This window comes from Molossus molossus, unplaced genomic scaffold (genome assembly GCF_014108415.1).
Source record: "Molossus molossus isolate mMolMol1 unplaced genomic scaffold, mMolMol1.p scaffold_m16_p_12, whole genome shotgun sequence".
Taxonomy (NCBI): Eukaryota; Metazoa; Chordata; class Mammalia; order Chiroptera; family Molossidae; genus Molossus; species Molossus molossus.
This window is the reverse complement of record NW_023425347.1, coordinates 16753396-16897574: the sequence shown is the minus strand read 5'-3', so window position 1 is coordinate 16897574 and position 144179 is coordinate 16753396. Positions and strand designations below refer to the sequence as shown.

The window sequence follows — 144179 nt, the reverse complement described above, 5'->3', positions numbered from 1 at the left end:
CCCGGGTCTCTCTGGTCTGCAGGCCGACACACTAACTGCTGAGCCAAACCGGCCAGGGCAGCTCTTTTTGTTTATTTATTCACTCAGTATTTATTGAGTATTGGAAGAGAGGGCTATAAGAATTATTATGGGAGGGCATTTGAGTTACAATGATCTGGGGGACAATGCAAGCCCACCTGAGGAAATAGCATTTGGATAGAAATCTGAAGATGAGGAATTAGTCCAGGGATGAAAAAGGAGAATGCTGAGCTGATGGAACAGTGTGTGCAAAGCCCTGAGGTGGGAAAGAGATGGGCAGGGTAGCTAGAGAGCAGTGAGGGAGGGCTAATGTACAGAAGGTAAGGTGGCAAGGTACCAGGTGAGGTCATCCGATAGAAAGGATTTCCGTTTCTCCTCGGAGAGACCCCAGAAAGATACTCATAGCTCTTTACTTCCTCCAAGTCTTTGCTCCAGCCACCTTCTCAATTAGACTTCCCCTAACATTTCCATCTAAACTGTAACAGCCCTCTTGCTCCAAATAATTTCCTTTGCATCTATCACCTTCTTTTTTTTTAAATTAATAATCTAGTTTTTTAGTTTTTTTATTATCCTCACCTGAGGACATTTTTGCAGTTATCTTCAGATAGACCGGTGGGGAGAGAGGGAAGAAGAGAGAGAGAGGAACATCAATGTGAGAGAGACATATCGACTGGCTGCCACACACACACAACCTCAACTGGGGCCAGGGACAAACTGCAACTGAGGTACATGACCTTAGCGGGAACTGAACCCGGGTCTCTCTGGTCCGCAGGCCGACACTCTAACCACTGAGCAAAACCGGCCAGGGCTCCGTCACCTTCTAACATAGTATAATACATTATTTATTTATTGTGTTTCTTGTTTGTCCCCTACAGCTCCTCCCATGAGCTTCAGAAAGTCAGGAATTTGCGTCTGTTTTGTTTAGTGATAGAGTCCCCACATCTAGAACGGGGCCTGGCAGGTAGCAAGTACTCAATCAATCACTGTTGAATGGAATAAAACGAAAAGGTAAGGAATATTTTAAGCAGGGATGTGAACTTAATTTTATTTTGAAAGATAATTCTAGCTGCTTAGTGAAAAGAATCCCAAAGACACTTTTCTGAATTAGTCTCAACTCCTGAATCTAAAACTAAGACTCGGCCAGGAAGATGTTAAGCTTCTTTCCTTTCCTTTTTAAATCACCCAGGTAGAGAAAGAAACAACATGGGTATTATGGAGGCTTTAGGCAAATGGGCGAGAGCCACAGAGAGAAAGTCACCGGCCCTGTCAAGTCAGTTCAAGCCAGCAGCACACACCGAGGACGCCTACCACCTAAGCCCCAAATAACTGGGATCAATTCAATGACAGGTTACAGAAGATGTGTTTGTGTCTTGATTCTCTTTGCTGAGGCTAGCTTCTGCCTTGAGGAAGAAACTGTGGACTTTTCGTGTCAGCATATTTCTTTTAAGGTTTCGCTCAAAAACAAAGCAATTTGTACAGGTTAACTCTTTTTAAAGAAATCTATTGAAAGACGTTGCCTCAGGATGAGGCGTTCATACTCCATTAAGAGGAGATTTATTGGTTACACAGGCTTAGAAAGCCTACTCTAGGCTGATTCATTCCTTCAACAAATATTTATTGAACATTTTCTAGCTGCATGCCTTGGTGGGGAGTTAAAAGTGGAGGTTCCTTACGAAGCTTACCTGCTCGCCGAGGAAATGATGTATGTGCACAAGAAGGTAAATAGAGTCAACAATACAAAATGTGGCCCGAGGTAGAAGCTGCACTGGTGGCGGGGACCAGTAGTGCTGTGGAATCACTCCCCAAAGCCACTCGGTGTGATTTTCACTACCTCAGTCACATAGCAAAGGAAAACATACCGAGTTTTCCAAAGCTGAAGGTCCTACGTTGGAAAAAACCCAACCGTATTCTGAGATTATACTGTTTGTGCTTCTTTAGTTATAAAAGTTTTTTCTTGAATCAGATCATTTTGATGGTACTTTTAAAAAAGTCTTTATTTTGGCAGAATAAAAACTTGACAATCCTATCTTGGACTTTATTATTATTTTGAAAAGTCTTTCTGATCCGTTAGAACTAGAAACTGACGCTGTTAGGGCAAGCAGGATGGACAGGAGGGGTTCAAACTGGGTAGGGTTTTGATGGTCAGACTGGAGGCAGATGGGCATCCTGTATTAATTCTTGGTGCATCTTTGTGAAGTTGGATTAAGCCATTCTCTGTGTGGAGGTGACGTGAACAAAGCCACGAGGTGACAAGGAGGACAGCCTGCTTGGAATCTCCCTCAGTGTGTCTAGGTGATTATTGGGAAATAAATCTGAAGAGTAAAATTGAAGCAGATTATGGAGAGCCTTAAATGGCCAATAAGGAGATAAACTTTAGAAAAATGGGCAGCATTTTAATGGACAGTTTTAAAGTGGAAAAGCAGCCCAGCTGGTATGGCTCAGTGGTTGAGTGTTGACCCATGCACCAAGAGGTTGCTGGTTCGATTCCCAGTCAGGACACATGCCCAGGTTGTGGGCCAGATCCCCATAGGGGGGGCACGCAGGAGGAAGCCAGTCGTTGTTCTCTCTCATCGATATTTCTCTCTCTCTCTCCCTCTCACTTCCTCTCTCTCTAAAATCAATAATAAAAAAAAAAAAAACACTTTTTTTTTTAAAGTAGAAAAGTAACATGAATGACTATCATTTTTAAAAAATTAATCTTAATGTAAACCATTGGCTTCAGATGATAATGATGAGTCACTGTGGCCTCATCGATCGTAACAAATGCACCCCTCTGGTGTGGGGTCTCTACAGTGGAAAAGGTTTTGCCATGGAGGGGAGAAAGGTATATGGGGACTGTCTGAACTTTTTACTCAACTTTTCTGTGACTCTCAAATACTCTTAGAAATAAAGTCTATTAAAAGGTCATAAAGATTAATCTGGCAGCTGAGTGCAATCTGGATAGAGCGGAGAAGATCCTGTTTAGAGAGCTCTGAGGCTTATGCACTTTTGGGAGTCTTCTTTTAGAGAAGGAATATAAAGTCTCAAATACAAAATTAGGTACAAGCAGTTGAAAGGGGCCTGTCTATGCAAGCAAGGTGTCCCGGAGTTTAGGATTTATTACCAAGTGGTGAATCCACCCTGGAAGGGAATGACTCTAAAGGCAGAGAATCCAGCAGGAAGCAATGGTAATATCAGACCCAAGAAGGGCTGCGAACAACGTATCAGCAAAGAAAATGGAAAATGGGGAATGAGTTGAGGCATCAATGGGAAGGAACACGTATGGTGTTTGATGGTTACAGCTGACCCTGAAACAATGTCAGCGGTTGGAGTTCTGACTCTATATGGTAAAAAATCTGTGTATAACTTTTGAGTCCCCCAAAACTTAACTACTAATAGCCTACTGTTGACTGGACATCTTACCAATAACATAGTCAGTTAACACATATTTTGCATGTTATATGTATTATTTACTGTCTCCTTACAATAAAGTAGGCTAAAGAAAATGTTATTAAGAAAATTGTAAGGAAGAGAAAATACATTTACCGTATTCATTGAAAAAAAATCCACGAATAAGTGGACCCATGCAGTTCAATCCCGCAGTGCAAGGGTCAACCGTATTGGATCGGAGGGCAGGGAGGGATCAGCAGAGGTGGCTATAAGGTTTGGCCAGGTAGGCGATAGTCAGAAATAAGAAAATTAAGATAGAAAACTTTTGGCGGGGCACAGAAAAACGGGGCTATGTTTCCTCTGGGTCAGTGGCAGTGTCTCTGAGGAGGCAACAGTCAGTTGGCAACATTTCCTAAGCACCAGGCCCAGCGTCTTGCTAGAAGCCAGGGGCATGAATGAGATTTCTAAGCCACAGTCTGAGCCTGACAGAGCATAGTCCTCAGTGGGAGGAGATTTTCCATCCTGTGACATTTCCAATTCTGTTCTGGGCCCCAAGAAATCTTAGAGGAATAGAAAATTGTATTATTTGCTCCAAGAATCCGAATAATGACAGGAAGCCGTGGCTGTTTGTTGCCTTTTCCGGGAGTGGCCCAGAGGATGTTCACAGGAAAGATTCCTTTCTGCCCTGTAACTTGTGCGGCTTTTAGACTAGAAATCGGGCCTCCAGCGTAGAAGTCCTGGGGTCAGAGGAGATGCAAATAATAGAGAACCAAAACGGAACTTCCCCGGATACAGGCACCCATGCACATCCCTCAAAAAGTAAAAAAGCTGGGGAGAGGATGTGGGGATTAACGTGGGGTTACATCTTTCTTCCTTTCGGACCCCTCTTCAGCCTCACCCTCTCATTTTCCCCTCTTTCCTAAATTTCCTTCCATCACCTACACAAGAGTATTCAATGGGAGTGGTGATAGGGAAATCCCGTATAATAAATGTTTTTCCCAATCATAGGTTGTTTTAAAAGATCAGCCATTGCCCAGCCAGTGTGGCTCAGTGGCTGAACGTTGACCCATGCACCAAGAGTTTGCCAGTTCGAATCCCAGTCAGGGCACATGCCCAGGTTGTGGGCCTCAATCCCCAGTGGGGGACATGCAGGAGGTGGCCAGTCGATGTTCTCTCTCATCGATGTTTCTATCGCTCTCTCCTTTCCTTTCTTCTCTCTCTAAAATCAATGAAGAAACAAAAATTTTTTTAAAGATCAGCTATCGTCATTGTTGTTATTACAGTTATTTCAGTTTTATCTGCACACACCTACATTAATAAGAACTAGAGCCCTGTTTGGCCTCCCCTAGTGCTCAGTAGAGTTGTAGAGTTGGCCTCAGATGCCAGGGTACGAGTTCTCGGATCTCAGGGTAACTGTGGTCAGTTCTTCTAGTTTCCTCCTCTGAGTAGTGGTGATAACAATAGCACCTACATCATAGGGTTGTTGTGAGAATTACACAAGGCAGCCGTGGAAGGTCATCGATAGAATCCTTAGAAAGGCAGTAAGTACATCGGTGGATCCAGATCCAGGGGACCTGAAGATTATATAACTTTGGGTTTCCCTCCTTTAATATAAAAGGAAACAATCTTACCTTTGCAAGTTTTATATGAACATAGGACTCTGTGAATACATTGCTAAGGCCACTTCTAGGGTCTGGGGAGAGCTTGTTGAAGGGAGAGGTACTGAAGCTTAAGCTTTATCAGCTTCAAGGTAGACCACCTCTGAATACATGTTCAAAATAGATGTTAGCCTTTGCTGTTATTTATTTATTTATTTGAAAAATGTTTATGGAGCACTTACTATGTGCCAGGCTGTGAGCTCTCACTAGGCATTGGGGGTGTTGTCCATCTGGAAATTCTATGCCCTGGCTAAAGGGAGGGTCATTAAATATCAAAGCAAACTGAACTTCTTATCTAAAGAATGTACTTTGGTTTGACAAAACATCTCAAAGCTAATAAATGACTGCAAAACACTTTGCAGACCTCCTTAACAGAAACAGTGCACCAATGGAATAAATGAACTATTTGTGGTGATTATTTTTATTCTTTTTTCATTTGAAAAAAACCCACAATTTAATATACACATAACTTAAATTTTACTGTCTCAGCTATTTTAAGTGTCCAGTTCAGTTGTATTAGGTACATCCATATTATTTTATAATCATCACCACCCTCTATTTCCAGAACTTGTTATCTTTCAAAACTGAAACTCTGTACCCATTAAACACTCACTGCCCGTTTCCCTCTCCCCAGAGGCCATGGCAACCACCATTCTGCTTTTCATCTCTATGATTTTGACAACTTAGAGTAGTCATATACTCTAAGGGTCTATAAGTATCCCCTTTAGAGTACCTCATATAAGTGGAATCATACAGTATTTGTCTTTTTGTGAATGGTTTTACTCAGCATAACGTCCTCAAGTTTCATTCATAGTGCTGCACATGTTAGAATGTCCTTCCTTTTTAAGGCTGAATAATATTCCATTGTATACATATGCCACATTTTGCTCATCCATTCATCTGTTGATGGACACTTGGGTTGCTTCTATGTTTTAGCTATTGGGAATAATGCTGTTGTGAACATGGATATAGAAGTGGTCTATACCCAACATTATTTTTTATTTTTATTTATTGATTTTAGAGAGAGAGGAAAGGAGAGGGAGAAAGAGATAGAAACATCGACGAGAGAGAACATTGATTGGCTACCTCCTGCATGCCCCCCCACTGGGGATCAGTCCCACAACCTGAGCATGTGCCCTGACCGGGAATCGAACTGGCAACCTCTTGGTGCATGGGTCAATGTTCAACCACTGAGCCACATCGGCAGGGCTACCCAATATTATTTTAATGTTGCTTTAGAACATCTGCATCCCCATGATCACTTATTAAAATGTGCTTGGATTATTACTCGCCTTTGCTCACATGTGAATTAAATAAAGCAGTCAAATGGCCATGAGCCAGTCATCCAAATTAAATTCTTCAGCAGGGCTGACCCCATCTCTCAATACCATGGGCAAGGACAGTGTGTCAGTGCAGCACTGATCTAGGGCTGAGAAGACCTGGGTCCTGGCTCCAGCAATGCAGTGAGCGTCAGCTACTTAGGTGATATCAGGGCAAATCCTTTCATCTTGCTGGGCCTCCGTCTGTGCACTAATCTTGTGAGTGATTTGGACTAGGATTTCCTTTCTTGGATGATCAACTCAGCCTGTGTCTTGGGAAATTCCTCATTCTTAGGCAAACTGGGATGGGTGGTCACCCTCCCTTCAGCAAATAACTCAAATCTGACACCAGATTTAAAAAATGTTCTAGATTAAATGACATAAGGCTGTTTAATCTCTTCCCCACCCCTGCCCTCAGGAAATATCAAAAGAGCATTCAGCAGCTGGGTAAGGCTGGGACAAAATTCCAAATGTGTAATTTTTAACAGGCCTTTTGGGGAATGGTTGATTTCAGATCCTATTAAGAAGTCATCCCTCACCAGTGTCCTGGTTAGGAAGGTTTGTATGTTAATAACTAGAAAAGGGCTGTTAAAATCTCAGTTGAGCAACTTAAAATATTTCCTACTTAAAAAAAATTTTCAGTTGAAGTTTATTTATGCTCAGGTATTTTTCTTCTTTAGTCGTTAAAATATTGGTCAGAATCCTAAACTCCAAAAAATAAAATATAAACGAATAAACCCCAAACAGACAAGACCTATTAGTATCCAAAAAATTTTGTTAACATTATTTTTCTTTGGAGGTGGTAGATGTAGAAAATGTATTTATATATGGTCACTAAATATTCTCTACTTTTAATAAATAGCTTGGCTTCTGATGAACCAACCATAAAGCAGGTTCATGAGAATTACACAAGCATTTTCCCCTCGCAAAGTGCACCCTTCTACATCGTGGGGCAAAAGCAAAACAAAAAACCAACAACAAATAAAACCAGACTAAGGTGTGCTCCTTGTCTGATCTGCCACTGAAAGGGACGCTCGGCCTGGACTGTGTTGAAACGCCCCCTGTGATATAGGAATGTGCAGACGTGCCTGCCCGAAACCCCAGATGAGCCCACTTTCCTGGGAGGATGATTCAGCCAGATTCCAACACCATCCGCAAACAGGCAGGGCTGCTGCCAAAGAAGTCAGTGAAGGTTCGAGGCTTGTTAATTTCTAGGAGTGAAACGGAGTCCTGGTTGATTTGGACGAAAGAATCGTTTCAGCTCAATTCTGTCAGTTTCATATTTTTAGATTATTTGTAGATTTACTGGTAGGTCCATGGGCAGTTACAGAGCATTAGGCCGACCAGTACAACCTTCTCTCTAAAGAAAACAGAAATGAAAGGTAATTCCCCATGTCAATAATTCCTACAGACAATGGTTTAGGGACACCTTTTTATGGTCTGTCATGATAGAATCTATGTTTATAGATCAAATTGTATTTTACAAAACCTTTCCACACATACACCATTCAAACCTCATACGTGAAGATAATATAAGACGTGATTACCCCCATTTTATCAATGTAAAACCAGAAGCCTAAAGAAGTTAGGAGTCCTACCCACAGGCACTAAACTGCTAAGTGGCCCAGCTGAGCTCAAAACTGAATCTTCTGAATCTAAATCAGGACTCTTCATTAAAATGCAAAGCAAGATGTGTTTTGCCTTTTAAAGTATCCTTTCTAGCACTGTTGCTAATCTTTCTCACTCCATTGATATCATCTAAGGATAATGATTAACAGGAGTTTAGAGAGTGCTAAAAAAAAAAGGTCACAAACAGTGTTGGGTAACACCTACATTTAAAGGACCAGCCGCAGGAGGAGCAGCCAGCAAAGGGGTTCACCTGGTGGTCAGAGGAGGGGCGGAGGACCCAGCCAGCTCCCCGTTGCCTCCTACGAGAGGGAGAAAAGAGGAAACTTCGTCCATAAAAATAATAATTAACAACATGCCCTGGGTTTGGTGTTCAGGGAGCTACTGTTGACGCCAGGGAATTCCACAGAATCATAGTCTTGGGGTCAGTGAACCTAAATATTCACCCTCACCAACGACGAACTCCCCACGTGCTTGCTGCGTGCCCACCCCGGGGACACTGAGGCGGCCATTCACTGCGCGTTTGAACAACTTTGACTCTGTAAATAGACTACCTAGTACATACCAAGCACTATTTTAAGTGTTAAGGGATGAGAGTAGTAAGCAAAACTCTCTGTCCTCATAAACTTAGCGTCCAATGAGGACAACAAGGAGCACGGTATCAGGTGGTAGGAAGGGCTACCAAGAAAAATGAAGCATGGGGTGTGGGTGGGGGGGGAGCTTGTATCTCCTTTAGGTAGTCAGAGGGGTTATCTCTGATGTGATGCAGTTTAGAAAGAGGCAAGCCAGTGGATGGATAGCTGGGGACAGAGGGTTTCAGGCGGAGAGCACAGAGGTCCCAGGGAAAGGAGAAGGGTAGGAGAGGGAATCTGGGAGGGATGGGAGGAGGGGGGATATGGGCGCATCGCATGAGGCCTTGAAGGCCAAGGTAAGCTCTTTGTCACCAAAGTTTTTGTCTGGAGCAACTAGACATTGACATTTCCTGCAATGAGGAAGTCTGGGGAGGTGCAGGTTTAGGGGCAAACGCCTGGAGCTCAGGTTTTGACATATTAGGTTTTACAAGCTCATTAGACATCCAGGAGGGTACCTTGACAAGGAGCTGCAGTCTTCAGGAGGAGGCCTGGGCTATCGGCATGTAGGGTATATAAGCCACAGGCCAAATGGGGGAGGGGGCGTGGATGGATGAAGTCTGAGGACTGAGACCCGGGCACTCTACCATTTAAAATCCAGGAAGCTGTGGCATTCAGCCAAGACTGAAAAGGAGTAGTAGCCAGCGAGCTTGAAACACCTCGAGAGAATGATGCCTTAGAAATGAATGAACATGTTTAAAGAAGGAGGTCAGAATCAGATTTGTATGGTGCAGGAACAGGTCCAGCAAAATACGGACCTAGAGCTGGACATGGGATTTGGCAACATGGAGCTTATTGTTTTTCCTGAGGGGGAAGTGGCATGATGGGAGAAAAGCTTGACTGGAGTGTGCGCAAGAGAAAATGAGAGAAGAGAAAGTGGAGACAACAAGAATAACAACTTTTTCAAGTAATTTTGTCATGATGAGAAGCCGAGGAATGAGGCAGTAGCTGGGAAGTGATGTGGAGTAAGAGGTAGGTGTTCGCTTGTTTGTGAAAGATGGGAGATACTACTGCATATTTTATCTGAATAAGCCAGAAGCAAAAGAGAAATCGATGATGCCAGAGAGGGGCAATTGCAAGAGCAGGGCCCTTGCAGGGGGGAGGAGAAGAGAACCAGGGCACAGGTCAGGGTGGCCTTGGACAGGGACAGGGACAGGGACAGTCACAAAGGAGTTTTGCAACAGGAGAATATAAGGATACAGATGCAGACATTCCACAGACTTCGTGGTACATCTGTGGAAGCTCTCTTATTATGTTCTTATTTTCTCAGTAAAATGAGACACCAGCCCCGAAGTTGAAAGCGAGGCTGTCTGGGGAGAGAGGAGAGTCTGTGGAACCCTCTCTAGAATGGGAGAGTGAGCTGACTGAGGAAACCAGCCAGGATCGCCAGGCAGCAGTAGGGGTTTGAGGTCACTTAAGATGCGATGTTATTTTGGGTTCACTCAGATTAAACCACCAAAGTCCTGGCCTCCCTTCGACCCCTCCCCTCATGTGGTCTCCTTTAAAACATATAGCATCTATTATTGTATTTGCTCTGCAAACAGTCATGTCACATTTACCCAAGTCCCAGGAGCATCGGTGCAGCTACGAGCACATTGTCTCCAGGGTCAGGCTTGCAGGTGGGCAGGGAGGAGAGAGAGAGAAGGAAAGGTTGACCCCATTAGGGCCGTTCGCTCCCCCTGCCCCTGCCATAAACAAATGGAAATCGGTATTTATTTTGAAGGCAGCAAGTTTCCTTCAAGAGGGAGGAAACAAGCAACTGGAGAACATGGTTTTGATTTGAGAACAAAATGAGCTTTGATACACTGGACCTCAGAATTAGACAGGCCGGCCCACCCAGGCCTGAGCTTCCGTGGGCCACCGCAGACCTCCCCGTGGGGCCCTGCCAGAAACTCACAGTGTGGAGGGGGGAGGCAGAAACAAGTAGGCAGCTCATCACCAAGAAGAGAAAGGCAAAGGTGTTCCTACCTGGTGCGGGTCCTGTTTCGTCTTTCAGCCACCAGTCAGTTACATTGTTCCATGTGGTAGGGATAGGGTGGGGGAAGGGAGCAGAAGAGTAGATGTTAATTCATGTCCCTCACATGGAAGAAAACAGCAGGTACGAAGAAGGAAGGTTCCCTCCTAACAGCCATGAATTGAAAGGTCTTGGACCACAGGAGGCTGCCTTGTCCCATGCTGGGCCTTGGACAATCCTTCAACCCTGACAAGCACTGGATAGGTGATAGGAAATGAGAAAGGTGAGGGTATAAATAAGGAATTAATTACTATATTGGCCTATGAAAATGGAGCTAGCCAATAAGGGAAGCGAGGTAGTGAAAAGGAGGTGGGTCCTATCAACTAGAGGCCCAAGTGAGGTCAAGAATGGCTGGTTTTGCCTGGCCGGTGTGGCTCAGTGGTTGAGCATCGACCCATGCACCAAGAGGTTGCCGGTTCGATTCCTGGTCAGGACATGCAGGAGGTAGCCAATCGATGTTCTCTCTCATCAATGTTTCTATCTCTCCCTTCCTCTCAATTAAAAAAAAATAAAAAAAGAAAAAGAATCGCTGGTTTTAGAGCAGTGATTTTCAACCTTTCTCAACTCATGGTGCATACACTAATTACTAAATTCTGTGGCACACCAAAAAAAAAAAAAATCTATTTTTTTTGCTGATCTGACAAAAAATAGGTATAATTTTGATTCATTCACACCAGATGGCTATTGTTGTGTTGGCTGTTGTCAATTTTTTTTTTGACAATCTATGGGAAAAGAGGTCAGTGCCCTTGACTATAGTCAGGTATTGCAGGTTTTAAAAATTCTTACGGCACATTGGGTGAAATTGCTATTTTAGAGGGAATGTGCTGGAAAAGTCATAGCTTTCCCCATATTTGAAAATCACGATTATGTTCTCTTATCCTTTTTGCTAAGCTTAAACACCCTCAGTTCCTTCACTGGTCCTCACATGAGAATGTTTCAAGCATATTTGTAAACAACGTGACTGCTTTCTATTGAGCATGCCCCAGCTTGTTTCTTTGAAAGTGTGGCACTTGAGTCTGGCTGGTATGGCTCAGTGGTCGAGCATCGACCCATGCACCAAGAGGTCGCCAGTTGGATTCCCCATCAGGGCACAAGCCCAGGTTGTGGGCCCGATACCCAGAGGGGGGCATGCTGGAGGTGGCCAATCGATGTTCTCTCTCATCAATGTTTCTATCTCTCTCTCCCTCTCCCTTCCTCTCTCTCTAAAATCAATAATGAAAGCGTGGCACTTGAGACCACTGCGAGACCCCACACAGCAGGTGTAGGTGGGGGCCATCTTCCCTGGTCAAAGCCCCCCTCCCTCCGCCGGACCAGGAAGCCAAAACTGTTGCCCTCTCCCTGCTACTACAAACCCCCTTCTTTTTTGCAAATATTGTTGCCAGGGGAGGGCTCCACCACCCCAACCTGGGCAGTTGTTTTTTTCTTCAATCTCATATGTATATTTACCCCCATTAAATTGCAAGGGTTGGAGGAGTGATTTACTTGTGGGTCATTTCAACTCTTGTTAATTTCTTACTTAATGACAATTTGATCCACATCTTGATCATTTAGTATTAGTCTCAGAAGTTGTTGGTAGTGAAGGAAAGAAAGTATACAATTTATTTATATCTATTTAGTGACCACAGATAGTTACTGAGAACCTTCTAAAAGGTCGGGATACAGCAGGAGACAAAAAGCACCTGCCGCCTGTCTCCATGGAGTGTGCGGTATAGGATCAGAAAAAGGAAAGATTCTTTCGGTTTGTACTTTTGAATAAGAGAGATTTCAACTTACCCAGAGACCTGAACTGATCTATAGGAGTTTCTTCTTCTTCCCTCTAGTTATAACACGGAAATCAGCCCTTGTCCCTTTTAAAACCAGCCTCTACTTCCACGTTGGGACTCCCGCCTGCTCTCTCTTTCCCCTACATCATCCACCTCTCTCTCGAGGTAATTTCCTTTGGCACATGCATCTGCTGAAATATTTCCCACCTTCAAAACCCTGTCCTTGACCCAGATTCCCCTCTCCAGCTACTGCTCCATTCCTTTGTAACCCTTTACAACAAAACTTCTTGGGAAAAAAAATTCTCCAGGCCGGGTGTATCTGAGGCTGGAAAACGTGCGGACGTGTTTGGAACAGCCGTGAGTGTCATGGCAGAGGGATGATAAGCGAGAAAGAGCGCTTTCCGGAGTGGTAGGCGCTGAGATCAAAGCCTCTGCAGCTATTCTGATAGGAGGCAGCTGTGCTGTAGACAAGTGGACCGCTCTCCCCTCCGAGGACCTCTGCTGACTCCTGGTTCTGCCGTTCTCTATGTGACCCCGATCAGCTTCACTTCCCTGAGCCTCGGTTTCCTCATCTATCAAATGGGAGTAGAGATTTCTCTTTCATAAGTTTGTTATGGCAATGAAATAGGATTTCTGAAAGTGAAACATGTTAGGAAGTGTTATTGTACAGTAATCTCTCTCTACTTCATTTTTAAATTTTTATTTAATTTTATATGTTTTAAAATCATTTTTACAGAGAGAAGAAGGGAGAGGGAGAGACAGATAGAAACATCAATGAGAGAGAAACATTTTTTTTAAGCCTCATCTGGGGATATTTTTCCATTTATCTTCAGATAGAGTGGGAGGAGGCGGGAGAGAGAGAGAGAGAGAGAGAATCCATGTGAGAGAGACACACTGATTGGCTGCCTCCCACCTGACCCCGACCAGGGCTGGGGATTGAACCGCAACCAAGGTACATGCCCTTGACTGAAATCGAACCCGGGACTCTTTGGCCTGCTGACCGACGCTCTAACCACTGAGCCAAACCAGCCGGGGCATCTACTTCATTTTTTAAAAATGACGTTTACCCCAGCCTGAGTTTGGGTTCCTCCAAAATCAGAGCCTGAGCCAAAGGCTTGCTTGCATGATCCCGTGTTGCCCTTTGGGAATGTGACCTTGGGGAGCAGGACTGGGAAGAGGAGTGAAACAGAGGGAGAGAGGGGGGGAGGGAAGGCCAGGACAAAGATGTGTTACTAAGTTGCTCAGAACTGCTGGTGGCTGGTCCTTGATCCCATGTGACCTTCTGAGGAGCCTTATGAATATCTCAGAACTGTCCCCTCAGGGCACTAAATGGGGAGAATTTATCCCCAAATTCTCATCTCTATTGATCAAAAGTAACCCGCGGGGGTTGACTTCCCCTCTCTTCGGAGTTGCACACACCTGAGTGACAGGTAGACTCCAGGGAGTAAGTGAAAGGGGACAGGTGCAGGATGAGAAAGGCCAAGTCAGGTTGCATCTTTGAAACTTACTAGAAATGAGTTCCTGCAGCACTGGCTGGAGTGAGGTGGGAGTCAGAGGGACTTGAAATGGTGCACAAGATGCAGGCCTATCTAACAAAAGTGAAAACAAGGAAATTATCAGACTTCGCTTTCATATTTGCAGCAGGTGTTATACACCATATCGTCACGGAAAAAGAGGGTAGACCTTAGACAACTTTTCTATCCTATTTTTTCAGGTACCATATCTTTCTGTGGTGTTAAGAAATGTAAGTCCCAAATGCACCACCTGAATTTTTGTACCAAATTATAACTAGAGACAACATGATCTGATTGAAAGAGACCCAGACCAAGAACTTGGGCAAACTGATTAATTTCCTGGTGAAGCCGGGGCATAGGTTGTGGGCTAAATTGCTACCAATACTACCTTTCTTCCCTGTATTCTAGTGTCTTGTTTTGTTTTGTTTTGTTTTTTGAAGGGAAGGGAAATTTATCATAACCTATATGAAAATGTTTTATATACTAGGAAAAACCATTATCAGTTGGGTGTTATTAGTGGGGGTGTGCGGCAGAACCAGAGTGGAGTGTATTGAGAAGCGTCTGGGCAGTACGTCAGTGAACCGTCAGAAGTAGACCACATTTCACAATCCTGAGTCAACAAGACAAGAGCTGGATAGACATGTGAAACTCAGAGAGAACTTTCAGAGATAGAAGATACTAGGGCATGTTTAGAAGCTAATATAATGAACTCATAAGAGCAAAATTACTTTAAAAATATATATTTTAAAACATCGCTCTGGCCCTGGCCAGTTTGGCTCAGCGGTTAGAGCGTCGACCCTGGGACCAAAGGGTCTGGGGTTGGATTCCCAGTCAAGGGCACGTGCCTGGGTTGCAGGTTCGATCCCCATCTGGGTCACATAGATGTTTTTCTCTCTCTCTCTCTCCCTTCCTCCTTTCCACGCTATCTGGAAATCAATGGAAAAATATCCTCGGGTGAGGATTAACAACAACAACAACAACAAAAGTTAAAAACACACACACACAGCTCCAGTCCTGGCTGGTGGGACTTAGCTGCTTGGGTTTTGTCCTGTGCACAGAGGGGTTGCCAGTTGAATTCCCCATCAGGGCACATGCTGTGCTGGGGTTGCTGGCTTGATCCCCAGTAGGAGGCAGGCAGGAGGCAGCCAACAGATGTTACACTCTCACATCATGTATCTCTCTCTAAAAAATCAATAAAAATATTTTTTAAATAAAAATAAAAAGCACAGCTCCCTATAAGAAAATATTTTACATTATGACCCAGTATGTGCTCTATACACATACAATTGAAACAATGTTTGCCTTCACTATGCAGGATGGACTTTGATCTTTTCTATTTTTTCCATTTAATTTTAATTAAACTACAAAAGTATGCTAGATTATATGCCAAATGTAACACATTCAAACAAGGCAGAGGTGGGTACAGTAAAAGCTAAAATTCCACTTTCCCTGCTGCAGAGCTGCCCGCAGGCAGAGGCTTGGGTGCATCAAGATTCAGCTCTAGCCCTGGCCGGTTTGGCTCAGCAGTTAGAGCTTAGAGCATCGGCTGGCAGCCCACAGAGACCCGGGTTCGGTTCCCGCTAAGGGCACGTACCTCGTACCTCGGTTGCAGTTTGTCCCTGGCCCCAGTTGGGGTTGTGTGGGTGACAACCACTGGGTGTGTCTCTTGCATCAGTGTTTCTCTTCCTCCCTCTCTCCCTCCCACTCTATCTGAAGATAAATGCAAAAATGTCCTCGGGTAAGGAAAAAAAGAACTTTCTCGCCATAACTCACTGCCATGGCCAAGAAAGGCATTGCTGCTGGAGGTGTGATAGACGTCAATACTGCTCTACAGGAGGTGCTGAAGACCACCCTCATCCACCATGGCCCAGTGCAGGGAATTCCTGAAGCTGCCAAAGCCTCAGGCAGGCGCCAAGCCCCGCTTGTGTGCTTGCATTAACCGCGATGAACCCATGTGGTCAAGCTGGCAGAGGCCCTTTGTACTGAACACCAGATCAACCTAATTAAGGTCGAGGACAAGGAACTAGGAGAATGGGTCTGCCTCTGTAAAATGACAGAGAAGGAAAACCCAGGAAAGTGGATGGCTACAGTTCTGAGGTAGTTAAGGACTGTGGCAGAGTCTCAAGCAAAAGATGTCATGGAGGAGTACTTCAAATGCAACAAATGAACAAATAAACTTGGCCTTTGTTTCTAAAGAAGAAAAAAAGAAACTAAACTAAAATCCCTCCTTCGGACCTGCCATCTATTCAAATCCCGTTTCCCAGCTCAGAGGAGCATTGGGAATTAGCAGTTCAATGCGTTTTCTGAAAAAGCATTTCTATGTATTCAAATTGTATGCACACACACACATACACACAGTCGGTTTTTGGTTTTGTTTTTTTGTAAATGTGATCATACATACTCTATTGTCCTGAAACTTGACTTTTTTCTCTACCTCTCTCCATAGAAGGTATTTTTATGTCAGTACAGTGTTATCTACCTGCCTCATTCTTTAGAAAAGTGTGTGGCTTTCTAGTGTATGAATCTACTGTGATTTACTTAAAGCATTTATCTACTGTAGGACAGTGAGAGTGTTTCTAATTTTTTACAATTTCAAATAGCGCTACAAGAAACACTGGTGTACATATGTGAATATTTTATTTTATTTTTTTTTAATCCTCACCCGAGGATATTTTTTCCATTTTTTGTACAGATAGAGTGGGAGGGAGAGAGAGGAAGGGAGAGAGAGTGAGAAACATCGACGTGAAGGGACACATCGAGTGGCTGCCACCCGCACGACCAACCAGGGCCGGGGACAAACTGCAACCGAAGTATGTGCCCTTAGCGGGAACCGAACCCGGGTCTCTCCGGACCACAGGCTGACGCTCTAACCGCTGAGCCAAACTGGCCAGGGCCATATGTGAATATTTTAAAGAAAGGGGATCATGGAAATGAAAAGATAGGAATGTTTTAATAGATATTGCCAGATTGACTTCCTTAAAGGCTAGGTCAGTGTGCATGCCAAATGATAGTCAATTTGTCCATTTTCATTTGTTTGCGTATTTCTTGGTGTTAAGTCTTGCTTTGTAAGGCTTTTCCTATTATGAAAGTTAATAGCACTCTCCCATATTTCCTTTTAGTACTTTTATAATTTTGTTTTATATTTAACATACAGCTTTAAAAGTGTTATCCTTTTTTTTTTTACATTGGTGAGAAGTAGAGATAAAACTTTACTTTTTTCCAAATGGATCAGCAATTCTTCTAAGATCTTTTTTTTTTTTAATCCTCACCCAAGGACACTTTTTTTTTTGCATTTATCTTGAGATAGAGCAGGAGGGAGAGAGGGAAGAAGAGAGAGGGAGAAACATCAATGTGAGAGAGACACATCAACTGGTTGCCACCCACACGACCCCAAACGGGGCAGAGGACAAACTGCAACTGAGGTACTTGCCCTTAGCGGGAACCGAACCTGGGACTCTCTGGTCCGCGGGCGGACGCTCTAACTGCTGAGCCAAACCGGCCAGGGCCTAAAATCATTTCTTAAAGACTACTTTTTCTCAGTGTTTTGAAATGGTACCTTTAGCTTATCTTATATTATATTCTTATATATAGTTTCATCAGTGGTCTGTGCCACTGATGCATTGTCTATTCCAGCAATAATTCCATGTTATTTAATTAATTTAACTTTAGAATTTGATTACTGAGAGGGCTCTATTGCCCCAGTTGTTTTTGTTTTTCTCATTTACTTGGTTACTGTTGTGTATTTACTTTTATGGCCAACCTTTATAATCACTTCATGCTCCATTATCAAATACCTTTAGGGTTTTTGCTCATGATTTGCTTATATTTTCTGTAGGAAATGTTATCCGAAGTAATTTGTTTAAGGCGTGGAGGAGAAGATGTTTGAGGACAGTGAAGGTATGCAATACTTGTTATGGAAAGTAGAACAGCAAGCTTATCAGATTGTCCTGCAGATGAGGAGGCACCCAAAAATTCACAACGGCATCTACCTGCAGTTTGAGTGACGCCCTTCATCAGTGCTCAGCCGCTCAGGAGCAGGTAATGGATGATTTGGTTGGGCCCTGGCCAGCGTGGCTCAGTGGGTCGGACGTCTTCCTGTGCACCGAAAAATCGCCAGCTCGATTCCGGGTCAGGGCGCAGGCCTGGGTTTCGGGCTGGATCCCGGGCAGGGGCCGTGCAGGAGGCAGCCACTCCTCTCTCTCTCTAAAAGAAATCAATTTTAAAGAATCTTAAAAAAAAGAATGATTTGGTTGGGCTCACTCTGGTGTTGGGTGTGGCTAAGACAAGTATAACAGAGGGACAGAGGGGAAAAGAAATGAAGACATTTTTCTATCTTTATTTTTCTTTCAGAATAGAAATAATTGAGTTTCTTGTTCATCAAATAGGAATATTTGCAACTAAAAAGAGGTTCAACTTTTTTGTTTTGTTGTTTTAAACATCTTAGTGAAATAAAAATGTTCAGTTGTAAGCAAGGAAGCTAAATTATGACTGATATTTGTATTATATGAATAATTATATTGTGTGTATACATAAAATCGTGTTATACTGGAGAGGCTTTACTTGCGACAGAAGAGCACTTTGAGTGTAAACTCTTATTTTTTTAGTTTGATATATTTCCCTAACATTTTATTTGGTACTAAGCATTCTCAAATGTGTTCCCAGGGGGATCTGGAAATGTTGGTACATATCCATTTGGCAGTTTAGGGATTTGTTCGAGTGTGGGAAAATTCTGAGGATATTTTCAGGTTATGACATCTGAATACTTCTTTGCAGGTCCAAAGAACAGTTTATTTTAAAAACTATAAGGATATCATAGTCTTGGTCCTCATTGCAAGGAGAAATTGCTGCTCTCTTTGAAGAGATATCATTCAAAATGAAATCCTGAGTAAGAAAATTTAAGAAATGTAAAAAGTTCACTAATGTTTCAAATTGTTTATTGGCTCATATTTTTCTGTACTTAGACAAGCAGAGTTAATGCTCTATTAAAGAAGGTGGTCCTAAGGGATATGACCATGGATGTGACCATGAGTATGATGAATGCAACATGGATATCATAAAACAAACATCCCTTTTTTCCTCTCTGTGAACACAGGTTTCAGCAGGGTGAGTCTCTGTCCCATCCAAGGGAAAGAACTCAGTCTCTCCTCTGAGGTTTCCTAGACTCTTGGGATGCTCTCCATTCCCACCACAGTTCTTTTAGCCTGACTGCCTTGTAGGTAGAGAAAGACCTGAAGAAACTATAGTAATCCCAATGACACCCAGGGCTCACCTACTGCAATGAAGATGCCCTGTGTTGATTGGTAAACAGCCCTGTCCAAAGGCACCCGGCTGTGGTTTTGATGGTTCTCATCAGCCGTCAGAGCATTCTCCGTATCTCCTTCAGTCATGGTAAGATGGACTCATGCAATTTTAAATGAGTTGTTGTTCCAGTCTAGATTCTTGCTGAACCAACATGTGGTCAGAGGGGGTGACCGCATTTTTCAAGAGTTGCCAGCGACTTCACATTCAGCTGCTCTGCTCATGTATCTTATGTATGAGCAACCACAATTTACTCCCTGACCTCTGAGGGAAGCCGTTGAAAATCAACATGAAACATCAGTTTATTCTCGGTAGGTACCACCCGTTAGAAAATTCACACTTCAGAATCTGACTTCTCTTGTCACCCACTGTCTCCATCCAATCATATATCCAGTTAATTTTACCTTAAAATATATTTCTTACATTCACCGTCTCCTATCCATGAGCACTGCCAAGTTTTCGGTGTAAGTCACCTTTATTGCTTACCTGGTCCATTATAAAAGCCAGTTAACTAGTCTCTCTCATCTTTTGAAAATTTACATAGTACTTCTCTTCTTAACAATTTTCTGTGGCTTATCTGCTCAAATGGCTGACTTAAATTCCTTCAAGTTCTGGTCCTCACCTGTCCTGCCACATCTTCTGTCATTCTCTCATTGGGGTTCTGTGCTCCTAGCACACAGAGCTGCCTGCACTTCCAGCGCTGTTCTCTTTGTGAAATTCAAAATATTTAAAGAACATCAATCAGAATGAACCCCATGACCACTCAGAACTATTGCATTAGGACACTTGACTGACTATCAGCTCTGGCTGCTGTTTCCAGCACCTTGACCTTGATTCTCTTCCTGGGGAACTTCTGCAGATCCTTCACAAGGTCCACAGAAGACTAGCCTTTAAGCAGGGGCTGGGGGTCAGGGACAGTGTCATTTAGAAAGGTTTATGGGCCTTGATTACACCATGATGAACATTTCCAGGACTCATGTACAGACTGAAGTATTTGCACAGCAGTCACTATTTGCAGAACCTCAGATGACCTTTTATATTTTTGAGGTGTGCTCAAAAAAACCACTGCCTTGTCTCTGGTTGGTTCATAAATGGTTTTTCCTGCTTGTGTTTCTCAGAATTTAATCAGCAAGAGACACCTACCTCTCACACAGGCCCATCAGCAGATCAGTTTTTTAAACCAGGCTCGATCTTTTTATTTCCATGCTGACTAAGAAACATTATGTCCTGAACTGACCTAAAATTGCAAGGGAAAGTTCCAATATCTTTTCTAACAAGAAAGAAAATAATACATGCTTTTCCTCAATCCAAGTAAGGATTGTGCAAAGAATCCAGTATTAATTCTATTTCCTGCATCAGCGTCATTAAGAAATTATTATCAAGTTGCTGCTCAATGCAAAACATTAAACTGGCATCGAGAGAAATTTAAAGCAACTGGCACAATCCTTGCTGTCCATGAGCTGGTAGTCTGCTGTTGAGATAAGACGTGAACAACTGAAATGATAACTTTTACCAAAGCGAGTCATTATGCATTATTATCAAATAATAAACACTATAGCCATTCAGGGGAAGAACTGACCATGCTGTTCCGTCAGTGTGGTGAAGCTTTCTGCAGGAGTTGTATCTTGAGCTGAATGAAAGTTGAGCAGAGTTTCAACACTGTCCCAGTGGGAGAACCAGTATATTCTATGGACGTAGATCACAGAGGGCAGGGTAAAGCAGGGCCTGGACCTTGAGATGAGACCAGAAAAGTAACTGGGCTCAGACTGCAAAGAGAATTGTGCTGGGAGGAGGCATTTGGGCTTTGGACCAGAAGTTTTAATGTTTTGTTAAGCAGGAGTTTGATATAACTCATTAAAAAATTTTAATCAGACAATAGTAGCTACCAAGTAGTGTGCTGGAAAGAAACACAGAATAATGGAAAACAACAGGGGATCAGGGGTCAAGTATCGAGTTTGAGTCTGGCTCTGCCACTTTCTAGATGGGGTTTGGGGCCAGTTACTTAACCTCCAAGTCCCCATTTAATTAGCAATAAAAATGGAAGTAATGCCTCATTCTAAGGATTATTATGAGAACAATAATGTTCATGTTTATTCCTGTTGTCTCATTTAATCCTTACACCAACGTTTTATTGTGGTAAAATACACAAAACATAAAATTCAGCATTTCACTCATTTTTAAGTATACAGTTCAGTGGAGTTAAGTGCGTTCACATTGTTGCACAACCATCACCACCACCCCTCTCCAGAATGTTTTTCACCTTTCCAACCCCATATCCATTAAAAAATAACTCTCCATTCCCAGCCCCAACCTTTGGCAACCACCCTTCTATTTGGTCTCTAGGTACTTCATTCATACAAGTGGAATCATATAATGTATGTCTTTTTCGTCTAGTTTGTTTAACTTAGCACTGTGTCTTTAAGGTTCATCCATGTTGTAACGAGTTTCACAATTACCTTCCTTTTTAAAGCTTAATAATATTCCATTAAATGCCTTACATCACTGTTTGATCACAAAAAAATTGGACTCGGAGAGGTTAGCTTGTTTAAAATAATAGCTAAGAAAAGAAAAAGATAGGATTCAAACCAAAGCAATCTGATTCCATAACACAAGCTATTTCTCCTGTATATCCTGCCTCATGTATGCAAAGAGCTTACCATTGCGCCTGGCACAGGTAGCTATTTTAGGAAGAGATTCTTTTGTTATTGGTTATCTAGCACCACTTCCTCAGCTCATCCTGGTAACATAATTCCTCTTTTCCTTGAGGACATTTTCTGTGATTGTACCACACCCCATATAAGGGCTACAAGGGTAAGCATGTTACCCAGGCCAATCAGAGCCTTGTACTCCTCCCCCCAACAAAGGCTGATTGAGGAGGTCACATGGGTACAATCAGAGTGTCCTCTGGGGTTATGAGGAGCTGTGAGTCAGAGGTCATAGCTGTTGTCCATTTTAGTATTAGCAGGAAGATGGCGAGAGAGTTGGCGTCCTGAGCAGTCATCTGACCCCTGGATTTAGATGTGTCTAAAGCTGTCTCCATCAACTTCCCAGATACATGATCCAATACATTTATGGTTTTTGCTTTTAGGCTAATTAAAGTTGAATTTCTGTAATTCATAAGAGAAAGAAACTTGACTAATACACTGAATCCAATGGCCCTCATGGGAATGGAAAGGAAGAAACTAACAAGAAGCATTGTGATGTGAGGAAAAGGAAAAAGTCAAGAGTTCTTCTGAGGTTTGGATACCTGATGACCAAGAATAATTCTATTACTGAAAAAATGGAAGAAGTTTCTATTTGGGGTCTAGAAGGGAGAATTACTGGTATTCCCACGAGCCTCGAGTGCTATCTAGCTTCCAAAGACAGCATGCACATCACTTGTGATTGCTAACCACCTCATCTTCCTCCAGAACCTCGCACTCATGAGTGTCCAAGGCCCCACGTGGGTAGGGATTTCCGACTCTGACCTTTATTCTCCATCCCCACTCAGTAGACTTGTATGAATTCTCATTCCAAATATAATTTATTCACTAATCTGCTCATTCATTCATGTAAAACACACTGGCTTACTATATGCCAGGTACTGTGCTAGGTTCTGAAGGTACAGTGATGAGAAAGTAAATATGGCCCCCTCTCTTTAATTGCACACATGAATATAAATGGGAATTGTCTTAAGTGCAGTGAAGAAAATGGAGCTCCATAAGAGGTCTACTGGGGGATCTAATTTGGGTGGAGGACCGGGAGGGCACTAGGGAGAGCCCTCTGGGGAAATAACTGAGCTAAGGCCAGGCCAGGGTGAGAGAGCAACACTGAAATGGAAGGAAAGGTGGAAACCAGAGGCGTCAGTCTCACCCCCCAGAAGAAACAAGTGACTCACTCTGTAGGAATGTGAGGTAGGGAGGGTCGAAACCGGTTTATTTGAAGTGGGGTTACACAGGGCCCTTAGAGTAGGAACTGGCAAATAAATGAGGTTTTACAGGGCCCCTACCACCTGTTACCTAGTCACCTCTCCGTGACTCTGCTCATTCATTCATTCATTTATTTACTCATTCAAGAAATTATGGAATACCCAAAGGTAGGGCCATTATGCCAAACGATAAGGATTCAGGAAAAGGAAGGCGCTCTCTAGTCCAGTTCTCAGCAGCAGAGAAGCTCAGGTGGGCCCTTCTTCAAGTGGCTCCAAGAGGCACTTAGACCTTCTCCTTGGGGAACCCGTTAGACACGGGGACATGTGCATAGTTACCCAGTCTTGTTTCTCTCAGCACTCACCCCTAGCAGACTTGTACACTTTTTAAAAAAAATTTAAATCTAATCCTTCCAGCAGCAGTAAAACTTTTTTACCCACATAAAGCTAAGAAAGGGATCACATGCTGAAACATGGCAGACTGTCACCAAACACAGAGTGGCTGCCCAGTCCCTCCAGATAAACATAAGGAAAGGTCATCCAAACACAGGAAGACAGCCGTCCCCTTCCCTTTTCCTTTACCCCCTCCCCTTCCTCCCTCTGGCTCTCTTCTCCCAGAGGGTGGACCCAGCCTTTCCCAAAGTTTATTCTGAGAGCCCCAGGCTCCCACAGTGGAACGTGCTGCGGACATGGGAATACAACAGCCTAGCCAACAGGGAAAACCAAAAATATAAACGGAGAGATTTAATAGATTCCTCTCTCTCCCCCAGAGTTGTGGCAGAAATGGCCACGATTACTGCGTTTACTATTTTTTGTGTGTCAGCCCTTCTTGGGAGGAGGCCTTCTGAAGCTCATCGTATTTGTCAGTAAACGCTTTGCACAGAAAAATGTTAAGCCCTTTCTTAGGATCTCAGCGCCACTGACTTGATCCACGAAAGAAATGCAATAAAGTGTGAGGAAACAAAGTCCAGAAAGCTTTGCTTCTCAAACACCGGTGATGAGTTTAACAAGAGTGCAAATAACACTAAAACTGCAGGAAAAAATTTCAAAGGCTACATTTCCTTTCAATTCACTATTGGAATTTTATTTTAAAAAAAACCCAGGAATCTTGAGCCCACACATAGGAAGTCATTTTATCTTTTACTGATATATTCTGATCAAAATAGTGGTGAGAACATAAACTTTGGTTTTTATTCTCCACTTAGGAGAGAAAAGGTTAATACTATGTCCTCGTGCGCCTCAATGATTATAAACCAGTATTTGTAATGAAATGTTGAGAACTAGTTTCAAAACAGACACAGTGTTTGAAAGCAAAGCATAATGGTGACCTTTCTTATTAGCTGTTGCTCAAACAAAGATATGTTCCAGCAATATCCGATGCTTCCTTCCTGCCAGGGCCTCCACCCAGTGCGATTTAAAACACTTGTGTTACATCCAAACCAGAGCCGAGGCTGTGGTGGAGCTGAGTTTCAGCAGCACTGTGTTTATGGTTTATTATTATATTACAAGTTTTTTAATGTGTTGTTTTCATACATTTATTGTCATGAGTTAGATTTGCAAGATTAAATATGTGAAACCACGTAAATGAATTCATTGTATGCTTATTTACTCTTCTATTTCTCCATCTCTCTATTTTTGTAACAAACAGCATCATAGGTTCTTGATTATAAGGGCAGAGATTTATCCCATTGATACTTGCTAAATTATGAATATGTTGTAGGCAAAAAAACCCAAAAGCGATTTTTAAGGACTATGCTTAACTTGTTTTGTGTTAAATGCTAAAAACACAAATCTAAGGAGAGAATGTGAGAAAGAAACAGGAAGAGAGAGACTGCTTTCATATAAGTAATCTTTGTTTTCATCTTGACTGATGCTCCTAAATTAGGTAATACAAGTTGAAAATGTCAGAGTCAAGGTGATTTTTTTCATGGAACAATAAATAATGAAGAATTTGTCTTCCGGTCAAAGACCTGATGCTTAATATTTATAGAAATGACCATAAACACTTAGTCTAACTATCAATGATATAAACCATTTATATTTTCTACAATGAACATAATTTTATAATAGAAAAAATTGAGTATGTGTTATTTTTATTTTTTAAAATTATTTTTATTAATTTATTTTTGTTACAGATGTTTCTTCTTTTTCTCTCATTGACACCTTCCTCCCAATGAGTATGTGTTATTTTTAAAGTAATTTTACTTCTTTTTATTTATGTAGTATAAAGCTTTAAGTCTATGGACATGAGTTAAAAAGAACTACATAAGAATAAATCACAAGCCCTGGCCGGCTGGGCTCAACGGTTAGAGCGTCGGCCCACGAACCAGAGCGTCCTGGGTTCGGTTCCCGCTAAGGGCACGTACCTCGATTGCAGTTTGTCCCCAGCCATGTTGGAGTTGTGTGGATGGCAACCAGTTGACGTGTCTCTCTCACATCAATGTTTCTCTCTCTCTCTCTCTTCCTCTCTCTCTCCCTCCCGCTCTATCTGAAGATAAATGCAAAAATGTCCTTGGGTGAGGATAAAAAAAAAAAAGAATAAATCCCAAGAAAGACCAGGGAGGTGGGTGACTCTGACTAACTTAAACCAGTTAATGGCTACACCTGCACCTGAGAGTGGAACCTGTCATTCTTCACAATTTTACTTGGAATGGAGAACCCCTATTTCCCCAGAGGAAATCTGAGCACTGCTAGGAAAGGGGAAGGGAATGGACAGTGGAGAGGTAGGCAGTGAAGATCCACTTTAATGCCTCACAGTTGTCATGAAGACTAAATAATATTGTGGCTACAGAATAGATTGCATGCTTCTCAGTGCACATAAGTGCTCAAAGGATGGACTGAAGCTCAATTGAAAGGCCATTCTCAACCCTTCCAAAAATTTTGATCTATGGATACTGCAAGACTCTCTCTTCCTAAAGGATCATAAGATGCCAGTAGATGAGCTCAGCTGCCAGTAGCCATTTTTCCATTTGAAGCTACGTGGAGGAAGTCCATCTGTTGCAAGAGACAATTTGGAATGGCAACCTCTAAGAACCTTAGAAAATGAAGAAAGAGAACACTGAGAGTCCCTTCCAAACCATGAATCCAGTTATGTCTGAAGTCATCTCTTCCCTTGGACCTCCCAGTTATATGAGCCAATAAATTCCTTTTACTTTAAGCTAATTTCTGTTTAGTTTCTAATACTTATATGTGAAAGGGTACAGAAGGATCCTGCTCTTTCCCATGGCTTGTCATCTTTCTAACTAGTTTGTCCAAGTATACCTTATCAGGGCACCCAGTCCTCGATCAGCTCCCCCACTTTTTCCATACGGATGAGTCCCTTCGTGCCTCCACTTTCCTCCCTTTGCAACTTAGATTTATGATTCATCATTTCAAAAACTCCCTTGCCTCCATGTGGCATGCTTCATAGACAAAATGGAAACCATAAAACAATTTGCTAATATAATCCAGCCTCTATTAGTCTTCTTTTCTCATAATAAAGGAGTTATGTTTCCTATCTAAGTCCCATGTGGATCTCATCCCCTTCCATCTTGTCAGAAATCTGTACTATCAGTTTGCCCTTCTCTAACCCGTGTCTCTAACCTCCACTGGATTCCTCTGTCTGCCTCTCACAGCAAGTTTTTATCTCTGCCTTGCTTTGTGCTGGAAGAGGCTGGAGTCTGATGAACTATTTGACCAATAGGAAGCCCCAGCAGGATCTGGGAGAGGGAGGAGTTTGAGATAGGATTATTTATTTCTCTTACTTCTTCCCCTCAGTCTTGGGTTAGCTATTTTTTTTTTTTTTTTTTTTTTTTATCAAAGTCATTGTCCTCTCAAAACAGCCCTCTCCTTCATGGTTCTGGTAATTGCTTCCTTCCCTCATTCCCTGAAATCGAAGGCAATTGTTCCACTGTTTCTTGCCCCAGGGTACTCTACAATCTCTTGTCAATTCCCTATATTGTAACTACACCATTGTAAATAGTCTCTCCTTTAAATTACCTAATTTGAGTACTGTATTTCATTTGTTTTCTACTGACTGACACTCTCTCCCTTGCTAATGGATTCTTCTTATCAACATATAAACATGTGCTTAAGTATTCAAGCCTCACAGTGATCTTTACTTGTTATCTATTTTTTCTATCCTGTATTCTTGATGATCACATCTCGGATGTTATCAATTGAAATTGATATCTTAAACTCCAAACTCTGAGCATAATTTCTCAACTTTATCAATGCATATTTTTAAATTGCATCAGAAGCACTAAGCTTCATGACACCTCCATCCCACCTCCAATTTCTCAGTCTCATCTTGTTCTCATTTCCTTCTCCAGGAAGTTTAAAAACAAAGAAACATCTTTTCAATTGCTCCCTTGCTTAACACTCTCAATTCCATTTCTCTTTATTCTTCTACTTAACTATCTGGAAAAATCCCAATCCCAGGTCTATCTAATTATCCACCTTCTTGACCCTATACCTAGCACTTGCCTCTCAATGTTTGTTTGTCAACCATACTTACTTCTTTAACAAAAATATATTGTCTACCTACCTAACAGGTACAAAATATAAAATGATACAGATTAATCTCTACCTATAGGGGCAAATATAGCACTCGATTTATTGTTGATACTGAACATACATTTGTAGAATGAATAACTGAAAATCATGGCTGCCCAGTTCCACATTCAGCCTGCATTCAAGAACACACTATCTCCAACATTGTCTTATGACACACAGCTGGTTTTGAATGTGTGACTCTCACTCATAAAAGTATGAAAAGCTGGAAGAAATTTTTTTACCTCTATTTTGGTATTATCCATGACAACATCTCACTTTGTATTTTGTACATGTTAGGTAGACAATACATTTTTGTTAAAGAAGTATGGTTGACAGACAAACAATAAACCACTAATGAACTCTAAGCTTCATTAACAAATACTTGATATAAAAAAGAGTATTTGTACTCCTAATGATTCTTATGTGGATCCAATCACATCTGAAGTATCATGTTCTGTTCCGGGCAACAACCATGCATTCCTTCCTTCAACAAATATTTATGGTGTGCCTACTTTGTGCCAAACATATTTCTTCTATGCCCAGGGCTTGAATATTAAATGGACTTAAATTTGAATCCTAGTTTTGGCACTTACTATGTAGTTGGTCAGGATAAGACAGGTTTTGCTGCAGAAACAAACAATCCCCAAATATCAGAGTCTTACCACATCCCAGTGTTGTTTCTCATTCATGCTATATGTCCATTATGGACCAACTGTGGCTCTACCCCACATGGTCTTAACTCCGGGACCCAGGCTGCCTCCATCTGCAACATTGCTGGTTTCATGGCAGAGGGAGAAAGAATGGTGAACCATGCGCTGACTCTCAAAGCTTCTACCAGAAGTGACACACATGATTTCTACTCACATTTTATTGGCTGAAGTGTCATATGACCACATCTGATTGACATAGAGAGGGGCAAATAAGGGTGAACAGTCATAGAGTCTACAATGCTACGTGTCCTGACCTGTTCAAGTCCCTGTTTTGTCATTTGTAAAATGAGGCCTGAGGAGAGGATGCAAAATAATACATGTGAAGTGTCTGATTTATTAAAGTTTGTCAGGAAATGGTTGTTATTTTGGTTTAAAGGTTTAAAAATCTTGATATCCAGCTTAAGAAATTATTGTGAGTAAAGCTCTCTAAACACTTCAGAATAAAATAAATGAGTTCTCTTTTACTTTGAATTTTTTCTCCGAATACCCCCACTTAAACTGTCTGAACTATGTTTCTAGCACTGGCTTGATGTTTTTTTTCATCGAGATGATTTTTGCCAGAATCAGGGTGATCTGTGAAGAAATAAGCTGGATAAAAATTCCATGAATTATAATTCATCTTTTCATGTTCAGGGTCTGTTTTCTAAGTAGGATTATCAGCAACTGAGACAGGGCCATATCTCATACTTCTTGCATTACTAGAAACTAGCTCAGTTCCCTGCCGAGGGGATTTCTTGGTGCTGATAAAGCTGTTTGGAAATGGAACTGGGACTTTATGTTGTTACTTCACAGTATCCATTGATTTTCTAAAGCGCATAGTTACAGTTTGAAGATATTTATTTTTTAAAACACCTTATTTATTTGTTAAATTTACACATCATTTTCTACCAAACAACGTCAGAGCAAAGAGCAAGGCTGGCTGACTTGGCACATAGGTAGAGTTACACGAATGTGGGTTGGATTTCTTCTGGATTCACCCACTGAAAACCAAGTGGAATTATAATTTATCACCTTTTTGTTACTTTTCTTAGAAAGACTAAAAGAAATTCTGTATATGTAGAGAGTTGAAAATTCTTTCCAGGAGATTATTAATTCTAGGTCTTTTAAAAAATTGGTAGCCATGGGATCTATCAAATATGATTTAGAAATAATTATGCATTTGGGAGCATTCTAAGTAAGATTTTGAAATATATTATATATCTTCCAATTTAACCTCTTAAAAATTTTTTTTTCTTTATTGATTTTAGAGAAAGAGGAAGGGAGAGGGAGAGAGATATAGAAACGTCAATGAGAGAGAACATCGATTGGCCACCTCCTGCATGCCCCACACTGGGAATTTGACCCACAACCTGGGCATGTGCCCTGATTAGGAATCGAACCAGCGACCTCTTGGTGCAAGGGTGGGTGCTGAACCACTGAGCCACACCGGCCGGGCAGCCAATTTAACCTCTTAAGAGGTATGGGCTTCAGCCCAGATCTTCTGAATCAGACCCGTTGGGTAGTAAGACCTGGGGATCTGTGTTCCTTGGTGATTTTGATTATCTGACAACCTTCGGGCGTATGGAGAAGATTACTAGACTGTGTGCTACATTAGTCTCCTGGTGAAAGAGCTATTCCTGGGGCACGGATTATTTTGGCAGTTAGAGAGATCTGGTCGGAACCATAGCCTTCCTCACCACCCCTCTGCACTGGCCCCTCGCACGCATACTATTGCAGATGTTGAAGAACACAAACCTAGGTACCAGAGAATATTCCCTGCAGGGGCCTCAGTGACTGCATGTCCATTAACATGGGAGTCCTAAGCCATCACATCCCCAGGGGGAAGAAATTCCCCAGCAGTGCTGCCAAGCTGCACTCATTGTTCAGAACTGATTTTGACCCACCTTAGCTGCTTCCCATCTCACTGTACAGCATTTGTCCTACTGGTCCCCAATTGACTTTACCCAGAACCCCCTTTTCCTTGAGTGCTTGTGAGCAGTACCTGACAGAGGAACTCTTTTAGAAGCTAAAACCTGCGTGCACATAACTCAAATTCTAGCTTCTAGTGATAAAGCTATTAGGTATGATTGCAATTCTCCAAATTCTTCCAGCTTATTTCTTGCCACTAGAGTGACGAATGCTTTGATAGGTGCCTGCATTTCTATGATGCACTGCCATGCAGTCCTGTAACATGTCTCACTGATGGTGTTGATCTAGGGTTAGCTTTAAGTGCCGGGCTATTCCAGAAAGAGCAGCCTCTAAGCACACCTCCTGCCTTGCACTTGCCCAGTGAGATATAATAGCACGAGGGCCCCATTTCCTTCCCTATCATGCTGTCAGGATTGGCCAATGTAAGGATTTAGTGTAACTTTAGAAAATTACAGATCCTTGTTTTAGAAAGTGAGTTTAAATGTGTATGCACATATACTATATGACTGTTTTTTAAACGTGTGTGTGTCAATACATGTGTGTGTGTGTGTTTACAGTACATGTGTACACCCATATACTATAAGACACCAATTTTCTACTTTCATATTTTATATTTTTATATTTTTAATTTCAAAGGGCAATGTTATGGCCATTTCTATTTCTAGTAATCCTAAAAGAGCAGAGTTATCCCTTACGGAGATATAATTAACCCTTGAAATAATTTAAATGTTTCTGTCATTGAAAGTCATTTTTTAAAGTCAGGAAGTGATGCCTAAAAATTCAGGATTGATAGAGGATGTGGCACATGAGAACAGAATGGAAGACATCACAAAGATTTAGTTTATCCTACCGTGATTCTGTCTGTAGGGTAAACGCTGCACACCCTTTCTCTCCTTCCTGCTGCGGCCCCCAAGTTGTTCGTTGTCTTTTATTTTTTATTCCCCTAACTCCAGGGCAAATCATTTCTTTTTAAAATTTTATACACACACACACACACACACACACACAAATATAAATAACATAACATTTATCATTGTAATCATTTGTAAGCATTTGTAAGTCTAGTTGACCCTTGAACAACATGAGGATTAAGGTGCTGACCCCTAAGCAGTTGAAAATCCTCATGTAACTTTTTATTCCCCAAAACTTAATGACTAATAACCTGCTATTGACCGGAAGCCTTACTGATAACATAAACAGTCGATTAACACATATTCTCCATGTTATATGTACCATATACTGTATCCTTACAATAAAGTAAGCTAGAGAAAAAATGTTATTAAAAGAAAATTTTATTAAGAAAACCATAAGAGAAAATGCACTTACAGTATTTATTGAAGAAAATCTTCAATAAATATGTGGATCCACTCAGTTCAAATCCATGTTGTTCAAGGGTCAACTGTCAACAATTCAGTGGCATTAAACTTTTGTACCTGCTGGTGAATTCCATGAGTCCACCATGCTCACTGTGGCTAGTTTATACGGCTTGTGGGAGAGATTAATCAGAGTGTACATGTGACAACCCTGGAAGCCTCCAACCTTTCCATCTTCCTCTACAGGTTTCTTAATGGTTTACTCATGTTTCAAATCAAGGGGCTTTTACTGTGGGAAGGTTACGGGTAAGGCTCTGCCAAGCTCAGCGGGAGATGGAACATGCAGACCATCTCCAGTTCTCTAAGAGCTCCTCAGCTGCTAGAGAAGAAAGCCAGACCAAAAAACAAATCATCATAAGGATTACAACTGAAAAACTAAGTACTAGAAGATAGAAGGAGAAGGAAGAAGGAAGTCTAACCAAAGGAGATCAGGAGATAAATAGAAAGTCTAAAGGAAGGAAAAGGTGGTCCTGCTAGAACAGAGTAAAGAACAGTGCTTGAGATTACACACACACACACACGCGTGCACACACACACACACACACATACACAAAGTATTTAATAATTATTTATTGAATGACTAAATAAATGAGGGCCAAATCTGAGCAAAGGCCAAGAACTGTGAAAGTGTAAGGGAACTTAGATGAATGGTATGTAAAAGCTGGATGGGTCAAGATGTATAGCGGAAGGTAGTATCAAGATGATAGAGTCAAAGTTAGAATCAGACTAAGGAAACCTTGGCCTAAAAGAGCAAGTCTCACCAAATTCACATTAGAATGAATGGAAAGAAAGACCTGGAGGGACAGGCTGTAGATCGAGTGAAAGTCCAAGTCAATCTCACCCTTTAGAAGGTCCTCAGGACACTGTGGTTCGAATGAATGGGGGGGTGGGGCAAGAATTAAGACAGAAATTTAGCCCTGGCCGGTTTGGCTCAGCGGTTAGAGCGTCGGCCTGCGGTCCGGAGAGACCCGGGTTCGGTTCCCACTAAGGGCACGTACCTCGGTTGCAGTTTGTCCCCGGCCCTGGTTGGTTGTGCGGGTGGCAGCCACTCGATGTGTCCCTTCACGTCGATGTTTCTCTCTCTCTCCCTTCCTCTCTCTCCCTCCCAATCTATATAAAAAAAAGAAAAAGAAAAAAAAAGACAGAAATTTAGACTAGAGAAGAAATTCTATGAACACACTCATTCAGCGAGTCATAAAACAGTGAAGTAATGCCGTGCATTGGACAAGCATGGACTAAAGGCCTACTCAGGCTGTCCCTGTGGCCACAGAGTTGCATAGGACAGTCACTGAATTGGTAGTCTCTATTCTACTTTGAAAGATGAAAAACTAAACATGCTTTTAATACACTCTAGAAAGTGCTATGACAGAGGTTAGTGCTAAATAAAATGGCATATAGTGGAAGGAGGGATTACTTAGTGCATCATCCTGGGGTCAGGAGAAACCTCCTAGACAGATGACACTGAAACCTAGGCTTTGAAGCAGAATGTAGAAGGTCAGTCAGAGAAGAGGGACAGGGCTTTCCAGGCAGAGGGTACAGCACAGACACAATTTCATGGCAAGCGAAGCATTGCTTCATACCCTAAGCAGCTGCCCACTAATCTACGCAAAAACACTAAGACTACTGGAGATTAACCATCTGGAGGACCCTCACAGCTGCTCTTTGAGAACCACTGTGTTAACAGACAAAAGGAAACCCCGAGAAAGCGCAAACCTGGCCCAAACGATCGAAGGAGCTAGAAAGGAGGACACTGTTGTCCAACACTCAGATGAATGTTAGCTGGATTAAAAACAACTTGTTGGTCCACTCAATTCCTTACAAATGTACATTGTAATTAGTCTACTTTGACTCCTTACAAATGTCAATTGACCAATATTATTAACATCTTATTTCTCTACACGTCAGAAGTGAGCATTTTTTCCTGATGGTCACATTGTGCATTTACTCAATACGCTTGAATGTAGTCCTCCTGACTCCACTTCCTCTGAGGCCTGAGATAAACCAGCAGCAGGAATTCTACCAGGAGGGCAGCCTGGTGCTGCGAAGCTGTTACGCATTTGCTCTTTTCGCTGACAGTCAGCTTGGTCCCAAGCCCATCCTTTCGGGCTGGCATGCCTACGTAGTAATTACACCGAGGCCTTAATATGGCTGAAAATATTTTAGTGTGATGATGCCCTGAGGGGCCTCAGCAAAGGGTTTGGTTTAATAAATTTAATTACTAATTAAGACACCCTCAATTTCAACCTCCATTAGGTTAATTTTTTAACAAGTTTCAGAATGTCTCTCAGGACAGTTTTTTCCCCTAGATGTGGTGAGAAACCCACACATGCACACACACGCACTGGGTGTGGATTTTAACTTTTTTTTTTAATCATCCTCACCCGAGGACATTTTTCCATTTTTTGTTCAGGTAGAGTGGGAGGGAGAGAGAGGAACAGAGAGAGAGAGAGAAACATCACGTGAAAGGGACACATCGAGTGGTTGCCACTCGCACAACCAACCAGGGCCGGGGACAAACTGCAACCGAGGTACGCGCCCTTAGCGGGAACTGAACCTGGGAACCAAACCTGGGTCTCTCCGGACCACAGGCCGATGCTCTAACCGCTGAGCCAAACCAGCCAGGGCAGGATTTTAATCTTTGATTTGCCGGGTAACAGCTATGCACTTGGAGAAATCACTGAAATCTCTCTGGGCTACTTTTTCCTTATCTATAAAGGAAAACGTTTGGGCAAAGTTTTCAAAATTCCCTCTAGTTCTTTCGTTTTATTAAGGCGATGGTTGAATGGCTGTTCTCAGTATTTCCCCTTTAGGGACAGAGAGGGTACAAAACTATACAAAATACATTGTGTGTGTGTGTGTGTGTGTGTGTGTGTGTGAATGAATCTCTAACAATCTGGTGGCTGTGTGCAAGTAGTCAAATTAGAACTGAGTATGTTATCAGTGTGCAGAAAAATTCTTTGAAATATTTTATTAACAGGCTGATATACAAATAAAATCTGGCGACAGCCTGGAGTTACCAAGCTGTTTATTTTCCCCAAACTACTTAACCCCTCTACTCCTAAAGGCTGAATTGTTTCTGCTCCAGGAGCTGTACCTTGAAGGACCCACTAGCAACTGGCGAGTAAGATTCGCTCTAACCAACCTGCTCTCCTCCAGTAGCTGCCTTACAGAGGAGCAACCGCCAGCCCGGCCTTGCCTCTGCTTTCCTCCTATCACTGTGGCAGGCATAGCACAGTGTGGCCAATTTACCTTGATGGGGGAAGGATGAGAACATTTCAGAGAAATGGAAAAAGAAAAGTTAAGGTATTATCTATTTTATTTCTACAATAGAATGGTCCTTCTATCCATCCAGATAGACTTGGGGACTAGAATCTCTTCTTTTTTCCTCTTCCATTTTAAGACAACACACACACACACACACACACACACACACGCACACACACACACACGACTGAAATGCTAAATCTGATCCACTACAAAAACAATGGTACTTTAAAAAAAATGGTACTTAAAAAAACAAGTACTTCATAATTTATTTAAAACCCTAGTCGCAATGAGCATTTGCTTTTACCTTGAGCAGTAATTTGCGGGAGCATGATCTGAGGACAAACATGGTCTGAATTGTCTCATTCAGGACAGCCAACCATTGGTTATTCAAACCCACGACAAATCGGCCATTCACTTTCTGTGCGACACGACTCCCTCCCCCTGCGTATTCAACTCATCTTTAAGAATGAGAAGTTGGCTTGCTCTCCAATCTCTTCAGAGCTGGATCTTTCCCGAATGGCAACGTTATTTTATTTAAAGTCCGCTGAATTCTCAGAATTCTAGAAACATCCATATTTAAAGTTTAGAATAAAAACACATTACAAAGTGAGACGAAAAAGTGCACTCTGCTCCAAAGCATGGAAAATGAGGACCTGGCTGCTCGGGAAAGTGCCCGCTGTGTTAGGGTCTGTTGAAAGGACGCCTGTTTTCATTTTTACTCTTCATAGAGGCCTCGGTAACGATTTGGGGGTCATAACTATGGGATTTAAACTCACTCGCCAGTGAATGCTAAGACTCTTAAGTCATAATTATTCACTGAAGTTAGCAGGCCCTTTACAGTGCTCAGAACAGGGTGACAAATATTACAAAAAAAATTTAAGAATTAGACGGGATGAATTTTCCCCCCTACATGTCAATAATAGGAACTATAGTGACAATGGAAAATTGGGATTCAGAAATTTCTAGCACCTATATTACATCTTTTAAAAAAATCTCTAAAAATAAACACTATGTTTGAACAATCATGGCTTAATGTGATCATTGGACACCTTTATAGGACTGTCCCTGTATGATATGATTCGTATTTCTGCAATCTAACAAAATGTCGCCATACTCTATAGCAGCGGTTCTCGACCTGTGGGTTGCAACCCCTCTGGGGGTCGAACGACCCTTTCACAGGGGTCGCCTAAGACATAACAGTGGCAAAATTACAGTGATGAAGTAGCAACAAAAGTAATTGTATGGTTGGGGGCCACCACAACATGAGGAACTGTATTAAAGGGTCACGGCATTAGGAAGGTTGAGAATCACTGGGCCTATACCCTCTGAAGAGACAAATGCAATAATTTAATATTCCAGGATGGCTTCCAAAGCTTTTTTTTTTTTAATCCCCCTCATGGGCTTTGTTTCTACTCAAATTCCCTAATTTGGAGTAGAAGCTGAGAATCCCAGTTTGGGGAGCACCAGAGAACCCTTAACCCAATAATTGTACTAATTTTTAGCAGAATCAGAAAACAGGAGACTTTCTGTTGCTACAACATTTCTTCCTTTCTCGTTGCCTTCTAACAGTCCTTCTCTTGTATGTTTCTTCTTCTTTATTCTTTTCCTTCTCCTGCTAATAGCTTTTGCCAGTTGGCACTCAATGATCCTACTGGGCATCAGTTTCAACCAACACAGAGGCCAGAACTTGGAGGCAGGAAGAATCTTGCTTGTGCTTTGCTAGACTTGATTTATACACAGGTGTTGCTCTTTTGCTATGTAAAGCATGCCTGAGGTAAGCATGGAGGCACGATCCATCCAAGATTCACATTTCTGTTATTACCTAACAAGGAGGAGCTCCCGATCATTCTTCAGCCTATTAGGCAACAAAGCTGACTCCTGAACAGTCCATCACACAAATCATTGTCCCTATAAGGCAGTGATGGGAAGGTAGAAACTGTGGTAAACATCCCTAAAGCCAGTTCGATTTTCCCTTCCTTCTCGGTAGGATGTTTGTAAATGTAGTCATGGCAATAAACACAGAACAGCTGGCTGGAAAGGTTAAAAGCGCCTTGAGAAATCCTCCGTAGCAGCACTTTCCAAACATAGTTCACGCACGTTGGAATCACTTGATGTTCTCTCTCATCAGTGCTTTGAAAAATGTAGGCTTCTCAGACGCTAAGCCAAGGCCTTCTAAATCACAATCTCTGGAAGCAGGACCCTAGAACTGTTCCATGTAAGTACCTCACAGGCAGTGGGGTTCCAGAGCCTCTCTTAGGCCAATCCACAGTCACCCACTTGCTCTACATCCTGTTCTTTGTGGGAGTAACTGACCTTGGAGAGTGAGCACAGTGGCTTCTAGAGAGGGCCAGAATTCAAAGCAAAGTTAGAGAAACTAAGAGCCTTAAAAATAAACTGGCGATGTCCATGAACAGGTCTCCAGGTGACACTCTCAGGCCCTGGTGCATGAGATATTTACACTGCACATCAAGCTGAAGCCAGGCTCCAGCTGTTGTCGTTCAAATAACCGTTGCTCCTGGAGAATGGAGCTCAGTGGCGGGAGCACAGAGTTGTCATTGGAGCATTGGCCCATTCTGCCAGAATCCCCCTGATTCCCCAGGTCAGGTTAGTTATCCTTCCATTATGTTATGTTCCCTTGGAACCCTAATCAATGCTCCTAGCATATGGCACATGTCACAGTGCATTAAATCAATAATTGTCCATTTACATGCCTTTATTTTCCCCACTGTAAACTCCATCTAAAGGTGTCTGTTTCCCCTGTATATCACTTTCCCTAAAGGGTATCTGTGGATTGCCAACACCCAGCAGTAAGCTCTCATTTAGTGTTTGCTGAATGAATGGGTTTGTATTTTAGATAATTACAACTTGGTTAGATTTTTTTTTTTCCCTGCAGGATTCCAACTACATTTATTTTGAACAGCACCCTATTTGTTTCACAATTTACAACACTGTCCCACCTGAGAATAGGAAACAACATTTACAAAGGTGAGGCCCACCTGCCAAATCCAGATGACCAGTTTTTGTAACCAAAGTCTCACTGGAACAGTCGCATCTGTGATTTATGTTCACGTTTATAGCTGCTTTCATGATAGAATGGCAGAGCTAAGAAGTTGTAACAGAGAGTCAGACTGCACAGTCCACAAAGCCAAAACATTAACAATCTGACCCTTCACAGAAGTGCCAACTCCTGCCCTGAAATCCTAGAGTCCTGGCTGTATGACATTGGACACATTGCTTACTTAGCCTTTCTACATCTTGGTTTTCTCATCTGGATAGTGGGGATAATAATGGCATTTTATCTTATAGGGTTCTTGTTTGGAATAAATAGGATAATCCTTATAGACCCACACAAAGTAGGTGTTTAGTAAACATTAGCTGTTAGTTTTAGAACTTTTGAAAATAGGCCTAGCCCTGGTCGGTTTGGCTCAGCAGTTAGAGCATTGGCCCTCAAACCAAAGGGCCTGGAGTTCGGGTCCCAGTCAAGGGCACGTACCTGGTCTGCAGTTTCAATCCCCAGCCCCATTTGAAGTCGTGCGGGATGTAACCAATCGATGTATCTCTCTCACATCAATGTTTCTCTCTCTCTCTCTCTCTCTCTCTCTCCCTCCCTCCCCCCCTCCCTCCCACTCTATCTAAAAATCAATGGGAAAATATCCTAGGGTGAATATTAATAGAAATAAAATAAATAAACCAACAAACAAACAAACAAATAAGGGCCTATATTCCTTCTTGTCCTTTTTCTGTTGTTCCTCATTTCTTTTTTAAAAAAATTAATAAAGCCAGAACATTCTCTTGCTTTAATGGAGGCATTGCCATTTGAAAGAACTTTGGGTTCAACCCCTTTTTGATGATAAACTGTTCAGCTCCTCAGAACAAAGATTCTAAAAATTTAATTCTCTAAAAATAATTCAAGGCAAGATATTTGGGTGTTTAGAAAACGTGCTTTGATATGACATGTTTGTTTTGCACAAACTTCAGTCATAATAGACAGAAGTGGTGTTTGACGTCACATACATTACCCCCTAATATGGGATCTGTCTCACAGATTATTCCATTGTTTCTAAAACCAAACACCCACAGCTCTTCTATTAAGTTTCTTTTAAAAAATGCAGAGGCGGGGGTGGAGCACGAAATATTTCAAAGGCTTTTTTTTTTTCTCTTTTAGCAAGAAAGGTCTGAATGATAAATAAGAGACCAAGCCAAGAATCTCCAAAGGCATCTTTTACTTAACTTGTAACCCTCATTTCTGGAAAGCCTGTTGACCACTCTTGTTAAAATAAATTGCTTAAGTCCTTTAATCAGACAGATGTCCTGCAGAGTGGATTGTAGCCCATGCTAAGGAGGACAGCTCGCTGACTCATCTAACATCTTACTTATTAATTTCTCTTTCTGATCATGGAGCTTAAGTGAAATTTCCATTTTTACTTTAGTAGTCAAGATTTCCAAAGACTTGGTGTTGACTGAGACTCTGCCCTACGGGAATTTACAGCGGCAGGCAACTCCTACATGACTGCTTTCAGGACTCTCTACCTAACTGAGAAGGTACCTGCTGGGGCACTGGTCTCGTTCCCCACAGCAATAGAAATTTATAGTGTTTGCAAATGTGCAGATCTGTGCTCTAAAAGTCCGACTGCAGTGTGGATTTGTATAGTTGGGATATTCACAAATTGGATTTGAATCTATCTAGATTTAGGGAACTTCTTTCTGAATTTTACTCTGAACTCCAAGGGATAAGCTCAGTCTGCTCTTGTGTCAGTTTGGGTTCTTGAAGAAGCAGTAACTAAGAAAGAGTTAGACAGGCCTGAGGTTTACCAGTGCAAAGCCCCAAAAGGGGGCATGAGACTAGAAGTGGGCAGGAAGAGTCCTCAGATTGTCACTCAGGGCTAACATAAGTGAAAGGAGAGAGGGGGAAGAGAGTTGGGTAGAGGGAACCTCAGACTGCAGCACAACTCTGCAGAACTCTCGGCCAGGAGCGGAGAGCCCGAGCTCAGACTGTCCATCACAGGCATCTTATGTTGGGCAGAAATGACCCAGCTCTAGCACCCCACTATCTCAGTTATTGACTGGGACCAGACTGGGGAAACTTCAAACTTGGGGTGAAAGCTGGGTGTGTCCGAAGGTGCAGTAGTTCGAGGATGCACTAAACTTCTTGCATCTGGTTGTTTTGAAAGGAGATCTGAGAAACACACTCCATGGTTACCACCGTCCACCCCTTGCGTCTCACAGATCTACTTCTTCATACAAGTTCAAAGAGCAGCTCCTCCATAGTTCCCATAGTTCTCTCTTCCTGGGGAGGAACTTAGAAAAAGGAGGAACAAACGTGAGTCCCATTTCTGCAGTTAGTCTTAGAATTAAAATGGACACTCACCCTCTCGCTCCTCTACTAAATTTCTCTTATTCTCAACCTTTACTTTGACAGGTATCGGTGGCTCTCCTGGTGGTTGAACTCACATCCTTATCCCTAAGGGGTGTTCATACCCTCCCAGAACCAGGGTGCTGTCTGTGCCTGGTCACAGTTAGAGTCAGGAAACAGATTACCCAGAGGTGCCCGAGTAGATAGTCTGCATTATACATGTGCTCATTCCTGTCCCCATTTTGTAAAAGTAACCCTCTTGCTGACCAGGGTCTGTTATTTCTAATTTTACTTTTTGTCTGCTAGTCTCTGGACACAAGGGTTTCAAAGTGTCCAGGTGGGGGCTGAACCTTGTAATTCAGTGGGACTCTTTGCTCTGTTCCCTTGCAAGAGGGAACAGAGGACCAGTACTTTTAACCCTGCAAAGCCCAGAACTACCAGGAGGAGTCATTGGGAGTAATGGTAAGCGAGACAGACCCGTTTCCACCCTTTGTATTCTTCTAGGAGGGGGTATAGTCTCAGAAAGGGGTCTTTAAAAGGTTCTGTGCCCTGAAGGATGGCACTCCATCCTGTAGGGTATTGCCACCGTATTAGCACTTCAGCTGTACCTTCAGTAGGCCATTCTAATGCTCTAACGGGCCACTGCTACTGCCACTGGCAAGGGACCTGTTGTGGAAGGCAGCTTCTAAGCCAGCTCCTAATGGCCTCTCCCCTGTGGAACCCCCTCCCTCCAAGTGTGAGCTGAACCTAGTGACTTACTACTACAAACAGAACACAACGAAAGTCATAGGATATCACCTGTGAGAATAGTTACAAAAAGACTGGCTTCTATCTGGCTCGCCCTCTCTTATTCTTTTACTCACTCACATGGAAGCCAACTGCCAAGTTGTGAGTTATCTTATAAGAGGCCCGTGTGGCAAGGAGCGGAGGCCCTCTCACTAACGCCCGGTGAGAAACCGAATCCTATGAACAGCCTGCGGGGGAGCCTGGTCGCAGACCCTCCCTCCGCTGAGCCTGGAGACGACTCCAGCGTGGCTCGCATCTTGGCTGCAGCCTCGTGAGACAGCCCGAGCCAGGAGACCTAGCCAGACTGCGCCAGATTTCTGACCCACAGAAACTGGGAGCTAGGTGTTGTTTTACGCTGTGTAGTCTTACGGTGATTTGTAATGCTGCAGTAGATAACACATTCACGTTCTTGGGCCACTTCTTCACGAAGTAGACACTCAGGAATGCTCTTCTCAGCTCCGCCCAGTAGGAACATTTCCTTCCTTCACTGCTTCTTCAGCCCACTCCTGAGGGTGGCTGTCTGCAGCTGCTGCCCGTTTTTGGCTGGCTCCCCTAGGCGAAGCCATCCCCTTTCTAATTCAAGTTGAAGCTTTTTCTTCTGTTTCAGCTGGTCGCACAGGGACCCCCACCCTCACCGATGGCACAGGCAAGTTGAGGAAGAGAGGCTGGTGAAACTGTGGTGGGTGACGTGGGAGTCTGAACCGTCTGCTCCTGAAGTTTACTTATGCCCTCCGGCACTGCTTGGGCTCCATGTTGAATGTGCCTGTTCCATCGTTCAATGGACTATTGCTGACTCTGTCTTTCTTTATGACTTGGTGAGCCTAAACCCTAATTCATAAATTGGGTAGTTCTGGGTACTTGGTGCCCCCTGAGCAAGCATTGCATGTCTACCAGGGCTCAATAACACATCAAGAGCAAGTTCTCGAAAGGTGCATAATGTTTATCTGCAGATGGCATGACCATGCTCAGAACTCCAGGGGCCTGCATTGGGACTCTGTCACTGGGACTTACCGTAAACTCCACTTTCCCACCACTGACAGCTTGACCAGCATCAGTCTGCTGGAACCTACGGCCCAAGCAGCCCAACGGCTTGCATTAAACCTGCTGCAGAGCCCTTTGCTGCTCTGGGTTCCATTCTCTGCGGCAGAGGCAGCAACGTGGGATGCAGCACCATGCATCTCTTATCTTCGAGGCAACCGCACACTCCTGGCTGCCAGATCCCGAAAACATGAGTGTGGCAAATCCCTGAATCTTCACAGGGCTTATTTCCCACCCTCTGAAGCGCACGTATCTTACCAAGGCCTCTAGCATGCTAACTACCTCCTGGTTTTAGGCCTGATCAGCATGATATTATCAACGTAAGAATGTTCTGAGGGACATCTAGCTCTCTCTTTTAGACTATATTGTAAGTGGGATAGTTAACGTAGCCCTGGACTAAAACCGCAGTTTGTTGTTCATCCCCTTGACTTTCTCCAACTTCAGTGTTTGCCTATCTCAGTTTCACACTTGAGGATGAAGGAAATGACCTCCATTTGGATCCCTGGGCCCACTGGACCCACTGCCCAGGACTTTAATTATATGTTCATGCACCTGTATTATTTATTCATTTGTTTATTTGGTGTCTCTCTAACTAGAATATAAGCTCTTGGAGAGCCATAACTTTGTAGGTTTTAGTCCCTGCTGTACTTCCAGCACCTTCAACAGTACTTGGCAAATAGTAGGTGCACAATAATCGAGTAACTCAATTGCATCATTATTTTAATTTGAATGGTTTTAATTATGAGTAAGATTGTATTTCTTGTTCTGTGAACTGCCCCGTCCTCACTGTCGTCATTACCATTAAAAGTATAAAAATAGTATAGTAATAATAATAAATGTCGCTCCTTCTATTCCTGGACATGAGTTGTTGCCATCTCAGAGCAGACAAAAGGGCTGATCCAATCTTGCAAATCTAATTGTCTAAGGGTGAACTTGGCAATGGTCTGGATTACTTAGAGACCATAAATATATCCGAACCTCTTGTGTTCCTTTAGTATCCCACTGTCAGCTACAAAGAGGCACTTACACTGTATTATAATTGCCGCTTTACTTGTCTATTACATTTTCTAGATCAGATTCCTTCGAAAAAGGAACTTCTTCCTCTCATCATATACAGCTGAGACCTAGCACAATGCCTGATAAAGAGTGGGAAATGGAATGAATACTTATGAATAAATAAATCAAGTCAGCCTGCCAGGGCTAAGCAGCAAAGAACATTTAATTTAGATAAAAACAAACTCCTTCTGAGCTTCACTCTAAAGCAGCAATCTTCAACCTTTTTCATCTCACAGCACATATAAATTAATTACTAAAATTCTGCAGCCCATCAAAAACTGACCAAAAAATAGGTATAATTTTAATTCATTCACACCGGATGGCCACTGTTGTGCTAGCTGTTGTTGTTATTGACAATATAAGGCAGCAATTCTCAACCTGTGAGTCGCGACCCCTTTGGGGGTCGAACGACCCTTTCTCAGGGGTCGCCTAAGACATAACAGTGGCAAAATTACAGTTATGAGGTAGCACCGAAAATAATTTTATGTTTGGGGGTCACCACAACATGAGGAACTGTATTAAAGGGTCGCGGCATTAAGAAGGTTGAGAACACTGGTCTAAGGGAAAAGAGGTCAGTGCCCCTGACTAAATAGACGCATTGCATGTTTTAAAAATTTGGTGGCACAACGGTTGAAAATCGCTGCTCCGAAGTGATGCTCCATATTCAAGCACCAACATGTGAATGGTTCAGCTGTCTAACTGGATCTGGGCCAGAACTGGACTTAACTCTGGGAGTTTTGAAAAAGAATTTTTTTAGGACTTTCACCCCAGGGTATTCATTGCTCTGTGGGATATGTGATAAAATTTCTGTGTCTTTAGAAATAAACATGCCTCAAGATAGGAAAAAGAGGGAAAAGATTATACTTTGTTGACAGACTTAAAAATTATTGCACTATGAAAAAAATCTAATCTTCTTACATATGTGTATGTATCTTCATTTATATTCATATTATATAAGTATACATTTGTGCACATATATACACAGGCATACATTTATGAAGAGATATTATTACTATTATTTATTTTTATAAATCCTCACGCGAGGATATTTTTCCATTTATCTTCATATAGAGTGGGAGGGAGAGAGAGAGAAACATCCATGTGAGAGAGACACATCGACTGGTTGCCTCCTGCACTACCCCCACGAGGGCCGGGGACTGAACCACAACTGAGGTATGTACCCTTGACCTGAATTGAACCAGCAACTGTTTGGTCCACGGGCCGACACTCTAACCACTGAGCCAAACCGGCCAGGGCTCTAAGGAGATATTATTAAAGTTTAGCTTGGCTTAACAGGAAAATACAAAAAGACAAATAGATATTAATGGCTCAGGGATTTGTCTATATTTCTCCTATGGAGGATAATAATTTGGTAGTTTAACTAGACTTACTGTAATTAAATATGCCCGTGTATTCATTTAACAAACATTAAACTAATACATAATTTACTGCACACATACTAGGTCTCAGGTGTTATTCTAGGCACTTGGGATATATTAAGGAGAGAGAGAGAAGCCCTGTGCATGGGAAACAAAACAAACCTAATAAAATGACATAGTTTGTTAGATGTGGTAAGTGCTACGGGAAAAAACTGAGCAAGAGAAGGTAGCGCAGAAGTGCGCCGGGACGCGGTGAGGGGACAGGGAGAGGCAGGGGTAGGGAGGTGCAAGCTTGGAGTTGAATGGGACGTTCCCAGTAAGCCCATTAAGAAGGTGAGATTTGCCCTGGCCGGTTTGGCTCAGCGGTTAGAGCGTCAGCCTGCGGTCCTGAGAGACCCGGGTTCGGTTCCCACTAAGGGCACGTACCTCAGTTGCAGTGTGTCCCAGGCCCTGGTTGGGTTGTGTGGGTGGCAACTACTCGATGTGTCCCTTTCACATCGATGTTTCTCTCTCTCTCTCTCTCTCCCTCCCACTCTATCTGAACAAAATATCAAAAAAAATGTCCTCGGGTGAGGATACAAAAAAAAAAAAAAAAAAAAGAAGGTGAGATTTGAGCAAAAACTTAAAGAAGGAGAGGGAATTAGTAAAGTGATTGTCTTTAAAATTAACATATCAAATGTTACTTATAGTTCTTGCCATATAGTACAAATATTTTAATTAAACTAAGAGTTTCAATGGTTGTATTCAAAGTGAATACAGACATAAATATCTCAGATGGAAGGGGGGAGGGGAGTTAGGAAGAGATTAAGCAAAGAACTTATCTGCATACATGCATTGCCCATGGACATAGGCAATAGGGTGGTGACGGCCTGGGGTGGGGCGGGAACCAGGTGGAAGGAGGTAATGAGGGGAAAAAGGGGGGGACATCTGTAATACTCTCAACAATAAAGTTTTTAAAAATCAAAATATTGAACAGCTATAATTTGTAAAATTCACTACTTATGCTTTTCTGTTGGTCAGAAGCAGCCTACATTTAACTGAAACTCATACTGTGTAAAAATAATTGAGAGCTAGACAAAGAGAGAAAATGTAACAGAACGAATAAGAGAACTGTCATATAAATGCAATTATTCCATCTAGTAGCTTGAGTATTTAAGGTCTCCAATTATGTAGTGAAGACTGAGGTAGTTCAAAGCAATGCAATAATAATAAGTCATAATTGGGGGGGGGGGCATTTGCTGTTGGTCACACCCAGGCTTAAGTCTTTTTCATGGATTATTTCATATAATTATTTCAAATAATACTCATGTTATAGATGATGAAACTGAGTCTTGGAGAGGTTATATTATTTAGCAAAGGTCACACAGTTGGCAAGTGGCCAGTTCAGGTTATGATCCCAGATTTGTTTGATACCAAAACCCACCATCTCACTCTTTCGGTTCTATTGCCTCGCCACTACATTTTACTATTACATTTGTGCCTGGAGATAAAATGTGACTTAATTCTTCACAAGAGCAGAGGAGAAATGTAAATAAGATTTGACAATCATATTGCACTTTTACCCGGTCCCAGAACTTAAGCTAGGGTTACTCAAGGACATTAAGACTGTAATTCACCTGCAAGCATTGTGACCCTATAGCCTTTGGAAACCAAGGTTGTACAACTACATCTCAAGTGAGAACTCACCAACAAGCACGCCCCAGGATTTGGGGTTACTAACACACCTGTTGAAGATCTAAGATAGTCCCACTTGTATTTAACAGCCCGTAATATTTTCAGGCTCCATTGCAGAAAGTCAGAAAGAAAATGCTGAACAGGCAACTGTCCTACTTTTTTTTTCTTAGTCCTCACCTGAGTATATTTTTCCAGATAGAATGGAAGGGAGGGAGGGGGAGAGAGAGAGAGAAACATCGATGTGGGAGAGACGCATGATTGGTTGCCTCTCACACCACCCCGACCAGGGCCGGGGATCAAACCTACAACCCAGGTATATGCCCTTGACCGAGAATCAAATCTGCAATTCTTCGGTTCACAGGCAGACATGCTAACCTCTGAGCCAAACCAGCCGGGGCCAACTGTCCTATTTCTAAACTACAGAAGTAGTTTGACCCAACATACAGTGTTGCATAGACCAAACATCGACAAAGCCCTGGGGAAGGCATGGGGTAGAAGAAAAATTTCTGAACTGCAAATAGAATATCTGAGCTCTTGCCCTGGCTTTACCATGAACTCATGTGCCCTTGGTCAAGTCACTGCACCTCTATGAACTTTGGTTTCCTCATACATATGATGGCCAATGCTGTAAAGCTTAAATGGCAATGAGTGTACTTCTTCCAGGGACTAATGATTGGCTGTTACAAATAATTTATTTGTATATGAGTCTCTGGAACCAGAAAGTTTGATTCAGAAAGCTTAGAACGGAAAACTCCAGTGCTGGGGACGCAATGAATACTAAGAGGTAAGTTATCGCCCTGGCCGGTTTGGCCCAATGGTTAGAGCATCGGCCCATGGACCAAAGAGTCACGGGTTCAATTGCAGTCAGGGGCATGTACCTCGGTTGTGGTTCTGTCCCGGCCCTGGTTGGGGTCCTGTGGGAGGCAACAAAGTGACGTGTCTCTCACACATCTCTGTCTCTCTCTTTCTCTCTCTCTCTCTCCCTCCCTCCCACTCTATCTGAAGATAGATGGAAAAATTCCTCTGGTGAGGATTAAAAAAAAAAAAGAGGTAAGTTATCATGAATTTAGTATAAATTGATCAATAGGCACTCCATTAAACCCCAGAAGTCCTCCTGAGAACCAGAGTTATGGAATGAATTGGCTCTCCAGCCTCCGTGTGCTCTGCACACAGCTCCACTAAGGGGCCAGTGCAGGCTCTGAGGGAGGAGAGGGGAGGGGAGGGAAAACAAGACGTAAGGCGAGGAGACAGTGTTGGCTCTCAGGTTGGTGCAGTGGCGATCAGGAAAGTTAGCCCCTCTCCATCAGGAAGAGAGAGAGATTCAGACACCCACTCAAAGCTCTGATAATTCCCCAACATCGTTTGGGGTGAGAGAATATTGACTTTGTTGAGAGTAGTTTCTGGAGTAGCACAGGCTTCAGGAGTTCCTAGACGTTGTGGCTGAGGAGTGAGCACGCCACAGAAGGAGTCTAGTGACAGTTAGTGGTGTCCATTTAGTGCCTGGCTTTTGAGCCTGGCTGACCCACTGCCCTGGACATGTCAGCCAATTTGCCTGTCATTCCCCACTCCGCTGCGAGCTTCACCTTAGAAGGGCCAGCCCTTTCTCTCATTCCAGTTGCCTGAACTCTGGGTTGGTTTCAGTTTCCTTTAATCAAAAGCAGCTTGACCAGAAAGAATACCACCATGTGCCTTCCTGCTGGCTCATAAAATAGGCCAGAAACAAGGGCAGTGTTTCTCCCCAATCTCCCCACATCCACATTCCTGGTTCTGTGCCAAGTCTGTAACAGCTGCTGGAGTGGGGGGTACCAGGATTTACCCTTGGGTTTTTAGACTTTAGCTTCACAAACCAAGAGACATCTCCTCACCCTCTTGTTTTTGGTGCCCCCTGTCATCTCTGGAGAAACAGTCTCTGGCCCTGTAGAACTCATCAAGGCAACCAACCACCCCACCCTTGAGGCAGGGGATGCACACAGTCGGCATCAGGTCTAAGGAAAAGTCACTAGGACTTGGGGAGCAGGTGCAGTAACAAGGAGGGGAGGTCCCAACTGTGTGATGAAAGCACCAAGGTAGCTCCCAATAAATTGATGGAATTGAGTGATAACACCCCATAGAGGGGTAATCAGGGTGTCCTGAGCAAAAATTGATCATTATTATTGGCTGCCCCTGTTTCCTATATTCCTTCCCAGGGCATTTTTGTGGAAGGAGTTTGCTAGAGAGGGATGGTCTGAGCCTGAGCTGCCAGTATTCAAGTGTTAGCCCTTACCTTCTCAGGAGAAGACTGAAATTGGAGGGGTTAAAAATATCCTATCCACACAGCTTCTGGAGCAAGGCCAGAGCCAGGGAGGAGGCAGGGCCCTCAGGAATGCCAGGTCATCCCTGCCAGGGCAGCTTATGGCTTCCGCTCACAGGGAAGGCCAGTAATGCCAAGGCAGGACGCGAGAGCCAAATGGGGAATGGGGATATCATACGGTGGGTTAGAGGCCAGAGGGAAGATCAACCAAGGTGTTGATCCCAGAGATGGAGTTTAAAACAAATGGGACGCAGGAAAGACCAAATGGGAGTTGGGAGGGACGGGATACGTCTGGGGAGTGGAATGGAGTTTATTAAGATGAAACTGGCACACTGCCACAGCCCTTCAGTGCACATTTCGTACACTCCCTTAATATCCTGGAGCGAGGCCTTGAAGTGCCCGCTTCTCGCTGGACTTGCACCACACGGCCCAGGGCATGCTGGGAACAGAGAAGAAGCCCTGAGCCAAAGTGAGAGGGATTTGCCCGTGACAGGGGCAACCCAGAGGAGAGCCTGGCAATAAGAGACCACGACCAAGAGAACGTTTATAAAATATTTCAGAGCTGTCAAGGTCAAAGAGATGACTACCACAGGAGAACAGCTTGAGAGAATGGCCTCGGTGGCCTCTGGAAGACACCAAGGGTGGGATAGGGTGGAAGGCGGCTGGGATGGAGGACTGTGAGGTGTAAAGCCACATCTTCCAGGAATATCCATAGGAAACGTTAAATAGCAAGAGATGGTCCAGTCTCAGGTAGTGGGCAGGCAAGTGCGTGGCAGGGGATGCAGATCCTTGATGGTGAGGTACCAGGTGGGATTCCCCTGAATGATCTCAAAAGCCCCCCAAAAGCAAGTGGAAGGGAGCCATAGAGGGAAACCCAGATGCATTCCGAGAGAACCAGTGCCCAAAGACACTGGAGCACCTGGGTCTCATTTCAGCCTGAGAATCAAAAACCATTTCCAGAACTACACTGAGTAGTAGGGCAAGGGCTACCAGTGTTCTTCCAACCAGAAACTTCTCTGACTTGGGATGTCTGGGTACCAATTATGAACAGCAGAGATGAAATGAGGATCAGTATAGAACCTAACAAATAAAGATTCTGGTTGGAGCGAGCAAGAACACCTGAGGCTCAGTGGGACTTACACTAACTCCTGGGACAAAGAAATCAAGAGCTGTTGGGTGAGAGGGCTGCTCCGACACGCCACTGTGAAGATTGCGAATAGGTGGTATTCTTTCTGGAGACCAAGTGGGCAATATGTAGAAATATCCAAAGAAATGTGCCCAGCCTTTGATCATGAAATTCTGCTTTTGGGGTTGTAATCTAAGGAAATGAGGGTGGTGTGAACTCAGCTTAAGGTACAAGGAAGCTCACCATCATGTTATTCATACCTAAGGAACACTGGAAACAATACAAACAGTCCTTGGTAGAGAAATGAACTGGCTAAAGTAAGGAACTTCCAGAAAGTGAACTATTATATAGTCATACTAAAGCATACTGTTGAGGAATCCCACACAGCATGGAAAATCCTTATGCTGTACAATGCTAAGTGGAAAAAGCAAATTAAATCAAAACAAAACAAACCGAAGTAGAAAGTGGCTGATAGAGAGTAATTTTCTGAAAAAATTTAACTATTTCCACACACACACACACACACACACACGATTGCAAGGAGGAAATACTAAGACATTGATAATTACTATTTTGGGTAGAGATATAGGTTATTTTAAAGTTCTACCAATTTTTTTTTTCATCCTCACCCGAGGACATTTTTGCATTTATCTTCAGATAGAGCAGGAGGGAGAGAGGGAGGAAGAGAGAGAGAGAGAAACATTGATGTGAGAGAGACACATCGACTGGTCGCCACCCACACAACCCCAACTGGGGCCGGGGACAAACTGCAACCAAGGTACATGCCCTTAGCGGAAACCGAACTCAGGACTCTCTGGTCCACGGGCCGATGCGCTAACTGCTGAGCCAAACTGGCCAGGGCAGTTCTACCAATTTTTTAAAATGAGCCTGTATTATTATAAACAAAAAACATAAACATTTTGGGTACACCCAAAAGAAATTAGGGGGTAGGGTGAAATTTCTTACATTGTGGTGTTCTGCTTCCTTATGTGATACTTCATAATTGGCCTCAAAATCACACATGTGCACATTGTTTGCAAGGCTTCTACATATTTATAGCGCTGCCGTGTCTCATTACAAATAGACTAGACACACAACATCCCAAAGTTTTTATTTCTAAATTACTGAAATCTTTAATTCTGTTGAGATGTAGCTATAGTTGACCCATATGTGTAACACAATAAAGCCAAATGAGACCTAACCTTGTAGAAGTAAGCACAAATGTTTATTACTACATTATTCAATGGGATCAGTGTTATCATAACTCATGTGCCTTGATTTATAAGCCAGAGCTTCTGCAGCAAGTGAATCGGGAAATGGGAAATGGGAGCAGCAGATCTGGGGATAAGAAGGACTAGCCCAAAGTTGTAGTAATGAGCAGTCCAAGAGCCAATGTCCAATAGGGGACTGGGTACTCGAATCACTGGGATGGTATCCAAGAATTCTAATCTGATGGAATTCAGCAGTGGCAGATGGTGGTTTCATGGCCTGGTTTTTTAATGCTTCAAAAATAGAGACGCATTTAGCTTAGTTAATGGCGGGGATGGGGAGAATATGAAGATGGTGTTGTAGGGGTGTAGGATGTAAGGAAGTTAGGGAACACTCTTAACAGCTGCACAGCTGTACCTCACAGAGACCAGAACATCATTTAAGGACTAGAAGCTGTTTTAGAATGCAGTGCATCTTGGATTATCCTGGGGGCCCCTGGGCACCCATCAGCTTGACTCTAATGCCATTTTTACAATGATGCAGCTATTCTTGGTCATTGTTTTTATTGTTTCTGCCACTTACTGCCAAATTCCTGTATTCTTTTTCTCTTATGGCTTCTACCCACAAAAGTCATCTGCCACCTCATGGCTTCTGCTTTCTATGTATGTTTTTTCCTCTGTGTTGTCTTTCCAACATCTGTTCCTACCAAGAGCAGGGGCTCTCCAAATGCTTCCTATTTAAATTGTCCGACACAGAAGATCTTATTGGTGCTGTTGCTTATTTTTTTCCTCATGAGGTAGAGCTCACTTGCCACATTACTTCACAGAACACCGATAGGCCTACAGATGAGCTGCCCTTGGATGAGACATGCAAATTTGGTAGAATTAGCTAAGGCCAGAATGTAGGAGCTGTGGCCAATTTTCCTAAGCAGGGGCAATGGACGTTCCAGGAATTGACAGCATAAGAGATTCCTCCCCCATGTAGAGAGTTCATCCAATTTGAGGCAGACCCATCCAGAGATTAGAGTAAGACAGAGATCTGCCCTTAGAGAAATAAAAGTTGGTGAGGTTAAGTAAAGGACCTATTTGCAGAAAACTACAGGACATTGTAAAAAGAAATAGAGAAAGATATAAAAAAGTGGAAGCACGTACCTTGTTCATGGATTGGAAGAATCAACATCATTAAAATGTCCATACTACCCAAAGCAATCTATAGATTCAATGCAATCTTCATCAAAATACCAATGACATATTTCACAGAACTAGAACAAATACTTCAAAAGTTCATATGGAACCAAAAAAGACCCCAAATAGCCACAGCGATCTTGAAAAAGAAGGACAAAGTAGGTGGGATCACAAAACCAGATATTAGGTTATACTACAAAGCTACTGTAATCAAAACAGCTTGGTACTGGCACAAGAACAGGTATATAGACCAGTGGAACAGAATAGAGAACCCAGAAATGAACCCAAGACATTATGCTCAATTAATATATGACAAAGGAGGCAAGAGCATACAATGGAGTAAAGACGGCCTCTTTAATAAATGGTGTTGGGAAAATTGGACAGCTACATGCAAAAAAATAAAACTAGACCATCAACTTACACCATACATAAGAATAAACTCAAAATAAATAAAAGACTTAAATTTGACCGGTGAATCCATAAAAATTCTAGAAGAAAAGGTAGGCAACAAAATTTCGGACATCATACGCAGCAGAATTTTCACTAATACATCACCTAAGGCAACAGAAACAAAGGAGAAAATGAACACATGGAAATACATCAAACTAAAAAGCTTCTGCACAGCAAAAGAAACAACCATCAAAGTGGAAAGGCAACTCACTGTATGGGAGAACATCATTGCCAATGATACATCAGATAAGGGGTTAATTTCCAAAATATATAGAGTATTCATACAACTCAACAAATGGAAGACAAAGAACCCATTTGAAAAATGGGCAGAGAAGCTGAATAGACACTGCTCCAAACAGGACATACAAAAGGAGAAAAGGGGACTCTAGTACACTGTTGGTGGGAATGCAGACTGGTGCAGCCACTATGGAAAACAATAGGGTGTTACCTCAAAAAATTAAAAATTGAACTGCCATTTGACCCAGTGATCCCACTTCTAGGAATATACCCTAAGAAGCCTGAAACACCAATCAGAAAGAATATATGTACCTCCATGTTCATAGCAGCACTATTTACAATAGCTAAGATCTGGAAACAGCCCAAGTGTCCATCAGTAGACGAATGGATAAAAAAGTGGTGGTACATATACACAATGGAGTACTATGCAGCTGTAAGAAAGAAAGATCTCTTATCCTTTGAGATGACATGGAGGGACCTGGAAAGTATTATCCTAAGCAAAACAAGCCAAGCAGAAAGAGGCAAATACCACACAATCTCACTTATTTATGGAATATAATGAACATAACAGTCTGAGGAATAGGGTAGACCCAGAAACATGGAAATAGGGTACAGACTGACAACCCTCAGAAGAGGGGGGTGGTGGGGGCAGGAAAGAGATAAACCACAGAACTTATATGCATGTATGCATAACCAATGGACATGAACAACAAAGCTGGGGACGTGGCGGGGGGGATGGAGAGGAGGGTGTCAATGGGGTTAAAAAGGAGAAACATCTGTAACAAAAATAAAATTAAAAAAAAAAAAGTTGGTGGGGTTGTCAGAATCATAGTCTCAGGAGGGAAACTGGTCACATACCAATCGGATAGACAGGGCACACATGGGAAAAGACTACCACATAATGCACATTCGAATGTCTGTGGCTCACCCAGCTATGTCAGATTTCAGGCTTGGGACAGTATAACAGCTGATGGTAGATTGGTAGATGGACTTTCTATCACAATAAGTCTTGGTCAGTATTAGCTAAGAACTGATCCATATTGAACCCACACACTGGATGCCTCGGATCTCCTGTAGAAATTCCACAGATGTTTTTGCATTGTATAGGGAGGCAACTTTTCCTCTCTGAAGAGTTTATTCTTTAGCTAACAGTGGGTCAGGAAATGCTTCCTGAACTTTTGACTTGGGAACTCTGAATTTAAACATTCAACACAGATTTCTCCAGTTCACCCTAAAAGAGCATTACAGTATTTAAATATTTTTTTCTATACTATGTGTATTAGTTTCCTGTGGTTGCTGCAGCAAATTACCATAAATATGGTAAAATTTTGGTTAAAAATTTTTATTCTTTCACAGTTCTGGAGGCTAAAACCCCAAATCAAGGCATTGACAGGGCCATGCTCCCTCTGAAGGCTCTAGAGAAGAATCCTTCCCTGCTTTGTCCTAGCCTCTGACAGTTGCCAGCAATCCTTGGTGTTCCTTGGCTTCTGGCTGCGCTGCTCTAATTTCAACTAATCTTTTATCTGGCCATCTTACCCCTGTATAGGTAGGTCTCTCTGTCTCTCTTCTTATAAGGATTTCAGCCATCCAGTGAGGTCCTACCCTAATCCAGTGTGACCTTCTTTTAACTAATTACATCTGCAAAGACCCTATTTCCAAATAAGGTCTTATTCTGAAGTTCCAGGCAGATATGAATTTGTGGGGAACATTAGACAACCCAATATAAAATGTTAAACATTTTCCAGTCTTTGGTCAAATTAATAATGGAAAGAAAATCTATTAGATGAGGTCTGTTTGTTCCTTGTATCTCTAAAATGGATACAGGATACAGAGATGACTGAAATTATACAACTTAGGTCTTTGACCAGCTGCCAAGTACCACTATAGATTCTCAAAGGATCTGGGTAGAAGGGACACCTGGTAAATGAATGTTGCTTATGACTAACTGGGACTTTGGCTCTTAATCCCATAGAGCACCCCATTCCTAAAGATTTGGGTTGAACCACAGGGCCTCTGGTCTAACACCCTGAATAAAGGCAAGAAAATGACGCAGAGTCAAGACTGTACTTTTCTGTAGTGACAAGAGCTCAAAAGGGATTCACTCGAATAAAAAATGTCCCCGTGGAAAGAGAAAGTTGACCTCTACCCTGGGAAGCAGCAGACATGGAGGATCAAAGCACTGGAGTCAAGTTGGACATGCGTTCAGGTCCTGGTTTCACCTCTTACTTGCTGGGTGACCTTGTTCAAACGAATTTGTCTTTTTAAGGCTCAGTTTCCTCGTGATAACAATGGAGGTAGTAAAGTCTTCCTCACAGAGTTATTGCAAAGAGTAAATGAGATAATCTATATAATGATTTAGTACATGGGAAGTGCTAGCTATGTTCATTACCAAGGCCTAGAATAACCCGCCTAAACTGTTCATATCAGGTCATTTATTTTCTGGACCCCACACTGGTTTCTGCTAAAGCTTCTTAGAGCAAGAAGGCCTTCCTCTGTGGGAGACCCTCGAAGACCCTCTGTCACCAGCTATGTGGGAGACAAGTTCTCCAAAAAACCAACCCAAAGTGCATGCTCATCGAAACTAGAGATTGCAACCTGGAAGTTGCTAACTGGCAGCGCCCAGTCCAGATTCTACTCCTTACAAGATTTTCTTGGGCTGGATAAAATTTGTATTTTTATTTTTTTATCCTCACCCGAGGACATTTTTGCATTTATCTTCAGATAGAGTGGGAGGGAGAGATGGAGGAAGAGAGAGAGAGAAATATTGATGTGAGAGAGACATGTCAACTGGTTGCCACCCACATGACTCCAACCGGGGCTGGGGACAAACTGCAACCGAAGTACGAGCCCTTAGCACAAACCAAACCTGGGTCGTCTGGACCGCAGGCCAATGCTCCAACCACTGAGCCAAACTGGCCAGGGCATAAATTTTTAAAAATTTGGAATTTGTTGGCCACATTTAAAATCCAATTATTTTTAAAAATATTTTTAAAAATTGATTTTAGAGAGAGAAACATCAATGAGAGAGAACATTGATTGGCTGCTTCCTGCATAACCCCCACTGGGGATCGGGCCCACAACCTGGGCATGTGCCCTGACTGGGAATCAAACCCGTGACCTCCTGGTGCATGGGTCAACGTTCAATCACTGAGCCACACCGGCGGGGCTCCAATGATGTTTTTTAAAACCTAAATTTCTGGTTTAAAAAAATCAGAAACCAAGCAATACTATGCCTAAATTTTCCTATGACTAAAGTGCACTTACACTGTACTGTACAAATTGGCACACTTTTAAAAGTGAGAGGAGGCTCTGTTAATAATTATGCCTGAGCAGGTATTAACTGAAACTGCCTGAGGCAAATCAGGATACGTGGTTGGTCACCCTGCCTCAGTGGGCTGGAGCTAAATAAGAACAGATTTCTTCTGTCAAAGATCTGGCTCTATGTTTGTCCTTACCTCTAGGGTTTTGAGTTCTCAACTTCTATTTTAACACTTTTGTATATCACACCTAATAATTGATTCTCCATCACTAGAAGCCAACATCTCTGACCTGGGTTTCTAGCATCTTCCTTCTCTAGGAAGGAAAGAGTGTAGGGCAAGCCATCAGTCAGAAGATATGCTAGACGTCATTCAGGTGCTACCAGGGATTCTGATAGGATTTCCAATAGCATAGCAACATCTATGTAATGTCAGTAATACTTTGTCATCATCTGGGCTCTTATTAATGAATTCTTCTCTGCATCTACAGAGCATATATCATTGGGTTATGTCACACGAGTTACAATAATCATTTAGAGACATTACAAGATTCTTGAAGAGTCTTCTGAATCATAAAATGACTGGTTTGAGAGGAACATAAACAAATTATTTGAAAATTCTTAATTTTCAAGGAGTCCCCATCTAATGAACGGATTGTATTCCTAAAGTTTTCTTGTAAGTCTATTATAAAGAAACAATATTGGCCTGGCCAGTTTGGCTCAGCGGTTAGAGTGTCGGCCTGCGGTCCGGAGAGACCCGGGTTCGGTTCCCGCTAAGGGCACGTACTTCGGTTGCAGTTTGTCCCCGGCCCTGGTTGGTCATGCGGGTGGCAGCCACTCGATGTGTCCCTTCACGTCGATGTTTCTCACTCTCTCTCTCCCTCCCACTCTATCTGTACAAAAAAAAATGGAAAAATATCCTCGGGTGAGGATAAAAAAAAAAAAAAAAAAAAAAAAAAAAAAAAAAAAAAAAAAAGAAACAATATTATTGCCTCCTCACCCCACACACATACAGACCCAAAATAAAATGTGTTACAAAATAAATACACTACAGAATACCTAAAGATTAGCCCTGGCTGGTAGGGCTCAGTTAGTTGGGCATCATGCCATGCACCAAACGGTGGCTGGTTCAATTCTCAGTCAGCGTACATGCTAGGGTTGTGGGTTTCATCCCTGGTAAGGGGCGTGCAGGAGGCAGCTGATCAATGCTTCACTCTCGCGGTGATGTTTCTCTCTCCCCTTCTCCCTTCCTATCTCTCTAAAAATCATTAAAAAAAAATCTAGCCCTGGCTGGTTTGGCTCAGCAGTTAGAGCATTGGCCCTTGAACCAAAGGGTCGTGGGTTCAATTTCTGGTCAAGGGCACATACCTAGGTTGCAAGTTCTATCCCCAACCAGGGTTGGGTGGTAAACAACGAATCAATGTGTCTTTCTCAATCAATGTGTTTCTCACATCGGTGTTTCTTTCTCTCTCTCCCACACTCCCTTCCACTCCACCTAAAAAAATTAATGGAAAAAATATCCTCCAGTGAGGATTAACAACAATAAATAAATCTAAAACAGAAAAAGAATATCTACATATTAGTACTAGGTGCTGATCTATCCCTGGGTATTAGTCATTGGAACTCTATTTATGTAAGAGAAAGTATCTTCTACGTTTCTTAGTATTCTTTTTTTTTTTTTTTTTTTTAAGTACTTACTCTTTAGAAATTCTGAATCAAGGCCATTGGTGGGAGAAGTAATTTACTGAGGGGGTTTGGGGAACATTCTCTTCTTCTGTTCATTTGCATGTGCAAATGTTTATTTGTGGAGTATTTGTAGGATAGGTACAATCTGTATAATAAATATCAAAACTCTTTGTTACCTAGAATATTTTATGGATACAGAAAATGTCATTCCTTGATCAAAGTGGATTATTTGAAATTTACAGTGTGGAATAGGACTATTTAGAGCTGGTGGGTATATTGGAAAGAGTCCTGCTTGAAGAAACAGGTGACCTTGCTTTAAGTTCAGTCTCTGCTATTAACTTGTTAGGCAACTTTGGGTAAGTAGCTTACTCTTGTTGAGATACAGCTTTCTTATCAGAAATCTGAATGAGAATGAGAACAATAATTCACATTTCACAGACTTGTTTTGAAGATAAATTAAAATTATATATATATGTATATGTATATGTATATATATATATATATATATATATATATATATATATATATATATATGATAGAGCTTAGTACCCTGTGGAATGCTATAGAACCAAAAATAATAGAAAAGTAAATGAATGTTTTTGAGCTCTTATTATGAAGCAAGAACTGTGATGGAATTATTATTATTAACTGACCACCAAAAGTAATTGCTGTAGTAACAGTAACATCCTTAAAATTTCCAGTCTAGCCTAACCGGTGTGGTTCAGTGGATTGAGAGTCATTCCATGGACTGAGAGATCCCGGTTCGATTCCCAGTCAGGGCACATGTCTGGGTTGTGGGCTCTATCCCCAGTAGGGGGCATGCAGGAGGCAGCCAATCAGTGTTTCTCTCTCACATTGATGTTTCTCTCTCTCCCTTCCTCTCTCTAAAAAATCAATAAAAAAATTTTTTTTAATTGCCAATCTAACTCTTCCTCTGCTGAATACAAATGAAGAGACCAGAACATCTCTTCTCCTCTGAGCAGAAACCAGTCAGCCTCCTCCCACTGAAAACACTTACAGGACACTAGTCTTGTAAACACCCTGCCTTCTAATTTTAATGACAATATTACAAATGTATATGATGTTATATCCTGGCCCACACCCCAGAGTAGGAGTAATATTGACACATTTAGACTTGTGAATATTATGAAGAAGAAATGCTCCACTTAAAGAGTTGGAGAATGGCAACTTTCAGCCAGACTTGGATTTAATTGATATTTCTATGGGATGGATGAAGAAAATGGTCTTGGGTCCAATTAGAACCCATTATTGTTGTTATTATTTTATGCATAGAACTTAACTGGTGTTTTGTGTTAGTTTGCTGCCATAACAAAGTACCACAGACTGAGTGGCTTAACAAAAATTTATTTTCTCAAAATAATTCAGTATTCCAGAAGCTAAAAGTCTGAGATCAAGGTGAGGATTCTCTTGGCTTGTAGATAGATGGCTGTCTTCTCCCTGTGCCTTTATATGGTCGGTGTGTATCTGTGTCCTATTCTTCTCTCTTACAAGGACACCAGTCACTTTGGATTAGAACCCACACTAATGTCCTCATTTTAACTTAACTACCTCTTTAAAGACCCTGTCTCCAAATACAGTCACATTCTAAGGTAGTCGGGGTTAGGACTTTAACATTAATTTTGAGGGGACAAAATTCTGCTCATAACACTGTCTGACAAATCAGTGATCTATTTTGTTCTCAGGAAAAATTTCCTGTGATCTCTATCTCCTTTATCTTTTGTTTCTCTCCATAGTCCTTCCCTGCTCCTACTACAAAAACCACATAACCCCTTCAGTTTTCAGACTATTTCAAAGATTCACAAATACAACATTGCTATTGGCCTCCGCAGCTCCATTTCAGAGCCTTGTTGGTGTTCAGGAAAGCTTGTGTAGAATGAACTACCACTTTTCTGAGAAACAGCTTCACAGAGTTTTTCTGGAATCTACTATTCCTTGACCTATATTCCAAGCTTCTGCTTTTTTCAGTCTCTAAGTAACTTCAAGATCTACATCAAGACCTCTTATCTATCGGTCTACTCATTTCCTTAAATTCTGGTTTCTTTGTAAGCTTGTTTTATCTTTTAGTCATTTTCCAGCATGAAACTGCCCCCACCCCCATCTTGGTTCTTAGTCATTAGCCAGAAGGAAGTCATTAGAAGCTGGCTTGATCTTGTTCATTACAATACTAAGATCTTATTCTTGTTCAATACTATAAGTATTGTCTTCATCTATTCACAGAAGAGATCTAAAGGAGTTTCATTTTGTAGCTCAACACAGGCTAACTTTGAAGCAAGGCAACTTATTGTCTTGATACCTTGCTTGCCAGTCCATCTGTTCTCCACCCTGCATTTACTAAGCTGATGGTTTCAGTGATGTTACATAAGAGGTGTTTCATCAGTCTTTTGGCTAATAGGATATATAGTTATGCTTGTGACCTCATATATTCTAGTACCGTGTAGCTCCCAGATGAAATTAATTACACTCATGAATATCCTAAACTGAATATGTCATCAAGCATAATGAGGATGTCAAATCCATCCATGGCTAAGGATATCTATCCATCAGTGATAATCAATCAATATTTTTCAAGGTCTTTGAAGCAAAAATTTATAGTTATTTTGAGGCATCAATCTTTTAGGATTATTAACTCATACTATTATTTTTTCCATGTATTTTATTCTTCCAGTTTAAGCCCCACATGGTCAGGTATTAGAATAAATTCAGAATAAAATAGTTTAAATCCATGTATTTCAGTGATTGGAAAATAATAGTTCTTTTGATGCTGTGGAATATAATGTTCTCTTGAATGAACTTAAGAGGAAACTTTGCTGAAATAGATTTGTATAACTAAATATTTTTCAATTTTTACAAGCGGTTACTTCCCAATCCTCTGGCAAGCATGCCACAGGCAGCCACCCCTATATAAATATGCAGTTACAAAGATAAACACTCATTAAAGTCCCTAGTGGTAGCATTGTTTCTCAGGGTTCAGCAATATTTGTTCAGTGGGTAGATAAAGAAAGAGATTAGCAATGTTTCCATTGGGCTCTATTCCTTCCTAATGCCAGCCAGCCTTTTCCCTAAGAGAAAGGCTGTACTCTGGGCATGTGTTCAGAATGCTTCAGGACAACTTTCTACTTCAAGAGCAAATCAGCTTGTCATTAGTTCCATGTTAAACCACCCATTTTTTTAGGTCTATTATTTTTTACTAATGATAAGTCAGACCTCCAACATAATAAAAGTAAATTAACAGTACAAATTTTATACTTAAAGATGTTAGTAGAAGCTCAAGCATTTACACATGAAACTAAGAATGATTTAGATAGGTGCACTGATTTAATTTCACAGACTCACAGACATTTGAAGGCCTTAATCTATCAGTTAGTATGGAAAGACCCTGGTCTTGGTCCAGTCTAATTAGGCCAATAATTAACTGTAATTTCTGGGAAAGCTGGGCTGGGCTTTCTTTATAAAATAAAGGAACATGGCCCTGGCTGATTTTGCTCAGTGGTTAGAGCGTTGGCCCGAAGATGAATGAGTCTTGAGTTCGATTCCAATCAAAGGGCACGTACCTCGGTTGCAGTTCATCCCTGGCCCTGGTCAAGGTCGTGTGGGAGGCAGTCAGTCGATGTGTTTCTCTCACATCGATGTTTCTCGCCTTCTTTCTCATTCTCTCTCTCTCTCTCTCTCTCTCTCTCTCTCTCTCTCTCTCTCTCTCTCTCTCTCTCTCCCCCTCTCTCCCTCCCACTCTATCTGAAGATAAATAGAAAAATATCCTCAAGTGAGGATAAAAATAAATAAAGGAACATGGAGTAGATGAGCTCTAACATCTCTCTGACTGAAAATTATGATATTTTCTTGGGAAAATAGAAATCTCAGCTTCCTATCTCATAAGGTTTTTGTTAGGACCAAATGACAAGATGTACTCCAAAGCATAGTGTCAGCCATTGAATAAAATGCACGGTTGAGGGGTGGCTATATTTGCTTTCTTATCTAGTTAGCATTTGGTAGAATAAATGAAAGAAAAACAATAGCAGAAAATGTTTACCCCTCTACTTTAGAGAAGGAAGGAAATAATTTGAGATTCCAGTTATTTAAGGTACTTTTAGATAACAATTGGGTGAAGTAATTAAACTTGGCATGTATTATTATGTTGGTCACAAGCAGCTGATGTAAAATCTTCATCAAACAAAGCAATATGGTCCTTTTTCTGATTAAAACTTTAAAAATATTAATAAGCTAATCTTTTTAAAAGATAGATTTAGTATTTAGGCATATGTACTGTTATTTTAAATCCACGGATTTTTAAAAAAAATTTTAAAATTTATTTTAGAGAGAAAGGGAGAGGGAGAGAGAAATAGAAATATTGATGAGAGAGAACATTGATTGGCTGCCTCCTGCATGCCCTCAACTAAGGATTTGGCCCAAGACCTGGGCATGTGCCCTGACTGGGAATTGAACCAGTGACCTCTTGGTGCATGGGTCAATGTTCAACCACTGAGCCACAGTGGCCAGGCTGGCTAGTTGTTTTTCATTAAAAAAAAAATTGTATTTACTTAGAAGCACTCAGAATGTCAACAAAACAGCTATTGCTTTTTTTTTGTTTGTTTGTTTTTTTTTTTGCAATTACAGAGTGGTATTTAGTTAATAGAACAACAATTATTTTGTATAAGCTGCATCAAAGACAACTGAGGATGGAAAAACTACCATCCCCATATATAATTAATCTGTGCTGTGCACCAACAAGAACCTATGTTAAATTTCCATGCCAATTTACACCTCCCATTTTGTACCAGGCAAAGTTAGTGGCTATTGAAAATACCACACTCATTAGGGTTATTAGGACAGGGTTATTTATTTAAAGACATTCGGTAGTGTGTTAACTATACAAAAAAAAAAAAATACTCTGTACAGTTTAAAAACAAACTTACACATTTCAATTTTTTTTAAAAAGCAGTGAGTTGTGTACAGGGGGGTTAAATGCTTTATAGTATTTAACCAACTGTGATAGAACCAACTTATTCATCATCATTATCTTCTTCATCTTTATCTTTTTATCTTTCTCCCCTTCTTCCTTGTTTTCTTCTTCTTTCTTTTTCTTGCTTTTTTGCACCTTGATGGCTCCCATTTTTGCCACCTCAGGCTCTCCTTTAGCTCAGAATGCAGCGATATTCTTTTCGTATTTCTCCTTCAGTTTAGCAGCCTTCCTTTCATAACGCTACTTGTCATCTGCAGCAGTGTGACTTCACATCTCTCCCAGCTTCTTTGCAACACCACCAATGGATAGGCCAAGATACTCTTCTTTGATTTGGGGTGTACTCAGAACAAACCCAGAAAAAGGCCGAAGGAGGCCTATTGGGTGCATTGGGATCCTTGAATTTTATTTTTGTTTTCCCTTTAGGAAGGATATACGTTTTCATCTCTCTTTCATAACAGGCCTTGTCTGCCTTTGCGGTGTGTTCAAATTTTCCTTTCTCTTTAGCAGACATAGTTTCTACCTCTCTGAGCACTTCTCAGAAAACTCTGAAAAGTTGACTGAAGCATCTGGATGCGACTTCCTATGCTTTTCCCAGCAAGACTCTACAAAGAAAACATATGATGACATTTTACCTCTTGGCTTCTTGTGATCTCTTTGCTCATGTTTAATTACTTTTTCTCAGCTAGCACACAGTCGCCCAGTGCCCGTCCGGCTCGTGCTTGCCCCAGCACCGTCTCTGTGGAGCTCAATGTACTGCAATGGCCGTCCACGGAGGGTTGGTTTTTATTACTGTCATCGTCATCATTATCATCTCTTTTTCACAACAATATCAAGAATTCAGTTTTTAGGTCAATAGCATTATTTTGCATCAACCATTTTTGGGGAGAGTTTCCTTAAACATGTTGTTAAAACATTAAGTAGGATCATGGTACATAATGATTCAAGCACAGCGATTGGTGTTATCAAATGTCTTACAGAGAGCTTAAAGTAACAAAAGACTGGGGTTTGAAATTTAATATGTTAATGTAGACATGAAATTACTATAATATTATATCCATACACTCACTTGAGTTTTTCTTTCTTTCTTTTTTTTTTTTTAGTCTTACTGTGTTGTCCTCTCTCCTCACGACAACACAGAATTCTTGGATGTTTGCAATGTCTTCCACATTCATTTCCAGTGTGTGTTCTGAATTGATTCCTTGTTTCTCAATTACAACCATCATGGAATCAAGATTAATAACCTGCTTGGTGAGTTTTGTCCAGTTTGGAATCTGGCGCCTTTGTACTCGGTGTGGCCTCTCCATGATTCTTTGAAAATGCTCCAGCAGCAAGGGTCAAAGACAGCTACAGTGATGGGGAACTTACCTACCTTTGGACCACCCTTACCTGCTTTCATTATTTCAACTCCTCTCCAAGGCATTTAATCACGGTTGAGGAGAGTCTGAAAATGGATTTAAAGTTCACCAGTATAATTCCAGTGCTTAGAACAATGCCTGGCACATTGGAGGTACTCAATAAATATTTGTGCAATGAATGAAACAGGATAGGTCTGATGGACGGTGTTGTGCTCTCCTAAACAGACTGTCACTTAAGTGTGGTTGAGAGGAAGAGCACCTGTCTGTCCACTGTGTTCTCCTGTGGGGTTGGGCTCCCATCTCCACCGTGCACATGGAACATCTGCCTTCATTATCAGTCCCTTCACCTCAGGGCACAGTGTACCTGGGACAGCTTTGCTTTAGGCAAGTGGTTTTATAGCCATTGGGCTGGTTTCACTAGTTAAACAAGTTGAGCAGAGCTTATGGTAAAAAAATAAAAAACAAAAAGAAAAACAAAAAAGACATATTGGAAGGATTTTTATTCCTGGGCTCACTGGTCATTCCCTCAACATTTCTCCAGAAAATACTTGGTCCCTTCTATACCAGACATAAACCTATGTAGCATAATACTGTAGACCTTCACAATCTGATTAGTATAAATAAACACTACCAAATAAAATACTGCATGAGAACCAGAAGTGCCACAAGAATAGGACTCTATGTACCATATAATGTCAAATGGGATTATTGATTTTCAGTGAGAAGAGGAAGGCTTCAGTACAGGCAGTATTGTTTCTATCATGGAAAGAATGAAGAACTTTTCAATAGGCAGAGTGGTTATATGTTATTAATTAGTACTGTTGTTATAAAAAATGATACTACAGCCCTGGACAGTTTGGCTTAGCAGTTAGAGCATTGGCCTGCGGACCAGAGAGGCTCGGGTTCTGTTCCTGCTAAGAGCACGTACCTCGGTTGCAGTTTGTCCCCGGCTCCAGTTGGGGTCGTGGGTGGCAACCAGTTGGTGTGTCTCTCTCACATCGACGTTTCTCTCTCTCTCCTGCTCTATGTCAAGATAAATGCAAAAATGTCCTCGGGTGAGGATAAAAAAAAACAATAACAAAAAAAAAGCAATACTACAGCATCTGCCATATATGTTTAACTCTTAATCCAGCATCCATTATGCCTCTGATATTAGTTTGTTTGTCTGTCTGTGATTCTTTGTCATTCAAAGCCATGATCCTGAGCCACTTTAACCAAGAAACATTTATATGTAAAAAACAAGTTGGCATATAAGGGTATGTACTGGGATATAGTTAATAGAATTTGGTGCTGGCATTGCCCTTTATTCCTTCTTTTCTTTACCAAATACATGAGCCTCCTGCCCCAGATAACAAATTTTTGATATTCATTCTTTCTCAGTTAATAATTGTATTTGCAAAAAATAATTGCCATCGTTCTCTCTTTTCCAGTATCATGTTCTTCCCAACTAAAACAAGAAGAGTGGATGCCCTGGCTAGTGTGGCTCAGTTGGTTGAGCATCCTCCTGTGCACCCACAGGTCACCGGTTAGGGCACGTACCTGAGTTTTGGCTCCATCCCCAGTAGAGAGCGGGCAGGAGGCAGTGGCAGCCAGCCGATGGATGTTTCTCTTTTACATCAATGTTTTTCTCTCTCCCTCTTTCTCCCCTAAAATCAATAAAAATATATTTAAAAGAAGAAGAGTGGAGAATATGGCAGATGTTTAATATATCTAAAAAAAAAGAAAAAGTTAATGGGAGGTTGAGACGGAGAAACTTTTCCAAATTCCCTTCCCACAGTTTTGCCCACTTACTCAGCTAACATTTATGGACTGCTAGCTATGTCTCAGCATAGATGACAGGCAAGGTATTATTGGTAGAGTGGTTGTATTACAATATGTACTCTAATTATTCAAGAGAAGCACTGTAGTTTTTTCATATATGTTGTTTGATCCAACCTCTAGATAAATGCTTTAATTTGGGTTGTTCGTTTCCCCTACAGTGTTGATGAATCCCATTGCTTATGTAGCATTTAATGGTAAGTAGCATGTAGCACAGTTAGGGGACATACATTCAACTAATATTTATTGAGCAACTTCTATGAGCCGGCTACTGTACACAATAGTAGAGTAATTTAGTTTATGAAAATGACAGTATAAGACAGAAAAGAGCGGGGCAGTTTTAAAGTTAAGCACCTTTTGTTCCATAAGAGTGTGGGAAGAAGGCAAAGTTAAGACCAGATTTCTGACTGGAAGGAATTCAAATCTGGGAAATCTCCACTTAAACATCAAGGGCAGAGGACCTGCTCCCCGCTGGAGGGTGCAAAAGGTGACTTGTTTCTAAGGTTTGCTTCCCCTGTCCTGTGGCAAGCCGCACAGGCTGGCCAACACGTCCTGTGATGGAGACAGTCTGTGGGCTGGCTCGGGTGAAGTTGACAGCCAGCGCCCAGCATGCCAGAGCCAGCAACCACCCCACCTGCTGCAGGGCGCCTCGCCACGCCCCCCAGGCGCGCGAGCCAATGGGCTGGGTCCCAGGGGCGGAGCCCGGCGGGGAGGGAGGAGCGAAGCCAGGGGGCGGGGCAGCGGCGGCCAGCGCGGTCGTGGCGGTGGCTCCAGGGGCGGCGGCGGCTTGGCCGAGCGTCCGCGGGTCGTTGGGGGATGGGGTCTGCGAGCTGCAGTCCTCGGCCGCGGCGGCGACGGCCGTGAGTGTAGGGCAGGCGTCCGCGTCCGGAACGCAGGATGGAGCGCTGCGGTGAGTGTGGGTCGGCGGCGCTCGCTGCGGCCGCGCCGGCTGCGGCTTGGGGCTGGGTTCACTGGTGGCGGCCGCCCTCGCGGTGCGGTCCAAGGTCCGGGCGGCCCACGCGGTGGCCCTGAGCGGAGGCGGTGCGGTTGCGGCGTGCGCTGGGGGCCGGGGTGCACCGGGCTCCTGGTCCTTCGAGGAGCGTTCGGACCTGAGCAGTGGGTGCGCCGGAGCGGCAGGAGCGGGGAAGTCGGGAAGGCGCGAGCGGTGGTTCGCGGACCCTGCGAACTCCGGATGGGTATCCCGAGTCAGGCGACGCCGCCCGGCCGCCGGGGAGAGACTTGCCCGGCCGACTGGCCTCACATTCCGGGTGCCGCCTAGCTTCCTGCAGCCCCTCTCCCTTTTCTGGCCGGACGCCTTCATCCGCCTCCATTCGGAATGCAAGGGCGCCTTTCCCCTTTCCCCCACTGGGTCTTCTCGTCGCCTTCCTCACTTGGGATCTTTTCGGAAGTTTGGTGGCGTTTTCTGAAATGAAAAGGCTTAGATAAAATAACAGACATGTCTTGTTCCATATCTACTTTTTAAAAATTACATTTCACCTCACCTAGGCTCCGGCTGTTTATCATTGCGGGGTGGGGGGGACGCACGCACTAAAGCTGGAAAAACACCCTCCTTCCCTTTCTATCCCAGTGTCCCCCTCTGGTGCGTCTCTGTCAGTTTATCTATATCTCTCCCCTTCTACCCCCACTTTTCTCTCTTCCCCTGTAGCTGTTTCTTCACCCCCCATTTCTCCTCCTACCTAGCCCCCCTTACCCCCCACCCCCACCCCGCTTGTATCCATCGTTTCCCAGCCTTGGCCTGAGCAAGTCGTGTACTTTGCAAAATAGGAATTGACCCGAGGAGGATTGCTGCTACTACCAGGAGAGAGGATCCCTGTGAAGTGACGTTTCTTTATCACCACCCCATCTCCTCCACATTGAGTTTTCTGGATCTTTGATATCCCGTCTTCTGACCTTGGATCTTTTGGGGAAGTTAGGAGGTGCTTTGTGAAAGTTCCAAGACGCTGGTGGAATTGAAATAGCCAAGGAGCTTTTGCTTCCACATTTATCTTTTTCTTTCCTCTTTTTTGGGAATTAGCTTTACCTCCTATTCAGTTTGGGGGGGGGGGAGTTCCTCTTCACGAAAAAGAATTTTTAATTAGATATGACAGTAAATATTTAGACTGAATAAAGAAATCACAACAAATACTACGAGGGTCTTGAAGATTTAGATCTCTTTCTTCGGAGATTTCTCTAGGCAGTTTGCCAGAAATGCCAACGTAAAAATGCTTCCTGATTGTAGGAACTGTGAGGAATTCTGACACTTAAGCTTCATTAGCTTTTATGGCACAAATAACTCTAGTCTTCTGATTCTGAGAAGGGTTTAAGGGCGAACTTGAAGGAAAGTGATAGGCCTGGGTAGAAAATGTTTCTGTTCCCACATTGGCAAGGAATAGAGCTTTGGTTGAGGTGAAGAAAGCACTGTTCAGGGAATCTGGTGGCTGGTCATTCCCGCTCTGCCCACCTCTCTGAAATAGAACATCCACCTAAATTATCAGTGCCTTCACTTCCCAGCTGTAAAGGCCCTTTGGTGAGGAAATTGAACTTCTGCAACCACTGGGCTCAGTAGTATGTTGAACAAAACTCATGACCAGGAGGCACCCTGGAAGGATTTGTATTGGTGATTCCTGTGGGCGCTCATTCAGACAATTTAGTGTGATCCCATTCTATGTTAGGGTCCTATGGAACCTTTTCGTCTACTGGGTAGAAGTGGACAATTCTGAATAAATAGGGCCCAAGACATAATATCTTGGGTTACCCAAGAATGTATGTTGAATGTCCTTTGGGAAAGTAGAGAGACATTTCTTTTCAGTGGAGAGAATGAAAAGGCCTCTTAGAAGAGGTGATGTTTTATATGAGATAAATAAAGAAAATGATTTTAATAAGCACAGAAGGCAGAAGGGTCCTTCTGACCAGAATTGCTGGTTATGTCTAATGCATACCAGGATGTCCAGTGATCAGCTTCCATGGTTCTACCTTGAAGACTATTTTGTTTGCTTGTTTGTAATTTCCTGCCTCACCTTAAGCATGATGATGAGCCACAGCACAAAGAGACACATTCACATGTAATGAAACAAGGAGGCTTAAGCAAGGAAGGTTAGAACACATTTTGGTATGATGAGGATTTTTCTCTTTCTTTTTTGTTTTCATTATTGCTCTCATAAGCAAAAGAGCCATTTGATGATACTGCCTCCCTAGTTAAGAATTTTTCTTTTTATTAAAAAATGTTCCAGTATTTGTCACTGAGAAAGTTTTCAAATACCGTAATCTTCCTTTCTAAGGAAGAGGAGGGAAGTGTTTTTTAAAGTATTAGGGAAGGAAGTTGAGCTTGAGGGACTGTTAAAAAGGAATTTGTATAATTTTATTTATAGCATATGTAATATTCATTGAGCACCAGCATGATAACAGATTTTTATATACTTAGAGGGAGTTTGACAAATGTATATACTCATGTAATCACCACCATAATCAAGATATAGAACATTTCCATTGCTCCAAAAAGTTCCCTCCTGCTTATTAGGAACCCCCCACCCCACCCCCACCACAATCCCTGTCCCCAAAACTGTTGATTTTTTTTTGTTACTAAAGATTATGTTCCATCTTTTCTAGAATTTCAAGTAAATGGAATCCTACAGTATGCTTTTGTGCCTGGCTTCTTTTGTTCAGGATAATGTATTTGAAATTCGTCTATGGTTTTTGCTATATTGTGGATATTTATTAAGTAGTATTCCATTGTAAGGCTATATCACAATTTGTTTATCCATCTTATGTGTTGATGGACATTTGGGTTGTTCCCAGTCTTTTGCTATCATGAAAAAAGCTGCTTTGTACGTTTGTGTACAAGTTTTTTGGATGAATGTATGTTTTTATTTTGAAAGAGTAGACTTGCTAGGTTGCATGGTAAATGCATGTTTAACTGTATATGAAAACTGCCAGGCTGTTGTTCTCCAAAGTGGTTGTGTACCTTGTGTAGTAGCAATGTGTGAGAATTTTAATTGTTCTGTATCCTGCCCCAAATTTGGTATTTTAGTCTAGCTAAAATTAAGAAATTCAGTAGACATTTAGTGGTACCTCATTGTGGTTTTAATTTGCATTTCCCTGAATATAATGATATTGAACACTATTTCATATGTGTATTACCCAGTTCTGTATCTTCTTTTGCAGTGTCCGCTCATATCTTTTATTCATTAATGTACTGGGTTGTTTGTTTTCTTATTATTGAATTATAAAAGTTCTTGATGCAAGTCCTCTGTCAGATATTTTCTCCCAATTTGTGGCTTGTATTGCATTTCTTTTTGCATTTATTTTCAGATAGAGAGGGAGGAAGAGAGAGAGAGAAACATCGATGTGAGAGAGACACACCAACTGGTTACCACCCACACAACCCCAACAGGGGCTGGGGACAAACTGCAACCGAGCTACGTGCCCTTAGCGGAAACTGAACCTGAGACTCTCTGGTCCTCGGGCCGACGCTCTAACCACTGAGCCAAACCGGCCAGGGCTGAATTGCATTTCTTAACAGTTCTCTTTCTAAGAGAAATCTTACATTTTGATGAAGTCCAGTTTACCATTGTTTTCTTAAGGTTCTTGCTTTTTGTGCCTGAGCAATTGTTCCCTAGATTTTCTTCCATGTTTTCTTTTAGAAGAGGTATCCTCAAACTTTTTTTTTTTTTTATCCTCACCCGAGGACATTTTTCCATTTTTTGTTCAGATAGAGCGGGAGGGAGACAGAGGAAGAGAGAGAGAGAGAAACATCGATGTGAAGGGACACATCGAGTGGCTGCCACCCGCACGACCAACCAGGGCCGGGGACATACTGCAACCGAGGTACGTGCCCTTAGCGGGAACCGAACCCGGGTCTCTCTGTACCGCAGGCCGACACTCCAACCGCTGAGCCAAACCGGCCAGGGCCTCAAACTTTTTTTTTAATGGACCAGATTGTAAATATTTCAGGTTTACAAGCTATAGCAACTCAATTACTCAACTCTGCTGTTGTAACTCAAAAGCATTTATTGGGAATACATAAATGATTGGGCATATCTGTGTTCCACCAAAGCTTTTATTTATAAAAATAACGAAAGAACATATATGCATATTTACATAACCCAGGGACACAGACAATAATGTGGTGAAGGCCTTGGGTGGTACGGGGACTGTGTTGGGCAGGGGGCAAAGGGGTGGAAAATGCGGGACATCTGTAATACTGTCAACAATTTAAAAAACAAACAAAAACAGCAGCTGCCCCCTCTGATTCCTGAATTTAAAAGAATGATAGTTTTAAGTTATATGTTTAGGTCTATGATACATGTTGAGTTAATTTCAGGGTATGTTATAAAGTAAGTCAAGGATCATTTTTTTCTCAAATGTATATCAACATATTTAGCAGCATTTAACTGCTTTTCTCCCATTGAATTACTGTGGCACCTCTTGAAAATCAATTCACTGTGTATATATGGATCTATTTCTGGACTCTATTCTGTTGATTTTTATCCCTCTTTATCCCAATATCACACTGTCTTGACTCCTGTAGCTCTGTACTAAATATTGAGATCAGGCAGTGTAAGTCCTACAATTTTGTTCTTTTTCAAAACTGCTTTGGCTGGTTCCTATCTTTTACATATTCATGTACATTTTAGACTCAACCTGTCAATTTCTACAAAAAATTTGGGAGGGATTTATTTGGGATTGCTTGAAACTATTGATGAATTTGAGGGAAATTAAAGCCTTAACAGTAGTGAATCTTCCAATCCATGAACATGGTATATTTGTTGATTTATTCAGTTCTTTAACTTGCATTAATGTTTTGTAGTATTAAATTTAGGATCTTGTACATATTTTGTTAAATTTATTTCTAAAAATATTTTGTTTTTTGATGTTATTGTAAATAGTATTAGTTTCTAAAATTGTACTGTCCAATTGTTTGTTGCTAGTGTAGAAAAAGAATTGATTGTGGTATATGGCCTTGTATCCTCTGACTTTGCTATGTTCATTTATATTTCATTCGGATGCCAGTACAACCCCATGCCCAGTTTTGACAAGTTTATTTATAGGTTCCTTAGGGTTTTCTAAGTAACAAACATGTCAACTTAGAATAAAGTGTTTTACTCTTTCCATTTCAATCTGTATGTGTTTCATTTTTTTCCTGGTTGTATTATACTGTCTAAGACTTTCAGTAACATTATTAGTCCTTATCTTAAGGGAAAAACATTGTCTTTCATCATTAACTATAATGTTAGTTGTAGATTTTTGGTTGATGCCTTTTATCAGGTTGAAGGAATTCTTTTCTATTCCTACTTTGCTGACTGCTTTAATCATGAATGGGTGTGGATGATTCCTCCTTTTTTATTCTATTGAATATTAAATAAAGCTTCCATTCCTGGAACAAACTCATTTTGGTCATAATATATTATCTTTTTTATATATTGTTGGATTTGACTTGCTAATATTGTGTTAAGAAATTTAGTATGTTTTTCTGGTAATATCTTTTTCTGGTTTCAGTATAAAGGTAACACTGACCTCAGAAAATGAGTTGGAAAGTGTTCCTGTCTTCTCTATTTTCTGAGAATTTTTGTAGGTTTATTTTATCCGATTCCATAGATTTCCTCAGTGAGACCATCTGGGTCTGCAGTTATCTTTTTTAAACATTTTCAGTTTCTTTAATACATATAAAGTTATTTAAATTTTCTATTGTGTTAGTTTTGGTCATTTGTATCATTGAATAAATTTTTCTATTTCATCTGAGTTGTTGAACTTATTGGCAAAGTTGTAACATTGCCTTGTTAGTCTTAATATCTGTAGAGTCTGTACTGATGTCCTTTTTTTTTTCATTAATGATATTAGTAATTTGTTTTCTCTCCTTACTTTTTTTTCTCCCTTTGTTGATTTTAGAGAGAGAGAGAGTAAGGGAGAAAGAGAGAGAGATAGAAAAATTGATGAGAGAGAACAATGATTGGCCACCACCTCTTGCATGCTCCCCACTGGGGATTTGGCCCTCAACCTGGGCATGTGCCCTGACCAGAATCAAACAGCCACCTCTTGGTGCATGGGTCGGTGCTCAACCACTGAGCCACACCACTGGGCTCTCCTTACTTTTTTATTACTCTAGCTAGATATGATCTCTTTAAATTATATTTTCTTTTTATTATCCTCACCCGAGGACATTTTTCCATTTTTTGTTCAGATAGAGCGGGAGGGAGAGAGAAAGAGAGAGAGAGAGAAACATCGATGTGAAGGGACACATCGAGTGGCTGCCACCCGCACAACCAACCAGGGCCGGGGACAAACTGCAACCAAGGTACGTGCCCTTAGCGGGAACTGAACCCGGGTCTCTCTGTACCACAGGCCAACGCTCCAACCGCTGAGCCAAACCGGCCAGGGCTTAAATTATATTTTCAAAGAACCGGCTTTTAGTTACTTTGTTTTTTCTCTGTTGTCTGTTTTCTATATCAGTGATTTCTACTCTTACCATTGTTTTCTTCCTTTTACTAATTTTGTGTTTAAATTGTTCTTTGTTCTCTAGCTTCTTAAAGTGGAAGCTTAGATCACTGATTTTAGACCCTTCTTTTTTAGCAAAACATCTAAAGATGTATATTTTTCTAACCACTGCTTTCATTGTGTAAATTACACATTTTGAAATGCATTTTCATTTTCATTCATTTCAAAATATTTTCAAATTTCCCTTGTGGAAACTTGACACATGGATTATTTAAGACTATATTTTATAATTTACAAATATTTAGGGGTTTCCCAATTATCTTATTGTTATACAGTTGGCCCTCGTTTATCGTGGTCAATCAGTTCGACTCTACCGTGATAAATGAATTTCCGCGAAGTAGGATTCTTTATTTATACAGTCCTACCTTGCCACTTGGTGCTTCGACTGTGGCGGCTTCACTCTATCGCGGTTTTCAAAAAACAGTCAAAGCGGCAAAGTGGCGAGGGACAGCTGTATATTCCAAATTTAATTTTGTTTGGGTCAGAACATATACTGTATGATTTCAGTCCTTGTAAATTTGAGATTTATTGTATGTGTGGTCTCATATATGGTCTTAGTGAATATTATATGTGCGTTTGAAAAGATATGTATTCTGCTGTTGCTAGGTAGAATTTTCTGTAAATGTTTATGCCATCAAGTTGGCTGATAATAATATTCAAATCTTTTCTATCCTTACAGATTTTCTGTTATCTATTCTATTAGTTAATGAGAGAAGATTGTTGAAATCTTCACTATCATTGGATTTATTTGTTCTTCCTGGCATTTCTGTCAGTTTTTGCCGCATATATTTTGTAGTTCTATTTTTAGATACATATGCTTTTAGGATTAAGTATTTATAAGGAATTGACTTATTTATCATTATGAAATGTTACTCTTTATCTTTGGTAAAACTCCTTGTCTGATATAATAGCCTATTTTTACTTTTTTAAGATTAATATTTGCATGGTGTATCTTTTTCTGTTGTTTTACTTTCATTCTATCTGTGTCTTTGTATTTCAAGTCTGTTTCTTATAGTCAGTATGTAGTTGAGTCTTTTTTATCCAACTGGACAATTTCTGCCTTTTTATAGGTGTATTTAGAGTATTTATATTTAACGTAATTATTGATGTGATTGGGTTTAAGTCTCTCATCTTGCTGTTTGTTTTTAATTTGTCTCACCTGTTTTTTGCTTCTTTTTCTTTTGGATTGATTAATTTTTTGAAATTCCATATGTGTCCACTATTGGCTTACCAACTGTACCTCTCAAGATTTTATTAAATATTTCTACTTAGAGTATACCTTAAAATAGTATTATGTTATTTCACATATAATGTAAGAACCTTATTGTATACTTTCACTTCCCTCCTCCCTTATTTTGTGCAATTGTCATACATTTCTACTTCAGTATATGTTGTAAATGCCACAACACATTATTACTTTTGTTTTAAATTTTAAAAATGTTTAAAGAAATTTACAAAAGGAGGCTTTTTTTGAAGCTTTATTGGGGTGAGTCTAGAATGCCACTTTTATTAGGGCTGGTTTTGATGTACTACTAACACATTGCCTTTCTGGGATCTTTCCTTGAGTGTTCAACAGGTCTCTGCTCTGTCTGATGAAAACTCAAGAGGTCTCCCAGCCCTGTGAGAGCCATGGGAAATGTCCTGCTACAGCTCCCTGGAAATTCTTTGCCCATCCTTGTGGAATTTCGCCCTACACATGTGCAGCTTTATATTCAGCAAGAGAATTAAGGGATTGCCTGTGCAAATTTCTGGAGTCTTCTTCCTTCTCTGTTACTCTGTCCTACAGATTCCAGCTGCCCCAGTCTCTCTGGACTACAGACCCTGTCTCCTCAACTTAACAAGAGTACCACACTTTGTTTGTCTTCCCTCTTCCTGTGCCATGGTCTAGAACGTGCCTTCAGACAGAAAGTTAGTATGATTATAAGGTTTATCTCATCTGTTTGTGATCCCTTCTCTCAAGGATCACAGTTTTGTGCTGTCTATAGTACAGTGTCTGAAGACAATACAGTAGAAGGGCAAGTCTGGTCTCATTCATTCTTGCACTTGATATATATAAAATTTTTAAGGCTTTAAAAAAAATCTATAGGTTTTCTTTCCCTCTTTCTTTGCAATTTATTTAATAAATAGTGTTGTTTGCTCTATAAAATGGCTGAGTCTAAATTTTGCTGAGTGCATCCTGTGCTGTAATTTAACATATTCCTCTTATAAAGTGGTATTGCTTATAGAGTGGTAATTGGATCTAGACCAGGGATGCTAAGCTTTGACACTATTGACCATTTTGGGCCAGGTTATTCTTTGGTAGGGGTGGGCATGGGAGGGTTGGTGGGTTCTCTCCTATGCAAGTATTTAGTAGCATCCCTGTTGTCTATCCACTAGATGTCAGTACAATCTCCTCCCAAGTTGTGACAACCAAAAATGCCTCCAGACATTGTAAGATGTTTTTAGATTCATGTTCTGTTATGAAAAGTAGGCTACCTAACTACAGAATCAACTTCAGGAATATGAAGACAGCTTCCTAGCAAAAATCACGATATTGTGTTAACACTGTAGAGAACACAAGAACAAGAAGATTTTAACAATATGCAAATTTTAACAATATAACAATATGCTTCACAGAATGGCTGACTCAGGAGCAACTTTATAGAGGATGTGAATTTCTGTTTGAGAAGGAATGAATACTAGAGGCAATAATGTAAAATGGTAAAAACTCAAGTCATTTCTTTTCAGTTACATGTTTCTTCACCAAATGTTTTTTCTGCAATTTGTTGAACAACATTTTAAGATGTTGAACTTCTACAATAGTTGTACACATTTACTTTTAAAAAAATACATACTTTACCATAACATTCTACAAACAAAATGCCAAATGGGGGGATTAATAAAATAATACTTTTAATTTAAAAGTGAACTGCCATTTTTTTTCCAAATGTTTCCAAGTGTCAGTATTCTCCTTACTAAGGAAGACCAGTGGAGAAGATGACAGAAAATTAATGTATTCTTTTTTTTTTTTTTATTTAAAAAAAAATTTTTTTTTAATCCTCAACTGAGGACTTTTTTTCCATTTTGTGTTCAGATAGAGTGGGAGGAAGAGAGAAGGATGAGAGAGGAGAGAGAGAGAGAGAGAGAGAGAGAGAGAGAGAGAGAGAGAGAGAGAGAGACAGCAACGTAAAAGGGACACACCGAGTGGTTGCCTGCATGACCCCAACCAGAGCTGGGGACGAATTGCAACCGAGGTACATGCCCTTGGCCAGAATCGAACCTGTGACTCATTGGTCCTCAGGCCAACGCTCTAATTGCTGAGCCAAACCGGCCAGGGCAAATTAATGCATTCTTTAAAAGATTTAAGAGGAAGATTGGGGTTGAGAAACTCGTCATAAGTTTCCTTAGATAACGTTACTTATAATTTAATCACCTAATGTTCATTGAAGACCCATTCTGTTTCATGTCCTGTGTACAATAGTTGTCTGTTTTGAAATGGTTTACAGGTAGATCTGGTGGAAAGGGTTTTAAAATTAACCCAGAGCAGTTCAGAGGGGCAGACTTTCTTCCATTGAGCTCCCTGAGGGTTGCTCTGTCACAGGCCTGCAGAATTCTTTCCTTTCTCCCCATTGGTGTCCTCCAGTTTAGTCATCAGTGGTTTCCATGGTGAGTGTCCATGGTGCATCATTGTCCTCCAAACAGGAACATTTGGATATTAAGTATCTCCTGTATCTCTAGTGTTTTAAATCTTAGTACAATTAGGTTTAAGGCTTAATAGGTACGTTTTTAAAAGATAAGTCTATGAAATAATTGTAGAGGCCAGGTAATCAAGGAGCCTGGGGTTCTCATATTTATCTTTTTTAGGCAACAACCTAGAGACTAATTGGATTCACTTCCCTAGAACTGTTAGTGTGTGAGAAGTGTCCCTCTTCCCTTTCTCTGTCAGTGAGCAATCTCTGTCTCTATCATTTCTCTTTGACTCTCTTCCTTGTTCTATCTGCATATTATTTTCTCTTTCTCTGCCTCCACTTGCCTCTGCATCTTTCTTGGTCCTCTTTCTCTCTGTCCTTTTCACCTTTCCAAAATCATTTCTAGCCTTCTCACATCTCTTTTTGTCTCTCTTTCACTGATTTTTCTCTCCCGCCCTCCTGTGTGCTTCTTTCTGTTTTTTGTCACATACCTTTTCTCTCCATCAGGACCTTGTTCAAGACATTGTCACTGATGTTGCCAGTTTCATTTTAATAAGGAACACAGTTCTCTTTGTTAAAGGGACTAGTGGATATGATAGCACAAAATAATATACTTTAAAATAAATGTAAAGGGGTGTTTCAGGTTGAGTGACTTTCTCTTACTCTTGAAAACCTTAATTATGACTTAATCAGGTTGCACTGCTTCTCCCACCCCTGCTCCACCTTTGGCCTGGGGTCTCCTGACATTTCTTCATTCGTTTGTTTCAGTTCAGAGCATTATCATTTTCCTTGGTGAGAGTCCATGGTGCATTTTTCTTTTCAGGTGTAGTTAGAAGGTCAGTTTGTTTTTGAGGTTTCCTGAGTATCTATGGCATGTCCTTGGTACTGTTGTGTTTGGAGTTTGAAGGGGTAAATGTGTAAATTGGGTCTAAAAATTTAGTGTGGAGTTAAAGTAACCAAGGAGCTGAGCATTTTCATATTTATCCTTCCCAAGTAGCACTCGGAGGACCAAATTTACTTTATTTCCCCAACATTATTTTTCCTAGAAGACTTCAAAGATATGAGAGATGTTCCTCTTCTGTCGAGTATTTTCTCCCTTTCACTACTTCACTTGTTGGCTCTATCATTCTCACTTCCTTTTTCAAATGTCCCTGTGAGTAGGTTAGTCCTTTCTTTCTCTTATTTCTCATTATTTTATCTTTCTGCCTTCATCTGTTTCTGCCTTACTTGGTTTTGCCTCTCCTTGTGCCTGCACCACCTTTTTTTTTTTTTCTATTTCTCCTCTTCACGCTCTGTATCTTTCTGCTTTCTCCCATGAGTGATAATTTTTCTTTTCCTCCTGCACTATTCAGTCACCTACCCCATATGTCCTCTGTTTCTCCAGTTCTTTATGAATGGTCCAGCACTGTGGTAAATGACATTGCTTGTTCCAGTGAGTAGTATGATATGGAGGCTTGTGCTTTCTGCCCCTGCTGCTTTATTTCATCTTTCAAAGAGTGAGTTTGAGAGCACAGTTGAAGAAAGTATGTTGCTCTAAGTCAGCAATTTTCATCTGGTGTGCTGTGGCACACTGGTATGCTGCAAGGATTTTTAAAACATGCAATACCAGACTATTTAGTCAGGGGCACAGACCTCTTTTCCCTTCAAGTGTCAAATAAAATAATGACAACAGCCAACACAATAGCCATCTGGTGTGAATGAATAACAGTTATACCTATTTTTTTTTTTTTTTTTATCCTCACCCGAGGACATTTTTTTTCCATTTTTTGTACAGATAGAGTGGGAGGGAGAGAGAGGAAGAGAGAGAGAGGGAAACATCGATGTGAAAGGGACACATCGAGTGGCTGCCACCCGCACGACCAACCAGGGCCGGGGACAAACTGCAACCGAGGTACATGCCCTTAGCGGGAACCGAACCCGGGTCCCTCCAGACCGCAGGCGGACGCTCCAACCGCTGAGCCAAACCGGCCAGGGCCAGTTATACCTATTTTTTGACAGATTGGTAAAAATATTTTTTGGTGTGCCATAGAATTTTAGTAATTAATTTATGTGTGCCATAAGATGAAAAAAGGTTGAAAATCGCTGCTCAAAGTGGAAGTATTTCCCTCCACAGAGGGCAGAGTAGTTGGCTGGTTTTCAGGTACTTCAATCTTCTGAAAAGTAGTTGAGCCCCAGGCCAGTGTTACACTTTACCTGTGTGGCATCCTGTTTTTGTTTTCTTAAAGAAATTAGAGAGGGAGAAACAAGGTGGTCAAAATAAGTGCGTCATAAGAAATGTAGATTGCTCTCTTGAGAAACTCCCATTAGCTAGATCTAGTCATCAGGTTACTTGTTCCGAAGGTTCTCTCCGCCTAGCCTGCCGTACGCCGCACAGTGTCTAACATGCTTTGTGATGTTGGGGACAGTGCGTGGATTTGTGTGCAGTTGACAGCCAGCGTCCAGAGCGCGAGAGCTAGGCTCCGAGCCCCGCCCCCAGGCGCTCTGGCCAATGGGCTGGGCCCGAGGGGCGGGACGAGTCTGGGCGGGAGGAGCAAAGTCAGGGGGTGGGGCGGGGGCGGTAGCAGCGGCCAGCGCGGTCGTGGCGGTAGCTGCAGGGGCGGCGGCCACTTGGCCGGGCGGCCGCGAGTCTGGGGAGATGAGGATGACGAGCTCCAGCCCTCGACGGCGCCGTCGCCGGCGGCCGTAAGTGTTGGGCGGGCGTCCGCACCCGGACGCGGTATGGAGCGCCGTGGTGAGTTTGGCGCGGTGGCTGCGTCTCGAGGCTGGGGTCACCCGCCGCGGCCGCCTGCGAGCTGCCGTCCAGGGTCCCGGCGGCCCACGCGGTCTCCCCGAGCGGAGGCGGCTGCGGTCTGCGCTGGAGGCTGGGCCGGAATTCGCGGGGCTCCTGGTTCTTCGGGGAGGGGCCGGGCCGGGGTGAGGGGCGCTCGGCTCCAGGGGCGGTGGAACCGGGAGGGCGCGAGCGGTGGAACCGGGAGGGCGCGAGCGGTGGCCTTGCGCAGATGACGACAAGACAATTGTTAAAAAAAAACAAGCCAGGTCCCACCGTCATCCTGTTCCAGGAGCGCTCCACATTTACGTTCTTTAGTTCTAACGGCAGGTCCGAGATTATTTCACTCGTTCTTCACACGGGGAACGGAGGTTAAAAGCCTGCGAGAATATACGGACCGGTCATTGGAGTGCGGGTTTTAACTCAGGTAGTTTTGCTCAGACTGTGCTCGTAACCGTTACCTAGGCTGGTCTTGCTTTTTCTGGTGCGGTCCGCCCCCACCTGCCCCGACGGCAGCCCTCGATTCGGCCGGTCTCCTTCCCGAGATGGGTTAGGGTTTCCGAGGCGCATTGTTTCCCTCGTCTCTGCATTTTGGGCGGAGGAGGAGTGTGTCGTTCTGTCTCAGAGATTTCTCATTCCGTTGTGGATGTGTTTGGGGCTTGACGGTAATTTGGGGTTTTGTTTTTTAAAATTTCTTTTTGACAGATGAGCCAAATCTGAGACTTTTCAAGCTGGGGCCCTAGTGACAGACGAGCCTTGTGTCTCTATGTTAATCTTTTTTTTTTTTTTTTACTCTCTTTCTCAAGAAGGACTTGGCCTCATCCCTTTTCAGAGGGCACGACTGTTAGCCGCTAGAGGAGGGAGCTGAGTGCCCCTTTCCCTTTCTCCAGCTGTCTCCTTGACGGTAGCTCTCCTCGCTCACTATCTGTGTTCGCCGCCCTTTTAGCTCCATTTTCCCACTCTGTTTTTAAATTCTGGGGTGCCAAACCTGCTCTTTGGCATTGGTAGTTTGGGCTGGTCAAGGCAGAGCCCTGCCTGCCAGGAATGCTAGACATTCTGGAGGCGGGGGAGGTTGTGCAGCTTCCTCTTTTTCAAACGTGCTGGGTTCTAACTGCACAGGAATGAAGTGTATGTGCACTGCATGCCTTCCTTTAGAAATTACGGTTATTTGCATATTATGGCTAAAACTTTTGACAGGCCTCTATTCTCTTTTTTTTGGAGAGTGTCTTTTAAAAATATAATTGAAGTCCTCCAGAATGAATTTTTCTGATTTATTTAAAATTTTTAAGTTAGATTCTTACCAAGTCAGAAATTGTGCTGAAATAGCAGATTTCTGAAATAACTGGCTGTTTTTCCCTGAGGTAGAAAGAGTGAGATGGGAACTATTAAGTACAGGTATTTGGGGCAGTTTTATACTTAAATTACTTCTATAAGGAGATGCTGGGCGGGGGGAGGGTGTTACATGGGGCACAGGACATTAACACAGGCTACTGAAATCTTGGAAAAGCCAACTTTCAGAGGACTGGCAGTTATTTTTCACATCTGTAACGCACACTGTGCTTAGAATTTAGAACGTACGAGAGAATGCACAGTAATTTCAGTTTGCTACAAAGTTCTTTGAGAAGTGGATAAAAAACATTTCTAATGTTGATGGTTTGGAGTTGAAAGCAGTGCATGAAAATTAGGAAGAGTTTCACAGATACTTTGCTCAACAGTCTATTTGCACAGTTCAGAATTAATTTTGAAGCGATTTAGTAGGTTTCCATGAAGTAAATTAAGTTTCTGGAATTGTTCCTAGTCCTATATTTCTTGCTCCCAGTCTACAGATATATTGTAGTGAAGCCACATCTTGTTCATGTGTTAAAAAATAATCTCCCACAATAAAGCACTGGTAGTAATAATGACTAACAGTTATTGAGTGTTCATGATGAGACAGGCACTGTGCTAAGTGCTTTCTTATTATTACCTCATTTAGTTAAATTGCCAGTTGCAGTCTGTTACTAAGTACAATTTATGTTACACCAACTAGAGAATGTTCATTTGGGGACATGGGAAAGTAATGTGGATGATCTTGGAAAGTATATATCCTACAAACTTTCTCATTATCATGGTACAGTTTTATGAAAGCTTGCATCAATTTTGTTATTTAAACTGTTTTCACCTGTAAGTTTTTTCTTTCAGTTTGAAATATGGAAAGTAGTAAAATAGGAATAACAAAAGTAGTATGTTACCCACCATAATGCTGACTAGAGGTAGAGTATAATCCTTTTTAGTTCCTCCTTTCCATACCTTTTTTCTTTTTAATCTTTATTGTTTAAAGTATTACAGATGTTCCCTCTGTTTCCCCCATTGACCCTTCTCTTCACTCCCACCCTCCTCCTGCCTTCACTTTTTCCCCACAATTTTGAAACACTTTACAACTTTGAGTTAATATGATACTTGTTAAAATAAAAAATTTTTGCTGAGATAGATGACTTGTTTTATTTGGAACTTTTGATATGTCTAATTTTTACCAAATTGACAATGACCGTGGCCAATTTTTTAATTTATTAAACTAAAAGCTGTCAAAATTAATCTGAATGACTTCATTGAGTAAGCTGCAAAAGTGATGTTAGGTTAATAGTCTTCTCTCAATTAGTGATTTGTAAAAGAGTTGCCAAAATGAAACACTTGAGTGTTTTGGGGTTTGTTGTTGCTGGGGAGACTTAGGTTTAAGCTTTAAAGATTGTCCTATGTTCATTTTAGAAATTATCTACACTTTTAAGGATTAATGTTAGATAGGTTTGAAACTAGTTTAAATGTAGAAATTACATTTCTACAATGCTCAGAAATATGCTCAGAAATAATTGGAGATTAAAAAAGACTTCAGTAAAGGAACATTAACAACTAATAAAGAAGTGTTGGAACACCTTTAATAATCAGAAGTACAGAAACAATAAAGAAATCCATCTTTGATTTCAGTTTTATGTAATCTTGCTTTTACTCAATTTCATATACATAGGTTTTATTTTGTTTTTTTAAGATACTGTTTTAGAGACAAATTTTTTAAAACCATTGATATTTTCCAATTAAAACACTGCAACGATCTGTCCTCCAGGAGTTAACTAACCGTTTTTGTTTCTATAAAAATTAATTAAACTTTATAATCATTCATTCTGCAAATAGTTGTGGGTAATTCATCCTTCATATGCCACATACTGTGCTGTGAACAGAGAACAAGTGGTGAGCAAACAGATGTGGTCTTGAATACCTTGAAATTATCATCTAGTTAAGAAGACATGAACTTTATACATCTTATAAGGTTCATGAATAGTATAAAATACTATAAAGCCCGTAATAGGAGATTCTGCTCTAGTTTGGTGGTGGTGGTGGATATGGGGGCAGGAGTGGTCCAGGAAGGTTTCTTTGAGGAAGTGATCTTTGAGCTGAGACTAGAATGAGTAAACAAAGGGAAAGAAGTAGTCCAGGCAAGTGGAACTGTAGAGATAGGACCCTGAGTCGAACAGGTGGTATTTTTAAAGTTGTAGGGTCATGGACCCATTATGATTGTGAAACCAATTTGGTGGGTCGAAACCAGCATTTTAAAAAATGAAATGGGATAGGATAGAGATCATTTGAGTGTATCATTTAGCTCCTTAGCTGTAATCTGTTTTCTGTTTTATGTATTCCTACACATAACGCCTCATACAAACATAACATACTTAACATGTATACTGGCCCATAATACAAAATTATTTTTTACTATGGGTCATGGTAAACAAACATTGTTGGAAGAATGAGAAGCAGGTATGTGTGGCAAGGAGTGTTGAGAGTGTTGACCAGGAATCTTGACTCCAGAGGACATTGCAGAGGTAGGTAGGAACCAGATTTCATGCTGAGATAGCTTCTTACTCGTCCTTTGGAAGAATTTTGAGCAGAGAAATGACATGAAATTCATATTTTGAAAAGTGTACTCAACACTTTGGAGTGGGAAAAGAATGATGTGGAGAGAGCATTAGGAAATTAGTAACAGTAGCTAAGACAAAAAATGATAGTAATTCACCGAGAGTGGTAGTAGAGATAGAAAAATTATATAGTTAGGTGAGGAGGTATAGGAAAGAGTAAATGATACAATAATGTATCTTAACACATGTCCTGGAAATGAATATTATGTAAAACTTTCTTGTGAAAATTTTACAGAATTCCTTAGTAATTCTATCATTTTGAAAGTATCCAAATATGCAAGACAGAATATTTGAAATGCATTTCAGTGATGATGCTTGAGCTCATTTAATTCCACAAGTCATTTCCTTTTTGATTCCAAGAGATACAAACAAAATTAGGACTTTTTCTTCTGGAAAGGGAAAATGTAAATATGAATTGGAAACAAAAATTTTCTTGAGTTTGAACTATGTACCTGGGTTAGGTGTTTTATTATATGAAGTCTTTTTAAAAATGCTTTTATTGAATTTTAGAGAGAGGGGAAAGGAGAGGGAGAGAGAAAGAGAAACATAGATGTGATTCTACACGCCCCCTACCAGGGAGCAAGCCTACAACACGGGCATGGCTCTGACCAGGAATGAAACTGGTGACTTTTTGGTGCTTGGATGATGACCAACCAACTGAGCCACACGGGCCAGGGCATCATATGAAGTCTTTTAATTTTGTGTTTCTTTTAAATCCTCACACGCAGCCTATAAGCAAATTGTACAGCACACGTTTAGAAAGTATTCAGCCAGGATTCAAATCTAAATCTTTCTCATTCCAAAAGATTGTGTTTTTACTATACCATCCTGAAATAACCCAAAATAATGCCCTGATAATCATATATTTTATTTGCTTAACCAATCCAGATGTGTCAGATTAGTGGACACCCTTAGAACTTGTTTTCAACAAAGAAATATTCTTGCTGAAACTTGCTAACCCAGATTATATCTGTTCGTGTATGTGTATGTATGCATTATTATTGAGAACTAAATGTAATTGAACTTCTTTTGTGTTGGATGGACACTTCTACACAAAAGCATTGTCTCTCTTAATGCTTACAATAATCTCATGAGGTAGATATTGTCAGGATGTTATTCTCATTTTATAAATGAGCACAACAAAATAAAGAGATAATTGACAGCTTATCAGGTCACACATAGTAAGTGATGGAGAGGGATTTTGAAAACAGGTCTTTCTTTTTTCAATACTCATGTTTAATCCTGATTTTTCAAGGTGATTTCATGGAGGGGAGAATATGTTCTTCCACTAAGTAACATTTCAGGAAAACTTTTACAAAATTTATATACCGTAGGAGTTAAGAGCAAGGCTTTAGGTGACAAGGCAAATTTGGATTTAAGTACTAGTTCATCTTTTATCAGCTAAGAGCTCAGACAATTACTTAACCTCCAAACCTCAGGTTCTTTAACTTGTGAAACAACGAGAATAGTAGTAGTTTGTACATCATAAAGCTGTCAAGATTACTGTCACTTAATGGAAGCTTCTATTAGTAGTAGTACAGTACAGTGTTTGTGGTGGTTGGTCTTAATAGAATACTGAGGTGGGCTATGGGCTATTTGTGAAAACCTAGTAGAATGTTGCCTGTGGTTGATGTGGTATTTGTGTTTCTCTCTCTCTCTCTTTCTCACCCCTTTAAGGATTTCAGTTTTTCTGACTGATATATGAAAGGATGATTGCTAACAAACAGAAAAAGACAAAGAAAAAACGTGTTGTGTCATCAGGCCAGCTCTCTACTGATGAAATGGGGCTCAAGTCTGTAAGTTCCAACTCTGTTTTTGATCCGGATTACATCAAGGAGTTGGTGAATGATATCAGGAAGTTCTCCCATATGCTATTGTATTTGAAAGAAGCTATTCTTACAGGTTTGTTAACTATTTTCTCTTAGCATATTTACTGGATAGTTTGTAAAATTTTAAATGTCAACCTAATTACAGATAAGTGTGTACACAGTGATAGAAACAGGGTATTCTTCTATAATTATTTTATGTCTTTCTCCCCCAAAATGTTTGATGTTTATAGTCTAAACTATTTTATAATCAGATATAGTACAAGACATTATAGAAACTTTGGTAAGTGTGAGGGAACAAGAATACAAAAGAAAAAAATAGGTCCTTGGTTCTTAGCAATTGGGCCCATTTGACAAAGGAAATTTTAGATGATTGGAATTTTAACCTTCTTAATGGTAACAGTGCATTGATTGGTTTTTAATAAGCCGACTTATGTTTATAATTTACATTGTTGGTACTTCTGCCTAGATTTGGTTTTCTTTTTATTTTATTTTATTTTTTATTTTGGTACGTGTCCCTAGCGGAAACCGAACCTGGGACTCTTGGGTCCCTAGGCTGACGCTCCAACTGCTGAGCCAAACCAGCCAGGGCTAGATTTGGTTTTCTATATTGTTCCTAAAACCTAATCTAAAAATCACTGCATTTGAGTGAATTTTTTTTTCTCAAAAATCAAACTTAATTCTGTTTTGCTGTTCTTCAATTTGCTTCTTCATTTAAGCAGTGGTTCTCAACCTTCCTAGTGCCGCGACCCTTTAATACAGTTCCTCATGTTGTGGTCACCCCCAGCCATAAAATTATTTTTTGTTGTACTTCATAACTGTAATTTTGCTACTGTTATGAATCACCATCGGAAATATGTGTTTTCCGATGGTCTTAGGTGACCCCTGTGAAAGGGTCACCCAAGGGGGTCGCAACCTACAGGTTGAGAACCGCTGATTTAAGGCAGAATCACAGAATTTATTCTGTAATTATATATGGATAATGGAGACTTGATTCTTCAGTGATAAAGAGTTATGCACAGCTGTACTCCCTGACTTGTTTTAGTACCCGTCTTTCAACTTTTAGAGCCTTTTTTTTTTTTTTTTATCCTCACCCGAGGATATTTTTTCCATTTTTTTTGTACAGATAGAGTGGGAGGGAGAGAGAAGAAGGGAGAGAGAGAGAGAAACATCGACGTGAAAGGGACAACACATCGAGTGGCTGCCACCCGCACAACCAACCAGGGCCGGGGACAAAGTGCAACCGAAGTACATGCCCTTAGCGGAACCGAACCCGGGTCTCTCCAGACCGCAGGCCGACGCTCTAACCGCTGAGCCAAACCGGCCAGGGCTTAGAGCCTTTTTTATATACAAATTTGATGGTAGTGATGATAAACATACAGCTTCTGTTCTTTTGTGATAAGTAGCACTTCATTTCTATGTTTGTAAATGGTTTGTCTGGATGAGGAAAAAGAAAATATCTAGTATTACTTATATAAGACCTATTGTATTTTGTAGACATTTATAATATTCCAATACATATTTTTTATGTATATAACTTAAATATTTTCTGATAAACAAATGAAAACCATATTTTGCTTTAAATATTGCTTTTACGAGTTTATTCTAGTATAACTAATTTTTCAGGTTGAAATGCCCAAAATGACTTGAATTGTAGCCTCAAAATTTTAGTATTTGAATTTTTCTTAAGACAACAATCATATAAGCCATTCTTTTGAGAGTATGTATGTGTGTATGTGTATGTATTTTATATAACAATTTGTGAGTAGACAATTGGGAGGTTAGCAAGAAAGGATTGAAAGCTGATCCTAAGTGAAAAAAGGGAAAAATTATAATACATAGAAGATAGCCAAAGGAGACTACCCCTTGAGATAAAAGTATGTGTATGAAAATGTATTTGTCATGGAAATTTAATATTAAAAAGCTGTAAGGATATTATCCTTCTAATTAGAAAACCAGGACTTCAGCTCTGGCCGGTTTGGCTCAGCGGTTAGAGCGTCGGCCTGTGGTCCTGAGAGACCCGGGTTCGGTTCCCGCTAAGGGCACGTACCTCGGTTGCAGTTTGTCCCCAGCCCTGGTCGGTCGTGCGGGTGGCAGCCACTTGATGTGTTCCTTTTACATCGATGTTTCTCTCTCTCCGTTCCTCTCTCTCCCTCCCACTCTATCTGAATAAAAAATGGAAAAGTGTCCTCCGGTGAGGATAAAAAAACAAACAAACCAGGACTTCAGAATTTAAATACTCAAATATTGCTGATCATTTTTAAAAAGCTTGCCATTTATGGCTGGTAAATTAATTTAAAAAATGTAAAATCAATTATGTGGATAACCCACTCTCATTGGTATGCAGTGGTCATAGAATTTTCATTATTTACCTTTGGATTGATTTCAATATTTAGTTCTTCAATCAGTTAAAAGGATGTATGTATGCCATCTCAGAATAAATTATGGATTTGACAAGAACTTGTGTTTTTCTGTCTTTGGATCATTGTTATAAAAATCTGGAAACATACTATTTAGTTTGAGTTGATAGAATCATTTTTGTTTGTTTTCCTTAAACCAAGGGAGTGTGTATAACATAAATTAACCTCATTATAAATGGTAAAAGCTACATAATAATATGCTTGCTTTTAATATTGATCATGCTTTTCAGCCTGTTAGAGTATCAGACTATTCCTTATTTAATAGAATTATTATAAGAATCATGAAATATAATCTTTAGGAAACAGGTAAAATTTTTAAAATTCTGTAACTCTTTTTTTAATCGATTTTAGAGAGAGAGGAAGGTGGGGGGGAGAGAGAGAGAGAGAGAGAGAGAGAAACATCGATGAGAGAGAACATCGATTGGCCACCTCCTGCATGCCCCCCACTGGGGATCAGGCCCACAACCTGGGCATGTGCCCTGACCAGGAATCGAATTGGCGACCTCTTGGTGCATGGGTCAATGCTCAATCACTGAGCCACACCAGCCAGCCATAAAATTCTGTAACTCTTTAAGGTAGTGCTATTACATATGTTTCTATAGACTAGACATAGGCCATTCTTTTGTATTCTAGGTATTGTGAAATATCCCTAGACATCTGCTTTTCTTTAGTACCTTCATAGTTGTAATTGTGGCCAGACAGCAAAGAGTTATTTCACCGTTTTTTCTTTTGCAGTGAGGGAGCCTTGTCAGTGGCCTTGCCAATATTTTGTCTTTGTCTCCTTAAGAGGAAGGATGCCAAATTTTTGTCATTGTTTATGACCTTTTAATTCATATCAGTTGGCTGTTAAAACTAAAAAGTTAGCTTCTAAAAACATAGAATGTAGATAGACAATTAAATCATCTTTTGGTGTGATTTGAATGTCATTTTCTTTGTATACTTTACCTGTCATGAGGCAGTGATACACAGATCACTTGACTATTGCTTCAGGTGCTCAGTCATATTGTTGAGGCTAGACTTAGTTTTTACAGAGTACTTTTACATACAAACAGTATTAAGTCACACAGTCCCCACAAGGACAGGTACTTTTAGCCCCATTTCACAGATGAATTGTATATATAACATAGATTGTGTGATTTCATCAACCACTTAATGCTGATAAATAGTGGTTTTATGTGGAACCCAGAGGTCATGAATGTGGACTGGTGTGTTCTTTCCATTCTGTCTTACCTGCCTCACATGTCAGGTACTCTGTAAAACACTGCTCAGTTTTCATGATTTCATTAGCCAGTTCTTTCACTGGGAATTATCGAGATCTACACTATCCAGTATGGTAGCCTCTAGATGTATGGCTATTTACATTTAATTAAAGTTAAAAATTCAGCTTCTCGGTTGCAGCAGCCCCATTTCACATGCTTTTTGCCACATGTGGCTAGTGGCATTTTGGACAGTGAAGTTATAAACAGTTCCATCACTGCAGAACTTTCTATTGGACAGTGCTGGTACAGACATTTGACCTTTATCAGTCTTGAGAAATTGAGATGAATTCTTGAGCTGTATTTTTTATTTCTATAGGATTAAAAGGAAACCTAGAAAATTGTCATGGGAGCAAATTTAAGAAAATTTTACCTAGAAATTGGCACTCTTGGTGTCTGTTTGGATTCTCCTTCCTTAAGTTGCCTTTGTAGTGTGTATCTTTCATGCCCTTTTTTTTTTTTCATCCTCACCTGAGGATATTTTTTCATTTTTGTTTAGATAGTGTGGGAGGGAGAGAGAGGAGTGAGAGAGAAACATCGTTGTGAAAGGGATACATTGAGTGGCTGCCTCCCGCACAACCCCAAGTGAGACCGGGGACAAACCGCAACCGAGGTACATGCCCTTATTGGGAACCGAACCCGCATCTCTCTGGACCGCGGCTGACACTCTAACCGCTAAGCCAAATTGACCAGGGCTCATGCCCTTCTTTGATTTGAACAAGCAAATCAATTCCCAGCCAGATTATACAATTTGATTAAGTTGGTAGTAAGGAATGACAGAAAGAGCTCTGGAAGGAAAATCACATGATTTAGGTTCTAGGCCTAGGTCTTTTACTGATTATTTTTGGAATATAGCTTAAGTCATTTAATAATTTGTTAAGGATGAAGTGTTATACCAGATGCTATCAGTTTTTTAGTACTGTGATTCAAAATTTGATTGGGGTTGGAGATTCTACATTGTTCAGAGCTGAAGAAGACAACTAAGTATTTGTTTTCAAAGTACATAGTGCATTTTAGAGGACATCCACCTCCCCACCATTTTATAGGATTTTTAAAATGTGAGTTTTATGATAATTCTCTTAATTTGATATTTATTACATTTTTCCAAGTGAGAATATAAAGCTATTATTGCAGTAGTTGAGAAACTGATTAGAGAAAATTGGTGTTTGCCAAAGAGCACTGTGTCCCTTACCAGGGTTAAGATATGTATGCTATTTGCGTCTACTGTTTTTATTTACAAATAAAAATGGAGAGCTTAATGTGGGAGTCCAGAGGACTGTGAAAACACTTGCTTTGATAGGGTAAGTGATAGAGTTGTTAATTATCTCTGTCTAATACTTATTTCTAGGAGGATGTTACCCTGTAGTCTCATACAAGTACCAGATGTGGAATTTGAAGTTTAGAGATCTATTCAGTATCATTAAAGTGCACTATGAATAATTACAGGAGCAAATTTTGCATCTGACATTAAAATGCTGAAGGCACTGAATTATACAAATATCCTCTATGTTTAAATATAACACTGCAGATTAATATATATGCAGTATAAGTACCAATGCAGGCTTATGGTTGACCCCTGAGGAATAATGTGTTCTGAATTCCAAAGAACAGATTCATAAATCTTCTAGTGTATACAGTTACCTTAACGTCTGTCTTTGTGACATACCTCCCCATTCCCAGGTGGAACACCACTTGAAGCTCAAAATTTGGGTATTTGAAAAGTGTGAGGGTTTTTAAAATTGGGCTAGAAAGAGTAGTGCAGATTACTTAATATTTCTTTTGTACTCAATGCTTTGAAGTCTCCACCTTCATTATAAAATATATTTGAAGTTCAGCAGTTAATTTAATACTTTTGTAGTGTATTGATTGTATGACACTTTTTAAATGTATTTTAATAAATGTTTACTATTGCGACAATGGTGTCTTGTTTTTTTATTTTATTTGTTTTTTAAATAGGCTAGAAAGGGAAATAAGACTATTATCAGTTTCAGATTAAGTAGTTCTCCAACTTTTAAAAGTGCTTTCTAATTTAAGAGTGTACCACTTTTCTTTTGTAAAAACATAACTGATCTCACAAGTGATAGCTTCTAATATATTCTAGGTCCTAAATTTGACAGAACTATAGTTAGAAGAGAGGGATGTTAACTTTCTAAAGCACATTTTTCTGAACAAAAGGACTTAAGCTTAATCCCATTAAGTAATATATTTTGTTGTGAGAGGAAAGTTATGCATACATTTTCCAAGTCTTAATTGAAATGCTGTCTTACAGATTAACCCAGATTTCTCAGGGTGAATATATAGAAGGATGTGTACATTTATTTCAGACAAATTTCAATGAGTGTTGATTTGACTGACTTAATTTTTAGCCTCTATAGTGTACCAGAAATTTTGTGAAATGTTAGAAACATTTAGTTGCTAGTCTCAGACATGCCCTCCTGCTGTGTTCTTTTATTTATTTATGTATTTATTTTTATCCTCACCCAGGACATTTTTCCATTTTTGTTCAGATAGCATGGGAGGGAGAGAGAGGAAGAGAGAGAGAGAGGAGAGAGAAACATTAACGTGAAAGGAACACATCAAGTGGCTGCCTCCTGCACGACCCCAACAAGGGCTGGGAATGAATCTCAACCGAGGTACATGCCTTGACTGGAATCAAACCCGGGACTCATTGGTCTGTGGGCCGACGCTCTAACCACTGAGGAAACCGGCCAGGACTTGCTGTGTTCTTTTAGAAGTAAACCTCTCTAAAGATGATTTCTAATGAATATCACTTAAGATTGGTTAATGTGAATGTTAAAAGATTATATCTCAGTGCCTAAAAAATGTGGATTGAATCTTTGAGGAATGAAGTTTGAAATACAGGTAACTCATTCATTACACATGTGCTAGCTCTTAGGAGATTATTTTCCTCTTCTGTACTTGCCTAGAATCGTTTACCTAATGTAACACCACTTAAAATAGTAACTGGCATATTCAAAGGTAAAGTCTATTAAATCACAGATTGTAGAGTACTCTCATTAACTATAACTTCTTTAATCATGTCGATATAGTGATTAAGAGCACAAATTCTAGAGCTAGAATGCCAAAGGTGGAACCCTCATTCTGCCACTGGGCAAGTTAGTATGTATCTTCTCTGTGCCTCACTCAGTTTCTACATCTGTTCAGAGGAGTTAATAGTACCTTCCTCATTGGATTGTTGTGAAGATTAAATTATTTCATAAAAGTAAAACTCTTAGAATAAGTGTTTTAATGTCAACTGTTATTTTTGCATTCCCTAAGTGTCTGGATAAAGAAAGCTGCTACTGTTCAGCCTTCACTTTTATCCTGTAAATTCAGAAGTCATTACAGCAAAAAAAAAAAAAAAAAAAAGGGAGTTTCCTAGTGATTATTTCTGAAACTTTTCCCCCTTCTTGTTGTTTTCATTGCTTTCCCATAGAGGCTAAACTGAATTAACGCGGCTGATTTTAAAAATTGTCAGCTTTTTTTTAAACGAAGGAAAACACCAGGGATTTTTTCATTTATTTACTTAAGTATTTCCATGAAGTGTTTGCAATATAAACACTGCAGTATTGTGTTAATGCATGAGAACCAAAAAGTGGAGCTGGCTTATCTGTTTTCACTTGATAAGCTGAATGAAGCAGAAAATAAATGGAACAAATTAAATTTCAGATTACCATGTTACTGAGATGGTAGATGAACATTGAGTTACAGGAGTTTTAGTATTCTGGGTAGCTAGTGTTAAGATTTTAGTTGAACATTATTATATTCACATATATAATACCTTTGGGTAGTATAAATTAAATTTCATTACATTTATAATGTAGCCTCTATAAAATTTAAAAATTATCTTGTATTTAGTTATATGATTAAGTTAAATAGTATAATTTAACTTTATAGGTATAGAAATATTTTTATAAAGTATATCTTTAATTATGATTTTATTTCCAAGTAATTTACTATTTTAGATTTTATATATATAAAATGAAATTGATACTTAATTTTAATGTCTTGCTTTTATTAGCCAAATTACTGTGGGACCTTGCTATATAAGTAAGTTTGTTATTGAATGTAATTCTGTGTGAGACAAATCTGTTTTCAAAGGTATTTAGTTTGAATGGCTTACAAATGTAATAGTAATAATAGCTGTTTATATTAAGACTAAAAAGCAGTTTTTGTTTCTGCTAATTTATTTGATATTCACAACTTTTTTTACAGTAGCTAGGACAGGCGTTCTTATTAATTCTGTTTTATTGATGATTAAGCTGAGATCAGAGAAGCTAAGAGTTTTGTATAGGGTCATTTTAAGGAAGTGTGGCACATCAAGCATTGGAACCAAGATTTCTTAATCTAAATCACTTGTTTTCTATCATACCGATTAGTCACTTAACCTTTCTTCTGTAGTGGGGAAAAATAGTTACTGCCTCATGTGCTTTGATCATTGATGCTACTCTTTGGGCGTGGTAGAGGTGCGGGAATATTTAGTGTTCGTGAAGGAGATACTTAAACTCCTTAAAACGTTTCTTAAAAGTTATATTTTCAGCTCTAAGAGGCCTTTTGCCTCATAAAACAAATTTGAGGTAGCTTTATTATTTTATAAGGGAAAAGAATATTTGGCAAAAATGTAACATCTTTTAGCACTTATAAAACATAATTAAGGGTTTGCTACAACTTACAAAGTCCCAGCTGAAATATTATCAGGATATAGTGATGTGCTAGTAGTTGACGTTTCTACTAAAAAATATAGGAAAAGTTGATGAATCTTTGTAATTAACATTTTCTTTAGTTGTCATGTTCATTTTTGTTGACTTCTGGGCTTCAGAAGTATGTTCAGTCAGGAAATTGACCTTATTTGTAGGGTAAATTTGAGGTACTTCTGAAATTTCTTACTAAATAATTCAGTTACTATTTTTCTATAGCTTGATTTGGAATAACTTCAGTATGTGTTTATAAGGGCTTCCTTGTAGGAAAAAAAGAACTTCAAGTTGGTAAAACATGTTGATAGTTATTGGAATGTTTGCAGTGATTTTTTTTTAAGTGTTTTTATTGATTTTGTAGGGAGAGGAAGAGAGAGATAGAAACATCAATGAGAGAGAATCATCAGTTGGCTGCCTCCTGCATGCCCCCAACTGGGGATTGAGTCCGAAACCCAGGCCTGTGCCCTGATTAGAAATTAAACCGGTGACCTCTCAGTCCATGGGACGATGTTCAGTCCACTGAGACACACCAGCCAGGCTTGATCATTTATTTAATTAAGATAATTAGTAACTTAATTATTATGCAGCTTGCTGCATACATTTCTCTAGGAATTAAAAGTATAAAAATGAAATTTTAATTATAAAAGTAACATATTTATGGAAAAATTTTAATAGTATGTAAAATTTCTAAAATCTTTTGCCCATTTGTGTTTCATTTTTTTAATAGACATTATTTTTTTAAAAGTTTTAGATTTACAGAAAAATTGAGAAGATACTACAGAGAGTTTCCATATACTCTTATATCTAGTGTTTCCTATTTATTGACACCTTACATTAGTATACATTTTTCCACCTTTTGTTCAGGTAGAGTGGGAGAGAGAGAGAGAGAGAAACATCGACGTGAGAGGGACACATCGAGTGGCTGCCACCCGCACAACCGACCAGGGCCGGGGACAAACTGCAACCGAGGTACACGCCCTTAGCGGGAACCGAACCCGGGTCTCTCAGGACCGCAGACTAACACTCTAACCGCTGAGCCAAACCGGCCAGGGCAGGATCCTATCATATTTAATTGTGATGTCTCTTTAGGCCTTCCTTGGTTGTGATAGTTTCTCAAATTTCCTCATTTTTTATGACTTTGACAATTTAAGGAGTATTAGCTAGGCATTTTGTAGGATATATCTTGATTAAAATTTGTCTGTTTTTCTCACGATTAGACTGGAGTTATGGGATGTTGGGAGGAAGTTAATAGATGTAAAGTGCCATTTTTATCACATCACATCAAGATACTGACTATGAACATGACTTAATCACTGTTGATGTTAACCATAATCACCCGTCTTTAGTAGTTGTTAAGTTTCTTTACTCTGAAATTACTCTTTTTGTCTTTCCTTCCATACTCGACTCTTTGGAGGGAAGTCACTATGCACATGCTTCACCTCTTTGTGGACAAAATATGTCAATTATTAGGAATTCTTCTATACAAGAGATTGATTCTTCTCTTTCATTTATTTATTCAGTATTTATTTGTATCAGTATGGACTCATGGGTATTTACTTTATAATTTGGGTTATAATCTAGTATTACTTTATTTATTTGTTGTTCAAATTGTTTCACCTTCGGCCTTTGGGAGCCCTTTTAATTGGCTCCTGTGCACTCTTGGCATACCTCTTCAATATGAGGGTTTGTTTCTTTCAAGCTCTTACTTTCTGGCACTACAGGATGCTCCTAACTCGTCTATTTCCTGCCCCAGTCCTAGTACTGACCATTTCTTTAAGGAGCCTTGGTTCCTTTTTTTGGATAATGATATTAGAAACTAAGATCAGGGTGCTTGGTGTGTTTGTTGTTACTGGAGTATCATTTCTCTTAGGCCCCCTCAGCTGACAAAGCAAAGAAATGTGTGTATACCAATCTGTTTACTAACATATATCTATAAATATTTCTGTATGTAGCCACCTATATATACCTCTATTAAGCTAAACATGAATTCTTACTGAAGTATCCAACTCTAATCCATCACTGCATGTATCATTATAGCCTGCTTAATTGTAAATTTCCACTCCAACATTGAGACACCTGGCTTCTACCATCCACCATTCATTTACTCAGTTGTTCAGTTCCAGTATACATGTATAATAGTATCATAATTGTTAGCCTGAACCCTCATTGTCAACTAGAGTACAGACAATATTTATGTGCATTTTCTTTGCCTTTAGTCTTACAGACTGTTCATTTCCAAGACTACTTAGGCCAGCACCTGATACCCTGGATGTTTTGTGTTTTTTTTCCTATCAAAATTTGTTGGTTGAATTAGTCAGATTTTCTCTTGAAGACACTTTGTTCTCTCTGCTTCCATCACTGCCTTAAATATTTTTCTGTGCCTCTTCTTAGAATATTCTTTGCCCTGATATACACACTCCCAGTCTTGTCTGTTCTTCGTATCCTACATATTTTTCTCTCTTAATAATGCTATTAATGAATGGAATATTTGATGGATGATGGTAGACTTTCTTGTTTTTGGTTTTTATCCCCTACACAGTTTTTTTTCCCCTAGTGATTATCTTTTAACATTTCCGCGGAGGGGAATTATATAATTATAAAATGACACTATTTAAAAATGTATTTTGATTGTTTTTTAAAGCTATTTCAGTAGGGAAGCAGTATAATATTAAGAGTGTGGCTTCTCACCCTGGCTGGTGTGGCCCAATTGGTTGGGCATCATCCTGTGCACCGAAAGGTTGCCGGTTTGATTCCTGGTCAGGGCACATGCCCAGGTTGTGGAGGCAGCCAGTCAGTGTTACTCTCTCTCTCTCTCCTCCCTTCCTCTCTCTCGAAAAGTCAATAAAAATATTTTTTTAAAAAGAGTGTGGCTTCTAGAATTACAATCCATGATTTAAATTCTGGTTTCACAGATTTAGTAACTTGGTGAATTTAGGTGTGACTCAGTTTTCTCGTCTGTGCAATAGAAATTTTAAAATTATCTGCCTGTTAGGATTGATGTGGACATTACATGAGGTAGTATCATTTAAGCCCTTTAGCAGTGCCTTGCACATAGGAAACTCTTAGTAAATGTTAACTATTATAAAACACTAGTACTCTGAAAGGTTACCAAAAGGAAAATTATCTTGAAGCACCGTATTTAAGCTGGTTGTCTTTTAAAACTTTTGAGGATTATTTCAGGGGTTTTAAAGGTTATAGGGTGATTTTACTTTTTTGTTTTCCCAGGATGGTAATCCAGGAATGTGCCTGTAAGTGTTGTCATGATTATGACTAGCACCCCTGTTTTCATTAGCTTAGAGTATTCTGGTCTGAATGATAAATTATATATTCTTGAATATTGGTTAAGATATCAGACATTGTACAGCTTTAACTCTGTTAATATATGTATTAAAAAGTATATTAGACTAATATTGCTAAATTGACCATAACTGTAAGAGTCTTGAAATCCTTAATCAATTAAAATGATTAAAGTTTTTTTGAAGTCTATACATATAAATGTTATATAGTTGCAATGGTAAGAAGAGAAGTGAAAATATTAGTAGGCAAAAATTGTGGAGCCAGTGCTTCTAGTTGAAATATGCTTCAGAATGATCTTTCATAATTTAGATTCCTGAAACTTGGTTTTGGAACCAAATTAAAAATTTTTTCTTTTTCTTTTTTAAGACTCTTTTAAAGAAGTCATTTATATACGTCTGGATGAACTTCTCTGTGTGTTAAAGTCTGTAATGAATAAACATCAGAACCTCAATTCTGTTGACCTTCAAAATGCTGTAGAAATGCTTACTGCAAAAGTAAAAGGTAAGAAAAATATACTAAAAGTGGGTTGGTGAGGGCAAAAAAGATCCAAGTGATACATTTTCATTCGGAATCACTATAGAGCCATTTCTTCTCGTGGCACTTGTATGATGTATATTATTAATAGGAGCTATGTGTACTTCAATGTTTACTATTCCCACTGTCATACCTAAAACTTTTTTTTTCTTTATTGATTTTAGAGAGAGAGGAAGGGGGAGGGAGAGAGAGATAGAAACATCAATGAGAGAGAACATCTTTTGGCCCCCTCCTACATGACCCCACTGGGGATTGGGCTCACAACCTGGACATGTGCCCTGACCGGGAATCGAACCGGCGACCTCTTGGTGCATGGGTCGACACTCAACCACTGAGTTAACACCGGCCGGGTCTAAAACTCTCTTAAAAGATTGAAACTTGATTTGGCAGAAAACACTAAAAATACTAACTTAAATAAACGAAACAACTGATGTTTAAAAAGTTTGAATTTTTTGGAAGTGTCCATGCTCTTTGGAAGTTTGCTATTAGAATACAAATAGTCTTTGTTGTGTGCTAGGGCAGTTGGTGCTAGAAAAGTTGACTCAACTTAAAATACGGAACCAAATGGAGAAAAAGGAGACTTAATTGGGACATAATTAATGTGTGAAAAATGAAACTAAAATTGTAAAATAAGTCTTACCATGTATGTATATGTGTATATGTGTGTGTGTGTGTGTGTGTGTGAAAAATGTGTGCTAAAAGAATCAAGAATTGGGACATTATCCTGTGATGAAATGACTTGCCACCCCAAAGTAGTAGAATCTGTTATTCTGGGTTACAGTCTGTAAGAAGGATTGAGGGTAAAGGTAGTATAGGAGAAAAAATAAGACTGGAGGCATAGAATTTATTTAGGAGATTGTTAGAAATAATAAGCTAGCTCTGGCGGTTAGAGCGTCGGCCTGCGGTCCAGAGAGACCCAGGTTCGGTTCCCCCTAAGGGCACGTACCTTGGTTGCAGTTTGTCCCCGGCCCTGGTTGGGTCGTGTGTGGCAACCACTTGATGTGTCCCTTTCACGTTGATGTTTCTCTCTCTCTCTCTTCCCCTCCCACTCTATCTGAATATCGAAAAAATGTCCTCGGGTGAGGATAAAAAAAAAAGAGAATAAGCTAGATGAGGGTTGACAATCTGATCTAAGACGGAAGCTGATATGTGGCAAAAGTGGAATATGGTGGTTATATGGTTGGGATGGATGTTGATTTGATGAATATTGGGGGTTAAGTTGGAGTTTAGAGTTGAAGATACAGACTTGAGGTGTTGATCTGGAAGTGGTGATGGAAGAGTACAACACCAGCTCAGGGTGTGCAGAGAAAATAGAGGACTGAGTATGAGATCCCAGAGACAGAAGATAGAGGAACCAGAGAAACACCTAGCAAGTAAGGAGATGATTTGGAGAAGGTTCTAAGAAGTGATCTTCATTGTTAAAGGTCACTGATAGGTGATATGAATTCAAGTAATATAACTATAAAAAGCAACTCCCCATGTATTGAATAAGGAAAGGAAAGGCTAGGCTTCATTGTGGAGCAGAATGACCTGTCCTGCATCTCAAAGGTCAAGTAGGCATTAACTGGGCTAGAGGGTAGTATTAGAGACTATGATACAGGGCACTTGTACAAAAACTCTGGATGTTGAAGAACATGATGTGTAATTGGTGAACACATTCATATCTAGAGAGTACAAATGGCAAGTGTCAAGGGATGAGGCAGGAAAAGCAAAAAAATCTTTTTTTTTTAATTCTCACCCGAGGACATTTTTCCATTTTTTGTTCAGATAGAGTGGGAGGGAGGGAGAGGAAGAGAGAGAGAGAGAAACATCGACATGAAAGGGACATGTCCAGTGGCTGCCACCCGCACGACCCAACCAGGGCCGGGGACAAACTGCAACCGAGGTACGTGCCCTTAGTGGGAACCGAACCCGTGTCTCTCTGGACCGCAGGCTGACGCTCTAATCGCTGAGCCAAACCGGCCAGGGCGCAAAAAAATATTTTCAATAAAACAGTTTATATGCTCTTGAACTGCCTTCTCTACTTTTGACAGACTCATTAATATTTGTGTGGTTCTCTTTTTCTGTATTTCAAGCACTTAAAAAAAAGTAGATGGATTTAAATGGGGAAAAAATGAATAACTTCTGTTGGAACTTTTAAAAATTTGCTTAGTAACCAAATTTGTTTTTAAATAGACTGTTTATAAGTGCCATTTAACTTAGATAGGGAAATTTGTGTCTATAGATAGTAAAATTTCCATGCTTGGAAATAGCAACCACAGTTCATTCAATTGTTGTCAGTAGCTATTGTGTGCAGTCAGGATGTCCTGGGGAAGGAGTGTGCCTGTGCATAGTTGGTGTCCACATTCCAGAAACAGACTGGAAGAAAGTAGCCTCTCAGCTGCCTTGAAGGTCGTTTTTCTTTTTTCTTTTTGAGATAAAGCAGTCTTTTGAATATTATTACCCACTATGACTGTCTTTACCCTTGTGATTATTGTTAGGATTTTACTTTTGTGTTGGATGAAATTTAAAAGATTACATTGTCGGGAACCTTATTCTGGTTCAGTAGGATTCCTTGAGACTGGAGACTAGAAAATTTTAAAAATTACTTTTTATTTGGTGTAAGTTTGTTTTTAAATACCCACACACACACTCACACACATTCTCTCTCTCTGTCTCTCTGTCTCTCTGTCTCTCTCTCTCATTCTTGAGGTCATCTAAAAGTATCAGTGATACCCCAAGTGAAAAATACTCAATGACCTAAAAAAATTGAGGTCACATCAGAGTTTATTTAATTACTTTATTTGATGATAATTTTATTTTCCAACTCTGGAAAGGCAAGGGAGAAATAGAAACCATTTTGAATGTCTATTCCGTGGCAATCTGATTTTTTAAGCTATTTTAATATTTTCAAAAATCTATACAGGTACATTTTAATTTCTATTTTAAAGAGGAAAACTGTTGCATGAGAAAGTTTCAGGAGTGTGGAGATTATCTCCCCCGATTACATTTAGAAAACAACTGTGACCTGCCTTGCTTTGGAGGTCTTAATTGTCAAATACATTTTACAAATATACCAAACCATAAAAAAATTCCATGTAAATGCAGAACAACTTTAGAATCAGAGAGGTATAATCTTGTTTGTGCTACTGCAGATAATGAATGCATGAAATCCATCCACTTCTAGTAAGCATAATAAGTGAGAAACTGGACTCTGACTCCTCTTATTTTGTATGTGAAATTTACCTTTTAATAACTTTAAAAGAAGTCTCCTTAGCTCTTTCCCATTCATTCTAGTAGTGATTTGTATTTCCTGTGTCTCCTCCTGTTTCCAAGCAGGAAGTTCAGTCTGACAAAATATTTAGAATATGGTAAGAGAGATACACCCTATTTTTGAAGTAGATAAAGACATATTCAGCATGTAATAATTTATTTTATGTTTTTGTGTTTTCATTAATATTTGCAATTATTTTGGTTTCATTTGTACTATAAATTAAAAGGACTTATTTATTTAGGTTTTTCATGATCTGTGTTTGGCCTGTATTTAAAAATTGTTAAATGAAAAAGAAAAATAAGCATTACTGACACATCCAAAATTATAGAAGCCTCATATTTTCTTCATTTTGAAAAATTAGTTTTTAATAGACAATTCATTTACACAGTTTATAATGGAAATAGTAAAAAAGAGTATTCAACGGTAAAGTTTTCTACCTCAGATACTTAGCCACCCATTCCTTTCCCTAGATAAGCAGCAGCTGTTACTGTTCTTTGCATATCTTATTACGCATATGTAAGCAAATATAGTATGTTCTTTTTTGTCCTTTTTGCACAAATGGTAGCATTCTGCTCCTTGCTTATTGTTCTAAGTTATCTGTACATAAAGGGTTTCCTTATTCTTTTGTTGTTGTTTGTTTTATTTTTCCAAAGCTTCATGGTAATCCAATATATTGATGTATTATAATATATTTCACCAGTTCACTACTAATAGATGTTTGGATTGTTTCTAATTTTTTTCTGTTACAGACAATGCTTTAATGAGTACCTATGTAAATTCTTAGATGAGTAGTTACTGGATCAAAGAGTGTGTGCCTTTATATTTTGGGTGTTGCCAAATGCCCTGTGTATAGGTTTCCCCTTCTGATAGCAGTGCTGAAAAGGCTGATTTTCTGCACCTTTTCCAACAGAGCTGGTTATAAAACTTTGTTATCCAGTCTTTGTATACCCAGTTATAGTAAAAATTGATATCTCAGTATAGATTTGATTTGTATTTTTCTCATTTTGAGTTCAGTTAAGTATCTTTTTATATGTTTCAGAGCCATTTTGTACATCCTTTTATGTGAATTGACCCTTTGTACATTTTTTTTTAGTATTTATTGTACAAAGTCTGTGAAAGTGAACCTAATCTTTGATATAAGTTGAAGATTTTCTTTAGTTTGTTTATCTTTCATTTGCATATAGTTTTTATTTTTACATTTAAATTTGTCAATCATTTGTCTTTCTTTGGTTTTAGAAATTAGGAAGGGCTTCTCTGCTCTGAGATTGTAATAGCATTCTCTAGTGTTTTTTTTCCTAATGTTTTTATGCTGTCATTTATTAAATTACTATTTGATATGTTCTAGAGTATCTCTGTCTAGCTAATTTATCAAATAATTCTTTTCCCATTGATTTGTGATGCCATCTTTGTCATAAATGCACTAAATTTTTACATAGATTTATATCTATTTCTAGTCCTTTTTGTGTCCCATTGATTTGTTTAGTCATGTGCCAATACTGTCTTTGTTGTAGTTTTACAGTATGTTTTAGTATCTGGTAAGCGTAACTCCTCTTTCCATTACTCTTTTTGTTCAGGATATATTTTTCCATGAAGATATTTGAATTGGCTTGTCTAGTTCCAAAAAATATCTTGGTATTTGAGAGTGATTTGAGTTGAATTTATAAATTAAATTAAGGACAATTTATGTACTTAGAATTTCTGTCTGAGAATATAGTATGCATTTCATTTCAAATTGTTTTCTATGCTTTAGGAACAACTTAAGTTTTCATTTTGCAAATCTTGCAGCTTGTTTTTCCTTCAGCATTTTCCCACTGTGCAAATGGTGAAATTTTTCTTTCATTATATCTTTTAATTCATTGGTTTTTAAACTTCAAATCTGTTTTATGACATCAAGTTATTGGGCTGTTACCAGCATTTTTAAAGTATGAAAGAGAATATAAAAGAAAAATCAGAATGCAGCATTCATTGAATAAGACTTAAGGATGTTTCAAAAGCTTTATAGATATTATATAACTGATAAGTATTATGTGTGTGTGGTATATACTTGGTCATGATGTAAAATGTTTTTCTTACTGAAGGTTGTGGTCCAAAATGTTTGAAATTTGCTATTCTAATAGTTGTATGTATGAAAGCTATTTATGTGATTTCTTAAAGACATACTCAGTGTGTCTTAGTGCTTATTATGGAGACATAATAAGGAACCCAAGGGAGAAAATTGTTCGAACCTGGAGCAAAATTTTGATGAGATTTTGAAGAAGGGCTAGTAGTGGGGTGAGAATAGTGACAGAGATGCCAAAGAATGGGTTGTTAAATAGTCCAGACTAGGGGTAGCCTTTTGAATTTAAGTCAGTGACAATGGGAATGAAAAAGAGAAGAAACTATTTTAGAGGCATTTAAAAAACTAAGCTAATGAACTAAGGAATTTATGGAAAAGAGTAGGTTTGAGGGGCAGAGTAGGAAGGAAGATAAAATACAGTTTTAGTACATGTTGAGATTGCAGTGCCTGGTGAAGGGTAAGGACTGGGGAGTAGGGAAAGGATATATAAAGACTGTTGGAAAGGTGGTTCTGGAGCTCAGAGGTTCAAACAAGACAGGTGGTTTAAGAATTCATCCCCTTAAAAGTATGAGTGTGAACAAGGTTTTGTGGGGATAATCTGTAGAGAAGAAAGCCAAAATGAGAAATTCATGCTGAGTGGGAACAACTGTCCATAGATAGATACAGAACATGAGGATGCTTACATTTACTAATTACCAAGCACTGTACTCTAGGTGCTTTACATTTATTGTTCAGTTTCTTTCAATAATATGTACATATAAAGAAATTGAAGTTGGGTAAGGTATCCAAAGTGAGCCAGGAAATGGTAGAGGTCAGTTATGAACTCAGGTTTGAAACTCTGAAGTCGTCTTCTAATTACTATAACACATTGCTTCTAAGAGAGCAGAATACTTCAAGATGGAAGGAAGTGTTTAAAATTTGTAGTAATAATATCTGACATTATTGAGGATGTACTGTTTGCCAGAAACTGTTAAGCTCTTTTCATGGATTATCCCATTAATCTCTACAACAGATTTTTTAGGTGAATACTATTATTATATCAGCTCCCGTTTTGTAGTTAATGAAACCTATCGAAGTTTGTCCAAGGTTGTATACATATTAAGGGGTAGAGTTGTTGAGTGTTGCAGAATTGTCAAGTGGGATGAACATTTAGAATTAAAAAGGCCTCTGAGTTTGACTACGAGGAGGTTATTGTTGACAGTGCTATTTAGTGGTATTGAGTGAAAATATATGTATTTTTTTAATAATTTATTTATTTATTTTAGAAGAAGGGAGAGGGAGAGAGATAGAAACATCGATGAGAGAGAGAACATCGATGAGAGAACATCGATTGGCTGCCTCCTGCATGCCCCACACTGGGGGATTTGGTCCACAACCTGGGCATGTTCCCTGACTGGGAATGAACCAGTGACCTCTTGGTACATACGTCAATGCTCAACCATTGAGCCACACCAGCTGGGCTTGAGTGAAAATATTAACTAACATTTATTGAGCATTTTCTGTTTAATAGACTCTGTTCTAAGTTAATTTGATCTTTACAACAGTTCTCGAAGTACATATTATTTTCATTTTATAAATAAGGAAACTGAGGCACAGAACAGTTAAGTTACTTGACCAAATAAGAGACAGAGTTAGGATTTCACCTGGGCAGACTGGCTTCAGAACCCATCCCACACCAAGGCAGCAGACTACTACCAGTGGGTTAAAGCTGGCCTGCTGCTTGTTTTCATGAATAGTTTTATTAGAACACAGCCACTCTTATTTGTTTGTGTATCATTGTATCTCATTTGTTTAAGTTTAGTTTCTTTGGGCAGAGTTGAATAGTTACAACAGACTGTATGGTGTAAAAAGTCTAAAATATTTATTACCTAGCCCTTTACAAAAAAGTTTTCTAACTCCTCCTGATAATCATTAAACTGGATGAAAAGCCAAATCCTGGTGAGTTCAGTCATGACCTATTTATAGAGGTTTGGCAGTAAAGAAATGTTATGTTAGATTGGGTGGTAGCTTTAAGAAGAAATATGGTTAAATGCAAATTTTTTTCACATAGGAAAGATTTGAGTATGTTAGTAGCATAAGAAAAAAACTGTCAAGTGAAGCTATAAGAGAGAAGTGATGGTAGTAAAGGGTTTTGAGGAATACAGGAGAGAGTGGGAAGTTTATTATTGGAAAGGAGCCAAAGACTTTTTTTTGGAACACAGAGGAGGAGCAAAAAAGAGAAAGGATATTAGAAATATAGGGCTGTTTTGAAGTGGAGGCAAGGGCAGTAATAGGAATTTTCATTAGATGGCTGTAAACTCATTCAGGTGGAGATGAAGATAAGAGAGGAAAATGGTTCAAATAATTAATTGTCTTTTTACTACTCAAAAATATTTTTTTAATCCCCCAATCATGTTTAGTGCTATAGGAAAGAAAGAATAATTTTAGAGTTTTGGATAGTGTTATAAAGTATTTTTTTCTTTAAAATCTAACAGGTTAAAATTTGGAAATATGAGTAGGTTTTACGTTTTTGCTCATATTACATTATAAAGTACAATTTAAAGTAATTTCCACACGGCTAGTATAGCTCAGTGTCGACCCATGCACCAAGAGGTCGCTGGTTCGATTCCTGGTCAGGGCATATCCAGGTTGTGGGCCCAGTCCCCAGTGGAAGGGGGGGCATGTCTTCACTCATTGATGTTTCTCTCTCTCCCTCTCCCTTCCTTTCTCTCTAAAATCAATAAAGAAAAAAAATATTAAAAATAGTCTTTTCTAATGAGATTTTAGAAACGGCTTTGTTGAGGTATAATTGACATACAATAAATTGCACATATTTAAAGGGTACAGTTTGATCAATTTTGACATTCATATTCTTACGAAACCATCACAATCTAGATAATGCATGTTCCTTTGTAATCCCTCCTCTCTGTGCCTCCCTAAGCTTCCCTTTCACCAGTTTTGATAAATTGTGTTTCATTTCATTCTGTGCAAAATACTTTCTAATTCCTTTTTTCTTCTTTGATTCATCAGCTGTTTGGAAGTGTATTGTTTAGTTTTCTAACATTTGGGAATTTTTCCAGAGATCTTTCTGTTATCTCTAATTTAATTCTATCTAGTCACAGAACATATTTTGCCTGATTTGAATCCCGTTAAACCCAGAGATGTGTTTTATGGCCAATAATATGGTAAATATTCACTATGCACTTGAAAAGAATATATTTTGTTGTTATTGGGTGGGGGTGTTTGGTAACTACCCATCTGGTCAAGGTGACTGATAGTGTTCCTAAAGTCTTCCATATTCATACTGATTTTCCATCTATGTTTTTTGTCAGTTATTGAGAGGGTTATTGACATCTTTGGCTATTACTGTGAATTTGTCTATTTCTCATTGAAGTTCTATTAGTTTTTACTTCAGGCATTTTGAAGTTTTTATTAGGTGCATGAATGTATAGGATTATGTCCTTTTGAAAAATTGACTTCATCATTATAAAATGACCTTCTTTATCCCTGGTAGTCTCCTTTGCTCAGAAATCTATTTTGTGTGATATTAGACAGTGAACTCTGGGCAATTATGGAGCTCACTACATTTGTTTCTGGTTGTTCAGGGTTCTTATACTTTGTTGCCTGAGAAGAAGTCCAAAAGTACTTTTTAAATTAATTATGGTAGTTCTTAAGTTTTTCTTTTGGTTTGTATCAGGGATACTTAGAAAAATCTGATGAAAGGTATAGACCTTCCCCTCTCATATCTACAAAGGTTTGTGATACATGTAAAATCTTGGTTGTAATTTCTTGAGGTTTGCAGGCCTAGGTTTAATTCATTCCTGCTTAGGTTAGGGATCCTTGCTTTCCAGCAAACATTTTCAACCCTAGTTGAAAATCACTTGGAGAACTTTTTTTCTTTTTTTAAAATATGTTTTTATTGATTTTTTTGAGAGAGAGAGGAAGGGGGAGAGAGATAGAAACATCTATGTGAGAGAGAAGCATTGATCGGCTGCCCCCTGCATGCCCCCTACTGGATATTGAGCCTGAAACCCCGACCCACCGGGAATTGAACTGGGACCTCTTAGTCCATGGATGACGCTCAGTCTACTGAGCCACACTGGCCAGACTGGAGAACTTTGTAATAAATATCTGTGCTTCACCAAGAGCTATGAAATCTGAACCTTTGGTGGTAGGATCCAGACTTTGGTTTTAAAACTCTAGGTAATTCTAATGTGCAGCCAAGCTTAAAAACTCTGTTTTAAGGCAAAGGAGTGGCTTACTCTCCACTTGGTTTCTCTACCGTCCCTTTGGTGGCAAGGATCCTCTGGAAGGTAGGATACAGGAAGCCACTTGCTTCTCAAACTAAACTGATTAGAATGGGTTATGTTTTTTATTTTATTTATTTATTTTATTTTTTATATTTTTATCCTCACCAGAGGACATTTTTCGATATTTTGTTCAGATAGAGTGGGAGGGAGAAAGAGAGAGAGAAACATTGATGTGAAAGGGACACATCGAGTGGTTGCCACCTATATGACCCAACTAGGGCCGGGGACAAATTGCAACCGAGGTACGTGCCCTTAGCAGGAACCAAATCCGGGTCTCTCCAGACCACAGGCGATGCTCTAACCACTGAGCAAAACCGGCCAGGGCGGGTTACGTTTTTAAAACTGCTAATTCCACCTTTGGGTTTTTTTCTGATAAATTGTATCTGGATTTTTAACAAAGGTGCACACAAAAAAATTATAATAGGAAACTCTTTTCAGTGTCACAATTTACTTTAACAGAATGCAAAATGTTAGAACTAGCCCTCTGATAAACAAAGGACAGCTATATATCAATCAACATGGACTTCAGAGCCCAAGGGCCTGTAAGAAATAAGGCTATAAATAAATAGGAATTTAAATTTTCTAAAACATTGGGTATTTTTAATGTGATATGCTTTGTATATAAGTTTTATGCGATGTCAAGTATTGTATATATGCCTTCAATTATTGGTAATTCATAGTGAAAAATGTACTTCATGTTGACTTAAGTAAGCCACAGTGTGTTTAGCTGTTTTTTTTTAAATGCCATAAAGCAATAAATAAGAAAAAAGCATAGAGCACTCTTAATGGGAGAGGTCTGGTGTCACATAGGACTCTCGGACTCCAAGATTGATTGATTTCACATTGAGTCACTTCCTAGATGTATCAAATTGTATAATGCATAGAGTAGTCAGTTTGGAATGCCAGCTACTTTCATGTAAACTAATTCTTTTGTATGCTTTTTTGAAATGAAGAACTTGAACATAATGTCCATTTTGTGTGTTAAGCTTTTCTTTTTCTGATTTTTCTAATGCTTCTATAAGTAACGATGAATTTTTAAGGTATTAAATGACTTTATATAAATATTTTAAAATATTTTCTCCCTCATTGATTTTAACCAACTTTTACCTATAGCTGTGAACTTCACAGACGTTAATGAAGAAAACAAAAATGACCTCTTCAGAGAAGTATTTTCTTCCATTGATTCATTGGTCTTTACCTTTGGGAATATGTAAGTAGAGGACCGTTATTTAAAGAAATTTGAGCCTAGGTATCTCAGTGAGAGTTATAGCACATAATTCAGTTAATGCATGTTAAGTAAAGTATTAACCAATATAAAATATTATTACATTGGAAAAGCTATATGCTGTGTTGTTTTATTACTATATTTGAAGGTGTCTTTAGAGCTATTTAGAAGCAGCATTCATTTAAAGGTGACTGTGATTTATGTGAATAGAGTCCTAGGAATTTATTTCTAAGGGTCTTACTGAAAAATATTTATTCTGGATGACATATTGAATGCAAATCCTGTGACAGGGCAATGCAATGACTTGTCTTTGTTTCTTTTTTTTAACCTCCCTCAATAGCCTGACAAACTTCCTTATGGGAGATGTAGGCAATGATTCATTATTCCAAATGCCTGTTTCTCGGGAAAATAAGGTAGGCCAAGTTTGTGTGAAAGCAAAGACTTTAATATTTTTAACTTAATATTTCAATAATTTTTAAATCTTAATCTCAGCATTACTCTTTTATAGATTTGAGTTTAGCAAGAAAAAGATACCAGTTTACATTAAATATGATGATTTTGTAATTGTACTGTTTAAGTAGAATTATCATTTAAAAGTACATGCCTGATCATTTTAGTGTCTTATATAATGAATCTGTCATATGGTCCAAAATTTTAGTAAGTAATTCTTAACTGTTTTCTCTCTTGACATTGTCGCAGATCTTAAAGACATTGTCAAGAGGGAAACTTAGAAAAATAATCCAAAAAGTAAAGAAGTGTTAATCTTCTCACAAATTATACAGTTTATTACTATGAAACATTTATTAACAGACCTATTGGTCTTAAGTCTACCTAAGAGCATCCCCATAAGTATGTCAGAGGATTGGGGTTCTGATTCCCAATTGGAAGAAAAATTGCTGTGAAATAATAGAACATAGAGGAATGTATATAGAATATTGCTTTAAAGATTAATAGTAGCAGTATTTTCATTTAAACACATTTCTTTTTTCACCAAATGCAAGATATTTAAACAAACTGCATTAGAAACATATGTTGATGGACAACTAAGCCGGAGACAGGGTGGGGGTGGGGTGGGGGGTGCCAATGGGGTAAAAAGGTAAAATATCTGTAACAAAAAAATAAATAAAAATTCATTAAAAAAAAAAAAAAAAGAAACATATGTTGATCATTTGCTGTTAAGGATGAGCAAATCCAAAAGGGATTTTAACAAATATTTGGAAATGTGCCAAATACTTGTATTATATCAAAATAATATAAAAGTTTCAGATCTTTCTTAAAATAATACACAAAATATGAATGACTACTTACGGCATTTGTTATATGTACTACAATACTGAGAACATTTTTTTTTTACTATTTCTGAAGTCATCCATTGATGAATCAAGGAGGATAGTGTATAAACAATATCAGAATGATGAAGAATTTAAAAATCTTTGCATAATTTGCTATCATTCATGATCTTTCTTCATTGTTATCCTCCAAATATGCTGCTAGTTCAGAAGATGTAATAAAAATTATATCTGTGTGACAAGGATCTGATCATTTTAACTTTTTGGTGTGAATCATATCTCTTGTTTGTGTGCCTGTTGTACATACAAATTACACCAATTCTTTTTTTTTTTTATTCTCACCCGAGGACATTTTTGCATTTATTTTTTCAGATAGAGCAGGAGGGAGGGAGGGAGAGAAAGAAACATCGATGTGAGAGAGACACATTGAGTGGTTGCCACCCACACGACCCCAACCGGGGCTGGGGACAAACTGCAACCAAGGTACGTGCCCTTAGCGGAAACCGAACCCAGGACTCTCAGGTCTGTGGGCCAGTGCTCCAACCGCTGAGCCAAACCGGCCAGGGCTACCAGTTCTTAATAGGAAAATACTTTTTGCTTTCTTTTTTTATTTTGCACATTGTTTTCCTTTTTGCAGTTTTTAGCTTACCCTAGAGATTGAAATAAAATTCATGGTGATATAATACTACTAATAGAATAAAATTACCTTGTTTGATGAAGAGTTTGAAAAATCTCTTTAAAAATAATAGTTGTACCCGGCCGATGTGGCTCAGTGGTTGAACATTGACCCATGCACCAGAGGTTGCCGGTTTGATTACTGGTCAGGGCACATGCCCAGGTTGTAGGCCAAGTCCCCAGTGGGGGGCATGCCGGAAGTGGCCAATTGATGTTCTCTCTCATTGATGTTTCTCTCTCTCTCCCTCTCCCTTCCTCTCTCTCTAAAATCAATAAAGAAAAAAAAAAATAGTTGCCATTTATTTAATAGTGCTTATTATGTACTATGTACTGTGCAAAATCTATGTCATCTTAGTCCTTAAAATACCCTTATGGCCCTGGCCAGTTTGGGTCAGTGGTTAGAGTGTTGACCCTCAAACCAAAGAGTTGTAGGTTTGATTCCTGTTAGGGGAATGTACCTCACTTGCGGTTTGGTCCCTGGCTCTGGTCAGGGTCATGAGGAAGGCAACCAGTCGATGTGTCTCTCTCACATCGATGTTTCTTTCTCCCTCTCTTTTTTTTTCTCTCTCTCTCCCTTTCCTCCCTTACTCTCTGTCTGAAGATAAAGGAAAAATATCCTCAGGTGAGAATTAAAAAAATATATATCCTTATGAAAGTAATGTTCTTATCCCCATTTTACAAACAGACAAACCAAAATTAAGTGAGCTTAAGTGTGTAGCCCAGTGTCATACAGCTAATAAGTGAAAGACCTGGACTTCAAATTTAGGTCTCTTTGATCCCTTTTGCATTGAATTCCTCACATTCTATATTGCCCAACTAAGTAGGTCAAATTTGTTTGTGATCTCACAATTTTGGTAATGTTTTCCTGCATTGTCTAATAAGGTACTTTTGTCACATGTTGCTTTTTAATTTTAAATTAATTAAATAAAATTTAAAATTTACTTCTCATCCATATTAACCACTTTTCAAATGCTCAAATAGCTCCATGTAATTGGTAGCTCTACCTAACTGGACAGTGCAGAGAGGGAACATTTCCATTATCCTATAAAGTTCTGCACTATGTTTTTCAATAGACATTCAGAGAAAATGCTTATTATATAATAAAATGGTAAAAGATGGCTGGAAGAGATAGGTCTTTGTCTTCTGTTTAGATAGCAATCTATTTAGATTGCTTCTATTACTTCCTGACTGATATTTTTGAGATCTTCAGAATTTCATGTTTTAAATGGAATCATTAACAGTAACTAATGCTGTTAGTAAACAATGAGGTTATTCATTCTTGGACCTTGAGAACTGCTGTTGTAAAAAGCTATATAATTCTTATAAACTGTTCTGGCATTTGGACAGTTTTCAGGCCCTTTGAGTTCTAAATACTTTAAATTCTTTAGCAGGAATTATGTCAGAGTAACAAATTAGAGTGAAAAGTTTCTGAAGCAAAGATCTGTTACTTTCTGCTCTAATCTTAAATTTGTTTTCTTCCATGTTATAAGTCTTTTGAAAATATTTCTATGGAATCAGTGGACTCATCCAATGGAAAAGGTAATGAATGCTTAAAGTACTTTAAACCTTTGTCAAAGTTTTTGCAGTTACTTTCGATAAATGTTTTGAATTTTGATAAATATTTTTGATTTCTTCTTGCTGAGTAACCTAATATACTTATTTTAACATAAACTGATAGGTAAAGTTTTACATATAAAACCTAAAGGAAAAAACCTGCTAGAATAGATAATGTGATGATAGAGACTGATCAAGAATTATGTTGGGCTTATAACTTGATGAATAATAGAAATACACATTAAGATCAAAAAAAATTTTAATTGAAATCATGTTAAGTTTAAACTGTGACCCTTTAATTCTAAATTTGTTACTTGTATTTTAAATCAATTTTCATTGAAGAGAATCTTAGATTTGACTATTTCTTTGTTTAGTTACATGATCATATTTAATATATACTTACCTTAATATTTTTATTTTATTTTTAGTACATTTTTCTCCTGTAGAACTAGACAGCATGCTGTTAAAGAACACTGACTCTGTAGAACTGGCCTTGTCATATGCTAAAACATGGTCAAAATATACCAAGAACATAATGTCATGGGTTGAAAAAAAGCTTAACTTGGGTAAGTAGACCTTTGGGACATCTGATTAACTTTGGAGTATAAGAACTAAATTCGTTTGCTCCAGACTGAGTACTATGATTCCAAATTAGTAGCTGTTTCATTTTAGTGAATAAAATCATTGTCCATTTTCTTTTCTTAAAATAAGACAAACTTACAATAAGTGTACTTATCGAGCATGACTGTAGGACAACCACTACATCTGTGGACACAAAGATAAATAGTATACTGTGTTTGCCTTTAAAGAAGTCATACTTTAGTGGATAAAAAGAAATGTAATATGGTAAAAGGAGATAAAACCAACAGTAGATATATGTATGAACAGAAGGCAGTGGAAACATATAAGGAACATCTTAATTACTAATATTTTCCCAGGGTTTATGGTTGACAAGATGCTTTTACATCCATTATGTCATTTAATCCTTACCAAAGTCCTGGGAAGTAGGCAAGACAAAAATTATTATTTTACAGCTGAGACAAACAAGATGGGTGATTTGCTTCAGGTTAGAGCACAGATTTGCCTAGATCACATAGCAGTAACTGGAAGAATATAGAATTTATCCAAAGCCTGTGTTCTTTTTACTACATTATTTACTTTTAATAGAGAATGTCTTTCAAAATCACTTGAATAGTCTTATTTATAGAAGGACAATACACAGACCTAAGTCCCATTCTCCAGAGAGGCGAGGTCTAAGCAAGTATGTTTGGAAAGTTTTCCCAGTTGGTTTTGACAAACACTTCCGATGAATAATCACAGCATCATATCATGATGCAGACTAGTATTTGTGATCACTTTTTAATTGGGGAATAAACAAATAATTTTGGAATGTGTGAGGGGATAAATACTTTTTTTTAATCTGCTGATGCTTTCTTTGACCTTTTCAGAATTGGAGTCCACTAGACATATTGTCAAGTTGGCAGAGGCAACTAGAACTAACTTTGGACTCAAGGTAAGTGTTCAGTGAACTACTAGGGTTCTAGACCAAGAGATTATTCAGATGAGCTCCTTAACTTTTTATTAACCAATAAAATCCTTTTAAATTGACCTGGATACCCATTATGGAAAAAAAAAAGCTAGGGAATTCACAATTCTATATGAATGTTATCTTGTTACTATTCATTTTGCTAGCTTTATAATTAACTATCATTAATTTTCTTCAATATTTTTCCCATAGTCATACTTATGACTAGATATTTTTCTTTAAAAAAGGGGCTCAAAACAGAGAAAGACAAGTATCATGTGATCTCACTTATTTGTGGAATATAATGACCATAACAGTCTGAGGAATTGGGGTAGTCCCAGAGATGTGGAAGTGGGGTACAGACTACAATCCCCAGAAGAGGAGGGGGTGGTGGGGGAGAGATAAACCACAGAATGTACATGCATGTATGCATGAATGATGGACATGGACAACAGAGCTGGGGACAGGGCAGGGAGGGAGGGTGAGGGGGGAATCAGTGGGGGAAAAAGGAGAAACATCTGTAACATAAATAAATAAATAAATAAATAAATAAATAAATAAATAAAAAGCTGGCAGCCTCCAAATGTTAGATGAGGGAAAAATTTTCCCCTAGAGCCCCCAGAGGCAGTACAGTCCTTGATTTCAGACTTCTGACCTCCAGAACTAAGAGACAATAAATTTATGTTGTTTTAAGCCTAAAATAAAATAAATATAAAAGGGGTTCAACTTATAATTTCTCTTTTTGAAGAAGAGTAGTGTGGGGAGGGTCTGGAACTGTAGTGCAATTTTTACTGGAAAATTCACTTTTCAATTTTCAATTTTAGGAGTTCATGCCACTGCAGTCTCTATTTACCAATGCTCTTCTTAAGGATATAGAGAGCAGTCACCGTTTACAACAAACAATTGCAGCTCTCCAAGCCAACAAATTTGTGCAGGTAAACATTTATATGTACAGTATACATATTTAAAAATAACTGCATACCTTTAGAAAACAGCTTTTTTTCTTTCTTTTTTAAAAATACCCTTGTCAGCCTCTACTTGGGAGGAAAAATGAAATGGAAAAACAAAGGAAAGAAATGAAAGAACTTTGGAAACAGGAACAAAATAAAATGGTTAGTATTTTAATGGAGTTTTATCTACCTCTCTGTGAATATCTAAAGTCATTTGCAGTATATAAGCAACACCCTGGTAAGATGCATATCCTTACTCCCATAGTCTTCTAAAACGTTATATTAACTATCTTGCTGACTATGCTAAAGAAGCCTGTAACTTAGGGTTTCTTTCTTATTCTGTATTTAATACTCATTTTTTTTCTGTGTAGCTCGAAACAGAGACTGCTCTTAAAAAGGCAAAATTGTTATGTATACAACGTCAAGATGAGTATGAAAAGGCAAAATCTTCCATGTTTCGTGCGGAAGAGGAGCATCAGTGCTCTAGTGGTGGATTAGCAAAAAATCTTAACAAGCAGCTGGAAAAAAAGCGAAGGCTGGAAGAGGAGGCTCTTCAAAAAGTAATAATTTTTTGTTATTTGCAAGTTGAATTAGCAATAGTCTGCTAAAGCTTTGGTTTTGAAACTTCAGCATGCATCAGGATCACCTGGAAGGCTTGTTAAAAAAGACTACTGGGCAGCACCCCCAGTTTCTGATCAATAGGTCTAGGATTAGGCCCAGACAACTTGCATTTGTAACAGGTTCCCAGGTGATGCTGCTGCTGGTGGGGATCCACACTTTGAGAACCACTATGCTAAGAGACTTTTGCTTATCTTTTGAATTTTGGAGGTTGTTTGTGAAAGAAGTATCTTAAGTAAGTCAGTAATCTGATATTTTTTTACTTGATTCTTTATGAGCATATGTGTGTGCTAATTTCAATACCTGACAACAAGGCCAGGCTGAAGCTTTGTATTTATGATGTAATTTGATAAATTACATCATAAATACAAAGAATTTGATAAATTCTATAAGAAGATTATATATATAGAAAATGGTAAATATAAATAGAAAGGCTGTTAAGTAGAATTTGACATTTATTTTATAGGCAAACAATACACTAATTGTAAATTGTACTTGACTATTCATTAAAGTGAAATACCCTTGAATCACTGACCATGGTGAATTATTTATCTTTAAAATATGCTATTTAAGACATAAAAATTTTCAGAATTTTTATACATAAAGGCTTTCAATTATTTAAGCTAAGCTTTACTGCAATAGTATTTGTTTTAAAATATAGATTCTAAGGATTAGTGTTTTTTTTCTGTGTTACTCCTGAAGGTAGAAGAAGCAAATGAACTCTACAAAGTTTGTGTGACAAATGTTGAAGAAAGACGAAGTGATCTAGAAAATACTAGAAAAGACATTTTAGCACAACTCCGAAAGCTTGTTTTTCAGTGTGATCTTACCCTTAAAGCTGTAAGTAATTTCTTCAGTACTTTGAAGGCGGGGTGGGGGGGTGGGGGGGGTGGGGGGCGGGGAGTATTTATCTACAGAATGGGGGAGAGATGCTGGATGTGTCATGATTAAATTAAATCCCATAATTCTTATGGGGTTTAATTTCTGCAGTTAATGGAACATTTAGAGTTGGAAAATTGACTTTCAGTTTTTAATAGTGCTATATAGTTTGAGTTACATTTTTTTATCTCGTCTCCCCCCTACCCCCAATAAATTGATGATTTGTTTAATTAAAATTGATGGCTGAGACTTTGAAATTGCCTCTATGTCACTATTTTGGCTTAGTTGACAAAGTGGATTTGACCCCCTGAAACTTCTGTTAGCACTAGGAGATCTATTTTTCAAAATCTGAGTAAACTAAATGTTAAAATGGAGGCCAGTAATTTATTTGAAAACAAAACAATCCTGCCCTCAAGTGTTTTCATTGGTCTCTTTAAACTTGTTTTTGTAAGAAATTTAAGGAAAAAGAAAAATTTTTTTTTGATGTACATTTTACAAGTTTTAAAACATGTATAAATTTGTGTAACCACCCACCACGACAATTGGGATTCAAAACAATTCCATCACTCCAAAAGATTTCCTCATGCTGCCCCTTTATAGTCAAACTCTCCACCCACCTTTAACTCCTGGCAAGTATTGATGTGTTCTCCGATTTCTAGTTTTGTTTTTTCAGAGTTTTATATAAATGGAATCATTAGTATGTAACCTTTGAAGACTGGCTTCTTTTACTCAACATAATGCCTTTGAGATTTATCATTGTTATGCATGTATCAGTAGTTCATTTCTTTCTATTTCTGAGTAGTAGTCCATTATATATATGAATGTTTATCCATTTACCATTGTACATTTGCATTGTTTCATGTTTTGAGTGATTATGAATAGAACTACAGTGAATATTTGTTTACAGGTTTTTGGTGAACATAAATTTTTATATTTCTAGGTTAAATACCTAGGAATGAGATTACTAGGTGGTATGGTAAACGTCTGTTTATAAGAAATTGTCAGACTGGTTTCCAAGGTAGCCATAATATTTTTCGTTCTAACTAGCAATGTGTGCAAGTTTCATTTATTCCGCATACGTGACAACACTTGTCAGTTGTTTTTATATTATAGCTGTTCTAATAAATGTGTAGTGGTAGTGGTTTTAACTTGTTTCCATTATGACTAATGATATTGAGCATCTTTTCAAGGGCAATCTGTATTTTACCTGTTTTTAAAAAATTGAGTTGTTTCCTTATTGTTGAGCTTCCATATATTGTCTTACAGTCTAAAGCTTCTCTTCATTCTTTTTTTTAATCCTTACCCAAGGTTATATATTTTTTTCATTTATATTCAGATAGAGGGGGAGGGAGGGAGAGAGAGAGAAACATTCATATGAGACAGACACATTGAATGGTTGCCTCCCGCATGACCCCGACCAGGGCCGGGGACAAACCATAGGGGACAAACCACAACTGAGGTACGTGCCCTTGACTGGAATTGAACCCATGACTCTTTGGTCTGCAGGCTGGCACTAACCAATGAGCCAAACTGGCCAGGGCTCTCTCTATTCTTTTGGCAGTATCTTTTATAGAGCAAAATGTTTTAATTTTGATGGAATCTAATTTATCAGTTTCTTCTTTCATGGGTCACGCTTTGGTATTACACCCAAAAGTGCTTCACTTAATCCAAGGTCACAAAGACTTCTGTTCTCTGCTAAAAGCTTTAGAATTCTACATTTTGATATATGATCCATTTTGAGTTGATTTTTGTATAAACTGTGAAGTATAGATTGAAGTTTGCTTTTTTTTTTTTGCATATGGTTGTTGTGTTAAAATTATACCCAGCGGATTTTAATTTATCGAGGTGACTGAATGCCAATTTGGAGAGGTCAGTATTATTGAAAGATGAATTACTTACATTTTCCAAAAGACTAGGGATATGGTGTGCCACACAGGGCCACAGGAGAAATGCCAGGTTTGATCAAGCAGAGGAGTTAGGAGAAAGCTGAGTACAGACCCTTTATTTGACAGTAAGGGAAAGAAATGATAAAGCAGGATAAGCGGTATAGTATTGGCTATTTTGAATAATTACAGTGAGCTTTAGGGTTTAGGGATGGTCTCTAGTTGCTTGGTTTCAGGCTCTGGGATGATATATAGCATGGGAAAATATTGGCTTGGTGAGTGAGAGTTAGATAATGAGGTTGTTGGAATTACATATGAAAGACATGCTCTCCAGCTAAGAATTGGCTAGCCCTGGGAGGAGCAGTCTCTCCCCAGCCAGCAAGTTTTTGGAGATGTCAAAATATCATAAAATACAGAAAATAAAGAACGATTAACACAGGTGTCGTCAACTTGTTCCAGTACCATTTGTTGAAAACATGGTGTCATCTCCTTTGAATTGCCTTTGCATCTTTGTAAAAAATGAGTTGACCACATTTTTTTAGGTCTTTTTTCTAGAGTCTCTATTTTGTTCCATGAATGAGTGTTTCTGTCCTTCTGCCAAAACTCTCCTGTGTTGATTACTGTTGCTTTATAGCGAGTCAAAATCAGGTAGTGTGAGTCTTCCAACTTTGTTCTTTTTCAGAATTGTTTTGAGTATTTAAGGTCCTTTGACTTTGCATAAAAATGTTAGAATCAGCTTGTCTATATCTACAAAAAATTTCTGCTAACATTTTGAGTGGGATTGTATTCAATCAGATCAGTGTGGGGAGAATGGACTATATATGTAGCATCTTAACTATATATAGAATTGTCCAATTCATGAACGTAGTATGTCTCCCCATATATTTAGATATTTGATATTTTTAATCGATATTTTGTAGTTTTCAACATGTAAGTCTTTTTTGTATTTTGTTAGATTTAAACCTATGTAAAGATGTGTTTATTTTGGGGGCTAGTGTGAATGTGATTGGTTGATTTATATATAGTTATACACATAATTTATGTGTGTGTGTATCTATACACATACATACGTTTATTTAATTTTCAATTCCAATTGTTTATTGTTAATATTTAGAAGTACAATTAATTTTTATTTGCTGATCTTGTATCTTGCAACCTTGCTAAACTCACTCATTAGTTCTATGAGCTGTTTTGTAGAATCATTGGGGTTTTCTATGTAGAAAATCGTGTTGTCTGCAAATAGGAACAGTTTTATTTCTTCCTTCCTGTGTTCCTTTTATTTTTCTTTTTGTTTGTACTGACTAGGACTTCTAGTTCATTATTGAATAGGAGTGGTGAGAGAAGATGGCCTTGCTAAAGATTCTTGATTTTAGGGGGAAAGTACTTAGTCCTTCATTATTAAATATGATGATATCTGTAGGTGTTTTGAAAATGTCCATTATCAGGTTAAGGAATTTCCTCTTTTCTGGTTTGCTGAGAGTTTTATCTTGAAGTTGTTGGATTTTTTGTCATGCGATTCTTTTTGTATCATTTTATTGCTATGTAGTTTTTCTTCTTTGGTCTATTAATATCGTGGATTACATTGATATTTGAGTGTTGATTTAGCCTTGCATTCCCAGCATTAAGCCTCTCTTGATTGTGGTGCATTGCTCCTTTTTTTAATATATTGGTATCAGGGTAATTCTGGCTTCATAAATTGAGTTGGGAAGTATTGTCTATTCTGTTTTCTGGAAGAGATTGTGTAGAACTGGTGTTATTTCTTTTTAAATGTTTGGTGGCATTCCCTGGTGAAAGCATTTGGGCTTTGAGTTTTTGTTTTTAGAAGATTTTTACTATGTATTCAGTTTCTTTGATGTGGGCCTAATTGAGTTAATTATTTCTTTTTGGGTGAATTTTTAATAGTTTGTGGCTTTCATGGAATTGGTCCCATTCATCTAAGTTGTCGAATTTATGTGCATGGAGTTGTTCATAGTATTCCTTTACCCTTTTAATGTCTGTAGTGATATTCTCTCTTTCAATCCTGATGTTGGTAATTTGTGCCTTCTTTCTCTCTCTCTGGTTAGCCTGGCTAGAGGTTTAAATTTCATTGCTTTTTTCAAAGAAACAGTTTTTTATTTCATTGGTTTTTCCTCTTAAAAAATAAGTATATATATAAAATCACATATTATTTATTTCTGCTTGATTTGGGTTTATTTAGCTTCTTAATTTTTTTTCCAAAGTTAATTTTTAATACATTTTTTATTTTATTTTATTTTATTTTTTAGAGAGAAGAGGAGAGAGAGAGAGAAACATTGATGAGAGATGGATTGGCTGCCTCCTGCATGCCCCCCCTACTGGGGATTGAGCCTGAAACCTGGGCATGTGCCCTGACTGGGAATCCAACCAGTGACTTCCTTGGTCCATGGGCCTACGCTCAACCACTCAGCCACACCAGCTGGGCTCAATTTTATTTTATTTATACATTTTCTATCACCATTTATCCTCCCTATACCCTTCTCCACTTCCACCCACCACCCTCCTGCCCCCACAATCACCACACTGATGCTTTTGTTTTTAATTACTTAAAGGTGGAAACTTAGATTATTCATCAAGACCTCCCAGCTTTTTAAATATAAATATTTAATTATTTCATTCTCCCTTTAAGCATTGCTTATATACATCTCACAAGTTTTGAATCATATATTTTTATTTTTGTACAGTTTAGAGTGTTTTCTTATTTCCCTTGAGACTTTATCTTTGACCTGTGGATAATGTAAAATTTGTTGTTTAATTTCCAAGTATTTGATGATTTTCTGGCTGTCTTTTTGATACTGATTTCTAGTTCAATTCTGTTATAGTGAGAAAAATACTGAGTATGATTTCAGGTCTCTTAAATTTGTTATGGTTTGTTTTATGATTCTGTCTTGGTGAGTGTTCTATGTGTGCACTTAAAGACCATGTTTATTCTGCTATTGTTGGTTGGAGTGTTCTGTAAATGTCAATAAGTTCATGTCGGTTTATTGTGTTATTTATTTCTTCTATGTCCTTGATTTATTTCTGTGAATTACTGAAAAGGAGTTTTGAAGTTTTCAACATATTGTATATTTTTAGTTTTATCACTTTTTTCTTTATGTAGTTGAAACTCTGTTAGATGCTTATGCATGAATAACTTATATATGCTTGGTGAATTGATCCTTTTATCCTTATGAAATGTCCTTTTATACTGGTCATTTTCCTTGTATTTTAGTGTACTGTAATTAATATTAATATAGTTATTTCAATTTTCTCTTTCCTTATTTTTAGCATGGTATGCCTTTCCCCATTTTTAATTTTTAACCTTATTATTATGTTTAAAGTGAATTTCTTATATAGCATATAGTTGTCTTGACTTTTTATTTATTAATTTTTTTTATTTCTAAAGAATAGTTTATTGATTTTTAAAGAGAGAGAAAGAGAGAAGGAAAGAGCTATAGAAACATCAATGTTAGAAAGAAGCATTGAGCCCTGGCCGGTTTGGCTCAGCGGTTAGAGCGTCGGCCTGCGGTCTGGAGAGACCCGGGTTCGGTTCCCGCTAAGGGCACGTACTTCGGTTGCAGTTTGTCCCCGGCCCTGGTTGGTCGTGCGGGTGGCAGCCACTCGATGTGTCCCTTTCACGTCGATGTTTCTCTCTCTGTCTCTCCCTCCCACTCTCTCTGTACAAAAAAAATTGGAAAATGTCCTCAGGTGAGGATAAAAACAAAAAAAAAAACAAAAAATAAGAAAGAAGCATTGATTGGCTGCCTCCTGCAGCACTGGGGATCCAGCCCGCAATCTGGGCATGTGCCCTGCCCGGGAATAAAACTGGCGACCTTTCAGTACACAGGATGACGCCCAACCAACTAAGCCACACTGCCCAGGGCTGTCTTGACTTTTTAAAAATCTGTTTTGATCCCAGCCAGTGTGGCTTAGTGGATCGAGCATTGTCTCATGGACTAAGAGGTTCTGGTTTGATTCCTGGTCAGGGCACATGCCCAGGTTTCAGGCTTGAACCTCAGTAGGGGGCCATGCAGGAGGCAGCTGCTGATCAATGTCTCTCTCTCACATCAATGTTTCTCTCTCTCTCTCCTTTCCTCTCTTTAAAAAAAAATAAAAGCAAGAGAACATGCTTTTTTTAAAAAAAAAAAAATTAGTTCTGACAATCTCTTTGAGGTGTTTAAACCATTGATATTTAATGTAAATGTGTTATGATTTAGATCTATTTCATTATTGGTTTTCTGTTTGTACTTTACATTTCCCTTTGTTTGCCTTCAGCTGCTTATTTTAATTTAATTTACCTAATACAAGGGTAGGCAAAAGCGGGTTTACAGTTGTGAGTATATGAAACACAGAGTTTATTCTTATATTAGTATTTATTTTTGTATTATTTATTAGTATTATATAAACCTTTCACCCATCTTGTATAGATTTAATCTATTTTATTCTCTATTACAATTATATTTTCATTTATATCAAATACTTTTAATTTATTATCTACATTTTAATTATCTGTTGGTTTTTTTGCTATATTTTTTTGTATATACAGGGTGGGGCAAAACTAGGTTTACAGTTGTACGTGAAACACTTTATTCTTGTATTATTATTATATTATTTTCCATATGAACAACTAAACTTACTTTTGCCCCACCTTGTATATATTCCTTTTGTAATCAGAATCTTTCTTTTGAACAAGATTCTCCACATTATTCACTTGCATATTAACTTTTTTGAAGCACTTGTTTAGAAAAGTTATAAATAACTTGATCAGGGTCACCCAGCATATCAATTGTAAAGCTCTAAGATAAGAAGAACCTGGTTAAATGACTTTAGAGCCCTATGCTCTTAAATATTATGTTGTCTTGCTGAATGATTTTTTTTTTTAATCCTCACCTGAGGATATTTTTCTATTTATCTTCAGGTAGAGAAGGAGGGAGAGACAGGGAGAGAGAGAAACATCAACATGAGAGGGACACATTGACTGATTGCCTCCTGCATGACCCTGATCAGGGCCAGGGTGGGGGACAAACCACAACCGAAGTATGTGCCTTTGGCTGGAATTGAACCCAAGACTCATTGGTCCGCATGCTGTCGCTCTACTCCTGAGCCAAACCAGCCAGGGCTTGATGAATGATTTTTAATCTGGGTTTGAACAACTCCAAAATTAGTATGATGTTTACATTGAGCTAAAAAGATATATATGTTTCCTTGTGGACTTTTCAAGTCATACTGTATTAATATAATTCCTCTTCCACAAGACAATACTTCAAATATTTAAAGATATTTGTTATCTTTCTTCTTCCCTGGATTTTTTTCCATATTAAACATCCCCAAATCTGATTACTTTTTTTCATATAACATGGTTTTAAGTCTCATGAGCTGCATGCAATCTTGTTTATCTACATTCCTCTTAAAAGGTGATGCTACTCGGAGATTCACATTATGATTTTCTTTAATTTGATGTTATGTAAACAAGAGGTTGCCTAATTTTGTATATAATGCACCTGTATTTATTAATGCCTTCTAGTTATATAAAGGAAATGTAAGACAGATACCTGCTTTCAAGTTTAGCATCTATTTAGGGAGAGAGAACTAACACATCTGAAAAACTGGAAAGCAGTATATATCAGTGTATGAAGTAAACTTTGAAGTTAAAGTTCCCCAAACTTGAACATATTTCCACACGCAGGAAGACAACTACAATATGTAATGTGTAGGGACAGTTTATATAGAAGTTCTATATATTTATTTATGAGTAAAATTTCTTACTAGCTACAGTTATTTTTAAGCAGTTTAACCAATCAGTTTTATTTATTATGAATGGTATTATTCACATTCAGATCCAAGCAGATAGCAAATCCAACATCAGTTTTTGACTATAGATATTACTTTCTAGGTAAGAACCATGGCTTTCTCAGATGTTTTCTCCTCCTCCATCAAAGAATTTGGATTTTTTTGGTGACTTATTTTTCATCATCCCCTCCCAAATTGTTTTTAAAAATATATATTTCTACTCTAGGATATATCATTGCATATTATTACAGAGAAAAAAATCATTTGAGATATAAAGATAATAGATAGTCAGGTTCATTCACTATCTTAGGGAACATACACAAATCAGAATCACATCCCAGAAATATAGTTAGTTATGTCATGGGCATTAAGGATTATTCTTGAATAGTCAAAATTGTCTTGAATTATGAAGTATTGAAGTGTGTGGGATGTAGATCATAATTACATGTGTAAGTGAGAGGAAGGAGAAATTTCACTTGTTCATTTCTAATCAAATCAATGAGGTTTGAAGCATGGGAAAAATCAGAATAAAAGTGTTTTATTTTATTGGGTTTAGTTTTAAGGGCATTCAAGAAAACTTTAGCATTTTAAAAAATTATAGGGTATAAAATTATATTGAATAAAAATTAATTTTTAGGTTATTGCTCATTTATGTGGGAGAAAATTTTCCCATTGATTTGAAATTATGAAAAATTGTATTTTACCAGCTGTTATAAAAATTTGCACTAATCCATGTGCCCATGGAGTAACTGAAAATTAAATGTAGACAACAAAAGCTGGGCATATAATTGGAAGTCCTGTGTGCCTGAGTAAGCAATACCAGAAAACATAAAAATTACAGTATGACCTTGACTAATAACTCTTTCTACTATTTATTTGGTCATTTCCCCTTTATGTAGGACACTGTGCTACCTATTGAGAATCTAGAAGAAAGGGACCAAGTCCCTGACTTGGAAGGCACACTGAAGGACAAAAAGGTCTAGCGTCATGATGATTTTTTAGGTACCTGTGAGCCACCCCAGTTAATGTACCCAAGTCCTGCAGGACCTACCCCATGGGGACCTCACTCTAGCATTTCTGCTAAGTGTGAGAGAAGGCTGAATAATTTAGGGAAATGAGATTTTAAGATTGGACTACCTATATATATTATTGCTTAAGTCTTTTATTATTAATAAATACCCAGAGACATTCAGCAGATGAATTGGTTATGTCAGTCAAATTATTGGTGTTCCTAACTAGATTCATAAAATGTATTTAAAAGTATTAAAAATAAATAAAATTTATTTAAAAGTATTAAAAATTTATAGTTACCTTTAGGATCAAGAGCGTAAGTTCAATTTACCATCATAATTAAAGCTTTACCATCTGCAGCTTGAGTTTCCTTTGTTCCTTGAAAAAGTTAGGGCACAAATAAGCTGTTCTGTTAGGTTCATTTTTCAAATACTATTTGTGATGAATCTTAGTTATCCTTGAGGAATGCCTGTCTATCTTGGGAAAGACTTAGCGGCTAGTCATAAGTTCAACATATCATTTGGTATACCCAGAGCATGAAGAGGAAACATGTCAGATCCTTTTTTTTTTTTAATTGAATTTATTGGGGTGACACATTGCTTAACAAAATTATACAGGTTTCAGGTACACAATTCCACAACACATCATCTGTACACTATATTGTGTGTTCATCCCCCCAAGTCCATTCTCCTTCCAACATCATTTACGCCCCCATACCCTCCTCTTTCCCCCAAGTCCCTCTTCCCTTGGCAATCACCACACTATGTCTGTGTCCATGAGTTTTTCTTTTTTTTTCTTAAATCCCTCAACAACCACCTCTAGCCCCCTAACAGCTGTCCAGGCTCCTTCACATGGTTTAGATGACAGCCTCCCTTTTTGGCTCCACCTCTTTCAATCTGCTTTAATCATGTTGACCTTTCCTTTTCCTGTTTCTTGAGTGCAACAAGCTCTATCCCACTCGTTCTTGCCCTGGGGTCTTTGGTCTGGGTTGGTTTTCTCCCTGAAAATTGTCATTCATTCTTGCTTATATCCGGTCTCAGTTCAAATGTTGTTTCCTCAGAAAGGGCTGCACTAACCTACCATGTCAGAAGTACCCTTCCATACACATATATCTGGTCATGTTCCATAATTTGTCAATATTATAGAATATTATATGTCGTTTCACTACCAGAAATGATCTTATTTACTTAATTTGCTCTCTCTGACACAAATTAAGGAGAATTGAAACTCTCTGAGGACTGGGATTTCATCTGTTTGCCATAATATACTCAAAGCCTAAGTTTTTGTGAACATTAAATTTATTATTCATGTAAAGTTCTCAGAAGCTCTTGTCAGCTGCTATATTGTTGTTGTTACTATAAGTAGTAGTAGTGAGATATGTAGACATTTGTAGAAACTTAGAGGAATAATGTATTGAGAATAGAGTACATTCAAGATAATACATAATTATAAAAATTGAGTACTCTAGGATACATTATACATATAAAGCATTTCTATTTTTATAGGATCGAAAAATAAAAGTCAAAATAATAGTGCTCTAAATAAAAGTCAAACTAATAGTGCTCTGATTAGAATTCATCCCCACATTTTTCACATAAGAGTTTAGACAATTGTGGTCAGACCATTAGAGTACAAAGCCGGGAATCCTCAAAAAATACATTTATCTCCCAAATTTGTGAACCAGTAGGGACATGGGATTGTATTTTTTAACTTTTCAGTTTAAAGCCAGTTTTGCTGGAAACACTTGTTCCTGGATATTGGATTAAAACTTTTTTTTTTCCTGATCTAGACCTTGTACAAAGTCAGGTAACATAGTATGCTCTTGATGATATTCAGTGTTGCGTGCTTCACTGTATTGCCTTTTTCTTGGTGTTGTCATTGGAAATAAATGTGTATTTACACAGCATTCCGTATATTATAAGTTATTTTGCCTTTTGTCTCTATCTGTAATCATAGGTAACAGTTAACCTTTTCCAAATGCAACAAGTACGGGCTGCCTCCCTTGCGAACAGTTTGCAGTCTCTTTGTGATAGTGCCAAACTCTATGATCCAGGCCAAGAGTATACTGAATTTGTCAGGGCCACGAGTTCAACCGAAGAAGATAAAGTTGATGGGTGAGAATTAATGTACAGCTGAAATTTTGTCAAGAGAGAAAATATTTATTGCTAAGTTCCTATCTGGTATGAAGTGGTATCTTTTTCAACTTCGGCAGAATTAACTTTAATTTTGTTTTGTTTTGTTTTGTCTTAAGCCTTTTATTTGACCCAGAGCTTAGTTCTTTGAGATTTAGGAATCTTTTGAGAATGGTACACCATGGTCATACCTATTTTGAATGTATAGTACACAGATTTAATATACATTATCCACAGAGATTATACTAGAAAAATTTAACCATGACATGAATTAACTTTACTTTTGCTACTCTTTACTATATTTCAGCTGTAATTAGTACAGATGATTTTTACTCATATCTCCTTTAGGAAATTGAACCATGAAATATGGTTTGTTCTTAATATTTAGTTAAATTACTCTACATTCATTAAATTGACATTTTTCTGAAACGAGAATAAAATAGGCTGATTATTAGACATCCTCGGTGATGAATTGTATTTGGGTTTTTCTTAGAAATGTAACTAAACAATTAACAAATAGTTCCAACACTTCTGGTTATAGACCTTCTGACTCTTTAGAGGATGTTGCACGCCTTCCTGACAGTTGTAGTAAGATTGAAGAGGACAGGTGCTCCAACAGTGCAGATATCACAGGTGGGTTTTCACACTAAAGACAGCACTGATTTTTATGAAAGATCAAATTGTTTAAATGTGATTATTAAATGAGTTGCAACCCTGGAATTTAAAAAACAGGCCTTGAATTGTAACTTTATGAAGCCTTATTCACAGTTTTAATTAAGCACTATGCTTGTCTTAAAATCAATTATTGATTACAGTTAAAGAAACTTGATATGTCTCATTGTATATGATGTCAGTATTTTGCCTTATAATCTATCTGCAGCCAAGTTTAATGTTAAATATTCTTTTCTTAAAGGTCCTTCTTTTATAAGGTCATGGACATTTGGGATGTTCAGTGACTCTGAGAGCACTGGAGGAAGCAGCGAGTCTAGATCTCTGGATTCAGAATCTATAAGTCCAGGTATATAAGTATTTAAGTCTAGCAGTTGAAAATTCAATGAAAGATGAAAATATTCCTTTTGGGGAATATTTCATAAATATATTTATAATGAATTAGCTCATAGAGAGCAGTTTGTACGTATATATGTATAGTTAAAAGAAAAATAATAAAACAACCCATTCTATATTCACCACCCAGCCTAAGAAATAGAGCACTATTAGTATATTAGGGCCCTCTGTACACCTCCATGATAACATTGCCCCCTTCAACCAGAATAAACCATCATCCTGAATTTTGTTACTCATTCCCTAGCTATTTTAAATGTTTTAGTACCTATACCTAGTTGAGCTTTGCCTTCTTCAGAATGATATGCAGATGGAATCATGCTCTTTTGTGACTTCTTTCTTGCATCTTTTCTTTTTTTTTGAGGTCTATATTGGTGTAAGTAGTCATCTTTATTTTTTATTATACTTTGGATAGTATTCTATTCTGTTAACATAACTATCATCTACTTTTTGGATTGTTTTGTAGTTAATTGCTATAATGAACACATAGTTAACACTAATTCTTGTATCTATGATTACTTATTCTTATTAATGTTTTATAAATGTATTTTAAGGTACTTTGATAATCTCATGCTCTTTAGAGAGGCAGAGAGGGTATTTTGAAAGCTCCTATCATGGCTTCTTCTCCGCTCCTCTGCCAAAGACTGATTCAGTTCTGTTCTTCCTGGCAACATATCTTCCTCCTAGGATCTTAGCGTTACAGGAGATAACGTTATAGGATTTAACCACAAAATCCAAGGCATTATTTTTTAGGTTCTACATATTATAGAAATTTTACTCATGTAAAGAAATCTCTTGAATTTAGGTTAGAAATAATTTCCATGCAGCACTGTAGTTTGTAGGCTTGCTTTGTGGCCTCCTTCAAAACTAGTTCTGTTCTGGGGACACTTTGGAGATGTGAGCCTAAATATTTAATTGAATATTTGTAATTAGCTTTAAAAAACAGTGTTCAATCAAGACCTGTTTTAGAGAAAACCCTAAATTATTTGGAACCCTATGAGACTTCTTTTAATTAGACAAAAATGTGGAAACTTGACCATAAGATAAATGGGTGAAGACCTGAAGATGCCTAGTCTGGGAAAGAAGAAACTCGGGAACATGACAGTTGTCCTTAAATATTGTAAGTGTTAAGTAAAGTGCTTTTGCTTGCTCCTTTAGGGAGAAGTATGACCTAAGACTAGGATTTATAGAGAGGCAGATTTCTGCTCAATAATATAAGGAAGCAATTTTACAATTAGAGTAGTTGTAAGAATGGAACATGTGACCTTATGATTTCTCAGTCATTGGGGACACATTCAAAGCAAAAACTAGGTGACTACCTTTTAAGCAGAAGAATCTTGGGGCCATGGTGGGGGTTGTTAGTTTAAATAATTTATAAAGCCCTTCCTAACTCTGAACCTTAGGCAGTTAAGGCTGTGAGTTAAGTGAATTATTAACCATAACCCTGTTTCCAATATCAGCAGGGAACAAATAAAAAGAAATGTCATTGACTTTTTGGGCCTCTTCTGAACATGCTTAGATACACATGGCCGTGTCCTTTGCTGACATAGCGTGTTTGCATCCTGTGCTCTCAGTTCCCTGCCAGGAATCATTGTTCCTGGTTCTAGGTCTCTTGTCTTACTGGTAACATAACTGTGATACTGTTGTATTGCTGAATTTAAAAGATTTTTGTTTATTTTACAAAGCTTTAGGTTATATTGTATACATTTATTTATAACAATTCAACAAGCATTTAATGACAACTTTGCTATTTGTTACTGTGTCACCCACTCTGTTAGTTATTAGATATAAGATGTGAATAGAAAATACTCCCAGTTTTATAGAGCTTACCATCTCAAATACTTACTATCAGAAATCAACAGTTTAGGTCTCATTGGGATGTATGATCCTCAATTTTACATTCAGATGGAAAAGTCCATTTTGGTTCAGTTTTCTTTTGTTTCCAGAAATCGGTATCCAAAATCTCTGTATCCAAAGTCTGAGAATGGAAGCAAATTTTTACATTGTAGCTAATAAAATAGTATGACTGTGTTATTTAAAAGATGTCATTTTGCCCTGGCTTGGTAGCTCAGTTGGTTAGAGCATTGTCCCGATGCACCAGGGCTGCAGGTTCAGTCTCTGGTCTGGGCACATAAAGAGGCAACCAATGAATGCATAAATAAGTGGAACAATAACAACAACAAGAAGATGTTGTCATTACTCATTTATAAAATTCAACAGTGCATTGGCAGGTAATTGTTGTATTCATTATTTTCTTTTAGGAGACTTTCATCGAAAACTTCCACGAACTCCATCCAGTGGAACCATGTCTTCTGCAGATGATCTAGATGAAAGAGAGCCACCGTCCCCTTCAGAAGCTGGTATTGAAACTATCACTGAATCAAGCTCTCGCTAACCCAATTGAATCAGTAGCACTGCATGATATTAGGAAAAGAATATAATTTAAAGAATTACTTTGCTATGTATTAAAGAAAAGGCATTGTAATGACTTAAATATATCAAATATAGCCCAACAATGTATGTACAAGTATGGACTGAAAATATGTTAATCAAATGTTACAAATACAAAAGGTGAACCTTAGGCATGGTATTAAAGTAGGCTAGATATTTTTATCTTTCATGAACCTAATATTGTGATTTACCTGCTGAAAGTGTTGCCATGCATGAGAAATTATGAAAAAACCTCTTCAATAGAAATAGAGCACAGAGTTAAGCAGGAAAAGTAAATAAGTGTATTTCTTGAGGACATGGAAAGTTGTGGATGTTGAAGGATATAAAAGAGAAGTCTTTTACCTTAATGACTTAAATTAGACTCCTATAAATTACTTTTGCATATTTGAAACCTCCAGATACCTGTTTTAGCATCATTTTCTAAAATAATATAGAACATTTGACCTCCAGCAGGATATTCATATATTACTACCTAGTATTATCTATACTTTTATGATGATTTAAGAATAGCCTTATCCTTATTGCAGTTATGACACAGTTATCTCATACAGCTAGTTTTCTTTGAAGATTTTATAAAAGGGGTATTTTCTAAGAATGTTATTACACCCTTCCAGCTCACTAAAGGGCATATTAATAACTGTTAACTTTCCGATTCTGAAAATATTATGCTGTGCTATTTTAGAAGTATCTTTGGTGGTGATTTTTTTTACTCATCATTAAAATGTTTGATAAATCTATGCCTTGTAAGAGATTTCTAAATTAGATCCTTATTTTGATTGTATAGAATAAAATAATAGCTTTTTGTAATAAAGGAATGATTTAAAATTTTTCAAAATATACTATCCTATGGAAAAAAAATGCCATCTTACAATTCTTGTCTAATAATCAATTTTTATTGCAAGGACCCAGTTCACTTGGAACATATAAGAAAACATTGATGTCAAAGGCAGCTCTCACTCACAAGTTTCGCAAGTTGAGATCCCCCACGAAGTGTAGGGATTGTGAAGGCATTGTGGTATTCCAAGGTGTTGAATGTGAAGAGGTAAGATCTTTCTGGAATTACATTAGCCCCTTAACACTTTTTGTGTTATACTTTTTAAAATGAATTTTACTAATTAGAATCTTTGCAAATGAAGCACAGTGTACCTTCTATAATTTTATATTTATTTTGCTGTTAAATGTATGTCAAATTTAACATGTAATACCTTCTAAGCTCATTTTTTGTTGTGTTACCACTCTACTTATATAGCTTTTCCAGTTGTGAATAATTTTAAGATAAGTTAACCAGTTTTGAACTATCATTTTCTTAGTGTCTCCTTGTTTGTCACCGAAAGTGCTTGGAAAATTTAGTCATCATTTGTGGTCATCAAAAACTTCTGGGGAAAATGCACTTATTTGGAGCAGAATTCACACAGGTTGCAAAAAAGGAACCAGATGGCATCCCTTTTATACTCAAAATATGTGCCTCAGAGATTGAAAGTAGAGCTTTGTGTCTACAGGTAAGTTGTAACTCTTAAAATTAAAATTTTTAAACATAAATGCTTGTGTGATTTGTTCTCATGATAAGGAGACTTTAAAGGAAAACGGTATTCTCATTTTTTAATAAGTAATTTTATTCATATTTGGAAAATATTACCTCATTTTACCCATTTTTTCCCTAAAATATTAATAAAAATTGAAGTACACACATCAAATATATTTAGATGTCCATATTTAGACATTTGTACTAACGCAGAATTTTGCACTATTTTCTCCCTTTCTTCTCAAGGGAATTTATCGTGTATGTGGAAACAAGATAAAAACAGAGAAATTGTGTCAAGCTTTGGAAAATGGGATGCACTTGGTAGACATTTCAGAATTTAGTTCACATGATATCTGTGATGTCTTGAAATTATACCTTCGACAGGTAAAATATTTTACCCTTGAAACTTATCATTAACTAGAAGAGAGCAAAAATATGATTTGTATTTTGCTGATTACATTTGCTACACACATATTTTCATTGACATAGAGCATATTAATATCTTCCTTAATGTATAGATCAAAGTGTGTATAAAATGCATCTTTAGTTTACAGACCAATAGTAATAAAAACAAACATTCATTTTCCATTCCCTAGCTTAAGGAAGTAGAACATGACTATACCTTTCAAAAGGGTCGTATGTGCGCCTTCCCCTTTCAGCTTCTAATCCCACACCAGTGATCTTTCCCAACCATGTTAATAACTCCCTCTCTTTTCTTACTAGTTTTAACACCTATTGTGTATTCCTAAACATTAAATTTCAAAAAACTAAGTTTTAGAAAACTAAGCAGAAAGCATAAATCGAGCTGTGTAAGGAAAGGCTATTACATTGTTAGAAGAAGGGTTGATTCAGAAAGAACAGAGTCTGGGTCATAGTTCAGCTTTACCTTCATTGACATTTTAAAATAGGTCTTGTGGGAGGTCAGTGGGCAAGGTCATGGATGAATCCTGGAAGTTCACCACACTTGGGGCATCAGGCAAGGCTCTCATGTAAGCTGGAATATTCAACAGGAATATGGTGGAGTGGGCTGCTGTTTCTGTGCTACTGTTGCACCTGCGGTTTACAGGATTCGGTTCAAAGAAAACGTGTGGGGTGAAATAAATGGCCTGCGTGACTTCAAGGAGCAGCTCATGGAGGGGTTGCTGGGATAATCAGCACACTGTCATGATGAGCCAAGTGTTAAAAATTACCTGGGCCAAGCCCAGCTGCCTTCTGTCCTGTGGTGAAAATGAAGAGACAGTTACCAAGAGCATAGTGACCATGGACCTGAACATGTCACTCTTCAGCGTTCTGCTCTCCAGGTGTTATCCTGGGTCCACCCTCTAGTCTTCTGTGAGGGAGCAACCTGTCTTCTGTGTTTTGTTGTATTGATATATTCTTCTGCTTTAGTCATGCCCATCTCTTGAGCAAGGTGGAATAAGAGTAAATATTTGAAACCTTATTTATCTGTCTTTATTCCATTTTCTTATTTTATTTTATTTATTTATTTAATCCTCACCTGAGGACATTTTTGCATTTATTTTCAGATAGAGCGGAAGAGAGAGAAAGAGAGAGAAACATTGATGTGAGAGAGACACATCGAGTGGTTGCCACCCACATGACCCTAACTGGGGCCTGGGACAATCTGCAACTTAGGTACGTGCCCTTAGTGGGAACGAACCCGGGACTCTCTGGTCCATGGGCTGACGCTCTGACCCCTGAGCCAAACCGGCCAAGGCTTTATTCCATTTTCTTGATGGGAATGGAAGAATGTGGATGATGTAGAAGGATAATAGTAATCTAGGCTGGAAGTTATTTTTCTTCAGAATTTTGAAGGCATTTTTCTTGTCTTTGAAGCCTCAGATCCTTCTCATTCTGCTCATTCTGGAGTCTTTCTATGTGGCCTATTTTTTTTTTTTTTTCCCCTCTCTGAAAGCTTATGGAACCTTCTTTTTCTCCCTATTTTAAAATTTCACAATGAAATGCCTTGATGTGGGTGTATTTCATCTGTTTCAGGCATTCTGTGAACTATCATTCTGGTTATTTGTCCTTTAGTTCTTGGAACTTTTATATTATTGGCCAATTTCTCCCCTTAGTTTTCTTTCTGGAACTTATATTTGGATACTTGACAACTTATACTGGTTCTGTAGTTCTTTTTTCTCTATTTATTTTTTTTGGTTTTTGTTTTCTTTTAACACTTTCTAAGAGATTTCCTAAGCTTTTCTTTCACCCCTACTGTAAAGTACTTTATTTCTAATGTCATGTTTTAATTTCTAAGAACTCTGGTTCTCTGTTTCTTCTATAGCATTCTTTCTTCTTAAATGAATGCAGTATTTTACCCACCTGAGGGTATTCATAACTTTTTTTTTTTTTTTTAAGTTCTTGCGCTACTGGGTAGATGAGTTGGTTGGAGCATTGTCCCGATGTGCCAGGGTTGAAGTTGGATCTCTGGTCAGGGCACACACAGGCCTCAATCAGTGAATGCATGGATGGGTGGAACAACAAATTGATGCTTCTCTCTCTCAGATCAATAAATAAAAATGTAGTAAATAAAAAGGGTTTCTTTCTCTGTTTAACCTCTGGCCTTATCCAATAGAAATATAATGTGGGCCCCATATATAATACTTAGTAGCCACATTAAAAAAAAAAAAAAAGTGAAATTAATTTTAATATTCTATTTAACATTGAAAGTATTTGTGCATCTAATCAGTATTTTAAAATTGTTAATGAAATATTTTACTTTGTTGTTGTTAGAGTCTTTCAAGTTTGGTCTGTATTTTTCATTTAACTAAGCACATGTCAGTTTGGACCAGCCACGTTTCCAGTGCTCAGTAGCCCTATGTGGTTAGTGGCTACTATTTAGACAGTAAAGTTTTAGACGAAGTTTTGGAGGTGTTTTTTTCTAACCTATTTTGGTTTGTCTTCCATGGTTTTTTGCTTAAAATGAAAGACTTGGGAATTGAAATGTCTTTGGAAGCTCTTGAATACATGAAGGCTTTGAAGATTTTGAGTTTTACTGTAGTGTGATCTAGGTGCGCTGTTGGGGAAACACCTGATGTCTGCATCTCTAGGTCTCTATTCTTAGTCTAGTCTGATACCCCAGGGGGAAGGGTCATTTGCTGCCTACAGGTGTGGTGCCAGACTTTGGGAGCCAAATAGGGTTAGAAGGTTCTGGGATCTCTGCATTCAGCATGCATACAGTTGATAAATTTCTATTTTTAGATAGTTACCTGTTTCTTGTGCTTGACATTGCCCATTCAAAGAACCCTGTTTTACACTGCCCAGACAAATTCCAGACTTGTGGGGAAGAAGTTGCTCAGGAACATGGAGTAGAAATAAGGATTTAGAGATCTAATGCTTCTTGGCTAGCCCACCCTCCTGCAGAGTTGGAGGACCTCATGCTGACAGCCCCTGAGTCTCCTTAGTTAGGGTTCTGTAAACTGCTGGATGTCAGTATGGAACTGCAGCTCTCTCTGGCCTGCTAAGTCAGCACTGTTTATCTGCTCTTCAGCTTATGAAATTGCTTTTGGCTTCATTCGTTCCTGTTCTCTCAGTTCTGTGGGCTTAACTGTATTTCATTGGGGCCTCAGAGAAACGGAAATGTACAAATGTTGGACCTGCCACATTAGCCCAGGAAACTGTTGATGTCTCTGTAATCACATTTTATAGGATTGTCAACTGAGAAGTGGACACAAATTACCTTTGAATGACTGTAAATCAAAGTTAATCATTCTTTATCTCTTCTAGCCAGTCAGGGAAAAGACCAATAGTATCAGCTCTCATTCTGTCTTAGGAATACTATAGGACCAAGACTTGAGTGTGGGAAGCCATGCTTCAGATCTACAGTATTAGAGATTAGCCTTTATTGTATTCATACACCAGGTGGAAAATCTGAAACTCCAAGAGATTAAGTTACTTTCTTCAGGTCCCGAAGCGGTGGAGGTAGGAATCGATCTCAAAGCATCCCTTCTTGGGGGCCAGCAGAGGAAACTGGATAAGCAGGTGGCTGCCTAACCACAGAGAGTATAGGACATCAGTTAAGTAGAGATACACTGTTTCCATCACTGAGCAGTAGAAATATTGCAGTAAGCTATGTCAATAGACAGATCAAGGTATCATACCCTTTGCTTGTTTAAGAGAGGAACTTTTTCTGTTGACCTATTTATGGCAATTCAAGTTGTATTTAAAAATTAGGTAAATAAAATGTTGACAGTTTCTTTCTTGTAAGTCATATTATCTTATCCTAATTTTTAGTCTGATTTAAGGGAAACACAAGGACCCTATGGAATTTTGTTTCCCTCATACCAGTAAAACTCAGAGTATTAGCTTTTCCTAATTAAATTGACTTATTTTATGTATCATCCTGGGTTTGTTTCAGTAAAACAGCTGAAGATCATGCTAACTTTGGGGCAGTAATTAATGTAAGGTTTAGACTGATTATCAATGAACTCCCTTTTAATAAAGATATGATTTATGGTGATTATATCAGATTCACTTTATAGATCACATCTGTAGCAAATGTATGTACATTTCTAAATGTGCATATTAACCCGAAGTCTTGTTAATCAGAAGGGACATGTTGAACCATTCAGTAGCTATTCGGTAGATTATTAACAGGGGAAAGGACAGAATGACATTTCTAATATAATTTTTTTTCTTTAGCTCCCAGAACCATTTGTTTTATTTCGATTGTACAAGGAATTTATAGACCTTGCAAAAGAGATCCAACATGTAAATGAAGAACAAGAGACAAAAAAGGATAGCCTCGAGGACAAAAAGTGGCCAAGTACATGTATAGAAATAAACCGAATTCTTCTAAAAAGCAAAGACCTTCTAAGACAATTGCCAGTATCAAATTTTAACAGTCTTCATTACCTCATAGTACATCTTAAGCGGTAAGAACTTTGTATAAGAGGAGCATCCCATTAGTGGATGGATAATTGATCAGTTTTTGTTTTTGCTTTTTTTTAAATTGTAAAATACATATAACAAATTTACCATCTTAATAATTTTAAGTGTACTGTTCAGTAGTATTAAGTACATTCACATTGTTGTGCTATTGTTGTTTTTTCTTTTATTTATTGATTTGAGAGGGAAAGGAGAGACATTGATTTGTTGTTCTTATTTATATATTCATTGGTTGATTTTTGTATGTGCCCTGACTGGGGATCGAACCCGCAACCTTGGTGTATCGGGACAACGCTGTAACCAATCGAGCTATCCTGTCGGCTGTGCTGATGTTTTTTAAATGAACATTTCACTTCTAATATGTGTTAGGGGAAGGGAGATAATGAATATATATATTCATGTAACCAGCATCTTTCCCTCAGATGCCTCCTATGTGCCAGGCTCTGGTTGGGGAAACAAGAATGAAACAAGGTTTCTGTCATCTGCTGTGCTTGTCAACTTGGGGGACAGACCAGTGCAGTGCAGCATCGTTCATGTTGTAATGGAGCTATACACAGCATGCAGAGGAAGATGGGGGTGGGGAGGGAAAGATGGGGGCATCATGAATCAGAGAAAGTAGCTCTGTGCCAGACTTGAAGAACTAAACAATGTTTTGGTGGCAAAGAATGTGCAGAAGAGTGTAAGAGACATAAGAGATCATTTTGCATTTGGGAAGTGTAAGTGATTTGGTTAGGCGAGGATATAACAAGCAGTGGCAGTAGTGAGCTAGATAGAGGCCTAGTAAAGAAGATCTTGCCCTGGCCAGTTTGGCTCAGCAGTTAGACGGTTGGCTCATGGACCAGAGAGTCCCGGGTTCTGTTCCCGCTAAGGGCATGTACCTCGGTTGCAGTGTGTCCCTGGTCCCGGTTGGGGTCGTGTGGGTGGCAACCACTCAATGTGACTCTCTCTCATCGATGTTTCTCTCTCTCTTCCTCCCTCTCTCCCTCCCGCTCTATCTGAAGATAAATGCAAAAATGTCCTCGGGTGAGGATATAAAGAAAAAAAAAGAAAAGAAAATCTCACATACTTGGCAGATGAGTTGACTCTTCCTTCTGTACCCACTAAAGAATTTTGAGCCAGGAACTTGACATGCTCAGATTTGTCTGTTAGATCTTTCTGGAAGCAATATGGAGAATGGTTTGGAGGGGAGGCCTTTAGTTCAATTCAGATTTCCTTGAATAGTCATAGAAATAAAAGGTGGTGAGAGCTTGAAGTAAGGCCAGAGCAGTGGCAGGGACAGGAGAGCAGAGAGGTCTTTAGGAAGTAGAATCAGCGAGGCTTGAAGACTAGCTGTGGGCAGTGAGAGAGAATTGGACAGGGATGTTTACGTTCCAGCCTAAGGACCTACAGCTTTTAGGGGTATTTTTTTTTTTTTTTAATTTTTGCTGGTAAAACTCTAGTAGTTCCTTCTACTTACTTAAAATTTATCTTGATAGTATGAAACCCAACTTAGTGCGTGGTCAACATTTAATCAAATTTTTTTTTCTTGGACCTATTTTTTCTCAATCCTTCTTAGCCCACAGTTAACTGCTGTCAAGGAACTTTAACAGGCAAATCTCATACAGCTGTATGTGTTCTACTCTGCAGGGTCGTAGATCATGCTGAAGAAAACAAGATGAACTCCAAAAACTTGGGGGTGATATTTGGACCAAGTCTCATTAGGCCAAGGCCCACAACTGCTCCTATCACCATCTCCTCTCTTGCTGAATACTCAAATCAAGCACGGCTGGTAGAGTTCCTTATTACTTATTCCCAGAAGATCTTTGATGGGTCCCTACAGCCACAAGATGTCGTCGTGTGTAGTACCAGCGGTGTGGCACCTCCGGTGGAGCAAGGCTGTATTCTGAAGCCTCTGTTATCACCAGAAGAAAGAGACCCAGAGCATTTCATGAAGCAGCTGTTTTTCTCTTCAAAGGAAGTGAGTTTTGACCTTTATGGAATTGTGTTGGAACTTTGTAGTGTTTATGTTGTTAAAAAATGTTTGAACTGTTTGTTGTGAGGTGTGTTTTGCTTCTTCAAGTTTAAAAATTCTCTCCCATCTACAGGATGTCCATACTGCAGGCAGTGAAACCAAAATTCCTGAACCAGCTGCATCATATGAGGAATCAGAACAAAAGCAGAATGCGTTAGAAAAATGTGATGCATGTCTCATTGGTGAGTGGCCATGTAAAATACTGACTTAAAACTATGTCAATAAGTCTGGCTAGTGTGGCTCACTGGTTGAGCATCGACCCATGCACTAGGAGGTCGCTGGTTCGATTCCGGTCAGGGCACATGCCCAAGTTGTGGGCCTGATCCCCAGTGGGGGCCGTGCAGGAGGCAGCCAATTGATGTTCTCTCTCATCGGTATTTCTCTCTCTCTCTCTCTCTCTCTCTCTCTCCCCCTCTCTCTAAAATAATGGGAAAAAAAGGAAAAAATGAAAAGTATTAAAAAAACAACTATGTCAATAAACCATGAATAAAAGCCAAGGTGAGCAGAGGTGAGAGAAGTCAGAGAAAGAAGCTTCTTCTACTAAATGGATCTTGCTAGCCATAAAGAAAGTTGTCTTTTAGTGTACCTTTTTTTTTTTTTAAATCCTTACTCAAGGATATTTCTCTATTTATCTATCAGATAGAGAGAGAGAGAGAGAGAAACTTCAGTGTGAGAGAGAGATACAGACTGGTTGTCTCCTGAAGGCCCCAACTGGGGCTGGGGACGCACCACAATCAAGGCCCTGCCCTTGACTGGAATCGGACCCACAACTCTGGTCCAAGGGCCAGCGCTCTAACTGCTAAGCCAGACTGGCCTGGGCAGTATACCTTACTTTTAAATGAATATCATTCTTCATAATAGTCTTTCTTATAAAAAGATATCTTGGAGTTTATAGTTGTTTTTTGAGCTCTTTCTGAACATATTTTTGTTTTTATTTTTGCCCAATTACAGTCATGGCAGAAATGTGTTAAATAGTGTGATAGTTCACTAGCATCTCTGTTACTGTTGATCTCACTGCTCACAAGGAGTCAACTAGACTCCTAAAATTTTTTAAATTTAGAGTCTTAAAGCTCCTAAATATTTTTTTTTTTTTTTGGTACATGACCCTAGTGGGAACCGAACCTGGGACTCTGGTCTGCAGGCCAATCCTCCAACTGCTGAGCCAAACCGGCCAGGGCGTAAAATTTTTTTTTTTAGATGTTTTACCTGTCACCTGCCTTTAGCACATTAAACACATACATGTTTATGTCTTTTTATTTCCATAGCTGCAGTCATTTTATTCACTGTAGGATAATTTTAGTTGCAGTTATTGGTAACTGACAACCTAGTGGAAAGGCTTTCATTTATTACTGTAATTCTATACATCACTAGAGCTAAATTCCAATTTAAAAAATTCAGCCATATGTGTTCAATTTGATATATAATCAAATAGTGGCGACATAGCCTGTCTGGGTTTCAAAAGTAGGGGAGCCAGCATTCATTTAGTATCTACCTGTTATCTGCTAAGCACTGTGCTTACTGTTTAATTACGTTTATCTGACTTAATCTTCATATCAGTTCTATAAAGTAGGTAGTATTAGCCCCACTCAACCATAGCCTAATAGTTCAAGAGAAGTGAACTCATGCCAGAGGTCATGCCCCTGATAAATTGTTCAGTCTATATTTGAACCTATGTTTGTGCTTATTTCACTATCCCATGATCTAGTGCTCCCAATTAGAATACTTATAATAATAAATGTTTCTTGTGAGTGCTTATTGTATACCAGACAATTCCAAGCAGATTAGATCATTTAGGCTACATGTCAGTATAGATGCAGTTATGATTCTCTTCTGACAAATTAAGACACTGAGGAACAGTGAGATTGCCTTGCCCTGTGCAGAAGTTGTAGAGCTGAGCTAACCCCAGCAACTGGGCTTCAGAGTGTGCACTTTTCCACTATTAGGCTATGAGTTTTCCCTCAGAACTTAAGAATATACTTTGATGGGTGTCTACAGCTCGACCACAATGAGGTCTGTAAACGTGGGGAGGGAGAACAGCAGTGTTACTTTGGAAGCCCAGAGAGTAGAGGTCAGCAGTCTCAGATAAGCAGGAAGGTCAGATAAGATGACAGCTGACAGTGATTCTAATGGGCACCTGTCAGCAGGCCACTGCCCAAAAGAGCATGGGCAAAGGGCTGAAGTTTTCCAGAAACAGAATTTCTTAGGGCAAACGCAGCAAAAAGAACAGGGCTTATAGGCAGTCAAGGTTCTAGTTTGAGAAAACATGGGCCATGGGTCCAGACTTGATAGGAAAGAGAAGAAAGTAAGTTGAGGAGTAAATAATACATGGAATGCATGGCTTTTTTTCCTTAAAGTAAACCTATTGAACCTTAATTGGACAGGATGAATGTTGTAGTTCATTTGTTACTTGATCAGATTGAAAGACATCTAAGGCATTTCGTATAATATGCTCTCACTGCGGGTTGAGGGTACACGAGTAGCAGATTTAGGCAAAAGTGTTGGGATTCAAGGGCATACCTATATTTGGCTGGCTGTAAATTGGTGTGATTTTTCTGAGGTGAATTTAGCAATATCTGCCTGTTGAAATCATGACAATTCTTTGACCCAGCAATTACTTGTTTGTTTATGCACGGCACATAAAAAGAAGTACTTCAAGTGTTGTTTTTCTTTTTTGTTTTTTACTAACCTGCAGTGGATTTTGTAGCGTTTATTATATTGATTTGGGTAAATATAAAATTCTAACATTTTTATTCAGCATCTGTCTTTAAACTCCTCTGCATAGATAACTGAGAATAATGGAAAAAATATGTAAGACCCTTGTTGTTTGGAAAGCATGTTCATCTGTAACTCAATAAATCTCTTCCTTTTTCAGACAACAGAGTTCATTGGCTTACTGACCAAGAGCTTGATTCAGCATCACAAAAGATGGAAGATGTTTATAAATCCTCCAAGCCATTAACTCTAAAATCCAATAGGGAAACTAACAGTATTGTTGAGAGGTATACTCCAAGGACCAAGACTAGACCTGTAAGTTTGCCTGTCGATAGACTGCTGCTTCTTGCAAGCTCTCATGAGAGAAATGGCAGAAATATCGGAAATGTAAATTCAGACAAGCTTTGCAAGAATCCTACCTTTGAAGGAGTTAATAGAAAAGACACCCCTAGTGTTTGTTGCAAATTTGATGGCTTTGACCAGCGGACTCTACAAAAAACTGGAGATAAACAAAATGACCTGAATGCAAAGACTTCAGTGATCGTATCCAGTACACTCCAGGAAGGAGTGGTGACGAGCACCAGGATTGATGGGGACCCTCCAGTCAGTGCCACCCAGCCCAGTAAGCCATACACAGAACCAGTCAGGTCAGCAAGACAAGTGTCGGAGAGAAGGTCCTCTGACTCCTGCCCTCCTGCTCCTGTCAGAGCACCCAGAACACTCCAGCCCCAGCACTGGACAACGTTCTATAAGCCACGTGCTCCTGCTGGTAGCGTGAGGGGGGTTGAGGACAAACCTGCAGCATCCTCCCCAGCTCATGCTCCTCAGGGGCACGTGCTGAAATCAACTCCAGACTCAGAAAATGCACCAGCTTGCCCCGTGCAGCCACCAAGTGAGCCTAAAGAGAACTCCGAGGAACATGACTTGCCCAGTGTGCATCCAACGTGTCAGAGGCCGAGGCTTAAACGGATGCAACAATTTGAAGACCTTGAAGATGAAGCCCCACAATTCGTGTAGAATTGACAGAATTCAGCTTTTCTTTTTTAAGTGTTGGTATTTTGTTTGTTTTATGAAAGAAGTTTTGACAGGGCCCCTTTTGTGTAGGATTGCCAAATACGGATTTTGCTTTTTGTCATTGTATTGTGTTACCCTGTGTTGGTTATATTGAATGGTAGACTGTTTTTGGTAGGGCCACGTCTGTGTCTCACTGGAATTATCTGTATTTTTGAAGTTGTGAATAAGTAGGTGGACTCATATTTTTTAAAGTCTGGTTGATTTTCCCCATAAAATGGTCCATTTAAATGCATCCCTAATATATGATATAGTTTTCAACTAATAGCTGCAATAGGGAAAAATGAGCTTTATTTTTTTGAAATGAAACTTTGTGCTTATTTATAAAAGGAATGTTTCTGAATGCAAGTGCCTGAAAGATCTTTGTTTAGTATGATTGTTTTTTAAACACAATTTTATAGTACATCTTTGACCATTGTGCATTTACGGTATGTATGTAAGCTTTTATTTTTCAGTTGGCAGTTTACTTAACTTTTAAATATTTACATAATGGCCAAAAGGCTTGCAAATTTGTATTTAATTGTATTTCAGTTAATTGCCAGATTTACAAATGGTAGTCAGTTGAATTGTACAAGGAAAATGCACTTAAACCTGTTTCTAAATTATATAGTGCAGTTATGTCGTATTTGGCTTTAGATGGTTTTAATACATTTAATAGTTTTTTACCTTTTGGCTTTGTTCTGCATAAACTTTTGTTGTTCAACAGTTCTGAACCTTTTGGTATTTTATGGTCCAAAAAATGTTTTAAAATTTAATGCATTTCCTCTTGATATTATCTAGATTTTACAAAAACAAACCAAACATTTCTTTTTTATGAAATGTTTTTACTTATGAATAATTTTGTGTACGTTTTCTACCTGGACAATGTATGTTTCATCTGAACCGTGCAAAGATTTATTTAAGTTGATTCTAAGTATAGTTCAGTAAGCCTCATTGTTTGGAATTTGAGAGGAGGTATCGATGATTGGATATATTTCACGTATAAAATTCCCAGTTTTTAGAACTAGTGCAGTTCTGTTATTTTCTGGGTTTCATCATTTTGCCTAAAATAGGATATAAAAGGGACAAAAAATAAAATAGCCTCCTTTTGTATGTGTGAATTCTATTTGTAGTAAATGCTTTTGTATGACCATATTGTACTTGATACAAAAATATCTATATATATATAGATATATATATATAAACCTGTTAAATTATTGCAAGTTCTTGTGGCTTTTCTGAAATTGTTGCCTCTTAGGGGGTGAAATTTTAAGACTTATTAACGGTTGGCTTAGTGATCAACACTAGGCCCATAGCCCCTTGACTGGATACAACATGGAATGCATTTTACAGGAAGTTGTTACATAGTTTTATATAATAAATCCTTTGTACTGGGCCTTGTCTTTAGTCCTCATTGTACAAAATATAAAAGAATTGCCCTGGCCAGGTTTGCTCAGTGTTAGAGCATAGCGCCGCAGACCAAAGAGTCTTGGGTTCATTTCCGGGCAAGTACCTCAATTGCGGTTCGGTTCCTGGCCCTGGTCAGGGTCATGCAGGAGAAGAACGGTTGTTTCTCTCTCACATCGATGTTTCTTTCCCTCCCTCTCCCTCTCTCCCTCCCTCCTTCCCTCCCTTTCTCCCTCCCTCTCTCTCTCCCTTCCACTCTGTCTGAAGATAAATGGAAAA

General features: G+C 39.1%; 1 protein-coding gene and 1 pseudogene across 2 annotated transcripts; both read left to right on the top strand.

Annotated features, from left to right (window-relative positions):
- Positions 1-15687: 15687 nt before the first annotated feature.
- Positions 15688-16077, top strand: LOC118627209 (annotated as a pseudogene).
- Positions 16078-66657: 50580 nt separating this feature from the next.
- ARHGAP29 (Rho GTPase activating protein 29) lies at positions 66658-143850 on the top strand. 2 transcript variants are annotated; one of them, XM_036256892.1, is made up of 23 exons: positions 66658-66688; positions 85326-85550; positions 97508-97642; positions 108387-108483; positions 108839-108911; positions 111953-112001; positions 112445-112582; positions 113465-113529; positions 114366-114476; positions 114573-114653; positions 114863-115051; positions 115812-115949; positions 126623-126780; positions 127340-127431; positions 127712-127816; positions 130122-130220; positions 131214-131353; positions 131622-131810; positions 132080-132217; positions 136475-136707; positions 138347-138677; positions 138805-138913; positions 141604-143850. In XM_036256892.1, the coding sequence occupies exons 2-23, from the start codon at positions 85358-85360 to the stop codon at positions 142458-142460; spliced, it is 3720 nt and encodes a 1239-aa protein (XP_036112785.1). In that variant the 5' UTR covers positions 66658-66688; positions 85326-85357; the 3' UTR covers positions 142461-143850. The 2 variants fall into 2 exon arrangements, with proteins under 2 accessions (XP_036112785.1, XP_036112784.1); XM_036256891.1 differs by lacking the exon at positions 66658-66688 and adding an exon at positions 79591-79668.
- Positions 143851-144179: the final 329 nt, after the last annotated feature.

Bases quoted from the DNA above. Each gene is read 5' to 3' on its own strand.
- ARHGAP29 (XM_036256892.1), top strand. From the start codon at position 85,358: ATGATTGCTAACAAACAGAAAAAGACAAAGAAAAAACGTGTTGTGTCA. The intron at 136,708-138,346 runs GTAAGAACTTTG...TCTACTCTGCAG, and splicing joins CTCATAGTACATCTTAAGCG to GGTCGTAGATCATGCTGAAG. The intron at 138,678-138,804 runs GTGAGTTTTGAC...TCCCATCTACAG, and splicing joins TGTTTTTCTCTTCAAAGGAA to GATGTCCATACTGCAGGCAG.